The 128,992-nt window shown below is 43.5% G+C and overlaps 3 protein-coding genes across 11 annotated transcripts; 1 reads left to right on the top strand and 2 right to left on the bottom strand.

The window, feature by feature from the left end:
- Window positions 1–10,052: 10,052 nt before the first annotated feature.
- ING1 (inhibitor of growth family member 1) lies at window positions 10,053–17,545 on the bottom strand. Of its 3 annotated transcripts, none has more exons than XM_054056608.1 (3): window positions 17,447–17,545; window positions 16,498–16,778; window positions 10,053–11,682 (listed from the first exon to the last, which is right to left on the bottom strand). In XM_054056608.1, coding segments are annotated over exons 1-3 (987 nt in total). In that variant the 5' UTR covers window positions 17,449–17,545; the 3' UTR covers window positions 10,053–10,978. The 3 variants fall into 3 exon arrangements, with proteins under 3 accessions (XP_053912583.1, XP_053912584.1, XP_053912585.1); XM_054056609.1 differs by lacking the exon at window positions 17,447–17,545 and adding an exon at window positions 17,147–17,339; XM_054056610.1 differs by lacking the exons at window positions 16,498–16,778; window positions 17,447–17,545 and adding an exon at window positions 14,044–14,222.
- A 10,184-nt stretch (window positions 17,546–27,729) lies between these two features.
- Window positions 27,730–65,619, top strand: CARS2 (cysteinyl-tRNA synthetase 2, mitochondrial). Of its 4 annotated transcripts, none has more exons than XM_054061133.1 (15): window positions 27,730–28,071; window positions 28,211–28,261; window positions 33,025–33,142; window positions 35,731–35,802; window positions 36,419–36,524; window positions 37,245–37,328; window positions 40,090–40,219; window positions 41,395–41,528; window positions 45,828–45,895; window positions 48,614–48,680; window positions 54,138–54,276; window positions 56,315–56,438; window positions 58,431–58,529; window positions 62,044–62,301; window positions 65,272–65,619. In XM_054061133.1, exons 1-15 carry the CDS (start codon window positions 27,896–27,898, stop codon window positions 65,344–65,346), a joined length of 1,701 nt encoding a protein of 566 aa, XP_053917108.1. In that variant the 5' UTR covers window positions 27,730–27,895; the 3' UTR covers window positions 65,347–65,619. The 4 variants fall into 4 exon arrangements, with proteins under 4 accessions (XP_053917108.1, XP_053917084.1, XP_053917099.1 ...); XM_054061109.1 differs by having other exon boundaries at window positions 27,859–28,071; window positions 54,141–54,276; XM_054061124.1 differs by having other exon boundaries at window positions 27,875–27,953.
- A 764-nt stretch (window positions 65,620–66,383) lies between these two features.
- On the bottom strand, window positions 66,384–122,846 carry NAXD (NAD(P)HX dehydratase). Of its 4 annotated transcripts, none has more exons than XM_054061056.1 (12): window positions 122,664–122,820; window positions 120,059–120,594; window positions 118,595–118,966; window positions 115,084–115,234; window positions 113,749–113,794; window positions 112,215–112,303; window positions 95,532–95,640; window positions 81,581–81,631; window positions 81,396–81,500; window positions 80,909–81,029; window positions 72,025–72,145; window positions 66,384–69,330 (listed from the first exon to the last, which is right to left on the bottom strand). In XM_054061056.1, the coding sequence occupies exons 2-12, from the start codon at window positions 120,573–120,575 to the stop codon at window positions 69,180–69,182; spliced, it is 1,833 nt and encodes a 610-aa protein (XP_053917031.1). In that variant the 5' UTR covers window positions 120,576–120,594; window positions 122,664–122,820; the 3' UTR covers window positions 66,384–69,179. The 4 variants fall into 4 exon arrangements, with proteins under 4 accessions (XP_053917031.1, XP_053917039.1, XP_009569564.2 ...); XM_054061064.1 differs by lacking the exon at window positions 122,664–122,820 and adding an exon at window positions 122,517–122,647; XM_009571269.2 differs by lacking the exons at window positions 118,595–118,966; window positions 120,059–120,594 and having other exon boundaries at window positions 66,385–69,330; window positions 122,664–122,846.
- Window positions 122,847–128,992: the final 6,146 nt, after the last annotated feature.

The raw sequence follows: 128,992 nt of genomic DNA, 5'->3' as shown, positions 1-128,992 counted from the left end.
CAGCCAAAAGCTTTTCTCTTTGGGTGTCTCCAGGATCCCTCCCAAAATTATGTGGGAAAAGGAGTGGGAATGCCTTAGCACAGTCTGTCAGGGGCATCAGTGTCTGGTCTTTAATGGCAGGAAATCTAGGTCTTGGCTGACAACACAGTGATAACTGGAGAAGTTTTGAAGCTGATACTGGAAGTTAATCTGATGAAGAAGATGGGTGAAATTAAACAGATCTTTGCCCTAGTGAGTAACCAGACACAAGCAGAGACTTTTTTTTTGATGCAAATGCATCTATCTGCCTTGACTTCAGTCTTTGATTCTGCCCTTTTGTAAATACTTAGATTTTTAAATTGCTATCTTCCCGCTATATTCATATTTTTAACATCTGAACTAGCAATTCCTACTTACGGACATAAATTTATTTTCCTTGTTGAGACATTTAGCAATTGTTTTATGCTTTCTCATGCTGTGATTAGAAAATCTGCAGTCACCCAGTTACTCTGGGCAAGACATCCCATAGAAACAGAGAAAATCATATGAAGTGATTTAATGTGCCCAGTCTTATAATCTGGCTATGTATGCATCATGGGAACCTTAGGAAAAATCAAGACCCTCTATCACAGCAAAACAAATCCTTAGTTGTGCTGGATCTTACAAAAACAAGACTTGCATATTTAAAATATCTTGTAAAACATATTTGAAATTCCATTTGGCTTTGGTAGACGCTATGGAGGTTCAACTGGCAGCAGAATTGGGCATAGATGAATGGGAAGGATGGCGTGGACTGAATTATAAGACACCATACATTTAGATAGTCAGAGACGTGAGACATGAAACCAGTGGGAGTTGTGCTTGTGCATATGAATGACAGTTTAGTCCCAATTCCCAGTGTAATACAGCAGCACCTGTTTCCTGGGTCCATCCATGCTCATCTTCACTCTTGCTTCTTACAGTAGGCTTCCACTGTATGCAAGAGAACTTGTTGGTCTTGATTTCTAAACAAATTCAGAAGCTGCAGAAACAGCTCTGTGTTAGCGTAAAGCAGATAAATTGCAGCAAACTGACAAACTGAGGTTTTGAAGGCATGACACCGTGATCAAGACAAACACCTGCTAAGGGCATGCATGCCCTCTGGGGCTGGACAGGCTCCCATGACCCTCTGGAGCACACTGCTCCGTGACCTCCTGGGGTGCACAAGGAGACAGGGGCTCACAGATTTGATCCTTGGCTCATGCCACCCCACCACAAGGCCTGTAGCTGCTATTTTTGCAACGCGATTTAAGTGCCCTTCTCCTGCTCCATGACTTTGCCAGCCACTTGTACCTCCCTCTGGGATCCTGAAGCAAGAGACACAATGTCCAGCCGCAGCCTGGCACAGAGGACATCTTCCAAAACAGTCCCAAATATACCTGTGATGTGGGTCAGTAAGCCTGTTGTGTTGCTGTCCCATTCTCATACGCACTTTGACACACAACTGTGGCCATACACAGTCAGCGCTTGAGTCTTTCACATCAGAGTCCCAGGACATCAAGTCTGTGCACTGGGGCAGATGACATCCCACATATGGCTCTTGGACCAGGTTCAGTTCCTTAGGAAAACCTTAATTTCCCCCTCAGAGCCTGTAGCAGCAAGGTAGCTTGGGTAGCTGCACACCTCCACACATCACAGCGGCAGCAATTATGGCCATACCAGCCTGGGACTTCACGCCTTGCGCAGACCAGGAGGTGGCAGGGTCATCAGCTTCTGACCCACAATATAGGCCCGTGCACAATTTCATGCTATTCTCTCTCATCCTTTTCATCAAAAACCTTTTTTTCCTTTCCAATAAATATGGTATATTCCCCATGGATCTTCTGTTTCCTGAGTTACGGTATATAGAGAAAGAAAATTGCAATTGTGAAAACACTATCCCAAAAAAAAAGACAAGTTCCTTGTTGCTCTGGTCACATGGACAGCTAGGTTCACAAAATCCCACTGCTACAGAAGTTTATTTAGGAAACTCAGAATTGTGGATTGTGTCAGCATCAAACTTTTCCTACCACTGTAAGCATTTCAGACGGCTCTGTTTCTATCCAGGTGCTAAAGTAGTAATAAAAAAACTACCAGCCAAAAATAGATGGCAGGCCTTGAATTTGTCTAAAATTGATCAGAAACAAGAAACAACATAAGGGGAGCTGGGAACTTACCTGAGGTGCAGCAAAAACAAAGCATAAAGAAAAGGTTGAGAAAAGCTGTGATCTATTTCATATATTTGTATTTGACAGAAAAGAAATCACCATGGAATACCTTTTTCTCGGGGGAAAAAAAAATAAATGACCCTGCTAGACTTCAGAGCTGTAAACTTGTGTCAGGATCTGTTAAGGATGAGTAAATAGGGTTACTCTGCTTATTTACTTTGTCTTTATAGTGCTGATCGCAATGGATGAAGTGACAAGCTCTTCTCCAGTGCTTCAATGAATTCTTACATCTGAAATAAGAGTTAGTAGGTGTTTCCCCATGGACTTCTGGAGAGCTGCATGAATTCAACTGTCCTTGCTGAATTGCATAAGGTGCTTGCCAGCCCCCTACTCCAGCTTGTCTACGTTCCTCTGGATGGCACTCTCAGCATCGAGCCTATTGCCTGGTACCACCATCCCAGCTTGGTGTCACTGTCAACCTTGACAAGAGAGCTCCTCACCACTTCCTGCAGTTTGTTGATAATGACGTTAAACAGGATAGGTCACAGGACAGACCTGCAGTTCTTCGCTTATTATCAACTCCCAGGAAGATAGTATATGACCCATCAACCACAACCCTCTGAGCTCAACCATCCAAAACTCTGCTTATCCATCTAGTTGTCCACCCATCAAGACTGAAAATTCTCAATTTAGATGCATGAGTATGGGAGACAATGTCAAAAGACTTTTTTATATGAATGGTATCCACCTCATTGAAGTTGAAGTAAACGAGATCCAGTGCTCCCCCCACATTCAAAATTCTGGTCATTTTATCATGGTAAAGGCACTTTAAAGTCTCTTATTCACTTTCATGTGCCCAGAAAAACATTCCAAGGGGACTTTCTTCATTATTTTCCCAGGGACCGAAGTGAGACTGACATGTCCATAGTTTCCCAAATTGTCCTTTTGGCTTTAAGACAATCATATGTAACAACATTTTCCAAATCGTGCTACATATAAGCAGGCATCTGCACACCTGGTATAATTTATGTACAGGTCCTTTTGCCTCTGTCATCTTCTTAACCATCCCAGTTTATTTAAAATTGAATGAGAAATGCTCATAACATTGTGAAGGGAAATTCCCTTCAGACAGCCAGCTGGCTGCTGAGAATCCCAGTCCTATAGCAATCCTTTCTGCCCCTATAGCAGAAGTCCAACCCTGTCCCCTAAAGCTGATCGAAGTTCCAGCAGTCCTGGACAAGGAGAAGTGGCTCTGTAGTTACTACTGTCCTGCAAGCATGTACAGAATTTCCCAGTCCATGGATGCATAGAATACCACAGACTGTCCACTAGAAGCCATTGATAGGTAAGGAGATATATCAGCTTTCAAAGATTCATCCAGTATATTGGAGAGCATGAAACACATCCACTCATCATGTGTATTACACCCCCTCTGAACACTCCCCAAACCAGAGTGTGAAACAGAGTGCCTCTGCGATGCTTCTCTATCCACCAGGAGGACATGTCCTAGGTGGTTTCCCTAAGAGTGAGTACACAGACGCCAGAGAGAAAAAAGTTTGTTGACCAATGTGTGCAAGATGCTAATAAAACAGCCTCCAGGAGTTTCTTGACATGGAATAGAGATGCCTTCCCTGTACTTTCACTGAAGGGAATCTCTACTGTTCAGAAAGACCAGGTGAAGACCCTACATACAAAGGAGGAACCTGCACTGGTAGCATATCTGAATCTGTGGCTCTAGTTTATGCTTCAAGAAAAAAATTGATCTAAAAAGCCTTATTTTAGGAAGGATGAGGCAATGAAACCTCCTAAAGTTGGACGAAACAATTCAAATAAGGTTTATATCAGTTTAAAAAAAAAAAAAAAACAAACACCTGTTCTTCCTGAGCTTTGTCCAATATTTTCAACCAATCCTCCAAAAGTTCCTTTGTTTTCACCTTTTATACAATAGTACCATGAGGTAACAAATCTCTCCACTTAATGCCTGAAATATTTCCTGAAATGCCAGCATCTGGCATTTGCCTCATTTACCTGTCGAAAATACTAACGGTTTACTCATGGAAGCCAATATTTGTGGTTTTTTTACAAACTTGCTTAGCTATGGCTTGACAGTGAGTTGAGGTTGAATGTAATTTCGCCTGCATGTGCTCTGTTTGCCAGAACAAATGGACCCTTGGCCTCTGACTTGCACAAAAGAGGTTCTGTGGCTTCCCTTGAAACCTCTGTGGATGTGGGTGCTACTGCCTAACCAGCGATGCCTTCTGTAGAATGGTGTCTATAGGTGATGTGACAGGAAGGGTTACTTTTTATATTGAAGCCCAGCTGCTTACCTTGGTATGTAGCCTTATTTCTACTCTTCAAAAGCTTCTCATTTCCCTTTTGTAAAGATTTCTTTGTGTTGATTCTAAGGACTCAGCATACGGGAGCTCTCACAACACATTCTATATACCCAGAAAAAAACCTGCACATATATCTGAGTGTGGATAACAAGCACTGAAAGCAGTATCAGTAATATTAATTTAAAAATACTACTTTTGTCTTCTTGAAGCTGTCTCCAGCCCAAGCAGAATAAGCTCAGCAGATAAAAAATTGAGACAAAACATAAAATAATTAAATCCCGACAAAGCATGGAAATGAAAAATCAGGTCATTCAAACAACCGTATTTCTGTTCCGTGCTGACGCTATGTCTAAACATTATGATCACAATCAAAGTTTTTAAGTAACTGTGACCACAGATTAGACTTGATCAAAGTTTAAGACGCTACATTCATTTCCTTCTACTTTCAGTGCCCTCCAGGGACACCTACAAACTAAAGCATTCAGACTCCGGGGACTTTCCTGAAAGAATTGCCCTTAATCTTTTAGTTGTTGAATAAAACCACTGTGTGGAACACACATCTAACAATTCATCTTTTACTGATACGTCTCTCAATAAATTGTCTGTTCCCAAAGTTATAAGACTGAAGAAGCTATTATGAGAACAGAGCAGTTTATTTCAGATGAAACCATGCGAATCTCAAGGAGAGCAGAGGCTGGTAGGAAGAAAAGTCCCCTGATATGTATCTTTTAATTAACATAGCAAAACATTGCTTTCTGTATGCAGGTAAATCATTTATGCACAATTTACTTACGTTTCTCATCCTTATCACTAAAAACCTTTTTTTTTTTGCAAGTTTGATTTATTCTGAAAAAAAAAAAGAAACTACTGAAGTGTATTGTGTGATGAGAGAGTTCAGGATATACAGCTCCAAGGGGACAACAGTCATTTAAATTGCATTAATTCCTTCACAAAGTGAGATTACAAAGGTGAAACTATTGGTCTCACACAAATTTTACTATATTCATTTAAAAAATCCAAGTTTATTTTAAGTATATATAATATGATTTTTTATGATGCTGAGTTACCAGCCCTAGATACGTTGATCTTTTATGGCCTTACCTGACTTGTCAGCAAGCCAATGCAAGAGATCACTTCCATTTTCTTTGCATCATGATCCTTTCCTCAAAGCATGAAGTAGAAGTTCAGGCCCCGTTCAGCCAGCACAGACAACTCACGTACCACAAGCATCAAGTCACCTACTGCCTGCATCTTCCACAGCTCCCAGACAGCCCCTTCCAGCCTTTGCCTCAGCCAACAGCCGCATAGGAAGGCTGACTTATTAAAGTAAGCTATTGAAAATAACAACTCAAAGCAGCTTGAAAATTAATGTTACCATCAACATCCAGAGGATTACATTTGATAAGCAACCTGAAGAACTGCCTTGAAACTTTTCTGGGGATAGACTGAGTACACAGGCACATGGTGCTTCCAGCACAGTCATTTATGAACTGAAATTACTGTACTCCAAGGAATTTTGCCATTCAGACACATTTGTTGTTCCTTGCTTAGCTAATTACCTAAAATTTGGATGGAGGTTAGATTTTCACCCCAAGAACTGCAAGGAATTTTGACTTCTGTAAAGCATCCATTCATCTGACTGGGATTACTTCCACACACTTCGTTACTGCAGCATCTGAGAATGTATGGTGAGATGGATAGTATGCAAAGTCTTTAAAAGCAGTTAGACGAACTACCAAAGTATCTCAGGGAGGACAGCAAAGCCAGCAGTCCTTCCCAAGGGTGTTAAGCCACAATGTCTACTTGTGCTTCTCAAGCATGAGGTGGGAATTTAAACACTGGTACCTGGTGGGTATCAACCACCTGTTGTCTTCTTCCAGCAGAGCTACAAGAGCGGTGAGGTTCTGCAGAGGGGCCAATAACACACATTGGGGTGAGGGATGGTAACCACCATTGGTGAAACTGTTTATAAAGCCAACTGAAGGATCAGTTTAACCCAGTGATGAGGCTCCACACACCGACAACCAGAACCTGCAGCTGGGAAGAACCACCAGTCCTTCACATTCCTGTGCTGGCCACTATCACAGCACCCCTGTGTGAAAGGGGACAGGGGTACTTTAGCTTTCTTTGACTACCAACAACAATAAAGACTGGCTGGGAAAAGTAATCTAGGCATCCCAAACTCAGGCTAATACCCTAATACTGTGTCTCAGCACTTCCTATACATATTTTGTTTGCTCCGGTGCTCTTCCTTACTGCATCATTCCTCCAACTTGTTACATTTGGGACTTCAGTAACACCTGGGAAAGCAAGAAGCTATGTGAAGCATTATTAGCTTGATTATTTTTTGGCATTATATTGAATGCTTGCAGTACTTTTGATACTCAAAAGAAATTATTAGCTCTTTTAAACCCTGGCCAGCACAAGGTGGGGAGTGTTTATGTACACAGAACAAATAAGCCATGAGGATGACAGTAAATCTTACTAAAGCAACAGAATGCACTGCAAGGATATTCGAATTTGGTTTGAAGCATTTATATTACAGGAACCTTCTTTTGTATTACGTTCTGTGAAACTGTTACAATATTTTGTTTCTATCTTTCATCTGTATTACAATTTAAAAGATTAACTAAAAATACCCTAAAATACCATGTAAGAATGAGATCGGTGGAGCAGTTCAATTCAATTGTGTTTATTCTGCACACTCCACGAAATTAGGACACAGTTAATCAGCAACTGTGTTTAATTAGTAAGAAACCTATTTAAACCTAATGATACACACGGCCAGAGTTGCAGCTGCTTAATGGAGACAGTAGTTCTGCTTAATTGGGATGCTTTCAGGTGATACAATGGTTGAAACTGATGCTTTGCTCTGCTGTTTCAGGCTTACGGTGATTCTCTCTCCTTGTCTCACTGGAAACATTTTGCAACTGGAGCCAACACAGCACCCAAAGGGCTCCATCACTGCTGCCTTTTACTTCCCAACTCGTGCCTTCACCACCACTTCTTCGCTGCCAACTGCCCTATCACGGAACAACTCTGCCATCTGAGGACAGGGACAACGCAGGTGTTAAGTCTGCTGCCAGTTCCCTTGACTTCAGTGTTGAAACGGAGCTTTTCAAAGGTCAAAAGGACTTATCATCAGCTCAAGGTTTCAGCAGCACAATACAGACCTACCTGTGACATTGAGCACAGAGCAGCAGCGGTCACAGCTGCATGAATGTTTTCAACGAGAAGTTTCAGAAGTTTGTGATTCCTGCTGCCCTGACTTCCTCCTCAACAAACACCTGCCAATTTTTATACTCTCTGTTAGTGCTGCCATACCTGATAGCTGCTCAGTAGCCTGAGGAAAATGAGTGAGAAGCCTTAGCTCAGTTCCTAGATGAGAATTTCTCTCCCTCATGCCTTCTGTTGGCAGACTCATAGGGAAAGGGTCATCGAAAGATGTTTTCTCAAACCTGCAGATGACCTCCCCGAGTGACAGCACTGTCACCTCACCGGGCAGTTTAAGGAAGCTTGCAAAACAGCTGATATATCATGCCAAAACAACAAAAATTGGCTTAAAGGATGATAGCTTTTTGTGATAATTAAATGAACTCTGAATAACTAAGAAAGAAGGATATGTAGGCATTTTGTAAGGGCAGCATTTCAGGCAAGATACCAACACCAGAACAAAGTTTGCACAGTATGCAGTGCCTGACAGTGTGTGCGTGTAACGTGAGATGGCTCCACTTCCACCAACAAAGAGCTCAGTGCAGCAGCAGAGTCCCTCAAATCTAACAGAAGCATTAATTGTGCCCATCAACTGAAACCAGACCTGTTGAACCATACCACGCAGGTTCAATCAACTCTTGCATTCAAATAGCTGAAAAACGTCACAGCCTGTAAAATGTGAGTTGGAAAGATAACACAAACCTTGGAAAAACATGGAAGGGGTGGAAATCCAAGCTGCCTCACAAACCAGGAACTGTCTTTTGCAAAAGACTGAAATATGGGAGACCACAGCAAGACCTCAGTAGCTGGAAATACATTAATTTAGGGTCAGCAGAAACATTGCTCTACCGATCCATCTTTAGTGACTTCCTTACCATACTTCATTGCACCTTTGTTTTCTCTTCTGGCTTTTCACATTCAAAATGCCCTGCAGAAACAATGCAGACTGGAACAGGCTATGGTTTGAGACTGTGTCTGTTCCCACATAAAGTTTCACTGGGGTTTCATGAGTACAATCCTGCTAAGTATCAAAGTTCTCGGTGTAGGCTGGTGGGAAGACAACAGAACGGCTCAGGCAGAAAAGACCAGAAACATCAGGATTAGCCACAACAACAGCAGGTGGAGGTAGAAGGCTTTAGAGGGAAGGGTAAGAAAGTAGAGAAATTACACACCAACCCTAAGCCATCTCAGGAGCAGGAGATGTGATTCAGAGTACTCATTGGCTCAGGGCAAAGGTGGCTCAGTGTAAGGCGATAGTCTGTAGCGACTGGAAACACAACTGCATGTGCATACACACTCAGTTTACCCATTTAGAAGTAAAACAGGATTTCTATTTGTTACCGTGAGTGTGACTGTCTGGCAGGGAATATCCGTGCAAGGCGATACGGTGCATATTGTGGCTTTTTAAGACACCTTCGGAAAAAACTTAGCTCTTTCAACTGCCTCATGTTCAACTGGATCAAAAACTTTATCTCCCGTGTTTCCAACAGAAAGACCTGCTGGAATACATCAGAAAAAAACAGCATCATTTGATAGTTCGGTGGTACGATTTGACTGTCCAGAAAGCAAAGCAACACAATTATAAATTTTAAGAGAAAGCTGTGTTCCAAAAATACTCAATCCCAGCCTCCCATATTCTTATGAGACTTCTGTCTGACCCACCACGTTTCATAACCTTCGCTTCCAGGGTCTTCCTACTGCCGGTCCCATCCACTTCTCAGTTGCGGTCAGGGTCCGCAGGGGGGCAAGGAGATGAAATCAACTCAATCAGAACATCAGCCCCTCCAGCCACACAGGTGAAGGAAGCAGAGTGACCAAGGTTCGGTACAAAGCTAAGCACCAGAGGATCTGGATACCCAATTTAACACACAGCACCTTGACTAACATATTTTCGTATGAGGGGACCTTAAAGAATTAAAAAAGCCTACCCTGGGATGGCTGTAATAATGCTTTGAAAATGCTGTAACGCAGAAAATCTTTCCGCCAATAACAAACATGGAATAATTTATACCTGTAGCTTAAAAGCATGAAAACTGAACGAGATCAGCTCTATGCTATAGATGTTTAGATAAACGGCCAGGTCTGGGAGTGACTGCAAGTATAAAAAGAGCAGATTTGGATGGAAAATTAAATACTGCTTTGGCTCTCCTCATGATCTTACTGGTCATAAGTTCTCTGAAGATTCAGTCTCAGAATTGTAATTTGGTTACCATTACAACAGTTTCAGGATTCCTGACAGCAGCTTTCTGGAGCTACTGAGGTTAAAGACAAATTTTTTTTTAACTATATGAATGATCACTAAACATGATTGCTAAAGCAGCAAACTGTCAAAGTTGTTTCATTTATTTCTCAATATCGCAGCTGTACAGTTTTCATACATACAGCAGGAAATGCACATTGGTTACACAATGGCATTTGGCTGCATTTCGAAGTATAATACAGTAAGTGCAACTCCACTTAAAAATGTACATTTATACAACTTAAACAAATTAAGGATTGCTACGCTACTATCTGTGACAGTATAAAGCTTCATTTATGTTAAGTCTTGTTACTAAACCACTTCCTGGTTAAATATAAAACATATTCAATCATTTTAAAATGGCTCTTGTGGTACTCGGCCAGCATATAAAATATTTGTTGTGTAAAATTTAACCATTAACTTTTTTTTTTTTGTTTAAAAAATAATTCTCTAAGCCTATTTAAACATTTGCTATTGAACTGTTATACTGACACCTTGTAGCAGGAACCAAATTTCACCCTCCTTGTTGTTGCTCTTGCACTGCTTATGACTGAAAGAAGTTACATTTGTGATGTATTGCAGCTTTATTCAGATACAACCGAATGGCGAAACTATTTAACAATTTTGCTCAAAAGGTAAATAACATTCTTCAATAAAGAAAATGAAATTACATTTCAGAGATATTTGTCATCAAAATTTTAATGGGGAGAGTGCTACCAGCACTGGGGAAAAAAAAAAAAAAGAAAAAGGTATTAATTTATCTTTTAAGATCCACCCAAATACTCAGTTTAAACCCTTATAACTTTACTTTCAGAATACATTGGTCCACAGACCACATTCTTGTTACAGCTTACCAAATGAAAAACAAAATTGCTTATTGCCGTCCCTATAACAGGAATGGTTCAGTTTTAAACCTCCTTTAAAAATATACATTTTACAATCCTTTCACCTCAACAAAGGTGATGCTGACAATAAATACACTGGTTTGGTGGTTTTATTTTTCCTCAGGATGAAAAGTCTGCAAACTACCTGTTGTAAGCCCTTTCTTTTTTAGACTTCTCCAATGCCTTGTCCATAGTTTTCTCGTTTTCTCCTCTACATTTTGGGCAGTACCATTTGCCCTTTGGTTTATGGTTGAGTCCCACGCAGGAAAAGTGAAACCACTCAATGGGGCACTCATCGTTATCACATCCTATCATTTCTCCATAGGAGACCTGGTTGCACAAGCAGTATGTTGGCTCGTTAGGGTCAATAGGAAGGTCTGGGGGAGAAGCTTCCCTCTCTGCTTTAGCCTTGGATCGTTTCTTCTTCTTGGACGTTTTTGCTTTCTTCTCCTTTGGAGTTCCTGAGGTGATGTCATCATGGTCGTGATTATTTGAAGCATTTTCTCGATTCTCATTATTCCTTTGCCGTCTTGATCTCTTATTGTTGGGCTTTTCAGCCTGTGCGATTGTCTCATTCTTTGACTTATCTTGGCTGGCTTTCCCGCTGTTTCCAGTGATATCGTTAGTCTCTTGACAAGTCTCAAAGAGTTCCATGTGGCTGTCCACTTGTCTGGTTCTGTTCTCAACAAGCTCCACCATCTGACTGACGATTTGGATCTTCTCATCCCCCAGCTCCTGACTCCGAATCAAAGCTCTCTGTATGCAGTGCAACATTCTTCTCTTCTGCACAGCATCTGTCTCTCGTTTAAATTTTTCATAGTAATCATCCAGGTCCTTCAGAATCTCTGCAAGGAAGAAATAAAAACTATAAATATTTTCAAAAAGGAGAACAGTGAAATAAAGCCTTTACATATTGTTCCTTCCACACAGCAACACCTTTTTGTAAAGCAGAAAAAGCTGATCAAAGACAGATTCCCTGAAGCTGGTATCTGACAAGGGGCTCCAGCAGATTACTTTTGTTCTAGTCAGTTCTGCAGGAACAGAATGCAAATGCCAATTTAGGAAAACAAAGGGACTAAATATAATTTTATACATGTTGACAATTCTTCCCTGTAAACTTATCAGTAATTAAAAAGAAATAAGTAACTAAACAAATACACACACCATCAAAAGTTCCAGAATTAATTGTAAAATTAGAGGGGAAATTAACAGATTGTTTCCCTGGATATTTTCAGTTTAACAACGTTCATATTTTTAGTGAATGACTGAAAGCGGGACATAGAGAGTGGGACAGAAAGAACACACAAACCAGTCTAGAAATCAGATGCAGAGTTACTTAACAATCACTGTCACATTTGGCAGATGATGCAGCAGTACTCCAAATACACAAGGCTGGACCCCAAGCGATGGCCTGTTTAATCTGATACTGCCAAGTATATTTTGCTGAAAATATGAGTCCATCCATACCACAGAATTAGGATTACAATATCCAAGATGTCTATAGACAATTTCCATCCTACACTTTCTATTAAAAGCCCTTTGTTGTTTACTTTTTAAAACACAGAAATATAATCTTCATTAAATATTTACTGCAAAGAAGGAGAAGAAAAAGTTAGAAGATAACATTAAGGACAACGTGGAACAATTGGAGCAGCTAAAGCTTTGGATTTAAAATACTAGTGTTGAAAATAAGTTAGATCTTGAATTGCACCTCAAGGACTGTTCCAACAGCATTATAAGAATAAACACTCTTATGCGGTACTTTAAGCTTCAAGAATAGCTCTAGAGATCTACTTTTAAGCAGATATTTCTGAGGTTTACTACGATACTCAAATCGAATCAAACATACAGGACACTCGGCACTTCCATACTAAGTCCTCAAAAGCATGCACAAAATATTCTCTGCATCTCCCTTCTTCTTTGATTCTTCCCTTTCTCACAGAACATTCTGCCTTAGAGAAGCAAAATATACCGAGACGTAAAACCTAACCTCAATTCACCTAGCAGAAACCAAAATCACATGTATGTGCAAACGGCATTACAAAACCTGTCTCTGAATTTCACAAGTATGAATTTATTTTTCTAAAACATTTTTTTTAAATAAAAGTATGTGATAACAGCAATTTAAATATCCAATTAACAGTTGTCCTGTCATTTAGGTTTTGCCTTGCTTGGGTAGAATTTTTGAACGCACACATTTCAAATTGCTTGCAAAGACATGGAAATTTTATGCAAGTTTTACTTCAGATTTGAAAGCTGCAGCCTATGCTTCTCACATCAGTTAAGTATGACCTGTCAGCAGGTACTGCAATATAAGCTTTCTGACGAAAATTTGTATTTGAATGTGTTATTAATGGTCTAATCAAACACCTTTTTTTCCTAACTGAAAAAAAAACCCCACAACCCAAAATCCCTCACCCCTACCACCACCACCAAAAACCACCCCAAATGTAGAGAAGATTAAGAATTCGGGAAGACTAAAAATCCAGCATTAATTATGTTCAATAGCTGAAATGCGTAAGTTTTATGCTCTAAGTTTTGGCATTTGACTGATGTCATCAGTTTAACCCATCTGAATCTGGTACATAGGCATCTTTCATGAAAAACACACTCTCTTTTGATACTACAAAACAATTAGTGACTCAATGACTCCAGCTGGGCACTAAGAAAACTTCAATCCTAGCACTATATACACACATTAACATCACAGCATTAACATCACAGCACCGTCTCCCGAAACTGCCATATTACGCAGGAGAAACAGTTGGCTGCAACGATCCGGAATCCTGCAAAGCCCTGCTGAGCACGTGAGAAATAATTATTCACTTGTAAAATATTGAAAAGCACAAAGTCCTTGAAGCAAAAGCAATAAAATTTTTATTTTACAGTTCAGCACTGAATCGTATGCCCTTCTAAAAAAGGCATCTCCTCTTACAAATGCAGTAGGGATATACACTAGTTTTAGACAAAGAACCATGTAAGTCCTCAAAGAATGTTTATTTAGGTTATCCAACCACGTTCAGAGACTCGCTTCAGGTTATCTCTTGACCAAAGATGACTACATCTTACAAGACAGGCATATCAATAAATTCGTGCAACTCTGAGTGTTTATCCTTTCAGGTTATTCATCCATGTCTGTAGATCGTCTGTATATTATCTCTTGATGCAAGACAGATTTATACGACAAGATAATTAAACATACAAACCAGCTGCAGCAAAACTTATCAACCAATTCTCATCCCAGGGCTCCGACACGTTCAGCGCACAAGACACCGCGCGAGATGTGCCTTTTCACAAATGCACAGCGACAGAAAGGGCTGTTTCGCACCAGAACTCGCTAAGATGTTATTGAAGCAGAGTGTGAGCCAGAAGAAACAGCTTAGCAGCTGCTGCTCCAGCTCGGGAGGAAGGGGGGGGGGGGGGGGGGGGGGGGAGCTGCAGCGCCGTCCCGCATCCAGGCAGGCTCAGCGCGCCCTAAGGAGCCTGGAATTCCATAAAACAGCTTTCCCCTGGAGTGCGGGAGCGGAAAGACCCGAAAGCGGAGTTTTTGCGCCTTCTGCAGTTCCTCCCCGCACCGCTATTCAAATGGGGAAAAAAAAAGAAGGCAGCGCTGTGCGTTGGGAAAGCTTTATTCCCACATCAATTCCACAGCCCCAGAGATTCGCGTCCCCCTAGAAAGCCCCAAAGCCCCGCATCTCTCCGCACAGCCCGGAAGCCCCACACCCCCCCAAAGCCCCGCATCCCCCTGGAGAGCCGGGGAGCCCCTCATCACCCCGCAAAGCCCCGCATCCCCTGCCCCGCCCCCGGCGCAAGGGCAGCCCCCACAGGCCTCCAGCGCGTAGCACCGCCCCGGAAGTGACGCAGCGGCCATTGTTCTCCAGCAGGAAACCGGAGTGTCGGACTTTTTCCCCCCCCCTCCCGGTACCGGGGGCGGAGAAGGGCCATCGAAGCACCACCCCCGCACCTATAGGAGCGGCGGGCGGGGAGAGCCCGCCCCTACCGGCCCGGCGTTCCCAATGGGAACCAGAAAGAACCAGAAGAGTAAGGGTAAAAGCCCCCCGCCCGCGGCGCCGATGTTAATTCACAAAGCAGGCAGCCAATCGGCGCGCGCGGGCCCGCGCTGTGCCCGCCCCCCGGCGGCCGCAAGCCAATCAGGAGCGGGTGGGGGCGGGGCCCACTGAACGCGTCCGTCACGCTGCGGACGGCCGGAGTTGCCCCGCCCCCTGCCGCCGCGCCAGCCAATCAGCGCCCGCGCACCGGGGCGGGCCGAGGTATTCAAATCAACCCCACGGAAAAGTTGCTACTCTCTACGTCATGAAGGGGCGTGGCCAGGAGGGGGCGGTGCAGACCGAGGCGAGGGCCAATCGGATGGAAGGAGCAGGTCAAGGGCGGCCCGTGGGGAGGCTCCCCGCCTATCAGCGTCGGCAAGGGCGGGGCCAGGCGCGATATGCTAACGAGGGGCGTTGATAAAAGCCGCGACAACGCCGAGTCTCTGGTAAAGCGCGGAGGCGCCCGCTGTCCGTGTGGTGTGTGCTCGCCCTGCCCTCTTCGCCTTCCCCTCCTCCCCGCCCCGCTGCCCCCTCCGCGACCGCCCGGGGAAGTTTCCCCCGTCCCCAAGAGCCGTCGGGCTCTCCTGACAGCGCTGCCGGACGAGAGGCTGGGGCCACGGGCAGGGCTCGCTGCCCGCCGCCCCCCAAGGCCGCATGCACGCTAGGGGAGAAGGGGGTCTCCTTCCCGGCTGTCACCGCTGCCGGCGGCACCGAATAAAGCCTTCCCGTTCCTCCCCCCCATTCCCGAGCGGACACCGGCACAAGCAAGTGACGAAGCTGCCCCGAGCCCCGCACAAACCGGCCTCGTCTCTCCCCTTCCCCTCCGCCCGTGGGGCACGGGGACAGCGTGCCCCGAGTGCCAGCAGCGCAGGGAGAGGGAAGAAGGGAGGGAGCACTTCAGCACATCCGTAAATCCGGCCGTATTGCCCCCCTCCCCTACACCCCACACCGCACACGCCAGTCCCGTCCCCCTCCTCCCCGCCCCATGGAGCGAGGCTGTTTTACGGGGTGAAATGAAACCCACCGAGGAGAGAGGGAGGGAAGAAAGCACACCCTGCCCCCCACTCTCTGCCGCCTAACCCCCCTCTCCTCCCCCCTTGCTTCCCTCCCTCCTTCCCTCCCTCCCTCACTAGCTGCCTCTCTCCCCTACTACAGCCATAATGAATACTGTACATTCCTAAATGTTGTGCTGTAATCTCTCCCTCTCTGTCCACCCAGCACTTTCTTCGGTACCCCCAAACCCTTCCAGCTCAGCCCCACGGCCGGGGACGGCGCCCCTTTGTGCACCGCACACCCCACTTCCCTGCCCCCGCCTTCTTGGCCAGCAATTTACACAGAAAAGCAGAGTCCTTGCTTAATAAGAGAAGCTGGAGACCTTTTGTTCCGCCCCATGACAAGAGCTAACGCTGCAGATCAGCCCCTCTCTCTTCTCGGATCTCTCCTCCCGGCTTTCTCCCTCCTCTCGCCTCCCAAAAATAAAACTACCATCCCTGTAGGGTGCAGAGGGGCAAACGGAGCCGAGGCTCAGCTCTGAAGAAAAGGAAAGACACCCTCCTCTTCTCCTCCACCCCCCAAGCCCCACACCACACACACACAGAGAAAAGCACTTACCTTGATATTTGGCGTCAATTTCCCTCATCAAGGAGACATTTCTCTGCAGATCGAAGGGCATAGACTCGATGGAGTCCAGATAATCCTCCACATAGTTCACTAGGTGAAGCTGGTCTCCGTTTGCAGGACTCAACATTTTCATCCGGCAAAGGAAAAAAAAAATATCCTTCTCCACGCCTCTCTCTCTCCTTGTGTCTCTGTGAGAGCAAGCGCTGCTCCCTCCAAAGACGGCAACCCCGATGAACGGCTCACTCCTGCCCACCTCTCTCTCTGTAGCTCCCCTAAAAAAACCGGGAGAAGCTACATCTGACTCCTCTTGTGTGAAACGGAGGGAGAGAGAGACACACACACACCCTCCGCCAGTCCCCTACAGCCGGCAGCAGCTGATTGAATGGCTGTCGTTGTGGGTAATTCACGAAGGAGGTGGTAGGAACAATCAGAGGGATTTGTGTGTGTGTGTGTGTGAAGGGAGGAGGGGGAGGAGGAGGAGAAAGGAGGGGGGCTTAAACCAGCTCCTCCGAAACAATCTGGAAACAAAATGCGCTCTGCAAAGTGTCTGTCAGAGGCAGCGGCTCTGCGGGCGCCGCTCCGCTCCGCTTCTCCTCCGCTCCCCCCCCCCTCCTTTTTTCTTCCCCGCTTCTCTCCTCACCGCCGCTCCCCGGTGATAGGAAACGCAGCCTCCTCGCTCCTATACGCCGCGCTCGATCCAACGTGGAAAACCCAAATACCAGTTTCAAACACTTGGGAAACATTCAGCCCCGCCACGCAGGGCGCATGCGCTCCCCTCCCAGCGCTGTGTACACACACACGGGCGCGCACACACACACACACACACGCACACACACACAGAGAGACACGGGCGCACGCTCCGCACACCCTCCCCCTCCCGGAACCGCGGCGGGGCCAGAGCTCCTGTGCATATTCATCGTCCCTCCTCCCCTTTACTCACATTCGGGGAGGGAAGGCGGCAGGGATGCGCTCGCAGCCCGAGGGGTGGGCGCTAAGGGAGGGACGGAAGGGGACACACACTCCGCGCCCCTCCGGCCCCGCAGCCGCCCCGAGCGACCGGCAGGGGGTGGGGACGGGAACGGGCTGCGGGGACGGAGCTGGGGAAGTTGGGTGCTTTTTGCAATGGGGCACGGACTTTGGAGGAGTCTCCTGCGGGCTGGCGGCGGAGACAGCGCTCAGAGGAGGGACACGGGGAGGGAGGGAGCCGCGCACCGCCATCCCGCTTTGGGGCAGGGCTGAACGCGGCGCCGAGCGGAGAACACCGCTCCCCGCCTCCTTCCTCAGCGGGCAACCGCATCAATCATCCCCGCGGCGAGGGAACGCCCGCCCCGGCCAATCAGCTCTGCCCGCGGCGGGAGGGACGTCCGCGGCAGCCAATCAGCTCTCCTCGCGGCGGGGCGGTGCCCGCAACAGCCAATCCGCTCGCTCTTCGTGGCCCGCCCCGTGCCGTCCTCGGCCAATCGCTGCCGGGCGGGCGGGCGCCGTGGCGACAGCGCTACCCGGGATACCGGCCGCGGCAGAGAGGGTGGGGGGGCGGGGAAGGGGAGGGAGGAGGAATCGCGCATGCGCACTCGCCGCAGCGCGAGTAGAAAATGGAGCTCCCTGCCTGGAGCCGCGAGTGGACTACGTTTCCCAGTGGCCCGCGGGGCGGCGCATGCGCAGTGACGGGAGAGAGCGACGCCCCACCCCTCCCCCCATGTGCGAAGTGTGAGCGGGCGGGGGAGGCGCGATGCTGGCGGGAGGGAAGGGGTCCCCTGTACAGCCGCCGGTGTTCCCCGTAGGGTGTCCCGGGGCCGTGAGGAAGGGCCCCGCTGCCGGTCCCCCTTCCCGGGGCCGAGGCTGTTGCCGTGGCCGCTCATACCCAGACGCTGCCCTGATGGGCGGTGTTCGGGTGGGCAAGGGGAGGTCAGACCCTTCTCCCCCGCCCCGCCCCGCCCCGAGCTCCTCCGAGCCCCCGAGGCTGCCAAATCTGTTCTTGTTCCTCCCGGGGATGCCAAATGCATCCTGGCCCCTTCGAGCCTCCCCTGGGGCTGCCCAGTCCATCCTGGCCCTTTTGAGCCCCCCGTGGCTCCCCAATCTACTTTGGTCCTTCCGAGATATCACGGGCTTCCCAATCTACCCTGGCCCCTCCAATCCCCCCCAGCTCTGCCAAATCCATCCTGGTCCCTTTGAGCTCTCCGGGTCTATCAAACCCATCCTGGCCCCCTCCAAGCCCCCCTGGGGCTGCCCAATCCATCTTGGCCCCTCCAATCCCCTCCAGCTCTTGCCAAATCCATCCTGGTCCCTTTGAGCTCTCCGGGTCTGCCAAACCCATCCTAGCCCCTTCAAGCCCACTGGGGCTGCCACATCCATCGTGGTCCCTCCGAGATCCCCCGGGGTTGCCCAATCCATCTTGGCCCTTCTGAGATACCTGGGGCTTCACAATCTATCCTGACTCCTCCGAGTCCACCCCCAGGGGCTGCCAAATCCACGCTGGCCCCTTTGAGCCCCCCTGGGGCTGCCCAATCCACCTTGCTTCCCCCCCCCGATCCCTGGGTCTGCCCGTTCCCTCCCGGCCCCTCGGACCCCCAGGGCGGCCGGAGGGGCTCGGGGGCTGCTGTTCCCCGGCGGGAGGCGGTGCGGAGCGGGGGAGGCGGTGGCCATGCCCAGCTCCTCCTCCAGCCCGGCGGTGGGAAGAGGTGTGGGCACAGCTGGAGGGTCTATCTCGCCCTTCATTAGGCACAGTCGCTCTCGTGTCACTGACGTTTCCTCTTGGAAACATGCCGGTGCTCGCAGACACCCGGTCCCACTTGGAAAAACTTATCCCGGCTCCAGCGGAGCAAAACAACGCGCTCTTATTATTTTTACAAACGTCACTGTCAGTCCCTTAATTTAGGGGAGACTGAGTCATGGTTTCTGAGCACTTAGGCTCCCCGGTGCAGTCGGTGTTTATTGAGACACATCAGTTCTGCTTCTCCGGAGTAGCGAGTGACAGGAGGAAATGGCCTCAAGTTGTGCCAGGGGAGGTTTAGATTGGATACTAGGGAAAAATTATTTACTGAAAGAGTGGTGTGGCATTGGAACAGGCTGCCCGGGGAAGTGGTGGACTCTCCATCCCTGGGAGCGCTGAGAAAGTGTGTAGATGTGGCTCTTTGGGACATGGCTTAGTAGGCATGGTGGTGTTATGTTAAAGGTTTGACTTGATCTTTGAGGTCTTTTCCATCCTTAATGATTCTATCCATCCCTGGGGAGGAACTGTTTACAAAGGCTTGTAGTGATAGGATGAGGGCAATGGGTATAAACTGGAGAGGGGCAGATTTAGACTAGACATAAAGAAGAATTTCTTCACTATGAGAGTGGTGAGGCACTGGCACAGGTTGCCCAGGGAAGCTGTGGATGCCCCACCCTGGAGGTGTTCAAGGGCAGGTTGGATGGGGCCTTGGGCAGCCTGATCTAGTGGGATGTCCCTGTCCATGGCAGGGGGCAGTGGAACTAGATGATCTTTAAGGACCCTCCCAACTCACACCATTCTATGGTTCTATTCTATGATTCTTCTAGGAAGCAGAGGGAGGAACAGCCTGAGAAAGGACCTCAGCATCTTAACCTCCTTGAAGTATTTCTGCTGCCATCATCAACTGGCTGTCCAAACGCCCAGAGTGGGGTTTTCAGGGGAGAACAGGCAGATATTTAGAACCCTCTACTGGAAGCCAAGCACTGAAATGATTCTGAGGAGCAGAGCCCATCTTCCCTAGCATAGACTAAACCTATTTCGAACTGGCTCTGCCCCACTCCTTTGGGCAGATTTCAAAGGGCAGTAGCTCATTTTCTGAAGATACCTGCAAGTTCTCTGTTCTTTTCTTACCCTCATTTTCTGTTTCCATGAATTGCTCTACCTGTTGATGTAAAGCGCAAAAGCCTAAGATCTTAAGTCTGTAAATAACAATGAGTACTACAGCATCCAGGCAGTGCTCCAAGCCGGTGTTTCTGGACCTGTGTGCTCTGGTTTACGGTGGCATCATGAGGAAGTTGTGTAATGGCAGCAAGAGCCTGGGAACACCTATTCTAAATTGTTGGCACTTCCTTGGTAGTTACAACCTGTTTCACTCTTGCCTTGTAGAAGCTGAGCCGCTGTCAGCAATTAAAAGTAGTTAACAGCCCCCTGGCTAGTATAAGAACCCAAGCCAATAATTATGACTCAGTAAAGGCAAGACATCTGAACTGAATTCAAATAAGTCCCAAGAAAAGGCATTCTTGAAAAAAGTTCACCACCATTCTAGACACCCAGTAGTGATTACACATACAAATAAGAAATCAGTTTGTAAAAGTACCTGCTAATTTACTAAACAAGAACTTCTGACTCTTCTTATATATATAAAAAAAAATAATTAGGAATGTACAATTTTCAAGTGTAGTTGTGGCCTGCTAGGCTTCAGTGATTTGCTCAAAGGGATTCATATGCTCGGATGCACTGAGGATAGAGAACTTGGTATCATCTGCCTCTTAAAAGCATTGTCTACTAGATCTTCCTCTGTTAGCCTCTCATATCTTGCCAGAAAACTGACAGAAAAAAAAAACATCATCAGGCTTTGCACAAGTCCTACAGAAGGGATGGGACTGAGATCACCTGAGAGTGTATTTGGGACAAGCATTGAAGGTCCCTTTTCACAGTTGCCAGAGATGATTTACTGTGCTTCGTGTAACCAAACATACCTGTACTCAGAAACACCTACTCTCTGCACCCCTCTCTAGTCTCATTAGCACGTGAGCTATTTTTTTTGGAAGCTAGGGAGGAAAACCATGTATTTGTGTACATCTCCAGGCTGGACAGTTTTGGAAGATGTGAAGCTGGCACCCTTTGTCTGTATCTGCTTTCCTTCCTCCTCTGCTTTCTTTTTACTTTAGCCTCTTGCCTCTGAACTGCAGCAGGTGAGAGAAGGGAGATTTTTGAATGGAGTTTCAATTGTTCTTTGTATTACGGGCCTGTTTCTTACTCTGGTGGAGCACTGACAAGTAGAAGTATAGGGAATGATTGTCATGTGTCAGAGATGGAAGAGACTTACGGACTTCATTTTCTTCCTATTTTCTATACTACATGGGAGGATAAAGTATTTAAATTCTCCTCCTTCTGCTGCCAAGCTCTTTTGCTGCAATTACAAGAAACCTTTCCTGTTTAGAAATCCATATCTCTGCATTTTTCGAAAGTTTCTCAAGGTTGTTACCTTGCTAATGATCTAAACTTACAGCAGTGGGAATCAAGGGAACATACAACCACATCAACAACTCGGGCAACTACCATGTAATGTACATATAATATTATATAACATATACTTCATATAGCATGTAAACATTCCAATCACTATAGTTATACTATGAGCATAAAGTTCAGAATTCTTAATATGAGGAACGTAAAATCCCAGATCTCCAGACGTGTTCCACAAATGCAGATACTGAATATAGGAGGATGGGTGGTTTAAGGATTTCTGTCTGCCTCCTTTCTCTTGGCTACTGCTATATGAAATATTATGTAATTACTACAGCTCTGTCTCCATTTATTAGAAAACATATGTGTAATTACTACTGTATGTCTAGAATTGTGGTGATTTTTAAAAAATTATTAGAAAATATGTATATCTTCTGAGCATTAGTCATTATGCTTCGCAGGCACAGATGAATCAAATGAGTTATTCCTTCGAATGAATTGCTGTTTTTCACCATTTAATAGCTTGATCCCTCTCTTCTATAGTTACATGTGGGTTTTCTTTTTCTTGTTTGCCTGTTTATTCTTTTTGAGTCTAAACTCATACTTAACTGGGTGATGACAGTAGAATTTTACAACTCTGTTCATTTTGCTTATGGTTAAAGGTTTTGAAACAAAACTGCGAAAAGTTAAGGGATGCAGAGCTGAAGTTTGCAAGTATGAAGACCATAAGACAAGTCATAGTTCACACTTACATGCAATATGCAAATATGCACTGTCCATGCAGTGGACAGTGGACACCATTTACAGGTATGAGCCAGAAATACTTGTTCATGTCAGCAGATGATGTGGGTTTAATGCATTCTAAAATCTGGAAAACAGCTGAGTTGGTCCTTTTGCTGCTTCCAGTGAACTCAAGAACTTCATGGACTTCCTAAACACCTACCTAAAGTAGGCCTGCCATTCTAAACTTCTTGTACTTTTTTTTTTTTTTTAAAGTCAAGTCCTACTGAAAAAAATCAGTATTTCCAAGGCTGCAGCTCTCCTCATCTCTTCCTCTGCTTGACCTGAGGCTGTTGTGTTTACTGTCTCCTTTCACATCTGTTTGCTGGCTGTTGCCATCTCTTTCTTGCACCTGCTGCACCTTCTGAGCTTAAAACATTATAAGTGAGCAAAAAAAATCTGACTGGAACAAGTAATGCTGCAGTGCAGAACTGGGCCAAGGCAGAAGTACATACGACTTGTCCCAGTATGCAGCCAGCATAGATTAAGGGGATCTTATTTCCCACGCTCTATATTCCCACAATGAGTTCAAGAGAGATGCACCTCAACAGCTGGAAACCACAAAGACACAATCCGACCCCTGGCCGAATACATACCAACCTTCAGGCTTGTTTCTGTAAGCTGTGGCACAGGACCCAGATACTTCTGATGAAGAACGGGCCACGTTTGTTAGAGCAGTTGGCAGGTAGGTTTTCTAAACATCAGTAGATTGTGCTAAAAACTCAGGGCCTATCCTATGAGGCTTTTGATAAGAGCATGAAAGTTTATATTGTTCTTTATGTTCACCAATGGATTTATTTTGCAGTCTTATTTCTTTTCCCCAAAATCACTCTTTTAGAATAGATATCTCAAGATGATTTATCTTTTATAAAGCATACTCTTTGTGAATATTTGGGCAGATGGCCATTCAACATTTACAACATTTCTGAGTTAGGTGTTTGTAAGAAGCTTGAGACAATTTTTATTCTCCTTTTAAAAATTAAATGAGATTCTCAGACAAACTGATAAGTATCTGGGTTTTTGTAAAAATAAAAGGTCTATAAAAGGTAACTAAAAATGGGCCTGTTATTACAAACTACTATAGAGTGCTAAGAGAAATCCAGTCCCTTGCAGTGGATTTAGCAAAATTTCATTTTGTGTTTTAGTTTGTCTTTACAGCCTTTCCCCCTCTCTTATTTTCTCAGAGTCAGCTTCCTTGCCTGGTTCCTGAACTAGAACCTGACGAGAAGGGCCACAGATACTGGAAACCTGCTCTTCATAACGCAACAAATGTAGTCTTTCTCCTCTGTCAACAATTCTATGACTGCAGGGTTTAATTTCTTAGAAGAAAAACATGGCACCTTTAGCAATAGGAAGCAAACTGTTAAACTTTACAAAGTATGTTTATTCTAATAAGAAATAGAAAGGAAAAATTAATTTTTAGCATAATTTTTGTTTACTTAGTTATGATACAAACCATGCTCTGGAATTTGCCCACTGATCTTACCTCTGGTGACAAATCTTGTAGCTAGTCCTGGGACTGGAAGATGGAAAATACATGAGGAGCCAGGTGAGCCAGAACCCTCACAGATCCTCCTTGCCCACCCTAGAAGTTTTGCTGGTGTTGGGGAGAACACACAGAGCTGTGCTTCTACTAGATTTTTCCCTTTCAATCAAGCCTGTAGGGGAAACGTTGCCTTCTTACACATGCAGGAAAAGGGACAGAAAATAATATAAATGCATTCTAAGGTGTTCAGGAGTCACCTCTTTACCTTGGAACTTCAGTTTTTATTTAAAAAAAGGAATTTTTAGGCTTTTTAATGGCTCTTAAAAAGTACGTGAGAAGATGACCTGGCAATATTAAATACATGGGAGAATTCCCTTTAAACAACAGTTTACCTGAAGCTCAGATTAACACACCTCAGTGGGACTTTTGACTAAGAGATGTACTGCACTGCAGACCACACCTCCTACCAGTTATTCAGCAGAAATTATAGAAATAACAGGAGTGCAGCAGGCCCAGTCCTGGTTATCGATCATGTGTGCTCTGCCTCCAGCTGCTGGCAACTTCTGAAGGAATCTTCTATTCCAGATGGAAGCAGATGAGTCTCCTGATAGAGGCAGAAAATCCTTTGCTGCTATTCTGCCTCTCTGGTATATGAGTATGAATACAGATCAGTAAGGTTTCATTCCACACATCCCAAAGCAGGAGTAAGGCTATCGGGAGAGGAGGTAGTTAGAGCTAGTTAGAGGTGGCATAAGCAGAGTTCTACTTACAGCCGTAGACCAATTGTTTCTGAGAATGTTAGTATTTTTAAAATACGTAATTTATAGTTCTAATCCATCAGGATTAATATTGCTTTTCACTTGAAATTATATTCTTTTGGTACTTCAGTTCTTGTGGAATACTTTCCATTGTTCCACTGAATTTATTCTACTGCATTAAAACAAATCTGAGGCATGAAGGATGTTAACTGTTTGTTTCAGGCATTTAATAATTGTTGCCTTTGCTACCCACAGAAAATAATGTTTTATAGCAGGACACAGAGGTTCCTGGACTAAATACTAAAAGCTAGTCTGGATAGCACGGACATTAAGCCTTCTGAAACTACCAGGGAAAGAAAAAGCTTTTGCTTTCTTCTGATCTGCTGGCAGTTTCATCCATGATAGCTAAACCTGGAATTAAGGCAAAAAAACAACCATTGTTATTTAGTATTGATTTAGACTCTGTCGAAGTGCTTGACACTGTATGGAACAAAGAAGACAACAGAGTTAATGACAACTCTTAACAGGATATGTGTTGAATGGCAAGGACATCAAAACCAGCTCACTATGAAAACTGAAATAATTGGCTTGTGAAGCTTCCTGGGAAACACATACAGCAAACATTTACAAAGGTTTCTGAACGGTATCTTCAGTTTCATACTAGCTAGTCTCAAATTAGCAATGCCATAAAATAGCTTTCTTCTTTGATCAAAAAATTAAGACTGTTGAATGAAAAGTACTGCAGAAAGCACACATTAGGAAAAATTGTCACCAGTGAGGCTTTATATCTGATACTCTCTAAAACAAAGCAAGATGTAGAACAACATGTAGTATTATGTTGAAGGAATGATTTAAAATGATCATATTAAATATGAGAAAAATCAATCAAGCCTATCCCTGGCAGACAGAGGAGGAAACAATACAAGGACTTCAGTGAGGCAGTTCACAACAGCCAGACCTATTCCCTGCAGTGTCCAGTAAAGACAGGCTGCAGTATTACCTTCCTCCCAGAGGCCAACAAGATGCTTCAGCAAGTGAGAAATGTGGTGGTTGGGGAGATCTGAAAAGGTTCTGCTCTGAACAGCCTGCTTCGAGCCTCATACAGAGGAATAAAGTCACGAGTAGGGCATACAGCATACACTGCACCTGGCAGTTCACTCTCTTCTCACACAAGAACAAGAGTGGCCACAACTGGAGCTGAACAGACATCAACATGTGCCAAGAGGATGCTTCCTAAAAATGGTAGTAGACCCGTCGTACTCCTTGCCAAAAGCTGGAGTTGATGTGGGTTCACAAAGGCCAGGGAAATTAATGGTAGAGCAATCTATGGAGGGAGGGTAAAAAAAACTGGAGGGGGGGGAAACCCCAAAGCATTCAGCTCAGGTTGTAATCTGGTCAGAGGCTGTGAGAGTAGCAGGGAAAATATTATATATGCTCCTAGAGCTCCCACTTGTTTCCTTGGTACCTGCTCGTAGTTACTTTTGGAAATAAGACACTAGTTAAAAAAAGACTTTTGGCAACTTTTACATTTGTTCCATTATACCGTTAATTCACTCCAGTTAAGTAGCTCATAATTTCCAAACTGGGTCAAGGCACTGCAGCCAGTTAAGCTCCATTTCCTTGGTGTGCTCTGAAAAGAAGGGAAAAACCACAATGAGAGAAGCATCACCACACAACGCATTCCCTTTGCTTGTTCTGACACTGGCGAGGAAGCAGACCTTGAGAACCACAAAATCACAGAAAGGTTTAGGTCAGAAGGGACCCTAAAGATCATCCCATTCCAACTGCCCTGCTGTGGGCAGGGACACCTCCCATTAAATCAGGTTGCTCAAAGCCTCATCCAGCCTGGCCCTGAACACCTCTAGGGATGGGGCATCCACAACTTCTCTGAACAAGCTGTTCCAGTGCCTTACCACCCTCACAGTACAGTATTTCTGCCTAATATATAATCTAAATCTCCCCTCTTTCAGCTTAAAACCATTACCCCTCTTCTTATCCCTGCACTCCCTGATAAAGAGCCCCTCCCCAGCTTTCCTGTAGCCCCTTCAGTTACTGGAAGGCCGCTACAAGGTCTCCACAGAGCCTTCTCTTCTCCAGGTTGAACAACCTCCACACTCTCAGCCTGTCCTTATATGAGAGGTGCTCCAGCCCTCTGATCATCTTCATGGCCCTCCTGTGGACTCTTTCAGACAGATCCATGTCCTTCCTGTGCTGAGATCTCCAGAACTGAATGAAGGACTCCAGGTGAGGCCTCATGAGAGCAGAGTAGAAGGGAGAATCACCTCCCTTGACCTGCTGGTCACACTTCTACATGCAATCCAGGATGTGGTTGGCTTTCTGGGCAGCAAGCATACGTTTCCAGCTCATGTTGAATTTCTTATTCACCAGCACTCTCAAGTCCTTCTCTTTAGGGCTGCTCCAAATCCACTCTCCACCCACCTTGTAATTGCGCTTGGGATTGCCCCGACTCAGATGCACCTTGCCCTTAACCCCGCTGAATTTCATGAGGTTCACACAGAACCACTTCTCAAGGCTGTCCAGGTCCCTCTGGATGGCATCCCTTCCCTCCAGCGCAGCATGGTGCCAATCGGCAAACTTGTTGAGGGTGCCTTCAGTCCCCCTGCCTACAGCTGCCACCACCCTGCGCCGAGGACTCCAGGGTGGAACGCAGGATTCCAGGTGGGTTCTCACCAGAGGGGGGAACAGAGGGGGTTAGAATCACCTCCTCGCCCTGCTAGTCACGCCGCTGGGACAGGGCTGCCTTCTGGGCGTAGTCCTCCCGACACTCCCACTAAAAACCTCTTGAAGAGGAATCCCCGCTAAAAACCCCGTTAAGACGGACCTCCTCTAGAAACTCCGTTAAGACAGACCCCCGCTAAAACCCCCCCTTAAGAAGAACTCCCACTAAAAAAAACCTTAAGACGAACCCCCGCTACAAACGCCCTTAAGAAGAACCTCGGCTAAAACCCTGTTAAGAAGAACCCCCGCTAACAACCCCGTTAAGACGAACCCCGCGGTTCCGCTGAAGCCCAAGCCCATCCCCGCGGAGGGAGCGGATCCAGCACCCCGGGATTGCCCACGGGTCGCTCCGAGGAAGCCCTCGGACAGGAAGCACCGGCTGGTGCGGAGGCTCCTCCCCTTCCTGCCGCTCGCGCTGCCGCTTCCCGGCGCTCGGGAGCCGCGGGGATGCTGCGGTTGGCGGCGCGGGGCTGCGGCCGCGGGAAGGCGGCGGCGCGGGGCTGCGGTACGGGGGCGCGGCGGTGGGAGCCGCCCGCGGGCTGGGACAGCGGCATCGCCGCCCACAACAGCCGGAGCCGCCGCAAGGAGCCCCTCGTGCTGGGCACGGAGCGGGTGGCGACGTGGTAGGGACGGGGGGACGCGGTGATGGAGGAGGCACAGGGATGAAGGGGTGTGCGGGGTATGTAGGGGGCACGGGGATGGATGGGGGGGTGCAGGAGACACCGTGCTGGGGGTGACCGGTTCTGCTCCCTCTCCCGGCAGGTACAGCTGCGGGCCCACCGTGTATGACCAGGCGCACCTCGGGCACGCCTGGTGAGTCCCGGGGCTGGGGGGAAGGGACGGGAATGTCCCGTTCTGTGTGGGCGCGGCGCGGGTGGGAGCAGCTGGAGCGGGCGGGACACCCTGTGTGTCCCCCGCGCAGCAGGACCTCCCCATGTGTCCCTATAGCAGGACACCCCCACCTTGTGTCCCCCTGTGGCAAGTCCCCCTGCCCTTCCCCAGCGTGTCCCCATGGCAGGACACCCCCCTCCCTGTCCCCCAGGCGGCAGGAACCCCACCTACCCCAGCGTGTCCCCATGGCGGGACTCTGCCCTGTGTCCCTGTGGCAGGACACACACCCCTGTGTGTCCGCATGGCAGGACACCCCCTGCGTTTTACCCAGGCAGTGGTGTCAGCCCCCCTCCATGTGTCCCTGTGGCAGCATCCTGTGTCCAGTGACAGATCTCTCCAGGAGCTGTAGCAGTGGCAGCAGCACTGAGCCTCCTGTTCCCTGCAAAGGGCAAAATCCTATTTGGGTTCCCTCCTTAGCCCAGCCTCAGGGAGCACCGAGGGGCTGTTGGTGTGGATTATCCAGAAAGAGGTAGTTTTGTGGTGAAAAGTATTAAGAAGACTCACTTTTTTTGCTAGGCAAGGTGAGTAATTTTAAATCATATCAGCATATTTCAGATCATATCAGGGCCTACGGGAAAGCTGAGGAGGGGCTCTTTATCAGGGAATGCAGGGATAGGATGAGGGGGAATGGTTTTAAGTTGAAAGAGGAGAGATTTAGATTAGGTACTAGGAAGAAATTCTTCACAATGGGGGTGGTGAGTGAGGCACTGGCACAGGTTGCCCAGGGAAGTTGTGGATGCCCCATCCTGGAGGTGTTCAAGGCCAGGGTGGATGGTGCCTTGAGCAACCTGTTGCAGTAGGAGGTGCCAGTGGCAGGGGGATAGGAACTCATTGATCTTCAAGGTCTCTTCTGACCCAAACCTTTCTATGGCTCTATAACATGAGCTCTTGTGCAGAGGATTTGGGGTCCTGGAGCAGAACCTCTGGTCCATGTGAAATGATAGCTTGGCCACAAGCTGAGCTTGGATGCTGTGTCGGCACCAAGGAAAAGCCATTCAGGGTTGACTGTTAAAAATGTGCTTTTAAGGTCAGCGGATAAAAGCATCTGTTCTTAAATGTCAGAACACCCAGGTAGCTTAAAGGTCTTCATGCTTAGTAACAGTTCAGTGGCTTAATGTGTTTAACAAAAAAACCTCAGAACAGCACAGCATTTTCTCCATAGGTCATCGGTATAATTACAATAATTAATCATCTTCATTATAAGTAATTTTGAAAGAAATACTTTAAATGCACTAGAGAAGGTTGCTGCCAGTTGTTTTAAAATGCACCCGATGAGAAGGCATGCATGCAGGGTGCCTACAGGGTCCTTTGAAGCTGAGAGGAGCTACAGCTGCTCAGCTGCTCGTGAGCTCCTGTCTCCTAATTCTTCAAAGAACAAGATGCATTGGGCTTCTTGGAAGAACAAGGGCTTCTCAGATAATTGCCATTTCTATGAAGACCAGATGCTGCATATTTGAGTAATTCTGTTTTAGCACAGGGCATTTCATAGCTGGTACCATCTCAGCTTCATCAGAAACTTGTGTTTTGCTCAACGTTCAGCTGTCACAGTGCTGCACAACTGCTCCTTCTTCCTGTAAAAGGAAAGTTTTAAAGTACAATCATGTGAAAGTACTGTTGGCAGCCTCTCCTTAAATGCTGCTGTACTGTTGCGTGTGTATCGTGGTGTCCTTTTCCTCCTTGCTTTTGTCCAGTCTTAGCAGAAAACTAACCTAGCTTTTTACGAGTGATTTAAAAATCAAGGAAATGATATCTGGAATTATTTTGTTTGTGTTTTGTTTGTGTTTAGTTTCCTTTCAGGGAACTTAATATTTTTTAAAAAAGTCATATTAATATTCCTATTTAAATCTACAGTTATTTTAATACTGGCTATGTTACACTTTACCTTGAAATAATTACAATTTAAAATCATCACTTGAGAGCAACTGTATGAAAAGATGATAATAAATTTTTTGTTCTTCATCAGTCAGTTGAGGTTCTGTGTTACGTAGGGCCTGTCTTCCCTAACAAGAGGGAGAATTTCAGGAGTGCTCCTGTCCTGAGGGGTACAGTGGAAATAGAGCATAATGTTTATAGAGGTGGAGAATTTCACTTTTTGATCTTGCAGCTCTCTGTGGCTTTTGAGTATCTGTCAGTGGTTCTCCTGGTTCTCCTGCCTTCAGGCTCTTTTGAGTAAAAGAGGGAGTTGGAAGGCCTTTCTCACTCTGCCCATTCTCTTACCCATCTCTTCTTATCCTATGCCTGAATTAACAATTTCAGGCTTTCTCGATGTGGAGGTTTGCCATACAACTGTGCCACCTAGCTTTGACCTTTTCACTTCCTGATTTAAGAAAGAATAGTTGGGGACGAATGTTGCCTTCAGAGCAGCGTATTGTGCAGATAAGTAGCTGTGTTATACTCTTTCTGCTGCCTCTTTAGCTCATTCACATGTTGTTCTTGTAGTGTTGTGTGGCAAGATGCCTGCGCTGAAGATCCTCCTCTCTTTTCTGATCAGTGAAACCCTCCAGTGTGTGAGGAGTTGGCAGTGTCTGTGGTTTTGCACGTGTCAGTGCTTACATCCTGGTGCTCGACTGATTTGTTTCAGGATGATGGAGCACTCTTTATTTTATATTTTTTTTTAAATGTGTGGTTTTTTCCCAGTAGCTGAGTCTGGTTGTAGAGCTTTGGTAGGCACAGCTGAAAGGCATGCTGCAAATGGGGGTCCACAGGCTAGGAGATGTACTGGGAAAGAGCGTGAAGTCTAACGGAGTGATGGCTGTTGCTGCTGTGCCACTCTTGTCAAATAGCATCGTTTTGTTGTATTCTTGCAACATGTTACCTTATCACTAGGATTCCTTCCTTCCTCTCTTTCTTATGTTAGACTTAGGGCAAGCACAACAAATGCATCAGGTAATAATGCAGAAACAAAAAGTGGAAATGAGTTAGAGTTCCTCAAGAAGATTTTGAAAATAATGACATTATTATTTTTCTCCCCTTGTCCTTCCCCCTCACAAGGTTCTGTTATTTCTTTAAATAACCTGACTTTTTCTACTATGTTGTGCTTTCAGTCTTCAAAACAGGTGCTCTGTATGCCTTGATACAACATCCACAACTCATTCTAAATAAAGGAAAATATCAGATGGGCAGATAATGCCATCTTTTCCCTTGGTGCTGAGACTGGCTTTGATTGTGTGAGCTGCGTGCTGGTTGGCATCCAGGTTCCTGGTTGAATGCTTGGAAATAAGAGTAAAACCAAGCACGAGAGGAGATTTCATCCAGTCCCTCGTGCCTACTCTGCCACCCCCCTGATTTTGACTATCTCTTTTGTTTCTTTTCAGTCCTGAAGTGGTAAAGGATCCTACTTTCTGAGGTGTCAGGAGATCTGCTCTGGCTCTGGCAGTGTTTCTTCCATCATTCAGCTGGAAAATCAGAGGAGAGGAAACAGTGCAAAATTTGTCTGCTCTGGGAACTATGAGTGCAGGGCTGTTAAATCTAATAATCAAGCTTTTGATGCTGGCATCATTCCTCTGAATGGGATCCAAAGACCAGTTTAATATTCTTATGGAATCATGTCGCTGCATTAGATGAACCTTACTCGCAGTGAGCTGGTACTCATTAAAAACTATCTCCCTGGCAGCAAGGCTTTCAGAAAGCCTGTTTCAACATGGGCATAGTGCAAACAACAATATTAGCCGAGTATTTTTCTTAAGCAAGATATTACACACCCATAAATCTGAACCTTAATGCCACCTGGTCCCTGCAGCTAAGGGGAAGGAAGCAAATCTGCATTTGCTTATGCTTCTTTGATCTGACAGCCACAGGAGCCAGAGTTCATGTGGTAATGGGGGTGAAATGAGAACATATAGGTCTGCGAGTCTCCTTTTGCACTCTGTTTTCTCCAAAGCCAGCGCAGGCTGAGGATTCTCGTCACTTTGCAAGGCAGACCCAGAGCCTTTAATATCTCAACTAATAATTGTGTTTTATTCGGTCAAAGTGCGTTTCAAGAATTTCAAGTGGAGAGTCTTTGAGTAGCTTAATGGGCTGCCACAGCCCTGTGCAGCTTGTAGGTGCATGAGTCTATCAGCATTAAATACCTTGTTTTGTGACAAAAGAGCCTGAATAATTTTGAGAATTTATTCTTGAGTGTAAATAAAATCAAGTAACCCACAGAGCAGCTCTTCTTTGTTATCTGCGGTGGTGTGTGAATAAAATAGTTTATTGCTGACTGGTAGCTGTAGTTGTTACTCAGCCCTAAGCAAAGTTCATTTGCACACTGTTTCATTTCTCTTAGTTTTTCTACCCTGTGGCTTTTGAGAAACATGCTATAACATACAAAGCCCGAGGGATGTTTCTCGAGAATATCTGTTCTGTGTGCGTCTGTTCTTACTGTTCACTTTGAGATACCTTGGCTCACACGTAGTTTCCAACGTGCTTTGGTGCTTGAATAAAGAGGTGCAACAAAAGAAAGTGATTGGGAAATTTGATGTAATGTGTCACTAATGCCAGAAGAGGGTAGGCCAGTTCAAGGGAAGTTTGCTTTTGTGCAAGTGGAAACTGGCTTTGGAAAAGCACTTTATGCACATAGGGCCTTTTAATTACATGTGTGGGAGTACTTAGGTTGCCCCTGTGGCTGTTAGTGCTGTTGGTTATTTTTGTTTAAGTTTATTCTTACTACTGCATGTTTAAAAGCATATGTTTTCCTTCTCCAGCTCCTATGTTAGATTTGATATAATTCGAAGGATAATGACTAGGTTTTTTGGAATCAAAGTTATCATGGTGATGGGAATCACAGACATAGATGACAAGATCATAAAAAGAGCCAATGAGGTAAGTGTTTGCTGCAGGCTTTCATACAAACTTTTGCTATTTTCTGCAGATACTTATGTAGGGTAATTAACCTGGGTTTGTTTTGTTTATTTTAATTAGATAATAAATGCTGAGATTTCTGGTCCCCCAGCGTGGCTGTCATGGGGCTGGGAGTCTGGAGGGCTGGGCATAGAGAGCTACGTGGACATAAATGAGCGTGGAGTTGTGTGAGAGAGAGAGGCAGGGAGAGCTGAGTTCCAGCACCCATGGCTGGGTTCCTCCTGCTCTTGTCCCCGGCCTGGGGAGGCCAGCGGGGTGAATCCTCAGCACCATTGGAAAGTATCTGATCCCAAGAGCAGCCCAAAACTTAGCAGCCAGAAGCATTGTGTGCCGTCAGTGGTTGAAGCGTATCTAGCATTGCCACACACGAGGCTAAGGGTGGTTCCTGAAAGGTGCCGAGCACCATCTAGCTGCAGTGTCAGTGCCCTGGAAAGCTTCATCAGTCTTGTCTGAGTTGATCACCTACATGAAAGTTGACATTGAATGTAGGGATAAGTCTTGATAAGACTAGTGCTATAAGTGGTTCTCAGTTGGATTTAAATCAGACGTTTTTTACCAGCTGAGATTGGTGAATCATTATTCCAATTATTTTCTTTTTTTTTTTTTTAACACTAAAAATCTGTTCTGTGTTTTATTCTGTGTTTTGAATTTTTTGTTTTGTTTTGAGAATGTGTAACTCCTGTCTTCTGGATCATAAATGAATGTGTTGGATCAAATCGCAGTTGTGAGCTTTGAGCTAGTTTCTTGGAGCTGGAGAATTTGACAGCTGTCACTTTTATTTAATCTTTAAGTAAACAGCTACTATTGCAGTTAAATATAGGGCACTGCATTCAGATGAATACTAGCAAGCCACTCCTGTAGAAATACGTGCATGTTCCCTTAGTCCATTTACTTGTAGTTTTCTAAGGCATTAGGCTACCTTAAAACAAACAAAACCACAAAACCCCAGGCATTTTAAATCTATATGTGTACATTTTGAACTTCTTCCTTATTGTCAGAATGTTATGGAGATTTTATGTTTGAGGACATGATGTCTTAAAAGAGTTTGTGTTACTGCATTCTTTGGTTCTCTGAAGTAATTTTTTCATGTTTTTTTCTTTTTTTTTTTTAACTTTTTGAAACATTTGCTCTGCACATTTTTTTGGATGGGCAAGGCCTTTACCTCAGCAGCCTGCTTTTGCAGTTGGGACCTCTGTACCTGAGTCATTATGGGGCTGGGATCAACACGCCTAAGCTTGTTCTCCATCCTTCAGAGAAAACCTGAAAGTCTATGATGAATATGGAATGTGCCCTCAGTGGGCCTTTGAGAGAGAGATGAGTCTCTTGTGTTTTGTAGATCCATCTGGGTGGGAGGAATTTCCCCAATCTTGCTTCTATAGGCAGCTTTGTCTCTGTTGATGGAAGAAGCAGCTGAGCTGTCTAGGGAGATGAGTCCTATTGCTCAGATCTGGAAGGAGTAGTCTCTCTGGTCTGTGGGGAGATGAGTCCCATTGCTGGGATCTGGAAGAGTTGTCTCACTGGTCTGTAGGCAGACGCATGCCTTCATTTCTCAGGACTGAACATCCTCTTTGTTTCATTGCTGGATGAACAACTGGTCTGGACTCCTGTCTTGCTCAATAGCTTGCCCAAATAGTAGTACCCACTTGTGCTCCGAAAATCGGACTCCTTAAAGATGCTCCAGTAATGAATTGGAAGTGAAGAAACTGCGTTTATTTAGTTAATGATTGAGTTATCTGCAAGCTGTCTTTTCCTCAGTAGGTTCTCAGAGAAGATGTAAGAACTTACATTTCAGTATCATGCTTTTGCTCGCTAGAGCAGGTTTTGCTGTCACGCATCTTTCAGACCTTGGCCTCTTTTGAATATTTGAGAACAAGTATCTTGTCATTACAAGTCATTGCTTTGCTTTCGGGTTGCATTTTCTCATTACCTCTGCAAGGATCCCTGTTCTTGTCCATCACTCTGTGAATGAGAAATGCGGAGAAGGCGCTTGAGAAGTGCCGTACTTGGCAGAGCCTGGGACTGACTCTCCGTTCGTTTCCCTTGATTGTACTGAGATCTATGAGCAACCGTGTTCAGATCTAATAGCTTATTTTTCTGAATCACTGCAAATTAATATCTCGCCTCATCCTGCAGGTATCTGATCTGTCTTTCTGACATGTAGGTGGTATCAGTGTCCCCGGCCAATAGGTTGAATTAATGTCATGTTCCATGTGCTGTAGTATATCTTGTTGCTGGAAATGAAAGAGCTTTTCAAGAGGAAAATAGAGGGAGAGGGAAGGGGTTTGTTATTTTAATCTTCGGTTGCTTTATCTTAAAATTATATGTATTAATGTTTTGGCAATTCAGAAGCATAAATAAAAGACTACTTTTAAGTTATAAATAACTTATATCTCTTCTCCATGACTGTTGGATTAATGAGCCTTTCTGACTCTCTACCTTGGGGGCTCTGTAAGTCTTCCAATTAGCTATTAACTGCCTGATAAAAGATTGCAATATCTCATAGTATTACTTTGATTTATGATTTACTAATCCGCTCATCTTTTTTTCAGATGAATATATCACCAGTAGCTCTTGCTCGTGTTTATGAAGAAGACTTTAAACAAGATATGGCTGCCTTAAAGGTAGAGATATACTCCAGCTTCTAAATTTAAGAGCATTTTAAAGCAATTACTTTGATAAGGAATCTTATTTTGACAGTTTTATCTGAAAAAATAAATTGATTGCTTGTGTGACAGTGTTGCTTGGAAACCAAGTACTGATTTACTTTTTTCATTCTTCTGGGAAAATATTGCAATCCTTTTGATGAAGGAGATGGGGAAACTCTAGTTCATTTTTTTTGGAATGAACAAGTTACATTTCTTAAAGAGCACAGAGTTTTTTTTCACAGACAGTACATATTTACTATGATGCAGGAATAGCCTGATCTAAAGCATGTGAAACATAAAATATTCTTTCATTGGCTTCAAGTGCTTTTGCTTCTCATCCAGAATACTTGTCAGGAGGAGGTGGTAAGCCACTGGGGAGAAAGTAGAGGAATTTCTTTGCTACCCTGGAAATTTTTGTGTGTATGTCTTTTATCTTAAGTGCTGCCTATGACCTCTTTATGATACTTGCAACTTGTTTTTGAAAGTTAAAATTGAGGAGAACATTCTTTAAAATTTGTTTTGTAGCATGAAGGGACTTGTCAGTGGTGTGTTTCATGCAGGCTAACGAGATGTTGCTCTTTCTTTGTTTAAGGTCCTTCCTCCTACAGTATATATGAGGGTGACTGAAAATATTCCTCAGATAATTTCCTTTATAAAAAAAATAATTGCTAATGGACACGCTTACGCGACCTTGCAAGGTAAGAGTTAGGGCAAGGCAACTGCTTGTTCAGCATATGCACAGGAAATCAGCACTCTTAGTAATCCTGTTTGGGATTGGATGAGGTACACTGTGCCAGGCTGTCCTTCTCTTGATTAACAGACAGAGTGTGAACAACTCGTTTGTGATGGCATGAGTGGGCAGAACAACTATTACTCCATTTCTGAGTTAAATGTAGCTCATTACTTAATATAATTGTTTACTGTAATGAGTTGCTTATCTCAGCTTCTGTGGGGAAGTCCTAGCCTGTCTCTACAAGAAAGCTGGGGAAACCTCTTGGCCCTAAACAGGTGGTACAGTAAAAGATGTGCCTGCAAAGCACAATGTGTGGATTTTTTTTTTACCAGAGCTAGTGGTTGTAGAAGAATTCAAGTGCATTATAACTAAAGTAGCAGTAGGCTAAGTTTCAGTCAGAGAGGGGACTGGTGGTTGAGAATGCGCAGGGAAGAACTTGAGGAGATCTCCAGAATACTAGGTTATCCGGTGTGCAGATGAGCCTATGCAAATGAGGTTACTGAAAAGCTGGTAATGTGGAAACGTGTGCTACCACTTTTGCTGTATTTCCGAATTCATAAATCAGAATTTCAAAGAGGAGTTGAAGAGCATTTTGCTTTGCTTTTTTATTTTCTCAGAAATGTTCCCTCTCCATCATGAATGTGTCCTATCTTTGCTATAAAACTAAACATTTCTATTCTGTTAGGCAATGTTTATTTTGATGTGAAGTCCTGGGGAAAAAGATACGGAGTTCTAACTACTATTGATCCTAATACCCAAGATGAAGCAGGTATGTTCACGGCAGCAACTTGTTTGTATTAATGCATTGTCTGAATTTGTGATGTATCTGTGCATAAATCTTCATTCAACAGTCTGAAAAGGTTTTCTAACCGGTTGTGTATAACCAGCTTTTTGGCTAATTAATTAAACTTGGCGATCTTTTTCATACATGGTTCCCTTTATACATTCGTTTTGGTATCCTAGACCAATTAAGATTCGTAATTTTAGTTAAATACTTAGGAATTGTCCATACAAACCTCATAGTGAGGTGGTGGTCTCAGCTTTGGCATGAGCCAGGAGTGAGATAGTCAAGGGTAAATGCAGGGAAACGTTGTCTGCCGTGTTATAGTTTGGGCACTTGCGCCCTTCTGATGTGTGCTAACCAGATGAATTTGGTTCTTTAATTACTTACCACTGAAGTACTGCTAAGGAGCCCTTTTCTGTGAGGATGAGCAATCTCTTGATAGGCTGTGCTAGAGCACACCTATACCTACACCTTGGCTGGGTGTTTTTTGCTGGGGTTGTCCACCTGCTGAGCAGAATTGCTGAGCCGCTCCATAGTTCCTCTGAGATCAGGAATCCACGTTGGAGAATTTGATGCGGGTCTCCTGCATCTTTTGCATGTTGAAGTTCAGTATTTCTTCATTGAAAAAAATCTGTTTGCAATTACTGAAAATGCTTGGCAGGCTGATGCTCAGGTGAATTGCAGCCAGAAGCTTCTCACAGCCCTACTCTGGAGTTGTTTCAGCATTACAGCTCGCAGAGGGAGTGCATTTTGTCAACAGTTATTTAGAGGCAGTTACAGACTGCAAAGGCAGCCAGGAGCCTCCTGGGCCACATTAGAAAGAGCATTGCCGGGAGGTCAAGGGAAGTGATCTTTCCTCTCTGCTTAGCACTAGTGACACATGCCTGGAGTGCTGGGTTCAGTGCTGGGTTCCCCAGTATGAGAAAGAAAGACATGGACATACTGAGGAGACACCAGCAAAGGCCCATGAATACCATGGAGGTACTGGAGTATCTTTCATGTGAAAAAAGGCTGAGAGAGCTGGAACTGCTCAGCCTGGACAAGAGAAGGCTCAGGGGCATCTTACCCGTGTGTACAAATACTTGATGGGGGGAGTAAAGAAGATGGAGCCAGGCTCTTCTCAGTGGTGTTCGGTGACAGGACAGTAGGCAATGGGCACAAACTGAAACACGGGAAATTCCATTTAAAGCTGAGAAAACTTTTTTTTTTAAATTCTGAGGATGTTTCACACGAGAACATGCATTGAGCAGGGGCCTGGACTAGATAGCCTTCGGTTGTGCCTTCCAGCCTCAACCATGACTGATTACGTGTTTTACCCTGTTTCCCCTCATGTCACTTACAACTAAATTTACTGTTATTTCTGAAGATTTTTACTGTTGTTTTTGTTATTACTGAGATGGTGAAGCTTGCTTTTTTTCCCCCCAGCAAAAAAAGAGCAAAAGAGGGCTAGAGTTAACAGATACTGGTCAGCCAGAGCCTGGCAAACTAGTGAGAGAGCCAAGATGAAGATTCAGTGGATAAAATTAGGGTTATATTTCTGTCCCTTATCAGTTTTGAATGATGAAGCAGGTGTAATGGATTTTTGTAATGGCCTTCTCTTAATATTGCATGATGTTCCAAATAGAAAATGACTCTGTGTAGTATCAATAAAGTACAAGCAGAATGGCTCAAGAAAAATGACCATTGAATAGATTTCCAAAAGTAGCTGTGAATCTTCCTTAAAATGTGTTGATACTGCAATGCTCCAGGGATTGGTTCCGACCCAGCGGTACACCATGGTTTTGTTAGTGATCTGAAACAAGTTGAGGAAAAGAAGTATATCTGGTGTCAACTGCTGATAAATCAGATAAGCAGTGTTAAATAAGGGAACTTAAACCAGTGCGAGTTGCTTGCCAAGCTGGATTCCTTCAAGCCAAATAGGAACATCATTCTGCACCAGGCATATGCAAGGTCATGTATTTGTTCAGCAAAAAAATACGCAATCCAGAACCTCATTCTGTAGCTGCTGCTGGGGAGCGGTGTGTATCTGACTGGGGGTCAGGAGCGAGCAGAGACAAACCATCCTCTGCGGTACTGTGACAAAAGAAAGGACTACATCTTTGGCTGTATAGTGAAGGAAGCAACAAACAGAGCTGGAGAAGAGGCCTTTGTAGAGAAGCCATTAGTGGAAACGCTACTAGAAAGTTGCTTCTGCCCAAGAATAATTTTGATTCTCATTTCCGTGCTCTTCTTGGTTTTATGATTCTGAACCAGGAACTGTTTGTGTCCCAGAGGAAAGAAATGTGAGGGTTTTTTTTTTGTTCGTGAGTTTTGTTTTGTATGGTTGTTGTTACCTTTTCTGCTGTGGTGCAATCTGTTTGTCCTGGGAAAACAGCTGATGAGTAACTAAATCATAGAATCATAGAATCGTTAGGGTTGGAAGGGACCTTAAAGTTATCATCTAGTTCCAACACCCCTGCAATGATGTAAATGATGTAAAACCAGAGAAGGCCAAAAGGACTAAAAGATAGAATTGAATCCATTTTTTTAGCCTGCAGAAATCTAATTCAAGGTATTATTTTTTTTTCAAAGGCTTGATTGGGTAGCTGGAAACCCTGTATGAGGGGAGGGGGACTAAAGTTGAGCAGAAGAGATTAAAATCTGAGTAGTTCACTGAACACACATTTCCACTTGCTTTCATTTGCTCTTTTTTTTTTTTTTTTTCTTTTGAGACCTATCCCATTAACAAATCACTTATTTTTGGCAGTTGATACTGATAAACGACACAGTAAAGATTTTGCTCTGTGGAAGGCTGCCAAACCTCAAGAGATATCCTGGACTTCTCCATGGGGAAAAGGAAGACCTGGATGGCACATAGAGTGCTCCACAATATCAAGGTCAAATATCTCGGATTTTAAGTCTAGTGATGGTTAGTGTTTTCAGTCACAGTACAATGGTAGCAGCAGTATTGAAATTGTCTGTTCTGATCATGAGAAAGCACCAGTTTCAATGTGAATACTTTATGTAGTTTGGGATGTTGCATGTGGCCCAAACAAGCTCTGCTCTATCTTAACGGCGTAGCTGTCTTGCTATATTTTGATATCTTCTCTTGAGACAGATGAGGATTTTTTAAATATGCTGTGCAGGATCACACAGTTGATTGCAAGTCTTTTAACCTGAACTGAGAAGCTAGAGTTTTGGTGAAGGTTGTGGTACTTCTTTCATTTTTCTCCCTTCCACTTCTTGCAACCTCCATCAGACCTAGTCCAGCATGTGGTACTGTGTTGGGGGGACAGGCGATGGGATTCCATCCCAACTCCAGTGAGCCTATGAGGTCTTGCTGGCCATATCTTAACAAGGGTTGTGGATATGCATGTTACTCATCTAAGCCTCATTAAGCTTTGTTTAAAAGCCAATGGCAGCATTAAATACTCTGATATCTCTGTGGCAGTGTATTCTGTGGGAATGGAGCAAATTGTGCATAGTAGCATTTTGCTTATAGTTGGTTTAAATTAATTTGCTCTTAATTTGAAGTTTTATTTTCTCCACAGGATGGTAGTATTTTGTCCTGCGCTGTATTATGACCTATTAATTTTTTCTTCATGGAATCATAGAATCCTTTGAGTTGGAAGGGGCCTTTACAGGTCATCTAGTCCAGCTCCTCTGCAGGAGCAGGGAATAGAATCATAGAATGTCTCTTCAAAAAAAGAGACTCTGTCTCTCCTCTCCTGGAAGATTTATAGAGGTACTTAGTTTTACATGAGTCTCAGATGTTTTTTGGAAGATAATAACAAACTGTTTGGGAAAGGAGATGTCCTGCTTGCCATTCTTTAATCTAAGTTAGAAAAATAGTTGCTGCTACTAAAGAGAGTTAGTTGCGGGTAGATATGGATCCTGTCCATATAAGTTCTGCAGTTTTGGTATCAAAGATCTGTGTAGAATCTTGTTTTAAAACTATGGTCATTAAATTGTACACTTAAATTTATGTTGTTTCATCTTATTCTTTTCTGCATTTCTTTCACAAAAAGCTTCTGTAATGTTCTACTGACCGATCAGGAAAATATTGTTACAGTGCAGTGTTTGGAAAGCAGTTGGACATCCATACCGGTGGAATAGATCTTGCGTTTCCTCATCATGAAAATGAAATCGCACAGTGTGAAGTGTATCATCAGTGTGAACAATGGGGAAATTATTTTTTGCATTCTGGTAAGTAGAATACTGATACCCTAAGAGGCCCGTAGGATTTATTTATTTATTAAGGTTTGATATTCATATGATATGAATATATTGTATGGGGAAACCTTCCAAGCAGATAGTCCACTACAGTGACTGAGCTCCTGTCCTCACTAAGTGAAGAAACATAAACAGGAATGAATCTTGAAACTGTAGAATGAATGTCTTTATTAATAAAACAGTGACAGTTAAGTACTGCTAAATTTAAGTACTGGGTAAATCTCCAAATAATAACAGTATATGCATTCCCATGTACAGTGTTTACTCCTAATTAAAAACGTGGAAAGAAGAGTTTTTTGTGTAGAATCTCATTCCCATTAATTTGAGTTTCCTCGAATTTGAGGATACTCTTTGTGACGGGCTTTCTTTTTTAATTTTATTGTAACAATCCTGCAGGAAGAGGGTGAAAATAGTTGATCTCCTCTATAAATGTTTATGTAGTCCTCCTAAACCCAGAAATTCCTGCTGTTTTAGAGCCAGAACCTGCAGTGTCTGAAGGCAGGGAATGGAGGTGGCAGGTGGGCAGGTAGCTGATTGTAATGTTTCAAAAACATTGAGAATAGAATAAACCAGTCCTGTTCTCCAGCGTCTCTTAGCACTAGTTGTTTGTTGACTTAAAAAAGAGTTTTCATAGCATGCAGAATAAAATAGCCTATGTTTGTAAACATGGTGAAAGGCTTTTAATATTGATAAGAGATATCTGTACTACAGGAAAAAATAGAATGGAGAGAGTGCCAAAGGAATAAAGTGATGAATCAACAAGGCTCACGAAGTTGTAATCCTGCAGAGAAATGTCTGAACTGGGGTGTCTTGTGTTGTTTGTAATGTGGGGGAAGCTTTGCAGACTCGGGCTCTGCTGCAGCAACCGATCAGTTCCAGGTGTGTAATTCACATACCTGTAACCATTCAAATTCTGCTGGAAAGCCTTTTTTATCCACCGGTAGCATGACACCTAGTGACGAGTATGGGAAACAAGATTCATACTGAAAATGAAGTGAGTCGGATGCTTCGGTCTTCTCTGGTCAGGCATGGTCAATGCAGTTGCTGGTGCATAGAGTCAGGGAGGTCTATGGCATCTGTGGGCTACAGAAAGACCAAGTCATTCACTCCTCAACTCTGTAGAAAAGTGGAGACATTGAGTTTAGTCATTATTGCCCCTTAGCCCTCTCTGGTGCTCTGACCAGCTTCAATGTATCTCTGCTTTTCTATAGATTGTGAGTGACTTGAGTTTGGTGTAGCCCATAGATGTCAGAGACCTTGTCTCTTCCCCCTGAAGTGACCTTGCTGGCCATGCCTGACTTAACTGTACCAAGGTGTCTTTTGCTCACTTAGCCTTCAGCATACCATCCTACCAGGTGTTACATAGAACTGCTTCTTGCTGCATTTGCACTATGGTGCTTCAGTGAAGTTTGTGCTGTATAGCGCTTTGAACTGCATTGTTGTCCAGTGGTACCAACGCTGTTCCCATTGATGGAAATCTTGATATTTGTTGTTCTTATTGTAGTCATGGTGGTTCTGGGCGGTCTCCAAAGAACTGAAGTCAATAGCAAGTCAGGTTGACATCTGCAGTCAGTTTTTGCTGAGCAATACTTTACAAGATTCCTTGGTGGACTCTTTGAGCTGCTTCCCTGTATAAGAGATCCTGAGTTAAGCCTGTGCTAGGCTCTGGGAATTACTTGGGCTTTCATTTTTATATATATTTGTGCTGGGATGAATATTGAATTTGAGTTTCAGTTCCCGGTGTAGAGCCTGTTATAAATCAATAGTAGTTGTCTAGAGGATGGTGTATCCTCCAGGGTGTGCTTTGCTCCTGAAGTGCTGGGGAATTCTCTGTGCTTCCACTGAGATGCGCTGGGTACTGCCAGGCAGAGCCTTCTGTTGAAAACCAGTAAGTCTGACTTTTAAGCTTGGAATTGAAACCGTAGGGGAAATGCTCTTTGAAACTAACTAAAGAGGAGTTAACTTAAAAAAAACCCAGACCTTAATTCCAAAGGCAGTTTGTACACTGAGGTTTTCTAGGAGCTGACAGATTACATTCATTAAGTCAAAAAATTTTGCTGGAGGATGATAGTGTGAATTATTTAGGGCAAATGAGTCAGCTTCAGAAGTGATTTATTCTGGTAATAGACTTCAGAATTTTAGCAGGCTGAGAACTGAAAGAGCAATCCCCATTAGAGGAAGAAAATCCCTGCACTGGGGATAAATCTTCTTATAAGGACTTTATTTTTAGACTACTTGTACTCTGGGAAGAGCGCCAAGCCAAAGTTATGAAAATCCTTGTATTCTGTGATTCCTTAATGAAATCCTAAGTGCTAAAACTCTTGAAGAGGAATATTATTTCAGACTTAGATGTTACCTGTCCCTTATTAGGAAAACACAATCAAACTACTTTAACCTTGGCAACCTAAAGTTATGCAAGTCAATATTTAGACACCTTTACAAAAGAAAAAAAATAATAATCACACCCAGACTCTTCCTCTTCTCCCAGGACAAGTTTATCTGTGCTTTTCACTTGAGTTGCAAGTGTCCAGTGCCTCTGACCACCTGAGTGTTCTTGTCGGGGGCCTCGAGTTTAGCCACGCAGCAGTGAAAATGGCCTCACCTGCTGGCAGGCAGGACGAATGCGATGAGAATGAGACTTGGGTTTGATTGTAGATTTCTGCTGCAGCTGTTTCTGGATGTCCTTAGATCTCTTCGTTCTTTCCTATTTGTCATGCAAACTTTATTTTTTTTTTTTTAAGGCCAGGGTGGGACTTGAGGTAGCCTTCTCATGGAGAATCCCCACTGCTTTGAATCGTTGTCAGAAATAGCTAAGAAGTGAAACCAGAAGCTTTTCGTCCCCAATTACCAGGCCAGAGCTTGTTGCTTTTGTATCCAGATGAGCATAATGGGAATTTTATCTGCTGCTCATCGAAGAGAGGGTGTTCCAGGCAAGGCTACAAAAGCAATGCTGTGCAGGCAACACAAAATCCAGACCACTGCTTAGGCTGCTGAGCAAGAAATGCCACCTCTGCCACCACCTGTAAAAGTAGAAGCATAATCAAATGTTGTCCTTGTGCAGCGCTCTGAGGCATTGGTAATGCTGGACTGCCAAATCTGAAAGAAAGCAAAGAGCTGATGTGGTACTAAAGAGTAAGAAAAAGTTCATGCTTAAAAACCTGCCTCTAAGTACATACAACTAAGTGCTGGATTCTGCAGGTCACGAAGTGCATGAAAATTGCTTGTTAGTTGTGGGTACTCAGTAACTTATGAGATTACTTCTTTATTAGGAGAAGCCAATTAAAGCTTTTAACAACATTTCTGAAATGATACTGAGTAGTCTTTTATTAGCTATGTGCTTGGCCTCTCTCCAGTGCTGTGAATAATTGATGTTTTCCATCAGTGGTGGTGCTGCTGGCATGAACGAGGCACAGGAGCGTACTGCCTGAGGTTGCCTATTCCTGTTTTGCTGCAACAGAGTTTTCAGTCCTGAAACTGAGCTCTGCGTACTCTCCTAAATGCAGCGGAGGTGGTTACTGCCTTTTTCCTGTACCACAGACCTGCTAAATGACTATTGGCTATTGAAAGCTCTAGCAATGCTCAGAGATTGCATTTTAAAACTAGCTGATTCAAACTGGGCATCATAGCAGCATCCCTCCCTTCCCCTTCTTTTTCTCAATCTCCCAATGTTTGAAAACATAGGGAATGTGAAGAAAATTCATTTTACGTGTGAGGTATTTTGAACCAGCACAATAAACTTTTGGATTAAAAAGATAGTGTAACAGCCACCAGCAGGTACTAAGTATAGAGAATTGTTTGTGCATATTGTAATGTGAGATCACTGGAAGATGTTTAAAGGTCTTAACGTATTTCTGGAAAGTGAAGAGTAACAGGTAAGGTGCTTTCCTATGAAGACTGAAAAGAATTTGCTTGCTTGCTTGTTTGTATCAGTTCCTTATCAGTTCTGAGCAAGAATACTTTTTAGTTTTTTACTTATTAACACATCTGCTTCTGATGATGCTGTGGTGTTTGTGTTTTTTTGTAAAAACACTTTCTTTCCCCGTGTTTTAAAATTCACCCAGTGAATGTTGAGGATGTAGAGATGTACAGGGCTGTAGGCAAAGCTATTAAAAATACGTTGCATGTTGTGCTGAAATAGTTGGCACGTATCCATCGCAGCATATGCTGCCTCCAGCGTTTCCAGTGACTCAGTGCAGTCTTTCTCATTCACTCCCCATTCAGAAGCAGGCTCATTTATCCTGATTTTTTTTGTTTGTTTGTTTTTTGTTCTAGGGCATTTGCATGTTAAAGGAAGTCAAGAAAAAATGTCCAAGTCATTAAAAAACTACATCACAATTAAGGTAATCTATTTCTGTGAGTTGAAGCAATGTATGTTTGTAATATGTAAATATTAATCACAAGTCTTTTGAAAAAAAATACTTGAGCATGTACTTACACTGCAGTGAAAGACGGAATGTTTCTCTGGTGGTGGAGTACCTGTTAGTGCAGACCTGGATGTAGGAAACCTGCTCGAATTTAAGGTTTGCATATAATGTTGACTGTTCTGAGCTGAGAACATTTGTAGGAACAGCGTTTGTGCCCAATAGAATCATAGAATACTTGGAGTTGTAAGGGACCTTAAAGATCATCTAGTTCCAGCCCCCATCATCTAGTTCTAATACCAGACTTCTGCTTTATAAGTTTATGGTTTGTCTCAAGGGTCTTTTCCAACAGAAATGATTCTGTTCTATAGTGATGCTCATAACAGTGCATATGCTTTTGAGATTTGGAAAAGAACCGATGTTTTCCCTTGTTCTGCTTTAGGTGAAATGGGACATAGTGCCAGTATTTTGTCAGGAAGCTATTGGGTGTCCTGCAACAGCACTGTGCCAATGATTCCTCACATTCCTCTTCATTTTTGTATGGTCACCTTGCTGATGCACAGAGAGCTTTGCCTTTTGGTACCCCCAAGCCACATGAATGTGTCCTGTTTACCGTGTCCCAAAGTTTTTGTTGTAGCCCAGAGCGGGGCTTCTCTGCGAGTCCCGTGTGTGACAGCAGTGTGTGGGGCTGGGGTGGCTCCTGTGATGCCCAATGCCTATTGCTACAAGTGGGCAATATTCCTTCCTTTAGACAAAGCTTGAGAGGCAGTTTCAGCACATACGTTATCCTTTGCCCTCTCGGAAGACTTAATTAAAATCCCCTTAAAAAGGAGTTCTATATGAGCTGCTTTGTCCTTAATTCTTCTGATGCTGTCTGGGTACAGTTAAGCCCTGTCTCCCTCAGGGAAATGGCCCATCACTCAGTTTTCACAGAAATTTCCTGAGTCTCAGCAGATGTTCTGGTCAAGGTGGAGAAATGAACACGATTGCAATGCACGCGGTTAAAAATAATGTACAGAAACATTCCCTTCCATGACTGTGGTGGGACTTGTTAGTGTTGAGAAAACAAAAGCTTCAGCTCTGTCTCTCTTCTCTTGTGGGTCTCCACTTTTAATTTCTGCCCTTAGACACTGCTAACAAGTATTAATGCTTCCCTGTTGGTGATTTTCAGTCCAGTGAAACAAATTTCTTCCTGTACAGCCTCTCTGCGCCTTGAAAATTAAGCCTTACCTGGAAGTTGTTATGCCTGCTTGGAAAGAGGAGAGGACTGTCCAGGACTGTTCCCCTGGTCCTGCTGGCAGTTGCTGCATGCCAGGCTGTCACCTGGGCACGGCTGCCCTGCATCATCCCCGTCCGGCTGCCCTGTGTTCTCTCACCATTTTCCACTTCTCCAATTCTTTTTTTCTTGTTTTTTTTTTTTTTTTTTGTCCTTATTTCTGACCCGAAAATCAAGGACGTTGTGATAGCACACATCAGAGCAACTCGCTTTGGAAGAGCAGCGATACTTTCTATGCTTTGTTTTCCATGAAATGTAGAATTTTTTTTTCCAGTTCAGATAGTACTTTCCCCAAATTCAAATTTATTTCCGTACTTTACTTGTATTGTTCTACCTCTGTATATTAGCATGAATCTTCTGGGCACGTTAGGTACGCTCGGTTATGTAGCATTTATTAAAAAAAAACCTAAAACCACCTACCAAAACAAACAGTATCACTGTTTTTCAATTTAGTTTGCCTTTATTGCCTCAGTTATTTCTATTTTCTCACAAGAAACAGCACAGAGCTGGTGCTTTGCTGCCTTCGGCGTTCAGGCTGGTTTAGTCTGCTGAATTTCGAAATGTGCGCCTTTGAGAAATTACACTTTCCATCTTTTCTTACTTGTATTGACTTCTCATGACTTTCTATTTTAGTGTTACAAATTTACCGTCACCAATTTGCAAATGAAAAAATAACAAAGCAGGAATGCAGTGTTCACAGTCAATCTGCCACGGTGCTGGGAGCAGAGTTGGAAGTGATTGAATGTTTTATTAGTGTACTTTCCAATCATTTAAATAGTTCTTAGTACTATTAGTATAAATTACACTAGTAGTAATAGTAATAATTTACTATTTACTGTAGTAAGTTATTTTTAAAGCTAGATTAAATATTAGGGTGAAATTGATTAGACTTCATAATTATCACAGATATATTCTAGCAATATATTAAAAAACCCCGTTATTTTTGTGCACTCTCATTTTCCTTCATAATCTAGTCCAGCAGGAAAAGTACACTTATTTTCTTTTTAAAGAAATCTTTCTTTTATTATGAAGTTTGCAAGACTGGGGCTCTGTCCTCTTCTGTGAGACTGCATCCCAGTCTTAGTCTGATAATATCAGTTCGGTTTTTCACAGAAGCCTTTATACAGTTCATGTTGGACCATAATTACAAAGTACTTTTCACTGTCTTATATTTGACGTTGTATGTATATTTAATCTTGTATGCACATCTATTTTATATAGATTCATTTTATTTAGTTTAGGCTTTAAACCAGTGTTATGGTGTAAAGCGTTTTGCCTATCTGAAAGTACAAAGATGGGTTATTTGTCCTGTTAGTTTGTCTGAAATAGACTGTGAAACTTGTGTGAGGGAGTCGAACAACTCCTGAAGAAACTGTTTGATATAATGCTAAAACTGTCTTATTTTTGTGTGTGGAGTTTAGGATTTCCTGAAGAAATCTTCATCGGATCAATTCAGGATGTTTTGTTTGCGCAGCAGATACAGCTCAGGTAAGGAAAAAAACACTATATTTGTTGAGATGAGCATGGCTTTCCATATGTCCCATGTTGGCAACACAGGGGTGCGGTGGTGGAGCGAGCTCTCCCTGTGGTGTCTTCCAGTTCCTCTCTGGTAGGTGCGAAGGTTGGTGGTTCTCTCTGGGGCAGCTCTTTTGCTCTTGTTTAGAAAAGCATTTTACCAAGGGCATTACTTAACCATTCATCTGAATACCTTTCTGAGTTCATTGCAACCCTCTGTTAACTGCACGTTCAGTTAATGAATTACCTCTGTCTCTGATTTGCATCTGTTGTAGTCACTCATATTTCAGTCACGATCAGCTGTTTTTGGAGACGTATCTAGGTAGAGCTTTGCCGTATATTCCTGCAGGGTATGACAACGGCTTGCTAATAACTTTTTATCTCCCTGCTGTTTTATCATTTTTGTCCTGTTGATCTCCCGAGTGTTCAAGCAGGTCTGTGGTGCAGTGCAGCTCGCTTACACCAGCTCTTGATAACCTCATGATCATCTTAGCTTGGCAAACGCTGCTGTGAAACGTGGGGGAGGTTTTGTCAGCTTCCCTGTCTACACTGTGATGTTTCCAGCAGGCAGATGCTGCTTTGAACTGAAAGAGGTTTTCATATGGGTAGTGTTTTTACCAGTCTATTGGGGCCTGCCAAAAGCAGATCATAGTATTATAGAATAATGAAGGTTGGAAAAGACCTCTAACATCAAGTCCAGCCATAGTTCCCTAATGTATCCCTACAGATGGTACTTCCCTAACTACAGCTAGGTCATCTGGCTTGTTGGCCATACTGGCATGGTACGGGAATGGTGGAGCACAGGGAAACACCTGCTTTCTTATTTTGATTAGCCTCTAGCTGCCTCAGATAAGGCATCTCTACCAGTATGACTGGGAGAGCTTTGTGTGGTTAAGGCTCTATGGCTTAGCTACTGTCCGTCAGCGTGCAATGTGCTGCAAGCCTTTATAGACAGACGGTCGTCAGACTGAGAAGTCTTTTTGGTCATTAATACCTCTAGCTGCTTGCCGGAGCCACCTGTCTGCTCTTCCTGGTGGAGCCTCCTTCTCCTAAGGTAGCTGAAGGCATCAGGAATGCCATATATTCCTGAAGTATTTTGAAGCATGGGATACTGAGAGACTGATGATTATTAACTGCTGACCTTTACCAGGAAAGGAAGGATGGAGTGGGTCCAGGTGGGAGCTTCTCTGTAGGACAAGCCCCCATCTGGAGCAGGAGATGGGGCAGTCAGCAGGGGGCACTGCCACCAGTGGGTGAGTGAGGTGGTGGGGCAGTGGTGCTCCTGGCTGTTTTGGGGGTGATGTTGCAGGACAGTGGCACACCTGGCTGTTCCGTCTGGGTCTCTGTCAGGAGATGAAATAAGTTGTACACTCGTAAGTGTCTCCCCGGCTGCAACTGGGAAAGATGAAAAAGGGCTAATACTTATAACGCCATCGTATATGCGTTCTGTCCTGTAAGCAAAAGTTGAAGGGCTGGCAATTTCTTAGCTTACCTCAGGGCAAGGAATGGCATGGGAGCTCGGCAGGGGAGGCACCTGCATGCCTTTTCCGCTGCTTGTTGGCTGTCTGCAGTTGAACCTCTATAAAAAGGACATGACTTTTTTTTTTTGCCTCAAATCTAGTTTAAACACCTTCCTGTGATAAAGCCAGAGGGCTACCTGTGCAAATGTTGATGGCTTTGAAAGGATATGGTGCTGTTATGTCATAGTGCCAGTAAGCCAGCTGGCAGATAAGAATTGCTGGAATGTCTGCTGTGCTTGCTACCTCCACTGTATGAAGTAGGGTGCGGTTATTTGCTGTCTGATAAAGAGCCAGAGTCAGTCCCTGCTGAGCCAGTTATTTACTCTGCAGCCTGTCAGTTTGGGTCCAGGCTATTAATTCATTTTGGTCTAAAGATAAGTTTACTGCACTCCTCCTTGCCTTGCTGTTTGCTTCCTGAGTATTTTTATTAAGAGTGAGATCCCAGGCATCCTAAAAAGGTTTTCGTAGACTAAACCTGTTGGTGGCACCTGCCATCCCTGCCTGTGAAGGAGAGCCTTTTATACTTGCTAAAATCCAGAGCTGTCTGGCAATGCTACTGCACTTATTGGATTGAGCCCGTAAAAGATCTTCTTAGGCATGTGGATGAGGGCAGCACCTGACAGCTGGAAACAGTTCATGCTTGGTGTTTTGATTTACGTGGATCTTGGGCTCAGAATGGTCCTTTTTTTGTGGTCTGGGCTACCCCCTGTCTGCATGTATGCTGATGGACACCTGGGGACAAACGCAACTCCAAGCTGCCCCATCAATGTAGGGGCAGGGGCTGGCGGGGTGTGTGCAGGGAGGTGCATGTGTTTTGTGGCAGTGGGTGCCCCCTCCCGTAGTGGTTGTTGTTTCAGAGATCACGGAGTTGGATGCCTTGCTCATGGGGAAGTGGAAATAAGTCAGAGGGAAGAGGCTTTGATGCAGGACATCACCCTTCCATAGCACGCCTCTGCAGGGAGTCCCTCTGCTCCAATGCCCTCTCTGCCTGCTCAGGGTTAAGCTGAGCTCTGGGAGCGGTGGTGCTGATTGAGCCCTTCTGCTGTGGCTGATAGCTCTGGCTGTCCCCTTCTTGGCCTGAATCACCACCCTTTGACCCACCTGTGGCTGTTGGGGAGAAGTCTTTCCTGGGTGCCACAGGCAGCAGCATGGCTGCCCTCTCACCAGTGTGCCTGTCAGGCTGCTTCTGAGTGCAGCTCAAAAGGAGAGGTGCGGTCTCTTAAGCCCTGTGGGACCCCGTTGTGAGGCACTGCTTTTCTCTTGCATCTCATCAGTAGTGGCTTTGCTTTATGCAGTTAGGCGAAGGGGCTGTGAGCTTGCTGCAGTCAGCGGGGTTCTGTCCCCTGAAATGCTTTTCTGGTCACCAGAACCGCTCCAGTGATTTTGTGAACCTGAGTGAATTGCAACGTGTTGGTCCCTCTGGTCTCAAATTACTTGTTGGTGCTAATAAACATATGTTTTGTAATCTGTTGATGAGGCGGTGATGCCCTCAGTAGCAAAGGAGGAAAGGAGGTAGTGAGTACGGTGAAGATTTATAGAGCTGGCCTTGCCTGTGCTGAGCTGTGGGTTTGCAGTGCCTGCAGGCACTGGTTTAGGAGAATGTCGTGAATCAGGAAGAAGAATGGCTTTAATCAAAGCGGGCTTCATCAGGATAAACTTTCATCAAGAGTTCCCCAGAGTTCTTGTATCCAGGGTAATCAGTTTAGTAACCATTTATACCTAGTGGGTATAAATGATCTCTTTCAATATCTCACTGTTTTCTAGAAGTCTGTGCACTGGTCTTCTTAAAAGCAGAGTAAAGCTTAATTTTAAAACTGGTGTTAACGAGGGAGTAATGCAGATTTTTAATTACACACAAGTGGAAAATCTGACAAATACAGGTCCAGGCTTATGCCTTGGTTTTGCTGAGATAAATTCTACAGAAAGTCTGTTTAAACAGTTAGACTTCTTTGGGCTATAAGCTAATTAAACTGAGATCAGGGCTCACATCTGGCTGCTTCTGTCCTCTTGTATCTGTTCTCTTGCTTAGACTGTTCTAAAAAGTATGTGTCTGGGCAGTGTAGAGTAGTTGCACAAAGTAGTTGGCTGTAACTTGTGCGGGAGCGGAGGTGAGATTGCTGTGGAAACTACAGGTGATGCTCGGCACTGATGAGGTTAGGAATATGCTGCAGGCTGTAGTTTGAATGTATCTTGGTGCAAAGGTCAGGCATAAAATGGTGAAGCAATACTGTGCTGGCTAGAAATGGCACTTTGATTCAAGGAACCAACTCTGGTGTGGTATTGTGGGAAGGAATGCATTTAAACTTAAGCCTGTCCTTGGTGGGCATAACTACCAAAGTCAGGTGAGCTGTCTTGTGTAGGGTCCGAGTGCCTTTCTGCAGAAAATTGTGTGTTACTATATAAATAAAAAAATAATTGCCTTTTGCTGTTGGCAGTAGCAGTAAAAGTGACAGGGCAGCCAGCCCAGCACTTGTGCTTCTGAGAGTGTGGGCAAGGCACAAAGTGCCTGCTTGACCATAAACCAGCAGAAGGGAACGCTGATAGCTCCTGAAGCACAATTGTCGGCTGAAGCTAGAGTCCTCCGAATGCTCCGAGGGTGTCCATGTGCGCGGATGCTGTGTTAGTAGGGTGTGATAGTGTCATCTCTTCAGCTGGTGGAAGAGAAGTGGTGTAGGGTTAGAATCATAGGATGCCTTGGGTTGGAAGGGACCTTTACAGGTTGTCTAGTCCAACCCCTCTGCAGGAGTAGAGTTGCCTTTCACTAGGTCAGTTTGCCGAAAGCCCCGTCCAACCTGACCTTTTCCAGGGATGGGGACTCCACTGCCTCTCTGGGCAACCTGTTCCACTGTTTCACCACCCTCATTGTGAAAAAAATTCTTCCTTACATCCAGTCTAAATCTACCTTCCCTTAGTTTAAAACCATTACTCCTTGTCCTGTCACAACAGGCCTTGTTAAAAAGTCTGTCTCCAGCTTCCCTGTAGCTCCCTTTAAGTACTGGAAGTTTGCTGTAAGGTCTTCCCGCAGTGTTCCGTTCTTCAGGCTGAACAACGGCAGCTCTCTCAGCCTGCCTGTACCCCGTATTAGGGGATACCAGATCTCGTCATAAAGCAGGGCTCTGCTTAGGATGCAATTAATCATTTACCTTAAGGTTTTCACTATCTTTACAATGACTATAAGAGGCTTAGATGTAAGTGTGTAAGTTGGGTGTAATGAATCCCATCCCAGATATAGCCTTATGAGTTTAAGCAGTTTGTATTTTCTCTAGCAGTCATCTTTGAATATTTATACGGTCGGTTTAGCTTTGATATTGTGAGAGAATTGTGTATGTAGTGCAGAATCAGACTACGGAATTTTAGGTCCATCTACATTTTTTGATGCTGCCTTTTAAGTATAAGAGCCCATGTTCTTCACAGAGTCAGTGGTGAGGGTTATGTCTCCAAATACAGATCATGTCTATCTAAATTGTAATAGGAACAAAATTTGGAGTGAGATCCAAGCTACGTCTCGCCAACTTAAATCTGGGGGGACGCTTAGAAGTATATCCAATCCGAATGCTTTGGAGTAATAACTTCACAGAGAAATTCAGTAATGAAAAAAAAATAAAGTCATGTAGCTATTGTTATTGCTTCAATCAGCTTTCAGACACCTTTTTTATCAGTCTGATATTTTTCCAGTAGGTTATAGTTTATCGTATGTAATGATTGTCTTTCATATTGATTTAATACACCTAGTGCACATGAAAAATGGAGTTTTTAATTAAAAGTGCAATTAATTGTAAGAAAAGTTTGTTATGACAAATAGTAACAACCTCTTCCTGGAATGTCTTCACTTCAGAACATCATTCCTGCATGTGACAGACAATATCCTCTTTATCGCAACACCCAAATAATATTTTTTTTTTTTTTTTAGCAGTAGAATTTAGTGATGAGAGCATGGATGATGCAAAGAACCTTCTTCAGGCAGTCTCCTCATTTACTAGAGATGCAAATGCTTATATAAAAGGACAGCTGATATGTGACCCTGTTAGAGAAGACATACTGTGGGAAAGGTAAGTGCATCTCCTGTACTTGAGAGGTTGTGATTATGTGAGCAATAGTTTGATGACAGGCTCAGATGGCTGAACAGTATAGTGTTCCACGTTCTGTTTAAGAAACAGGACAAGAAGAAGGACCAATAAGCCGTTTTCTCTGCCAACCCTCACCAAGGGCAGCTTTTATTTTCGATTCTTTTTCTAGCCAGCTGCTTTTCCTCATAGTCTACTATACTTAGTTCATTGCATTTTTAAAACGCATGCTGTTTATCTAGTGTGCCTGTCCTGATCCGGGTGTCTTTTCCCCTTTTGAGTGATGTAGAAGGCAGAGTTATGACTGAAGTTATGAGGCTGCCCGGTTCTTAAATAGAACTATGTATTAGCAACGGAAGAAGAAAGAGGATGACTGGAAAGTAACACGCTTTGGGCACATGAGCTTGTGATCAAGCTGGCTGGCACTGTGGTGTGCAGCAGAAGGAGAGAAGGAGGTAGTAAGAAACTAGCTAGGGGCACAGATGTCACAGGGAAGGAAGAAATTATGGTTGTTGTGACCCTTACAGTGATGAGGAAAATCTTTAAGAGTCCCTCAGGATAACCAATTCATCTTCCAGGAGAGATATGTGCTGTGTGTTGGGTGCAAAGCTGAGAAGAAGAGTGCAGTGTTCTGGAGTCTGTGGTAGGAGGGGTGTTGAGCACCCTGAAGTGACGGATGTGCAGGCAGCTCTGGGACGTAGGATCAGAGGGGAAACAGCCTGTGCTGTACAAGTGAGAGGCGGCTTCGTTGTGGTGTGAGCACCTACCTGTTGGGGAGCTTGTGGCTGCGCTGACTAGGGCTTGCAAGGGGCACTGGAACGTTTTACAGGGAAGTGGAATTGAATTAACCTGGTTGTGTTATTTGGTAAAAGCAAGTCCGTCAGCAGGAGGCTGCAGGGCACGTGTTGGTGAGAGAGAAGGCTTGACACACGTGAGGTGCATGGGGGAGTTGAAATGGATTGTTAGTGGGGGATATGTGGGAGGCCACAACTTGTGTACCAGTAGATGCAAAAACAACAAAAATGAAACAGCTCTTAATTAGGAAAGAGATAGATATTCAGCAGAGAGGGGGAAGCTTGCTGAAGAGAGTGTTGGGAGGAATGAGTTAGGGCAGCAGCCATCTGATATCTGTGAGAAGGCAGGCATTCCAGGCAAAAACACTCAGAAACAGACAAAATGTGGTTCAGGAGAGCCTCAGAGACACTAGGATAGCCTGAGGTTCCCCAATTAATCCTGCTCCCTAAGTTTTATAGGGAAACGGCATCCTTTGGGCAGTGCTGTTGAGATCTGGTTCACCTGACCGCTTACAAGAGCATGCCACTAGCAGTTGTTTGCAGCTTGCTGTTTATTCCTGCTGCTGTCCTCATCCTTCCGCTCAAAGCTGCTTCAGTGCGTGGCACTGGTTCTGTGGCAATGATTGTTGGTTGCCCGCTGGCTTTTAAGGCTCTTACATGAGTGGTTCCACCAGACCTTTGCATCTGGGCCAAGCTAAGTGGAGTCCTGGGGCTGGGACTGGGCTCACCTGGGACATGAGGAAGGAGCAGCTCCTTCTGAGCCAGATCCTGCCAGCAGGACTCCTGGCCAACCCCAAGTCAACAATCTTGCCAGGCACTGGAGTGATGTGTGTGATGTGGCTTTGGAAGAGGAACATGCTGTCCACATGAAAAAATGAGCTGCTGGGGAAAAATAAAAAAAACTTAGAAAAATCTTTAATGTGCTTAATATCAAACATTTTCCATCAGCTTTTTAAATTATTAAGGCAAGCCTTGCTTTTTTGTTGTTGGTTCCTGTGATTAACCATGTATTTCTTGAATGGACCAGCCACTTTGGATTTTGACATGCGTCAAGTTTTTCTCTTTGCTGCTGAAAGATGTTTCCTCCCTGATCAGTGTAGCATTGCCCATCATAGGAGGGAAACGACAGTGTCCTTTTGATGACTCCCTCTGGCTGAATAGCTGATGAATTCAGCGTACTGCTGGCATCTTGTTTGTCTTATCCTAAAAGTTACCTTTTCTTCTTGAAGGCTAGCCAACACAAAAGTAACCGTGAAGGCTGCATTTAGAGATGACTTTGACACCTCCAGGGCTGTTGCAGCAATTATGGACCTCATTCACCATGGCAACAGACAGCTTAAGGCTGTTACTAAGGTAACCCATTAGGATACAGAGATCAGAAAATGACAGCTGTCCACTGTCCTACTGCTTAATGCAGACAGATTAGTTTATTGTTCACATCAGAAACCAGCAGAAACAAAGCTCCATAAATTGTTGACCTTAATGGTCTCCGTTTGTCCTGACTGTATCGCAGGATTTGTGTACGGCTGTTTTGTGCTTCGTTGTGTCCGAAGGATGTTTCTTTCCTGCTGCCCTGTATTATTTGTACCTAAGGTTTCTGAAAGGCCTGAAGCCATCGTGGCGCACTGCTAATTTTAGTGCTGGCTTTATATTCTCACCCTGCTTCTTTGCTTAATACTCATGGACAGAAATCAGCCTAAATTGGGAGGTGGGGGGTGGGAGTTGCTGCGGGGGCTTTGGCAGGCATTCCCAGGTGCATGGAGCAGTCATGGTGGTGAGTTCAGCTTTGGGACCCCAGTGGCTTCTGCTGTTAGGAAATTATAACTGTGGCCTCAGCGTGTCGGCACGAGTCCATCTTCAGATGGCTTTTGGCAAATTGAGACCCTGTTAAGATCTCTCAACGCTGACACAAAGGAAGCATCTGGTAGGGACAAGACCTGGGCAGTAAACACTGCTCAGTCTGAAGCACTTCTGAGTCTGCTTTTACCAACAGCTTCCTTTCTCGCTCAAGGCGAGCAGCTCGGCCTTGTTGCTGTGCTTCTTGACTGCTGGTATCGTCACATCCACTCTGATTGTGCTGCAAAAGAAGTGTTGACTAGATAGTAATAACTGATTATTAAGAGATAATTTGCCTGTTGGTTTTGAAATCCTGCCTCCTCCTGGTCCTGTTTTGGGGCTGACTGTAAATTTATGTCCTTTGCCTTATCTTTACAAAATGATTCTCTGAGCGAATCCCTGACCCAAACCAGTTTGCAGCAGGGATCTGCAACAACTTTACCGCTCCTAAATACAAGTAGCCTCATTTTTCCAGTCGTTGCTCTTTTCCCATGAATTCCTTCTGTCAGTGGCTTTGTTGAGAGTCAGGTGGGATGTTTGTGGGACAGCTGACCCAGATTTCTGGTTGTGATGGTGAGCATTTCCGGGTGCAGCCCAGCTGCCTGAGCATTACCTCTCACTGAGGTAGCTTTCTCTCTTTAAGAGCTGTGAGTAAATTCACATAAGCATATCTACTTGTTCCTCTCTTTAACCCTTTCACTGTTCTTACCTTAGTTGGCATGTTCCTGTGTCTTTTTCTCAGCAGTCTGTTTCCACTCCTTCCAGTTCAGATCTTGCAAATTTAGGTTATGGATTATTTTGGGCCCTAATGGTGATGTCAGATAAAATCCAGTCCCAGCTGTAATTCAGTTGAGTATGCCATCAGTCTTTTCTTTTTAGGTTAGTCCCTTAAGTTGCTCCTCAATCTGTCATTTAATCTTGATTTTATTTTTTTTTATGAAATAAATATGGAGGTAAGAAAGAAATACACGTGTTCTTAAAAATGCTGTTCTGTTGCTGCTGGTGGTGTTCTGTTGCTGGTGCTACCAGGGCGTAAGCTATACGAAATGCCATAAGCTATCTCAAAGCAGGCTTCATGTTGTGTAAATCAATAAGACACTCAAAGGATTTGTTTGGTTTTTTAATCATTTATTTTATAGATGCCCTTGAAGCTGGGATTTTGTTCTTTTATTTTGTTTTCACACACCCAGCCCTTTCATGCCCAGAAGTGCTATTTTTAGGTCTCATTTTCTGTGTGTATGAGAGGCATGGCAGCTTCATGCACCCCTTCTCCTTGCTGTGCAAGCTGGTAATAAGCTTTTCCCCTCCCCTGTTTACTTAAACCTTTTCCCTTTGTGTTATGAGGTGCTTTTATATCTCTGTACAAGTCCCCATCTGGGCAGGTGTTACTGGTGGAGGCAGTGCTATATAATTAGTAATAGTTTTCCATTGTGGACTAGGCTACAGAGGGGTGCTGAGCTCTGTAATGTGTATTGACTGGACAATCTCTTTTGAGTGTTTTTTAAACAGGATACTGGATCTCCTAGAAGCTCTGTTGTGTATGGAAGCATTATTTCCTATATAGAAGACTTTTTTAATGCCCTTGGGATGTCCTTTGGAGAAAGACAGGTATGAAACATCTCTTCTCTGTGTGCTAGTGTACAGTAGCAGCACCAGCATTTTGTTTTATAGAACACTTTCCAGAAGCATCATATGCAACGAAGTTAATTTATAGTTTTAGTAAACCTTTCTGCATTGCTTGCAGCTCCTATGGTAATGTCTTAGGAGAGCATGTCAGCAGGTAGAACAGAAAAAGGCTAAGGGTGGGCTTTTTTCTTTTCTGAGATACTCGTGTGAATTCTGCAGCAGTTGTGCTGTGGAAATGAAAGTTTGAGCAATTCAGTGAGAAAAAGTTAGCATTGGGGCCCTTAAGTTGGTATTGGTACACGTCTGGCTTTTTCCTGGCTCATCCTCTTCTTTCTAGTGGTTGCACCCAGGCTGCCTTGAATATTGTGGAGCAGGAGCCAGGGTCCAGCTCCTCTGCAGAAAGCCAGGGAAAGGGGCTGCTCTGTCTTGAGGTAGGATTGCAAGGAGGAGGGGGCAGTGGCAGGGGCCATCATTGGAAATTCCTTACGTATCCTCTAGCGCCTGGAAATGTAGGAACAGGGAGGGGGAGAAAAAAAAGGAGAGAAAAGCTCTAAGCAAAGTACTACACAGGGAAGAGAATGATAAATATGGAGGTGATATCCTGGTGTATGAAAGGGGAGCCTTTTAAATGAGACGCCTTGCAAGCTGTTCTCTGCTACTCTTTTGCTCGAACCTGGAGCTGAATACCAAGAAGTTGAGAACTTTCTTTAGAGAAACTGTTCTGCAAAAATTTCTTTTGTGGAAGCAAAGTATAGGATAAAAAAAATGTAAGTAACCTTACTTATCTTTTGGAAGCCAGGCAGTGTAGCAATAAATGCATCTATTTACTTTGCTTCATTGTGGATTTTTTTCACAAAATTCCTTTCAAAACAGCGGTTGGATGTGATTTGGCTGCGTGTTACTCCTCATAACCCATGTTTTATCATGTTATATTTTTACTGACATATTAAACACTTAGATTTGTCTGTAAGCTGGGTGGTAAAGTCATTCCTCCAGATTCTGAGCTGTATGTCTGCAGGTGCCTGCTGCGCCTATGTTTTTGCTGAAACAAGTGTCTGAATGCTTTTCTTTTTTGTGTGCTGCGCGAGTTTCTCAGGGGCAACAGGGTCAGCAGAAGATGTTGGTACAAGGTAGGCAGGAAGGAAAGAGCAGCATGCCAGACTCTTCTCTGTCCCTCTGCTCTTTCAAATTCCAGTAAATGAATCAATTGGAATCTTCATCAGAAAGGTCTGTGGGTTGCCACAAGCTGGTAAATATAATGCTGCAAGGTTTGTTTTCTGACCTCCAGACCAGCCACGGCAGTTCAGCATCCAGCCTTTCTTCCCTCTTAGCCCTGGGCATACAGCTTGCCGGGAGCAGACCCTGGCCACCACGGGTCCCAGCATGTGAGCTGTCTGGGAGAGGGTGAACTGGCCTGGCCACTGCTGTGCTAAAAATTTAATGTAGAAGCTATGGGGAGTGGTGTTTGCGTCTTCTTCATTTGGATGTTTGCGCACAGCCTGTTCGGTCTCTCCCTCTCTTAGGATGGGATTTGTCTCGGCTAATTAGCCTTACGGTGTAATGTAGCTGCCTATGCTTCTGCAGTAGTCAGCAGAGAGAGAGAGGAGCTGATAAGGGATGGTTATAGTCTTGGTGGTTATATAAAATAAGACTGCCTGTCTCTATCTCTGCCTTGGCAAGAGAAGGAGCCTGAACAGTCACAGGCAGGTAAGATGAATCTGTCTGAGAAGACGATGGGTGGAAACCATTGTGCCTGTTTTAGATCTAGGGAGCAAAGGTGAAGGCTTTTGCTCTGCCAAGGAACATGGAATTGCAGATACAGCCGGGGCAAATGGGTGATCATCTGTAGGTTAAGCAAGGGTCAAATTTTCATATAACACTTATGAGCTTTTTGGATTTGTTGCTACTGCAGGAGAAGAAATTAAAGATCAGCCCTGAGAGGCTACAGTGTTTTACATGAAAATTGAATGGGTTCATCTCCTAAAATTGCCTCTCCTTTTGGAGGATCTTGCCTTGGGTCATAAGTAGGTGCCTGGTTTGAACTTTGGCAGTGGTATTTGTAGAAGCATGTTTCATGCTCTCCCATTTGTCTTTCCCTTCTGTATCCTTTATCCTTGTTAAAGAGCCTTTTATCTCTTTTACCTCTTTTACCTGCCCTAGGTTATGATGGAGCATTTCTGGCACTGAGATTTATTACCTTTGTCAATCTCATAAATTTCTTCAGTATGTTTACATGTTTTGAAAGTTTGGGGGATTTGCTGCCTTCTATGGTTGTGGAGAGCACTGAGCATCTCAATGTTCAGTAGCTTCCCCCACACTTCCTTCTCCTCCTCCTCTTCTTTGTTTGCTTGTTTCAGTCAGTGACCTCTGAAACTACTCCCTTTCATTTCTATCCTGCTGTTTGGTGACTAAATACAGTCCCCTCTGGCTTTAATTACTCAGCTGCTCTTCTGCTCCCAGTTGATCATTGCTGCCAGCAACTTCACCCCTTGGCCTTGGGGTGTGTGTTACATTTCACTGCTCCGTTGTCTGCTCCCTCCTTGCGTCTTAGTGATAAAATACTGCAGTGGTGTTTTCCTGTCCACTGGAGCTTTGTCCTTTTTCTCCCCTTTAGGAGTTTGCTTCTAATGAGAAACAGGAATGGTTTCTCTGCTGGGAGCAAGACTGGGAGCCTGTCTGTGCCTCCCTCTTGTGCTGCCACCTGAGCACCTGTACCAGCAGCTGTCGGGGCAGGACCCTCTAGGAGGAGTGAGGCCATCCCGTTCCTGTAGTGTTGTTGACCAGCAAGACTTCTGCCAGGCCAGAGGTGGCTGAGGAAGCTCAGAGCTGGCTGAGGGAAGGAGGGGACGAAGCAGCAGCCAGCAAACACCTGCTGTGCGCCGTGGCTGCTGCTCAATCATGTCTGCTTGGGCAGCTGAAACTTTGGATAAGGTGGATCAGATGAAAGTTCTGTGGATTTGGAGAGGTTTTCTGTAGATGACAGGAGAAAAGGTAGTCTAGGGACTTAAAGCTAAAATATTTACTTTTCCTGTTTTGTGTTTCCTGAAGAGGCTCTGGAGCTCAAAGGCAGACTAAGGGGCTGATGCTCTCTGTAGCTTTGCAGACATTTACAGCCGAGGGACTGTCTGAGCTGGCAGCTGGGCTTCCCTTGCTGTGCCGGATGGCTGTTGCCAGGCCTTTCTTCCATTAATTTGTCTAATGCCTTTTTAATTTATGCACGCTTCTGGTATCTCGGAGATATGCTGTGGCAATGAATTCCACAGTTAGGTTTTGCAGCGCGTTACGCACAAGCGAGAGACCTCTGCTCCAAGACAGACACTTCCTGGACAGGAATAGGCTGAACTACTTCTGAGTTATGTCTCCACTGTAACTTTTTGTCCAGCTTTAGTGAGATGGTGAGGTTTTAATCATACCAATATATGGAAGACGCTGCTGAGTTGGGGTTGATTTCTAAGTTGTTCTCAGATGTTTGTAAAACAACCTGTTTGATTTCTAGGTGGCTCTGGGAGGAGACCACTCTGCTCTGCTCTCTAATGTCGTTGATGAGCTTGTAAGGTTCCGCACAAAGGTCCGTCATTATGCACTTGCTCTGCCAGAAGCTGCAGAAGCTATGCCAGTGGAGGGTGATGTCAGAGCCGAAGGACAAAAAGAACAGAAGGAAAAGAGGCGGCAGTTAATGCGGGAGAGGAAACCCCTCCTGGAGGCTTGTGACAGTCTGCGTGAAGACCTTGCTGCCTTTGGAGTCCATATACAGGTAGAAGACCGTGATCCTCTTTGTGAGGCCGCTAGTCATTTTTTTAAGACTGTTTTGCCGTTTGTCCACTTTCAGTGTTGTGGCCAGCTCTGTACAACCACAGCAGCAGGAGGTTGAAGTGAAGGCTTTGCCTGGTTGTACCACGAGCCTTCTCTTCTGCTTCCCCTCAACCCATGCAGGCTCCATGCAAGCTGTAGCTACTTCTGCAGTTGCCAAGGTTGTGTTATTTAGCCACTGACAATCCCATAATACTCAGAAATCCCCAAGTTGCCCAAGTTCAATCCAGAAGGAAAGATATGCATGCAATCTTTAAAGAAAATTTCAAAAGAACTGGCAAGTAAACTAAAATGACTTATGAAAATAAAGCCTTCCCTCTACCCTCACCACATTCCCCCCAACCAGAAATGGTCCTCCTGAGAAAGCCCCTTCCATCTTCAGCAGCCCCACTCCCAGCTGTTCCTGAGCCATAAGTAGTTTGCCTGATTCCTGTACCACTCCCCTCTCTACTCTGCTTTCTACATTTAACCTAAACCCAATGGCAGTGTTCTTTTCCATGATCCCATTACACCAATGAACAGAGAAATCCCTTCGCTGGCTTACTCTGTCCTCTTTGTTTCAAGGTGCTATATTACTACTTTAACAAGTTGCTGCTGCTTCCAGTTCCTCTTGCTTCATTGCCCTTCTCGCCTCTGCTCCAGCCTCTGTTGGGTCACTGTTGCTCCTTATGTGCAGAATAATCCTCCACTTTCTCCCCAGCATCTTCCTCCCTCCAGTCAACGCTGTTCAATTTTCCCTCGCTTGCATAGTCTCCTTGCATCCAGTGGGAAGATGTAAAGCACAATGACATTAAGGAGTGAGAACATAAATCTTCTTTAATTGCTGAACACGAGAGATGTTATTTGTCAACACACCTATTAAAAGCCAATATGAAGCATGGTCAGCTCACGATTGGAGATGAAAGTGTGCGCGCTGATACAAACTGGGTGAGGGCCGAAGCACAGTGGTGCTGAGCTACAGCTGTGAAAGCAAAGGAAGGCTGTGGGAAGCTGGAACATCTGGTTCCTTAACTTGCTTGTATGTAGCTAAATCCTCTCTCCACTTATCTGTCAAGAAAGTTTGCAAATCCAAACAACTGCACTGAGACAAAGTCTTGGAGAAGAAAACTCCCTTTTGATCTATTTGGCAAAACGGCTGCAGCCCCACCTCCACCCTTTTGAAGATTTGTTTTTGCTTGTTTTTAAAGGGATTTATGGACATTTAATAACCTTGTAGAAATTGGCCTTAGTCAGGATTCAGCCCATTCCATTTGTTTCATCTTTTTTTTTTTCTTAATTATCTGAAGCTTGGCATAATCTGTCTCCTGCTTGTCCCACAATATTTTGCTCCTGAAGACAAAGCACACGTGCACGTACAGGCACACGCAGCACGCATCCAAAGCTGAACTCTTGCTTTTTTTGATGATACTCTGGAAGTACCTGAAGGTGCGCTGTGAAGCTTGCTCAGATCTTGCCTTCGCAAATCCCAGAAGAGTCCTGCAAACCAAGCAGTGCAGCTCTGCGGTTCCTGAAATGGGCTCACCAGAGCGGATGTTCAACAAGACATGACCCCACCCAAAGCAGGGCTCTCTCCAGCCTTCTGTTGGTTGGCCACCTTGGGTTGGCTGTTGCCAAAAATGCCATAGTCAGAGCTTAGCAGACGGGTCCTACTGTCCTCACAACCATGTGAGGAAGTAATTTGAATTTCTCTTTGCTACCCAGCCTCTGATTTCCATGAAACTTTTATGAACCCCAAAATAAAGATGTGGTAATGTGTCTGTTAACATGCTCTCCCTCTGTTACGAGCAGCTGAAGTTGACAAGCCCCATCTTCACCCTGTGCACACTGGGAACCCCTGGCTTGGGGTTGGGTAGGCGAAGGGCTGGGCCACTCTAGGGTGCTAAGGGCAGCTTAAGAGAATGCTAGTGACTTAATTCCCTTAAAAAATCAGCTTTGTAGAAAGGGTAATTTCTCCTTTAGCTTCCAAGTCTGTGATTCCTGTGCACTGCTTTCTTCTCTCGTGCTGCTCAATGCAGGGGATGTTCCATTTGTCTGAAGATACAGAACTTGCAAAAAACTGATTAAAATACTCACCAGTCTTTTCACGTCATTACAGTGGGCTTGAAATGCAAGCAGATTAGCTTAGCCCTGCTAAGTGAAATGTAGCAATTGGATACTCATCGAAACCAGTTTCCACTTTAATGCAAAGAAAATCCTACATTGCATTCCAGTCTTTCTCAGGAGTTGGAGCTTATGTAATGTTGTCATGTTTCAATATTCAGATTAACTTTTATCTTCAACAATTGCAGTTCCAACAGCTTGAGATAAACAGTTAGAAATGCTTGGTTTGACTGTAATATTTGCTTTCAAAAATATGACAGTATTGGATTACAGATCTTTACAGCAATAGGCTACTATCCTAAAATTAAGTTGGAGATCAGATGTGTTAAGCAATATATACTCGTGTATTGGCCATAAGAAGAGCAGTTTTCCATGTGCACGAGCCATTTAAACATGAAAATGTGATTGCCTGAGTTTAACAGAAGTTACTCCCATGAGAGACACTGCGCAGCGCTGCAGCATCCCACACTCAAGAGGAAACGTTGCTGTCATGGTGGGGCTTTCTCCTTAACTGGGAAGAATTGTCTGGGTTTGTTTACAGCTCCTGAGCATTAGTAGCAGGGGCATTCCTGAAAGATGGCATCCCCATGTAACTTAAATAGCTTCGTTATTAATATGTACGTATATGTATATATTGTATATGTATTATATTATGCATTGTATATATTAATTGTATACTATCATATATATTAATATGTATATAGAATATATTAACATTATGGAGCCTCGTTAGAAACTCGTGCCTCTGCCTATCAGACATGAGATCTGTGTAATCCAGACTGCTGAGACTTGACCTGTTTGCTGTTTCTTGCAGGACAGAGCTGCTGTTTCAACCTGGGAAATTGTGGAAGGAGGGCAAACAGAGCAGCAGGCGGAGAAAAAGAGCTGATTTCTTCATCCTTGGACTTGTTTTTATTATTTCAGCTGCTCTGGCAACAGTTGTAAATACTGATGCATCTCAGATAAAATCTCTGGAAGAGAGGGGCTAACAAAGATTTAATACAATCTGAGAAGAACTATTGATGCTATGAGCAGGTAAATAAATCCAGGGCTTGCAGCAGGCGCATCAGGAAACATCCACCATAAACAGCAGCATGGAAGCAGCCGTATTGTCTCACCTAAGCCTCAGTAATTCTAACGCAGGAGCTGCCCCAGTGCCGGCTGCTACCACGTGCACTCTATTTTGCTGAGCTGACACTGAGAATTAAAACATAGTGAAGACAGAGGCAAGAACTCACAGCTGTCACTGAGGGTGAAAACACTTTGGTTTTATGCCCGCTAGTTTGAACAATTCTGTTTTAATCCTTTGTTGGTTTGGTCCTGTGAGGGTGGTACCCAGTTACCTGCTAGGGTCGGCATCTTCTCAATTTGCTTTGCACAGAACGTTGAGAGTTCCCTGCTGCTGGAGTGCAGCATGCGCAGGATCTCTCCATGAGAATTGGAGAGATTCAATTAGTATGTCTGTTACCTGTTCAGTTAGTTATCCCCTACAAATTAAGTAACCTGCATAAATGTCAGGATCAGAATTCCAAGTGTCAGTATTGAAAATAAACTGGCTGTTGTACAATATAGGATACTACCACACAAGCAGGCGTGCCTTGAACACCACCAAAGGCTGCATGAGAATACTGTTTTTTTCTTTTGCTATAATAGTGTTTAAAAGAATCCCTGCGCTGGTGTGGTTGGAGTGAGGCTCACCTTACACCGGAGATGACCTTTATTCCAGTGGCTGAATTTATCTGGGGCTTGCACTTACCTGCTGGCACATGATATCTACATCAATTTATGAAAAGATAACAAAAATAAGAAGATGAGTTAGTACGTGAGGAATTTCACTTGAGATATAATTCACAGTGCCTTTATCCTTTGGCTTAATTCCTTTCTTTACATTGTTAAGTAAAGAATAAAATATGTAGCTGGTTTCTGGTTATCAGGAAGGGTACAGATCTGTTGGAATGGGTCCGGGGAAGCCACAAAGATGATCAGAGGGCTGGAGCACCTCTACTATGAGGACAGGCTGAGAGAGTTGGGGTTGTTCAGCCGGGAGAAGAGGAGGCTCCGAGGAGACCTAATAACAGCCTTCCAGTACCTGAAAGAGCTACAGGAAAGCTGGGGAGGGACTTTTTACAAGGGCATGTAGGGATAGGACAAGGGGAAATGGCTTTAAATGGGAAGGGGGAAGATTTAAACTAGACGTTATGAAGAATTCCTTCACGATGAGGTGGTTGTGGCACTGCTACAGGTTGCCCAGGGAGGCTGTAGGCGCCCCGTTCCTGGAAGCGTTCAAGGCAAGGTTGGATGAAGCTTTGAGCAACCTGTTCCCAAGGGAGGTGTCCCTGTCCTTGTCAGGGGGGTTGGAACTGGGTGATCTTTGAGGTCCCTTCTGACCCAACCCATTCTGTAATGATGAGCGGTGCCGCTAGAGAAGACAATTGGCGCTGTGGCAGGTGCTTATTTGACACGGTGGCATTTCAGGCTTGCTAAGGGCCGTGCTGCTTATACCAATAACAAATGAAAATGAATGGCAAGCAGTCAGCTCTGCTTTTGTGGGAAGCGTGATCCAAACACCAAACAAAGGACACACAGTTAATTTGCTATTGTTTTTATTTCCTACCCAAAAGAAACTGCTACATTTCCAGAATGTTTAAAAATTGTAACAATTTGTTTACATTAGTGGATAACAGAGTTACAACTTCCATGGAGATTTAAAACCAAGGGCAGGTTGAAATCTGTACTGAGCTCTGTTTATTCATTGTTTTCGCCTACAAATGCCATTTAGATTCTAATACCACTGATGTTCTAAATACAAAAAAATGCTCATTTTAAACGAAATCCAGTAGCTGTTTTAAAATCAGTTCTAACTTTCCGATTTTATTTAAAAGAAGTCGGGCTTCTCAAATAGTTTTAAGGGGAAAAACAATAGTAGCTTTGTTTCCCCAGACAGTTTACAAAACTGCTTAAACACCAAAACCCCATCTCTTATGAGTCAACGTTGCTCTAATCTATAAAGTCTGTGAACCCTCATAAGACCAAAATGCGCAAACATTTAGAAACCTATTTTAAAAATAGGTAACTGGTTTAAAAAGAAAAAAACCAAAAATGCATTGGGGTGAGGTAGTAGTCACAGTGCATCCAGAAATATCAACTCTAAGGGCAGAAGGGAAATAACGTGGAGCAGCCTTTCTGATTCCAGGTGCTTTCTGGGAGCAGCCATTGCAAGGTATGAGAATGAGATCTGACCAGTTTGCAGGGCAGTGTATTCCAGTCTAGAGCTAGGTCACTAGGAAAGAGGGGCTGCAATGAATATATAACATCTATTGCAAGAACTAGATATATTAATATGCTTATTTCTGCACTTGAGTAAGTATATACACTTGGAGCTGGCTTGTAGGTTTAAGGGCAGTACCCACTTCCAGAGCTTAAGGGAAGTTTTCTAGCTGTACTGGGTGTGAACTTGCCCCTCTCCAGATTGGTTCCATTCCTACAAGCTTTAAGTGAATTTCCAAAAAATTCAGAAATGATACTGTGCAAAATCCTACGCAACTTCCCCTTTATACCCAACCTCTGCTCTGCCAATGAGCCTGACAGATACAGCCCTAACAGCAGGAGTCCTGTCTGTCCTGATAAGGGCAGAGCAAAAAGCCCCTAAACCTCAGTGATGTGCTCAGAGCTCCAACACCGACCACCTTTTATTCTATTCCTGCCTTTGGCTCGTGGTGTACGGCCGCCTGCACAACACCAGGAGCACACAGAGAGGTGCTGCTGCCTGCCTTTTGTTCCTTCCATTCATATTGCTGCTAGTTAATAAACATCCACCTATGCATCTGTACACATCTTCTCAGAGCTCTAACTCAGCAGGCAGCGTGTGTTTGAAAAGCACTTCACTCTTCCACGAACACAGCGTTTGACCAGTTCAATCAGGTATCACTTAAGGTTCTTGCCCCACCTAGTATCTCTCCAAATGATAATTTCACCATTTCGAAGGCAAGATGAGTCAAGGTTAGCTAAAGAAACAGAAGTATTTCTTTCAGGTAGTACTAAACAGTAATTTTGCCTAAGATACCTACAATGTATCCTTATTCTGCAATTGGGGGAACCTCTCCAGAAAACCCAAGACACTGTAGGAGGGGGTGTCTTGTGGAAATAAATGCTGCCTCTGGGGCCAGGAATGGGAAAAAGGCAACTAATTACATTCAAAATCTACAGTAACTCTCATGCATTCCCTTTCCAAAGAGGCTTACACTTTTTGCTTCTTAATATACTAGCATGGCAAAAAATGAAGTGCAATAGCTAATTCTAGACAGAGGGTCTAAGAATGAAAACATGACAAACTTGGTGCAATCCAAGAAACTCGGTTGAGCTGGTGGAAGAATTTTATCTAAGTATCAAGTGCATTTTATTTTTTTTTTGCTGTTCACACTTTAGTTATTGCTCAATAACTATCAAAAAGAACAGAGGAATACTTTCAGTTTAGTTTTATTATATTATAACAGATCTGCACTACAGCTTATTTCAGCCAAAACATTTTTTGTATTCCAAACTCTTAAAAAATATCTACATTAATCATATTTTTCTATTCTGAAAAATAAAAAAAAAATCTACCTAGCGTACCAATGCTGCTACAGCACTTGAAAGGGTGCGTTACTTATGTCAATTCTACAGTAAATGTAATTACTCTTGCAGTCACTGTTCTTCCTTTTCTCCTTCTTTGCTGCTTTGGCTTCAGGTTTCAAAAAGTTTGTTAAAAGCTGTTCCAACTTCTGAAACCATGTCAGAGGCAGTCATTGAACGTCCAAATTTTTGAAAGGCTTGGTGGTTTGACTGCCTCGTGAGAGAGCAAGCTCCAAACGCAGCCACTAGAAAGGGATTTTGACTAAATAAGAAAGGAAAAAGAAACCCAAAGTTATAAACAAAATCTGAACTCTCTCGTGTAATTCCTAAGGTGGTGGACATATTCTTTGCACCCATAAATGTCTGTCAGCATTGCTAGGAAGGCCTCTGGAGCAAACATCTGTTTCTCAGACTCCTGCATTGCTGAGCACCTTTGGTTGATTTTTTTTTTTTAACAAATAATTCCCTTCCCATGGTAGAAAACACTACCAGCGCCAAAGGCAAAAGGAAAACATGCTTAAAAAGTGGCTAAGAAGGTGTTCCACGCCTAGTTTTACCAATGTGGAACTTCATCCTTTCCTTTAGAGGAAAACTGAAGTTTCACTTGGCAGCCTCTTAACTCCCTTTCCTCCCAATCCATTGGGTGACAGAGTTTAGTTTTGCATTGCAGGGGGTGGCGGAAGGATGTGGGGATGCGGACAAGACAGGACTTTTCCCAGGGCCATGATCACTGCTCCGGGGCCTTCATGAGATCAGCTTAAAAAGGGGTACATTGACAGCTGCAGACTACAACAGAAATTGAGGCACACTCCCTTAGTGCCCCATACCTGCTTACAAACTGCCTAAGAGTCTGCCCAGCCCTCAAGTAGTGAACCTCCCCCAGAGAAGGCAGCACAGCCCTGCCAACTCCAGAGCATCTTTCCACAGGTTGGGCCACAGAGGCTGTTCCTGCTCCCTTACAGCACCAAAGCAGAGGAAGATAACTGCAGAATAATTCAGCAGCCAGACCTGGGATCCACGTGCTAGCTGGGTAAAAACCTCACAGAGCTCAGGCATGGCTGTGACAGAGCTGCCCGTGAGTCACTAAGGACCTACTCACTCCTGTGCCAAGTAAGAGTTTTGTGAGGGATTGTGATGTAAAACGCAGGCAAAGCAGATGTGAATTTACAATGAGGTGTTACCAGGGCAGCTTTGAATATCTCTTCCTTGAAAAGAGCAACTTCAGGCACTCAACAGGGTTCAGGAGTGAGTATTAAAGCTATCTTGAGAGTCAAGTCCTGGATGCCCAAATACTGCTCTGAAGCAGTAACTGCACGAGCTTCTGGGCTGAAGATAGCTAAAACACCTATTTCTAAGGTAACCGTGTAACCGGTTAGATACACACCATACTCCAAAGACATCACCAAAACCTACTTAACATGTCTTACCATGTCTACTTAACAGGAGGATCCCACCTGCTATAGCATGAGCATCCCTGAAAGCCATTGCAGTCTTAATGTTTCAAAACCCACCAATGTTGGGGGGTTGGAACTGGATGGTCTTTAGGGTCTCTTCCAACCCATACCATTCTACTATTCTATGAAAATCCTTCTCTGCACAGACCTGTTCTGAAACAACAGAGCCAGACACAAGCGTGGAAGGACTGGCTGGACTGCCTCCAGTGCAGTCTGCAAGCTCATACTCTGACTCACTGAACCCAAAAAGCTCCTTTTCTGAAACACACAAGATAAACAGGACGGGTACAGCAGGTGTTAGAGAAGGGTCACCTTAACAGCACGGCAGGAGAAACAGTGTATTGCTGATGCCAATTATACTTTCCAATGTTTCCTTCATCTATGAAATAAAGGAGTTTCTGAGCAAGCTGTTTGAAAAGCCACAGGAGCCCGAGTCAGGAGACCCTGAAGAACACGTGTTGCATTTTCTAATCTCTCCAACAATTTAATACCGATCAGCTGTAAACCATGCAAAAATTAAGTCACTCTTCTAGTGGAATAAAAGAAAATTCCTCTTCTAGTGGCAGCTGCAACGTCAGAAACACCATCAATCTTGGTTTCAATTTTCATTCTGCTTATGTTAGATTTCAGCATTTTAAAGTCTGTTCAACTGGTCCTTCACTCCTCCTGGGGGACCTTGTGCGGGGCTTTCACAGTAATGCAAGCACAGAGTAGTTAACTCCCATGGGCATCTAACCGTCTGCATTTCCATGTAGCACCCAAATGACTACAAAAGATCTCCACTCCTCAAACTTCAATAGCTCATTACTTATTGGGAAGTGGGACTGCTATTCCCTACCTGCTTGTGCTGGGGTTTCTTTCAACTTTATTCAAAGCCGCTACTTTCACAGCAAGACTGCCTGACTACAGGGACCAACTAGTTGGACAGGAATGGACACACTTCAACAGAACAGCCCACAGCCAGCTGCAGCTGCGTGGCTGCTTTAGGACTGACCAAACTGGATTGCCACGAGGCCTTAAAATGGTCACCCTCTTTGAAATGGTATTTTATTTGCAAGTTTCAACTTACCTGCCCTCCCTGAATTACCTCGGCATAATGAAAGATGATTCACCAAATTAAAAAAACAAAGCTACATGACACGTTTTTTGATTTACAGAGATGTTACTGCCAGTGACTACAATTTATTTATTCTTCATACTTTCTGCCTACACTCAATTGTTTTGAAAACACATACCCCATATGTATATGTCCTTGAGAACTGATCCAGGTTCACCCTCCTTTTCTGCCTCAAACTTGGGATATGTTGGATTAATGAAGAGTTTGTCTTAGTAAAATTGTAGCCATTACACAGACTGCTCTAGAACACAGTTTTTAAAATTACATGGATACCTTAGTCTCAATGACTGTTTTTATTTGGAAATTTCTATAGCAGGTCTGCAACAGTTGCCGCAGGAGAACACACCCTCACAAGAATTAAGAAGTTATTAATTAATATCCATACCCATTTGTTTTTTCTGCTCCAGCAAGAAATGCCCAGTGCGCTAAGACTCCAAGAGAACCAGAAAGGAGGTCCCCCTGTCCACCACATCTCCGGCTGCTTCCTTCGTGACTGCACACAAGTACTACAAACAGATAAACCAAAAACAAAGTCATGTGCATTTCTTCTTCTATTTACAGTGGTATCGTTGTATCTGTGAGGGTTAACCTCTGTGGCACACAGCAATTAACAAGTGAGAGATTAATCACAGGCAGCAGCATGTGCTGAAATATACTGCTCTTAAAAAAAGAAATTATTGAATTAACATTTAATACTTTTGAATTGTCTACAAGTAACATCTCACAGTGTATATACTTTCTCCACTTCATTTAACAGAATAATTCAGTCACTAATGAGCTCGGTGATACACGTGGACTGATGTTGCCATGATGAGCAATCACGGCAAACTGGACCAGGTCCCTCCACAAAGCCTCTGCGCAAACGCAGCTCTCCAGTCTCTAACCTTCAGAGTTTTCAAATACAAACCATGGTGTTTCACAAAGAGCAAATGCAAAATAAAACCAAAAACTCAAATCATCTGCTATGCCCATCAGGAAGGTATTTTACTGAACACAGCCTTTTCTTTAGGCTTTGTAAAAACCATGTGCAAAGAGAGATCTCTTTTTCTGTCAATCAACAGTGTCCTCAGCATCCATGTATGGTTTTTGTTGGCTGTACCACTGTGGATAGGCTCCATCAGATGAAACATTTCTATTTTAAATATGCAAAGGACTTTGGTCAAACTAATCTCTTTGTAGAGCTCTGCGGAGCTTCAACTATGAAGAACATGCAAATAGTTTCACTCAATTTAACTCCTTTAAGTTTGCCACTCTTAACAATGCCTGAAGGATACATAAGGCACACAGAAAGAAAACAGCGTCAATTCTGCTACCCTTCTCTAAACTCTCTTGAGGGTATTTATCTACCTTTAGCCTTCTTTCTTGCTTGGCTCTGAAAAACACCCAGGAGAAATTTATTTTCCTCTCCTAGGAGAACAGAAGAGCTGGCAGAATCATTGGTGGTCACGTAGCGATCCTTCATGTCTCCAATCAGCTACTGCAGAGCTACTCTGGTTCAGGACTATGCATACAACCATTCCTGTTCTCTTGAGCATGACAAGTACACAAGCAAAGTATAAAGCAGGACGTTACTTGGACAACAGCTCTTACCTCAATTTTCTCAAGTCACCTGGGCTGGGTTTCTCCAAGGTGCATGGACAGAGCAGCCCAGGTGTTTTAGAGGAAACGCCACCCATATTTTTGTCTTTACAAAATAATGGGAAAAACCTGTGCAAAATCAAAGGACTTGGAGGCAAACCGTCTTAAAGAGCAAGATGTAAAAAAAAACCCTACTTAGCACAAGCAAACCCTTTCCAGTTCATTAGTATAGTTGATTTCTGCTTTGTGTTACTCAGTGCAGCAAAGAATTGTACTTCACTTCCATTTCCCACTGATTCTTCCAGCAGTAATTGCTGGGCTCGTGAGGCCAGGCAGTTGTGCATTTCTGCTGCCATAGAGAGGGCAAAGATTCATTAGTCACCATGAACACAGCAGACACCGTTGCAGCGTTGCCAGCAGTTAATTTTCCCAATCACTCTTCTCCCCTCCCCCCTTACCCCAAATTAAGATTCTGGATGTGCTTCTCAATGAGCAGTAGTTAATGTCAAATTTCACAAGTGCAATGTTCTTCCGAGTTAGCTATTTGAAAAAGCTATGCCCTTTTACATGGGGCAGTATATTCTTATTTTTGATTTAAATACAGTGCTTTGCAGAAATTACCTCTAATTCTGCTACTTTGAAGATGGTATCTCACAGGATTTTCACTTTGAGGGCTTGAACTCCTGGCAGGAGGCAGGATGGAAATCCTCTGTTCAAAAGCTTTGGGGCCTTCTGACTGACAGCTGAGCACAAGCCACTGCTTATTAGCTGTGTGTCACCATCTGCCACTATTCTGTAGCCCCACAACCTTCCAGTCAGTTTTGAGCTTACAGGAAAGCAAGATCTCCTCAAACTAGGCCAATTATAATACCTTGCTGGGGAGAAAAAAAAAAAAAAAAAAAAAAAAAAAAAAGAAAAGTGGTCTTTTGTTTGTCGTTCTTTAAAAAGTCGGTCTCAAAAACGTGCAGACTACCTCGCAGGCAACAACAAAAGCAGACCTCTGTACGCTGCACAGAGATGCTGGAAAATAAATCCACGCAATAGCTTCAAAGAAGCAGAAGTACAGGAAATTCACTTGAATGAGGAGGGAAAGGTATAATGCTCGGGCAATTCCTGCACAGAGGCTCAGTTCCTCAAAGAACATCTCAAAATAAAAGGATGATGAACGTCACAAGAGGCAATGGGAAAAGGAATGAAAAACTTCTCTTAAGTATAGTCACTGTTAAGAGGTTTTAAAATAAAAGAAGGAATCCCACACTACCACCAAGACCAACTGGCATACTGCCAAATCCACACAGGAGAGTCTTCCTGATGCTTTTCCCATCTCCTCCTCGAACAACAAAAATAAAACTGCTGCCTTTCCACATCCCCCCCCCCAATTCTCCGCTAAATATCTGTGATCCACTGACTAACTCAAGCATTTCTTTAAGGACCACGGGAGATGACATCTTCCTATGCTGCAGTGAGCAGTGACAATCAGTGGCAACATTACAAGACCTCGATTAGATGGACATGACTGAATAGTCAGCAATGATGCTGAGAAGGCAGTTCTATACCCTGGAGATGCAGAACAGTATTAACATGAGGATGAAGTATTTTTCAGTTCGTTGCTTGGTGAGGCTGTATCATGTTCAACTAGGGATGAATGTGTATATCAGAAGGCCAAGAAAACATGGTTCTTGGAACAGCTGAAGGACAATAAGATACCTGGATGCTGGACAACTGGCAAGCTGCAAAGTCTGAAGTCACCACAATGTGTCTATGTTGAAAGGCAGTAACCAGGGCCACTTAAGGTCAACTAGTCTGACAGCAAACCCAATCAAAATAATGAAGAGGTTCATCTATAGTTCAACTGACAGGCCTTAAGAGATAGAAACACACAGTCAATGCAGGTCAAACTAGCTGCTAGGGCAAGGTGTCTTGTTTTGGTTTTTAATAGATCTGGGCTACCAAATCTGATGTCATTATTTCACAGGGTGATGAATCAAAGAAATAACTCAGTATAATTAACGGTCTTTTAATGAAAACTGTTTTTGTACCAAGCAGCTTTCTGAAAAAAAAAAACCAAAACCCAAACCAAAACAAGAAAACAACTGAAAAACCCCTACTCCGTAAAACTTACTCATGGAGTATATACGTGTTATCATAAGATAAGGCTAATTGAAATAAAAATGTTATCATTGAAGAAGGCACTGGATGAAGTAAGGCAAGGAGATCTGCTACAGTCAGAACCACCACAGCCATATTCAACAGTTACAACATAATCTCAGTGATTAAACAGTGCATAAATACACAGTATTTATTTTGCAGTACACAGCAAATACAACACATCCCTTGCGGATAGTCACCTACATTTCTTGCCTACCTACATTCACTGAAACAGATTGTATTGAAATATGAGTGCAACAGAAACATAAAAAAAAGAAGGCTGTCCTACTGACAGAATACTGGAAAGCAGAAAATCAAGACCTTTAGCTTCCGCACAATTCAGGCTTCCTGGGTAACTACAGCCAAGTCATTTTGTGGCTCTACGCTTAATATATTTCAGGCCAGAAATTAAGTTACCGTCACTCCCTTTTCAGCACTCCTTGAAGATAAGATAAACATAAGCATTTGGGGAAGCATTCAAACCACAGTGCTTAACTCTAGCATTGCCAGCAAGTTTTAAGTTGAAGGAACTCCCAGCCCAAACTGTGCTGGCATATCAAAGCCCAGAACTTAGAAGTACTGTATACTTAATTAAAAAAAACCCAGCCTGTTACGTAACTGGAAATAGCTGCCCACTTTTTGATGGAAAAAAATCAGAATTTATGATTTTTGCTAACATCACGCACTACAAGTTAACTGGGAAGCACAAATTTTGAGATGGCTGCACACAGGCAGCCCTGCTCACAGCACGAGCTCCTAGCCACATCACAGTCAGAAAACCAAAGGCCCGTGTAGCAGAAAAAGAAATGTATGTTTGTCTGTTCTTCATTCATAACATTCAGAGTAGTGAGGAAAAAACCCTGAAACACAGATTTCATGTTTTTGTTTAGAACACAGAATGTGAAATATAGGATGGTTAAAGAGGTAATGCTGATGATGACAAAGGCTGAAGAGCCTATGGGAAACATCCCACTCACTAAGGCTGCTGACCAAAAGACAGCCTCCAGATTAAAACTTAATTCTTGAATCCCCGATGTCCTGAACATGTTCTCTGTGCTTGTTTTCCTCTTACAAAGCAGGAGCGTTACACTTATCCTAATGTGCTCAAGGATCCATGCAGAAAAAGCACAACTAGTCTGACTTCTGATACGATACAACTGGATGAGATCAGCTAACATCAGCTACCCCACAGAACAACAAATATCCTCATTTAACTAAAAGGTTTAAGATTTCCATTTTCTATGCAGTATAGCTGTCAAGGACTAGTTTGCTCATCAAATACAAGACTCAGCTTTAGACCATTATCAGATGTGAGTAAAATCTTTTACCAATATATACCCCTGGCCTGGCAGATATTCGTACCAGTAAGAAATTTATCTGTTTCCTTTTGCAAGTTACTTCACAACAGTACATAGCTGGAGACTGTGGACTCCCAGAAATGCGGCTCAGAGTGCACACAGACAGGGAAACCAATATCAATGGCTTGGGCTGGAGAAAACACTCAACTGATGTGGAAAACGTAAGCTGGCTTTTACATAAAGGGTGTTTATACTTTCCTATTCCCTAGTCACACTTTTAAAACTTAGATAGGTCCTTGAGTATGACACACCAGACAATTTAACTTAAAAGAAAATAAGCCAAATTTTACATTGCTCTTCCTGGATGGCTGCAGGAGCCAGGGAACCAACGTGATGACAGATGAGCAGTGCCAGGGAGACAGTAGCTGGGCTATGTGTGCAAAGGAGAGCACAGTGGCAGAGTGGACAGGGACCACGACCTCCCTGTTTTGCTCACTCTGCAGAAGCAGGACTGGAGACACAGGTACTGTGCCTCAGTCAAGATTCTGGCAAAATCTGCTGAGCAGCTGGAAACCATAAGAGCTTTTAACTAAGTGAGCTAGGGACTAACAAGCACTGAATTGCTTCCTTTTCAGCTGTACAGGGAATGAACGTCAGAAATCAGAAATACTGCTTAGGGATTTCTGGCATGAGCTGGCTTTTTACCCCATGTTCAGTACTCAACAATCCTTCTTGCGTGCTGCTTTGCTTCTCTTGACCATAGCTGCTGCTGGGCAACTGAAGAGAAACTACGTTTGGCCACTGGCTCGAGCTAAAAGTCGCAGGCAGCAGCGGGCTGGTACCCATAAAGTCTGCCTTTTGTAAGGGAAGATAAACACAGGAGCTGGGGAAAATACAGAAAAATTCCTCATAGCATTTAAAAACAAATATCTTAATCCTCTACTTCAAGGACCTAACCAAATTTTAAACATGTTAGGAACTAAGACTGGTATAACCACACTTTATTATTGACCAGTTCTCCAAAGAATAATAAAAGGAGAACCTTAGAGAGCTGTGCCATAGTGAATAAAAGCTGACTTACCTTTTACCCACAGGCTGAGTACTCATTCCTACCCTGGTCAGTGATGGCACTGATAGCACCTACCAAGAGCATGGTGAAGCTCATCTTTGTAGAGCAGGGAATCAACAACTGTAGACCAAGCTATAATGTGAAATTGCAAAAGGAAAGAGAAAAAGAGTATAAAACTTAATTTAAAATCTCGGTGATTATGTTTACAGGGCAGTTGGCAGCTCGCAACTGAAATGGAGACACAGTTTAGAAAAACCTCCTTTAACGCACAGGGCTGCTACTGATTTCAAAGCAGCCCTATACATGATTCGGTACTGGTTCTAAGGCCATTAAAAAACACCTGCATCATCTAATCTGGTCTGTAAAACACAAAGAGCAAAAGTATCCAGATATTTCACAATCTGGGAATCCACCAAAGTTCAAGGTATGTTACTGCCACAGCTAATTTATTTGTCTGCTAATAAAATCTGCTGTACTTTTATTCTGAATTTATTAAGCTTCAGCTTCCAGTCAGAATTTATTGTGTCTATCTGCTTAGATTACAGAGCTATCTGCTGACAGTAATCCTTCACCAACACCCGTACTTCCAGCACACTATCCAGTCACCTGATAATCTTTTTTGTCTTCAATTAACAGAAGTAAATTGGGTGCCGAATTTCCAAACTCATGAATAAAAGTATTGTGAAAATAACCACCATGATCCCTCTAAGCTATAAAGTATTCACCAAGCCAGTCTTCCCTGTTGCAAAACTCTGCATCCTCAGAAAAGCCTTCCTTCCACAACAGCCAAGCACAAAAGGTTAAAGCTACATTAAGTTTGCAATTTCTGGTTTTCCTGGAGAACATCGAGACTTATTTTTTTTCTTTTCCAGCAAGCATGCATGCAGTATCTTCCCAAAGGAGAAATTTAAAAGTGACATATGGATACTACAGTATCAGGGTGCTAAGAACACGAACTCAAGCAGGAAATGCCTGAAAATAGGTACGGCTTAAAACAGATGATGACATAAAAAATAAAAGGCAAGAGGAGTACACAGGTTTTTCACAATATTCGACTGTGCTCAGAGGACGTTGGCCTGAATCAGGGATTTGGACTGCCCTCACCCTGCGATCATCATGTTGTTTCAACTGAAAAAAAAGTGACATCAGATCAAAAGGATAGAGAAAAAAAGCAGAAGTTAAGAGTAAAAATCTGGGAAAGAATTCAAGGTCAGTGACATAACAACATGTTCCGCGTCACAGCACAGTGCAGACAGTAAAATCTCCTTTCTCAGTGTAATTTTGCATTTGAGACGCTTTTAAAAAAATTGACCGACAGCAACTCTCAGACCCAAAGAACACTCTTGATAAAAGGAAGCTGAAGTCTATTGTTTCTGCAAAATTCTCAGGAACCTTCTCAGCAACACAAACCCTAAAACCAGTGTTTATAACAGACATTATAACCTCTATTAAACCTGACAACTGCTTTCTGATGGCTCAGCAATGCTGCCTGCAATGCCTGTAATCTAGGAGAAAGAGAGCATCAGTGATAGAACCAAGGCAAGAGTAAGAAAGCAGCCCATAGCTGGACATCAAACAACTGCTATTAAGGCACAGAACTGTTTATTTTGTACCAAAAAGCTACTTTAAGTGATAAAAACATCAAACCACAAAAGAGATAAAGAACATGGTGGTGAAAAAAAGTACAAAAACAATGAAAAGCCCCAAAAGCCCACCATGCATTCAAACTTGTGCCACACCTAAACATTCAAAATTGGAAGTGGAAAGAGTTTCAGTTGTTTCCTGGTTTTCTGAGTCTTGTACCACAGGAGACAATGGAAACTGAGTGTCCCCTCTCTGCAGCAATGCTGCAGGGACACTTACCTCAACGGTAACAGCTCAAAAGGAGAACAGAGATACAGTAGAGAATGTGCTCAATCTAAAGCGCTCAGTGAGTTTTTCCTGAATTCCATTAGAAAAGCAACAATCGTGCATAAAAAGAACATGGTTGACTTAAAAAAGCAGAGAAAGAAATTACACTACAGTGCTCTAAAGCTCTCTAGTTGGCATAAACTGGAGCTGGGATATTTTATCCTCTGTCAGAGTTCATTGTCCCTTAAGTGTGGCCTGACTGTCTAAGGTTACAAATCAAGTCTGCTATGGGTGCAAATATGACAGCAGACTTCATGCAGGACAACTTGGGTACTATATGACCGACCAAACTCCTTCACATTGGCATAACTATATTGCTTCCAGATCCCAGCTTGCTTCACAGTCTGCTACAGCATCTGTACTAACGGGGGTAGGTGAAAGGTGGCTCTGCACGAACCAGTTGTCATATTACATCTGTTTTTCTGTTCTAAAAGACTCCCATGGCTCCCAATAATGAAAAATTAACCGTATATACAAACTGTTCTGAAGCAGCATTTATCAGAGATTAGCATTTCAAGTAATTAGAGGCAGAGCTGCTGCTCGTTGTGTATGTGAAATAAGACCACATAGTCAAACTGTTATGAAGGCACTCACAAATTAATTTTATACTCATCACAGTAAATGATCAGTATAAGCAGTGTCAGACAGGCAGCTAATTTTATTAAATATACTTTAGCCATATTAGTAAGCGACTGTTTCTATTAAAAAGTTATAATGACAATCTAGAGTTAATTGGTTTTGGATTTGGTTTTCTTCCTCTAACCATCAAGGCTAACGTGCAAGTCATACTGAACGCTAATCTATAGCCACATGGTGGACAGCATCAAGGAACTGAGTAACTCACGAACCTCAAGACGTCTTCATTTTTCAGACACACAAATGTATGGTGAAATAACATTATTCTGCATTAGTTTAGCAATGAGACCTGCACTTCTATAGACCATCTCAGCTAAGGATTTTAAAACAGTTCACAAAGATTAAAGAATTAATTTCTCAATACCTGTGTAATGTAAAACGTTATAGCATTTTAAATGAGAAAAAAAATGGCAATTTTTTTCAGAGAGTAAATTAAGTTGCACTCTTAAAAATATGAATTTATACAACTCATCTAAAGGTGATCTGCAAAGACAGTCATCCCTCCTCTTCAACCTTCAGGGGAATACAGTCAGTCAACTACTATAGTCCAACCACTGGGCTACCACTGAAAACAGACAAAGAAACAAGCAAACAAAATCACATTGCTAAAAGCAAAAGGCTTCACTTACCTTTCTCTCCATCTGAAATAAGATCTCTTTCTCCCTTTTGAACAATTGTCAAATTCCCCATGGCTTGGCTGAGTCTTAATACACATCCATGATGATCACTACTGTCTACAGGGTCTCTAAGCTACAACACAAGAATTCCATACACAGTACATATTTTACTACTAGAACAACACACCCTAACACATGCTGCTTACTTCAGCATATGTATATGGGGGGGGAAAACACCACCATCAGTCTTTCCAGGTATTTCTTTCTATACCCACTGCAGTGCCAAAAAATGCACAAGAAAGGGTCTTCTATTAAAAGAGATCCCTGTTTAAGAGTATGCACTGTGGTGGCAATTATCCCACGGAATAAAAACCCATAGAAAGCTTGTCTTGCATCTAAGAAACAGCACATAACTTTTAACCAAATAATAAGTTTTTTATTTTTAAACACTAGAAGTCTAAATTTGCATACTTAAATATCAAAAAAGAAAACAGCTCACCATGGCTTCATACAGTCTACTAAACTCCATATAGTTTGGAGTAAGAATAGCTCTCTGGTAGCCCTGAATAAGAGATGGCTGCTGGGAAATGAGCCAAAGTCCATCCTGCAAAAAACAGTAAAAGGAACATTTACTGAACAGATTCTTAAATGTCAAACCATTGACTGAATCAAGAAAATACTTACAGCATCGATAATGATAGGAATTCCTTTCACTTTTGATTTTTCTATAATGCCCTGCAAAAAACACAGGTAAGTTTAAGATGCTTGCCAATTTAAGTCTCATAAAATCCAAAACATTCATACAATAAGTCTGTAAAAACAACTTACGTGATCAAAGTAAGATAGACACCTCCCTCCCCGTTGTTTTCTGTGAACTAATATAAGACATTTTCCTATCAATTAGTAATTTTACAGTTCCACTGCCCTCTCCCTGGTTCAGGCATAAGTAGTGTCAACAGCGTTTCTACAACTGATGCCTTGGTTTTGATATTCAAACAAGCAAGCGACCTCACTCACTCTCCCAGCTGTAAGAGGTGTGCAAAGCCAAAAGAAGTTGCACAGAGTAAAAATACATCTCAAATTAAAAAAAAAGAAATAATTCCAAGTGAGTATTGCCACGGCAGACATCTACCAGTAACTATAACATTAATATCAGTTGCTTTCCTAATGAAAGCCCCACTACGATATTTGAATTGATGCACAAACATCCCCACACAAGCAGTACGTAGAGCAGGTAATTTCATTCATGGTCCTGGAGGTTTTATACTTTCAAAGCAAAACCAAGGAGGCCTAGACAACAGACTGGTTGCAAAAGTGTTCTTCAGCAAGGGCTATCTACTAACAGATCATCTGCCCTTGTTCTCTCTCCTCACTGAGCAGTGGCAGTGACTGATACTCAAACTTTTTTAACGAGCAATGGCTGACAGTCAAGTTTGTTGGATGTTAGTCATTACCAACTTGTCTTTGAAGCTGGAGAGTTTATCTTCCTCCAGTGTAAGATAACAGGATGGTAGCCATCCAGAAGTCTCATTATTTTTGAATGTTATTAAACTCTTCAGATCAGCCATCCTACAGCACTGAGCTCTACAGGTCAGCAAGATGTGATGGGGATAAGGAAGAAGTTTTTAATTAATGTTCAAGGTATTAAACATAACTCTGTTTTTGTATTGCATTCAAAATAAACACACCCACCTTGCTTCTGTGAATTATTAGTTATGGCATATACATATCCTCATTAACTCACACCTAGCCAATTCTGATTTTTCCAATAGCAGCAGAAATCTTTCCCTTCTTTTTGAAATGGGAGGACCAGAATTTAGTAGCATGCTTTTATCCAGCACTACTTTTGTTTGTCTGGGCACTGTTTGCATGTTGTAAGCATGTGACTGAAACACTACCAACTGCTCCAAGCCTGAAAACTTCTTCCAACACGCAGCTACAGCTACATTAGAAGCCACTACAGAATAAAAACCTTTCCATGACATACATATGCTTGTACAGTTTTTAGCTTGGGCCATGTGTCACAGACTGCCAGGTGCCCCCCTGTGCTGGCATCACACAGGAACACCGCGAGTTTTCTCTTATATTCAGCTACTTAAATAATTCTCAACCAATTGCAAGTTCCACACAACCCATACCATCCATATGGAGGAATTTCTTCACTATGAGAGTGGTGAGAAACTGACACAGGTTGCCCAGGGAAGCTGTGGATGCCCCATCTCTGGAGGTGTTCAAGGCCAGGTTGGATGGGACTTTGGGCAGCCTGATTTAGTGGGATGTCCCTTCCCATGGCAGAGGGCTTGGACCTGGGTTATCTTTAGGGTCCCTTCCAACCCAAACTATTCTATGATTCTATGATTCAGTCACTACTAAATTATTCAAATTTATGAACAAGTATATTTAAGAGCTGTGCAAGGATGGCATCTTAAAACATACCTAGAATTGGCTGCGGCACACTGAAAACCAGAGAGCTTTACTTTCAATGCTTTTAAGAAATTTATGAGACTGAGTAATTTCTTTACTCATTTAATGTTAAACCACACAGATGCACGCAGCTTAGTTTCCCTTCACAGAAGCTGTATTGCTTTGCTCCTGCTGTGTTAAGTTCATTAACAACTATGGTTAATTTGGCCCACTTGGTTATAATAAAATAAGACTGTGGATCTAGCAACCAAGTTTATGGTTTGTTTTTTTTCCTTTGTAAAGGAATTTTGTACATCCAACAGTCCAATAATTTTTGAACCATACTATGCCCTTCTGATTAGATATCGTACAGCACTGAGCCCCAGAGGTTAGCAAGATATAATGCAAGAAAGCATTCAGATCATCCTCCCCCAGTTTTTGGAGATACAAATACCATTTACTGCAACCTTGTTTTCTGACTGGTTTTAATTAGAATATTTTTGTACATTGGCAGCTTCACCAAACTCCTCAGTACACTTAAAATAATTACTGCTCCACTTCCCACTAATATGAATCAACAGTTTATTCTAGTACATCAACTTTAATAAGCCAGTCTTTCAAGACACTTCACTTTTTAAAACCAAAAAAAAGATTTCCCCAACAGATTCCATCAGAAAGTCTGAAGGAAGACACCAGATCTCAGAAGTCCTTATCCTTCCAAACTATTCATTATGATAAACCCACAGAACTAATTTTGACGAAGTTCTGTTCCCAAAACAGATGAGGTTTGGCTGCTGATTTTATTGTTTGGCCTCTTTTCACGTTTCCTCACAACTGTCATCTTGGCTACTGGTTAGAGTTTCTACTTTTGTCAATACTTAGTAACACATTAAATCAATAATCCTGAAGATCCATTGTGCACCAAAAACACGTAAGTGTAAGGGGAAAAAAAAAAAAGTGGAAGTTACAAAGCACAAAAGCACACATACAGGTAAATGGCCCCTGGAAGGCTGGGTCACTGGTACATTCCAGAGAAATAAGACATTTCTTCTTAGTAACATTTTGAGTTCTTATCTCTCCAGCATATACTCCACAATCCTGAGACAGCCAACCTTTGAAGAGAAATTTCATCTTGCTAAGTAACTTTTATGTTGTACTGAGTCTCTGGGGTATCAGTTTCTGTTCTAACATACTGAGTGGTCTTTACTTCTTCTTTCTCTCCTTATAAAACCAATATGTGGGGGATATAAAGTCCTTTGTCTTCTTTAGAAAGCTCTTTTATTTAAAACAAACAGACAAAACCTACCCGAATTATTTTCCTTTCCACTTCCTTCCTTAAACTCAGACAGAAACTTCTTGGAGAGGGACAAGGAACGGTAGAGAGGAAATTCTGGGGAGGGAAGGGGTCATCTGGCAACCATAACAAAGTAGTAACAGAGATAAGAGAACCCCCATAAGACAACCACCTGTATGAAGGACAACATTCATTGGAGAACCTCTTTTTCCTACTGATTGTGGGCAGGACCCATCTTACCTGCTGCCATTTAAAGGCCAAATGGCTCATTACTGGAGAGCAAGTCATCCTGTTTGGCTTAGACACTGCATTTAGAGTGGAATGAATCACCAACAGATATACCTGTCTCTCCTCAGCTGTCACAGAGGGAGCAGAGATACCTTACTGCTTTATTTTTAGACACCAAAAGTTAGGTGAGATGAAGCCCACTTTTAAACACTCTATTACTGTAGATACTGTATTAAAAAAGCAAGCCCTGCATGAGAATGTTTACAGCAATAACGTAAGCATCCTCTGTACAGAGCATTTTGTTCCTGGAAGAAAAAATGAATTTTTAGCAGAATCTGTATCTCCATATCTGTCATGGACTTATCTGGTTTAATACTTGCGGCAGACATAAGATCTTTCACTGTTAATTGCAAAATTAATACAACTCAAATTAACTCTACTTTCACACCAAAACCTAATTAACTGTTTGTGATACGACCCTCTGTATAAACAGGTATTATCAGTTCACTTTTATCCCATGTAACAACTATTTCTACGTGAAAGGATTTATTTGAACATTGCCAATTAAAAATACTATGAAATGTTACTAAGAGAACACCTGAAATCTAAACACCAATCACAGAAGTGAACAGTAACACACACAGATATCTACGATAAACCCAAGAGATCATCTGTTCCCTTCGAAGTGCATTTTGAATATTAAGCTTTTGGAGATTCTAGCTCCAAGATATCCCAGTGGACTACCTTTGTGTGCACAGAATATACTATGCTACGACACCAGTGGTTCAGCTCAGTGCACACCAAGGCAGGAGGACTAGTTCACTCAATTCCTAAGCAGTCACGGACATCCAGAAGTGAATGACTGGGCAGCCTTGGCACTAGTCATGAGACAGAGGACAGCAAGGAGGAGGAGAGACTGACACACTGCTGTCACTCAACCTCAGAACCTACAGCCACACTGGTTAGCTAACATATCAAAGACCAAAATTTGGATCCTTCCTCCGCAATATCCACAGCCAGGCGCAAATTTCAGTCTTCTTATCTTTCACACAGAGACTCCTAATAACAGGGGTCTGGGCAGTCTCTTCCTAGAGAAGACACACTGCTTTGTGTAAGTTAGGCTAAACACTTGGTGACTCTTGGAAACAGAGATTCCACAGCCCACAACATTTGAATGAGAAAAGGGAAACAGGTTCCAGTCTGCAGAGATTAAAATCAGCAATAATGAAATGTACTACAAGACTGCAGGACTCATGCTAGAACAAATCTGTAAAAAGCTTCCTCTCTGAATAGTTGAAGACCAAAGTTTTTTACCCTAACTAAGCCAAAGAGGAAATTACCTGGAATTCACACATCCCACGAAGGTGCTATATGGGACAACTTCCCACTGAGTTATCATTTGTTAGTGGCACCAAACACTCAACATTTAGGAATGTCCCAAATAATATTTCAGTGATTGCAATTTTTGGTGGAGGTGGCTGAGGGGAGGAGAGCCAGTGGGGGTAAAATTAACCCGAGTCTACTCCCATTCCACTCTTGAAATACACAATCTCCTGAAAAATCTTTCTCTGACTGGGTATCCAGGATTTGTATGGATCAAGCAACCTACTCAATAAGAACTGAAAAAGAAGTTGTGTCACAGCAGGAACCAATGCTGTATCTGGGTAAAAGTTAACCCTTTACTGTAACGAGGAAAATTTACAAAGCAAGGGTGAAGAATTTATGTGTTTTTTCTTTTATTATCATGGAAGCTATTCCATGAAATGTAATGCATTCACTTTAATAAAAATCTGTATTCTCTGTCCCAGTTTTCACATGGGTATTTTAAAATAGAGTCCCAAAACCAAATTCCAATCTATTTTTTGGAAACAACCAACCACCAACACAACAAAACAAAACAACAACACAAAACCCCCAACATGCTGAAACCAGAACAACACACACACACACACACATACAAACTCAGAACCATTCAAGCTGGAAAGGAATGCAGGAGGAAGAAGCTTGAAGGAACAGATGGAGAGGCTACTGCTGAAAAGAGGGCACAGTAAAGAAGAAAATGCTTTATCTACTTGATAGCCTGTGGCTGTGCTACAAAACACAAGATTCACCTGCACTGCACCAACACTGAACATCCAGGACTCTTGCACACTTCCAGAATTGTTATGGAAAAAAAGAACTGGCCAAGATGAGCCAGTGGGAGACACCGGCTGCAAATAAAACACAGGTGAGGGGGGAATGGGAAGAACATGTGAAGAAGGAAGAAATGGCCGTGGATCTCCTAAGTATAGTCAAAGGATATCTCATCAGCCATGGGATTCTTCATTAGAGCAGCCACCCTGAGGCACCAGGAGTGGAGAGCAGGCAGTACACTCATAACAAACACTCACAGCCTCTTGCTAAACTCTCAAGTCAGTCTGGACTTCTCCACCCAAGTCCACAAGCCAGCAATAACACACATATCCTATTTACCCTGCCTGCAACAACAGCATATGAGCTCATTCTCCACAGCTCCTCGGAAAAGACAATCATGTATAGTTCTGCCCATGTCTGACTTAGATATAATTTTCAGTTTTTTAAATAAGCTGTGGATTGGCAGCAGAATGCCTGCAATTACTTTTAATACATTATTAGCTGTACTACTACTCGTGCTTTTCCTGACAGACTGGTTTAGACACAGTAACTTTGGCATTCGGTGTTTGCAAAGGGAAGAACCAGGAAATTAGTCAGTGGTTTTAATAAAAGATTGAATTTTAATGAAATAAATGGAAAACCACAAGAGAAGCATCTACCCCACAACAGTAATTAATTTTCACTAAGGATGCATCACACTGTCATCCTTCTACCTCTTCAAAGAAAGATACTGCAGGCAAAGTTCCCTTTTCTGACATCATCGATAGACACCACAGTTCCTACATCCCTTCAAGAGTCATGTCTTGGCCTGCTCTTGGAAAAATTCATAATCAATGTGCTCAAAAAGAAGTTCAAGCTTCATCACGCCATTATAATGGACTGCATTGACCATGGTGACATCTAAACATTTTAGGAAGCAGTATAACCTGCCTTCAGCCCACTAAAAGGGCACTCTATTGCAACCTGCAAATGCCAAGTACGTAATTAAATCTTCTGCTAGATGTTCCAAAGTAAAGTTGAAATATCTTAGGAGAGCTGCTAAGCAGGTGACATCCTTTAAACAAGAGTTGGCACCCAACTTAATAATCTTATTTCTAAAAGAGTCATATCTCCTGCTTATCCAAACAGGTAAGTGCAAGACCTCTGTGGCATCTTGGCAGTCGTGCCTTGCCAGGGAAACACCATGCCTGCATTCACACATCTAAAACACGTGTTACCTGAGCCCTGCAGAGCAAGTCAATGCTGTACTTCTCCAGCAGGATGATCAAAGGCCTGCTTGTAGCCCATGAGAGGCTGAAAGGCGCACTCCCTAAAAGATTAAATACTACCTTCTGGAATGCTGGGTACGTTAAGGTGACTGACAGCGCAGTTTAGCTCCACTGGTCTAGCCTGGGCTACTAATATGACAACACTGGACTGACCCAGGCTCCTGGCTGACTAAGCTGGAGTCGTCAGACTCAAGGCAAATGGTTTGATAGAGACATGCAAATGTGCATAACCTGGTACTGGTCAGGTCTCATTCAACCTTAAATAATCAAAATGCATTGGCAGCCCCTTTTATAATACAAAGAACCGTGCACTGAAAGCTGGGATTGGAATCTGCTGTTGAAATGCCACCTATAATTGCTTCTATTTTCCACACGGATGCTGCTTTCATCCAATAATCCTGAACCCTTGGTTTTGTCTGGAACAGAGAGATAAAAAGGGAAGAAACAGCCAGAGATTTCCCTGTAAATGCTGCAGCTTGAAGCATTTCTGCACACCCTCCTCCCCAAGGTGACTGAGCGGAACAAACAAGTTCGACCCCAACACGCTGCAAATCAATTTCTACAAATAGGCACTGAAAACCCTAGGAAGCATTTCTGTGTTCCTTGCTTCAAGCTTGGATAAATGCAGAGTTAGCAGGGACTCAGCTGCATAGAGGTCAGGATGCAGCTCTGTGGCAGAGATGCTTGGAAAATGGGCTTGGCAAGCAGAAGTCTGTAATCTTGCACAGCTAGAGGTAGGCATGTATCCCAGACTATGCTCAAGGCTACAGCCAAGTATGAGGGCAGTGGGGGAGACTTCCCTAAATACAATATATTTGACATAGGAGATTTTGAAAAATGTTAAAAATGGAGTTCTACTATTGGAGTTTCTTCACGTTACAGCCATATTTTCTGAAACTGGTTTTGGCTTTTTACTAATCCAGTGGTGGAAACATGCAGTTAACTCTGCAACATGCTTTCATTAGTTCCCACAAACTGATCCAAGAACTCATCACCTTTCAAAACTCAGCAACATCAATCAAAATCTCACTTTGCGGAAAAGATTTATATAAATCAACTTCAACTAGCCTAATTGCCTCAGTTTTATTTTACATATTCCTGTATGCATAACTATCATTAGCTCATTAATACTCCACTAAGCTCTCAAACCTCGCAGAAGAAATGATTAACTACTGGCTACCACTTATACCACTTGAATGAAGAGCCACACAACAGAGGCAAATACCCTTTATTTGAAACAAATTAGCTTCTTTACCTCCTGGATTATGCTTCACCCAGTTTAACAGGGTCTTTTGTCTTTTAACCTTAGTACCACATGCGACGCTGTTTTCCAAAACAGATTTTCAAGCCAGGTGAATCTGTTTAGGCCAGGTAGAAGGTGATAGGGACTCTAAAAAGCACCTCCCTGCACCATCCAAGCTCATTAAGTGCTTTGGGACATGTTAAAAGCTGCTACAATTAACAAAGAAGCCTTAGATGGCAGCTAACCGTTCTATTCTACATGAAGTAAATAAAAGATGAGAATGATCCACTTGTAGATTCTCTTTGAATCCAAAGTAGATCGATCACTTGCTGTCAAACTGCAAGCAAAACTCCAGCTAATGGCTTCTTAATATCCGCCTCACTCATACCCTAAATTCTTAACAATCCTGAACACAAGGAACACAAGAAAACAAATCATCCGAAATACTGTCCCAGTTATGCGAAAACCAGCACTCTTTTTTAGCTATCCCTCCTCCAAACTAATGATTAACCAGATATATTTACACACTTCTCTCCCTAAACACATCCAAATCCATTTTAAGCAATAATCCTGTGTACTTCAATCCAAAGAAAAAAAACCCCAAAACTAAATCAGAATAAATAAAGGCACTAAATTTTCTCAGGCTGTCTCATCCACTGAACATTTGCACTCACAAAGCAAACTCTACGAGGTTTCAAATTTATGGTTGATTATGTTAATGCTAGATTTGGCTTAAGATATTCACGGTCAGCTGCCGGCGTTTTGTCTTAAAATGAAACAAATAAACATAACCTTAAAATGAACACTGGAATTTATCACTGCTCATTTATTTTTAAGGTTTCTAGCTGAATGATGCTCAGAAAGAGTTGAAAAGGTATGTAATTCCAGCATTTTGCTTACAAATGGTTTTAAGTATCAAAATCAAGTTAAACAACTATATAAGCCTGCACACAGAAAGCAAATAAACATCCCACTTCACTGTGAATTACTTTCATCAAGATCCATTACCTATATCGGAATATAAATTCTGCTTGCAAGCTGCATAAACCTGTATTTAAGGTCCTGTTAGCATATTTTCAAACACTGTTTTTCTAATCAAGACATTTATGAGAAAGCCACAGAATACTAATAGTTCTTAGCACAAGCAGTGACAGTTCTTAGCGCAACCGAGATCTCTCAGACTCAAGCTGGCATTCCCAAGCTGTATCTGCACCAGCACCACCATCACAGAGAAACAACTGCATCCCACCCAGGCAACTGCCCCATCTTAGGTGAAGAGCGAAGTCTGCCTCTCACAGGGCTGTTTGAAAGCAATCAGGCTTGCCTAGTAAGAATTTGTCACTGGATAGTACTTAATCATAGAATGGTTTGGGTTGGAAGTGACCTTAAAGATCATCCATTTCCAACCCCCCTGTCATGGGCAGGGACACTTCCCACTATGCCAAGCTGCTCAAGGCCCCATCCAACCTGGCCTAGAACACTTCCAGGGATGAGGCAGCCACAGCTTCCCTTAGCAACCTGTGCCAGTGCCTCACCACCTTCACTGGGAAGAGTTTCTTCCTAATGTCTAACCTAAATCTTCCCCCTTCCAATTTAAAGCCATTCCCCCTATCACTACATGACCTTGTAAAAGGTTCCTCGCCCCCTTCAGCAACTGGAAGGCCACCATAAGGTATCCCCGGAGCCTTCTCTTCTTCAGGCTGAACAACCCGAATTCTGTCAGCCTGTCCTCATAGCAGAGGTGCTCCATTACTCTGATTATCTTCACAGCCTTCTCTGGACCTGTTCCAACACTTCTACATCCTTCTCATGTTGGGGATTCCAGAACTGGACACAACACACCAAGGTAAAGTCTCACAAGAACAGAGCAGAGGGGGAGAATCACCTGCCTCAACCTGCTGGCAACGCAAGTATAATGCAGTACTTGTGGTATACGCATCAATATTGGAGGCTGGGTGGGGGCTGAGAGAAATGTAGTTTACACACACATTCTCACAGCAGGTGTGCATATGTGCCCTCAGTTTTTTGCCTCTGCAGTATCACAGGCACAAAATCCCATCCACCTCACCTCCTCCTAGCTGAGGGACTGAGAACAGCAAGTGGCGTTTCCTTGCTGCTACTTCAGTTCCCTATAAACTGCTGAATCCCCAGAACAAGAACCTCCAGAGGTCATCAATAAGGCAGGAAGCAAACATATGTGACACACTGAAGAATTAAGTTTCTGGTAAATAATTCTTCTGCTAACTTGAATCGACATAAGCAGTGATCCAAACAAGTGACTGGACAAGAGGAAATGGCCTCAAGTTGTGCCAGGGGAGGTTTAGATTGGATATTAGGAAGATTTTTTTACCTAAAGAGTGGTCAAACATTGGAACAGGCTGCCCAGGGGAGTGGTGGAGTTGCCATTCCTGGAGTTGTTCAAAAAAGGTGTAGTGTGGCACTCAGGGACATGGTTTAGTAGGCATGTGGTGTTGGGCTGACAGTTGGATTTGATCATCTTTGATGTCTTTTCCAACCTTAATGATTCTATTCCATTCTTCTGTTCTACCATGCTGTTCATATTCGTACGTGTTGGTAGGTATCACAGACAATACTAGTGATCAGCTGTAGCACTGGCTTGGAAGGCCTCTCAGGTGTCTTTTACTTGGTACAAACAGAACCCAAGGGGCCGCTCAGATATAAAGAGGAAAATGTTTCTCAGGGCCCACAGCAGCACATTTAGCTTTAACCGACTGATATGACAACAAAAGGTGACTCTGTATTCTGTACTCCTCCTGATCTTGCAAAAACCAGTGCAGACAGTATACAGAAGCACCTGGTCCCGTTCTCACCATTCATTAAGGCTGTGAAGCATGGCCTAAATCCTGAAAGTATGAGGCTTGAAAGGGGGAAGTTAATGCAACTAACTGAAATCAAACACAGAAAGGCTGATACCTCAGTTGAGGCGGAACTGAGAACCCATCTGAAAGAGAAAATTTCAAACGGGCTCTCTCTAGACAGACTCTGGGGAGGTGACCCATGGACAATGGTCCAACATCTCCCACCCTTTGCTAGACATTAACTACAGCCGAGGCATTTCCACACAACCTAAAGATGATGCCACTAGGGGTGGAAAATGAGATTTCTGAAATTCATACCCCCACAGACAGCAGAGACCTTTAATGGCAAATGACTGGCTGAAGGCAGCGTTGCAGGGCAAGGGGGCTGGGCGAAAAGAAACAGCAACAACAATGGGCAGAAATGGCTGCTAGGCAGGGCTTCAGCCAAAAGAAGAACCCAGGCTCGTACTCAGGACATTTGTTTGGAGTTCAAACAAAGATTGAGAAATGAGCAAGAGGAACAAGTATGTGGTTTCAGAACTCAGACGATTTTATCATGTAATCTGAGTTACACAGAGTCAATTCTTGCTATTAATCATTACTTCTCTTAGAGGAGAGAAGTAAGCATGCTCTGCTGAAAACTACAATCTAACTTTGCTGCTGCAAAACAAAACACACCGAGACTGGAGTAGCACAGTCCAGGATTCGGTGCTACCACTTCAGGGAAACAGGCAAGGAACCCAGTGACAAGCAAAGACGATTCCAACATCCAAGTGTTACTTCAGTTAAGTGTAGTGGCCTTCATAAGGATGAATGCTTTTCTTTACCCGACCCTGGTAATAACTGCTATTCCACCAATTCTGCATCAGTCCATTTGACCACACAGTCAGTAATGTACCCATTAAATTCACCAAACTCAGAAGCAGAAAAATTGACAGGAACATCACATTCATGCCAGAAGGAATAGGGCAAAGGAGGTGACAAGAGGCTGAAAACTGATAAAGGACATAACTAAGCCCATAACTGCTAGGTGGAAGCAGATTGCAGAACATCCTGGAGCATTAGGCAGCATATTGTCTCCCAGAGGGTTATGCAAGGAATGTAATATTCTTCCCAAAGTCCTCTCGGAACCTGCACTCATCACTCTGCAGGAGAGGAACTTGATTGTCTCACAAATCTGAGGAACAGCTTACTTCTTTCTTTTTTTTCTCCGTCCATGTACAACTGACAAGAACTGACGTAAGAACAGCATCAGAGAGGTGACAGACCACTACATCTCAGCACTTTAACAGGGCAGGAGAAGGAAGAGGAGAAGCCCTATGCCATTGTCACTGCCACTCTGATACAAAATTCTGACCAGACAGCAAACACTAATCTCCATCTCAGCCCTGTACTCACATGACAGCATGCTGAGGTTAGCTTAAAAAGAACAGAGAAAATTATATACCAGGCCAGCCTCTTTTAAAACTTTAAAATAGCAAAGCTATCATCACTTGCTTTTTTCCTTGAAGGTGAAGAGTGATACAAAGGTCAAAATTTGTTGTTGAAGCAAGCAGATCAGCCTCTCCTCTGCACAGGGAAGCACCAGTCTTCTTCAAGCGGGCAGCTAGGGCTCACTTGTCCCCAGTTACACGTTAAAAAACTAACACTGGGTAACTAATGAACACTTTCATAATTACAATGAAGACAAAAGAACTTGAGCTTTAGTGTGACTTGAAATTAATAAGGTCATATCCAGAGCTCATATGAACGTGGCCAGAGATTTTGGCATGAAGTAACTTCCAAATGCTTTGTCTTCATTGGCTGCATTTGTTTCTTTAACTTTAAGCTAGCGCACACAGGGCAAATGGGCTGAAGTGAAACTATGCTTGTAATTCACTAAGAAAGCACTATTGTTTTTAGCAATGATGAAAAAACCCCAAACTCAAACCTATCCATGAATCTCCCAGATACTTCTGTAACACATATAAGCACTTTGACAGATATTTATAAAACTCAGATGGAATCCTGATACAGAAGAAGCTTATGTTAGGTATCTTAGGTATTATTATAACAAATTCTTATTTGTTTGTTTGAAGTTATTTTCCTTTAGGAAAAAAACTGTAATTTTTTTTTTTAAAAAAGAAAAAAAAATCATGGCCCAAAATTTTTTTCTGTAAAAGGAACTCTGAAAAAAATGTTTAAAAAAAAGAATAAAAACTGTGTTGAATTTTTCCACTCAGAATAGAATTTAATTTCTTGAACACCTGTAATAAATTCCTTTTCTCCTTCTTTCTGAATTCATGCTCTGTATTAGTTTTGCACCTCTGCATCATAAACCAAGTATTTTTTGGAAGCAGAAGGAGAATTAAAGAAGCAAAGAGCTCCAATAGCAACTTTCTCTAACAAAAGCTTAGCAAAATCACCCTCCATGGCTCTTAAGGTATTCAAAACTACTTGGACAGTGTGGTCTCCAGTCTCTTGCCCCCCCCCCCCCCCCCCCCCCCCCCGTTTTGCAGTTTCACTGTGTAACTACCAACATTTCTGTAAACTATATCAATTCCACTTGTTAGTACCATTGATTAATTCAGCAATACTTCTCAGGAAAAAAAGTAAATTTGCTCAAAATCAGATTGACATTAGACTGAAAGAGATACATTGAACGTACAAAGATGTGTTGACAGTAATTCAAGAGATCATCTCTAAGTAGGTGTAAGTACATACTACAGTACCAAACTATCTAAGCTGTTTTCAGCTCTTCACTAAGGTTTGACTGAAAATAGGATCAGCTCTTTATCCAGAGTAGAAATCTGCAACATCTTTTAATTGAGAGTATGTTTTCTAATTGCAAGGAAACACAGACCCTGTTCTTTGGTACCTCTCATGATACAAATTGTCAAATATGGTTCCGAAAATTAGGAAATCAAATACATATTTATGTTCTTACAACATAGGTGCTTTGCACCCAAGAAAACACAGAGCCCTTTATCTCGAGATGTAAACATCTATTTCTTAATTAGCAACTTTCACAATCAAAACAAAAGCAAATCAAACCAACCATATGGGTGCCTAGAATTCAGAGTGACACTTACAGTTCAATAAAGAAGACCATAACCAAAAGCTTTAATTTTCTATAAATATTACTTTGTTAAATTTGTTATTTATAGTTATCTCACCAGAAACATTTGTGTCATCACCTAAAAGATAGGAAACTGGTTAATAAAATTCAACATAGAAACACAGAATAAAATATAGGTATGCATATTACCTTAGCGTTCTCAAGTAGGACTTCATCTCTACCTAAGCCAGGTCCTATGACAACTGAGTGCAGTCGTGGTAACCACTTTTCCACTTCATGGACAGCATTGGGACTATCGCTAAACAGAATAAGGGAAAAAAAAACCAAGTTTAAAAAGGCTCCATTTTAATATTCTCAATCCGAGATACAGAGAGAAAGAGCTATTACCTATCTTGACTGTCAGGCAATTCTACCCTTCAAACTACCAAAAATCTGTGACCCAGGAAATATGGAATGGTTGTCTTAATTATTCTAAAATGAAACATTTCTCTCTATTCATTCCTTAAAGGCTACCACATAAAAACAAGGAGGTAACTGCAAGTATCCACTATGGTTGTTACAAAATAAAAAAATATAAAACCCAAGCAGAAACCAACAATTCCTACAGTCTGTCACAATTCCCTACTTAATGTTTCTTCGCAGAGATTACCCCTTGGAGAGAGATCCACCGTCTCACAGGTATAAAACATGGCTTGTTGGAAATGATGCAATTATTTATTATCCTGCATGGCAAAATGATAAATGTACTCATACACAGTTTTGTCAGTTGCCTCATAAGCATTTGTTCCAACTGAATTATGACCAAACTGTCCCATTTCCCCAAAAGGCACCAGAAGAATCACGCTATTCAGTAAGGGTTTTATCTGCTTGTAAAGCTGAAGATTTCTGCAGCATTCAGGTTTTGTCTACATTGGAAAAACGAGAAAATCCACTGCCAAATATAGCTGCCACAACACAGCATTCGGCCGCTGACCAGAACTGTTTATTTTATTCTGATGAGGTTTGTTGTGTAAATAGGTCAGAATATTTTGAAAGCACTGCCTGACAATGTAAGTTAATCCTTACTGACAGTACCCAGGGAAAATTTAGCCTTCCTCTCTCTCTCTTCCCACCTCCGACATAAGTGATGACAATAAATGAACATTTTAACTGAAGCTTGGGGGAATTAATCTCCCTATAGGTTAAGCAACGAGGTACTATTTGATAGCATTACTCAGAATATTTTGAGCTTGCAACACTTCAACAAAGCTCTATTTTATGGATGAAAGCCCTTGCATGTTTTTCATAACCAACAGCTGTACTGATGGGACACACCACTTGGGAACAAGTGTTTAGCTCGCGTCTGGCAGAATCAGCAAATTCCGCAATGATTTCTGCAAGTGCCAGGCAGGAGCCCAAAGCTTTTGCAGCTGCACTGAGTGAGGCAGCGCACTCAGAGCCACAGGGATGCAGTGCCTCGCTTCTGGCCACGGCCCAGTGGCCCTTCCATTGACAATAGCTGCTTCAGAAATCACCGGCTGCAGCAGCGCTGGCTCCCCAAAGGCGCCCTGTGCTGACACCACAAAACAGCTCTGTCAAAACAAGGCTGGTGGGTGGAAGCGATGACCCGCTGCAAGGGCAAGGGAGACAACAAACCATGTGAGGACATTGGTGTCCCTGAAGCAGTCCCCTGCTCAGCAAGCTGAAGCTGAATTTCCATTTGAACGATGCAGCTCCCTCCCTTCTCTACCTCACAAGGAAACAGAGTAGTAGCTTGAAACTTGCCAAACAGCTCACTCTTTTTTTTTTTTTCTGTCCATGTAAAACCACCTATCAGTTTATGGTGCAGATACAGGCTGGAAATAAAAAAAATTCAAGAAATATTTAAAGCACTACTAAAAAAAGAGCCAGTTCTTTTACACAGGGCAGGTTGAACACGAAAAACTGCAAACCACACTCTAATAAACGTCACCATTTCTGAATGCAGACCACGTTTTTATTTACATGCTGGAACTCATTTTATGTCTAGAAGAGCAATATATACTTCATATATATATATTTTCCTTAAATAAATATCTCATATATCTATATATCATATAGATATAAGAATATTTATACATATATATAAAAGGATGTTTGAATAGATTGGATTCAAAATGCCTTTGGATACTATTAGTCAAATACATTAAATAAATATTCCATTAAAGGAAACCTAAGAATGGAGTCATAAATAGTACTGTAACCGCTCTGCTCTTTTACAAATACCTCATGCAAATAATCTCTAGGTAGAAAGTTTGCCAATTTATTTACATTCAGGATTGAAATAAGATAATTTTGTCTCCAACGCAACTGATAATGTGCACTCTTCCAAACAAAGCCATCTCTGGGGAAATGAACAGTCCAACATTAAGCCACTCCTGCTCACTTTGCCTCTGGTAATAATAAAAACCTACTGTAGAGCTTTTCATCTTCAAAGCATTTTACAAACATTACGTTCACACAACTCCTTTGCAACTTCACGTCAAGAAGCAACCCAAGGCATATGAAGGGCCAAGAGATTTAAAAATGGTGATAATGACTATCAGACTGCAAAATCAGCTAAAAAAAACATGCTGAAAAAATAACTGATGGATTTTGATTCTTCATAAAGGAAGAAGCAGAACAAATACTGCCTCAGAGAAGCATCATGCCAACTTCACTATAAAATAGTGGATATTCACAACAGCCATAGTGATGCAGCTAAGGACAACCTTGCAAATATCCTGTATCTACAGCTTCTCTGAAAGTGGAAGCGCTATCATGTCACCATACAGTTTATTCCCACGCACAGACATAAAAGTAGCAGCATTTTAAAGCTGTCTGATAGGGTACAAATGATCATCTAGCTTCAGGAATGGGTGTCACTTTGCAAGTCCCTGACCGTAGGGTTTAGCACAAACACAGAAACATTTCTACCTCTTAACAGCTACAGTCTATACACAATTTTTCATAGAATCATAGAATGGTTGGAAGGGATCCTTAAGGTCATCTACTCCACCCCCCTGCAATAGTCAGGGCCATCTTCAGCTTGATCAGGTTGCTCAGAGCCCTGTCCAACCTAACCTTGAATGTTTCTAGGGATGGGGCTTTTACCACCTCTCAAGGGAACCTGTTCCAGTGTTTCACCACCCTCAGGATAAAACATTTATTCTTTATATCTAGTCTAAATCTACCATCTTTCAGTTTAAAATCATTATCCCTTGTCCTACTGCAACAGGCCCTGCTAAAAAGTTTGTCTTCATCATTCTCACAGATCCCCATTTAAACACGCCCAAAAGAGTTCTCTGACACTAAGGTCAATTGGCCTCTACGTCTTCTGGCTTCAGAGCAGGTAACGCTCAGGTTGCCTACCAGGGACAGTCCTTGGACCATAGTGGAAGAACTTGCCAGGACAGGCTAGGTGGCATAGGCAAAAACCTTGCCAAGGATCATTTGGATAATTTGCCAGTACAGGTAATCATGTTTGGGTACCTGGGAATAAATATTCCTTGGCAGAGTGGTTTACTACCAAAGAAAAATCCAACGTGCATTCTTTGCCCGTGGATCAAGCCTAGAAAAAAAAAAAAAAAAAAAATAAAACCAAACTCAACTTTAGAGGCACCAGCATGGGACACAAGTCAGGTTCGCTACGTACCACACCCAAACAAACAATGTTGTTAACTTGCTTTGTCCCTTCATGCCAATTTCTCTGCCTGATTACTAACCTTCTTCCAAATCTCTCCATTTCATTATCACATCCACTGCCTATGATGCGTGTGCACAATCGAAATTAGCACTGTACTTAAAAAATAAAAAGTATCTAGAAAGGTATGAGCTCCAAAGAAGATGTCTCCTTGACCAAAAGAGATTCAATCTTCAGGCTTTGACAGAAAGGGATCAAGTAAGCAAGAATTAGTATTGCCCTTGGAGCTGCGATACACGCTTTGGCTTTTTTCCAAACCAGGAATCACAAATGTAATATCCCCAATCCTAAAGCACAAGATTTAGATTAGGCATTCAGAAGAAATTCTTCATGATGAGGGTGGTGAGACACTGGACCAGGTTGCCCAGAGAAGTTGTGGATTGTCCAGTCCCTGGAGGTTTTCAAGGCCAGGTTGGATGGGAGCAGCCTGGTGTGGCGGGAGGTGTCCCTGCCCATGGCAGGGGAGTTGGAACTGGATGATCTTTAAGGTCCCTTCCAACCCAAACCATTTCTGTGATTCTATGATTCTATAAAGAGAAGCCATAAAATCTCTGCAAGGCCATGAGAAAACAATATTTGAATGTCTTAATAGAGGGTAAAAACCTTTGAGAGAGACTTTGACGTACTCAGTCAAAGTCAGGGTTTTCCTTTGGAAAGTGATGGGGCAAGAGATTGGGGAACAGTCTGGCTTTCCCATAATTTGTAAACACAAACTCTGCACAATGGACATACATGACAGGAATAATTTGGGAAGCTGAATCCAAGCAGTAACACACAGAATGGTTTTGACTGGAAAAGACCTTTCATCAAATCCAACCAACAATCCAGCCCTGCTGAGTCTGCCACCAGACCATGACCCCAAGTATGACATCTATTTGTCTTTTAAACACCTCCAGGGATGGTGACTCAACTACCTCCCTGGGCAGCATCTTCTAATGCTTGACAACCCTTTCAGTGAAGAAATCCCTCTCAATATCTAACCTAAATCTCCCCTGGTGTTTCTTGAGGCCATTTCCCCTTGTCCTGTCACTGGCTACCAGGGAGAAGAGCCCAACCTCGCCTCACTACAAGCTCCTTTTAGGTAGTTGCAGAGAGCAATAGGGTCTTCCCCCAGCCTCCTTTTCTCCAGACTAAACAACCCCAGCTCCCTCAGCTGCTCCTTATAAAGCTCATGCTTTAAACTCTTCACCAGCTTCGCTGCCCTTCTCTGGACATACATCTCCATGTCTTTTTTGTAGTGACGGGCCCAAACCTGAACACAGGGTTCATGGTGCGGCCTCACCAGCACTGAGTACAGGGGCACAATCACTTCCCTGGTCCTGCTGGCCACACTATTCCTGACACAGGCCAAGATGCCATTGGCCTTCTTGCCCACCTGGGCACACTGCTGGCTCATATTCAGCCAAATATCAATCAACACCCCCAGATCTCTCTCAGGCAGCTTTCCAGCCAATCTTCTCCAAGCCCATAGTGTTGCATGGGGTTGTTGTGTCCCAAGTGCAGGACAAGGCATTTGGCCTTTTTGAACCTGATGCAGTTCGCCTTGGCCCATTGATCCAGCCTGTCCAGGTCTCTCTGTAGAGCCTGTCTATGCTCCCACTCAACTTTTTATCATTTGCAAAGTTACTGAAGGTGCACTCAATTCCCCCATCCATGTCATTGATAGATATTGAACAGACTGGCCCCAGCACTGTGCCCACTTATGAATGGCTGCCAGATGGATTCTACTCCGTTCACCACAACCCTTTGTGCCCAGACATCCAACCAACACCTGTAAACCATGGAGAGTTAACAATAGAACATTGTACTGACGTGTGCAATTAAAGATTCTGGTGACAGACCACAGTTGTAGATTTGCAGGGAATGAACAGATCTTCAAACAGCTACTTAACTTCCAGCTAACCACTCTCTCTTATATGACATATTATCAGAAGCCATTCTGATGACAATCTAATTTATGACAGCTCACTGTTGTTCAATCAAGCCTCTCCAAATCCAAAAGCTTCCTCAAAGTCTTAGCTTGTCTGGAAAGCAATTGATAAAGCTCTAACTGCAGACAGGAAAGAACTATCACAGGATAGGTGCATAAAGAACAAATGCATGACAAGAGAATCATTAATAAAGAAAACCAAAGGAACTTCTTCAGCTGTCAGTGAGTGCTCACAGCCCGGAAAGGCCAACTGTATCCTGGGCTGCATCAAAAGAAGCATAGCCAGGTGCTACTCTTCAGAGACCCCATGTGGAGTCCTGTGTCCAGTTCTGGAATCCCCAACATAAGAAGGATACAGAACTACTGGAACAGATCCAGAGGAAGGCTACAAAGATGATCAACAGGCTGGAGCATCTCTGCTATAAGGACAGGCTGACGGAGCTGAGGTTATTCAGCCTGGAGAAGAGAAGGCTCCAGGGAGACCTTATAGTGGCCTTCCAGTCCCTGAAGGGGACCTACAGGAAAGCTGGGGAGAAGCTCTTTACAAGGGTATGTAGTGACAGAATGAGGGGGAATGGCTTTAAATCGGAAGGGGAAAGATTTAGGTTAGACATTAGGAAGAAATTCTTCCCAATGAATGTGGGGAGACGCTGGAACAGGCTGCCCAGAGAAGTTGCGGATGCCCCCTCCCTGGAAGTGTTCAAGGCCAGGTTGAATGGGGCCTTGATCAGCCTGGTCTGGTGGGAGGTGTCCCTGCCCATAGCAGGCGGGCTAGAAATGGATGATCTTTAAGGATCCTTCCAACCCAAACCATTCTATGACTTTGTGATCCTATATCTCATCCCACACACGTGAAGAAAGAGTCTAAAGCACTGTGTAAGAAAGAGTCTAAAGCACTGTGTTAACATTCAATTAACTTTACACATTGTCCATTATTGAAAGCAGATCTAAACAAATAAGCAAGCACACAGAGAGTCTCGCAGCAGGGCATACTATGAAGAAGGACCCCAGAGATGGTTACCTGATCAGCGGTCCTTAGGTACTACTGTGAGGTAGGGGAGAGACAAAGCTTTGCTCAGCAAATGCTGAGAAGACTGTGATCTCTTGGGAAGACAGATATAACAGCTTTATCATTTAGAATCATAGAATAGTTTGGTTTGGAAGGGACCTTTAAGATCACCTAGTTCCAATCCCTCTGCCATGGCCAGGGACATCCCACTAAATCAGGCTGCCTAAGGCCCCATCCAACCTGGCCTTGAACACCTCCAGGGATGGGGCATCCACAACTTCCCTGGGCAACCTGTTTCAGTGCCTTTCCACTCTCATGGTGAAGAAATTCTTCCTTATATCAGGCCTAAATCTGCCCCTCTTCAGTTTATACCCGTTCCCCCTGGTCCTATCACCACAAGCCGTTATGAATAGTGCCTCTCCAGCTTTCCTGTAGGCTCCTTTCAGGTACTGGAAGGTCACTATAAGATCTCCTCTGAGCTTTCTCTTCTCCAGGCTGAACAATCCCAACTCCCTCAGCCTGTCCTCATATGGGAGGTGCTCCAGCCCTCTGTTCATCTTCATAGCCCTCCTCCGGACCCGTTCCATCAGCTCCATATCCTTCTTATGTTGAGGATTCCAGAACTGGAATTTGCCTTCCTTGAAGCCCGTGTGTGGACAGGTATGTTCAGCACCTTGCATGTTTATCTTTTTGCTCTTTTTTCTGCCTCCAGAACATACTGAGGAAAGTACTTTCTATGGCAAAATCTACAAAGATTCTTCAAATTAAACAGCACAGTCTCCAAAATGGTGAGCACAGCTATTCTTCATGAATTATTGGTAGCTTTAGATAACTTCTGCCAAATTAAAATCAATGCAAATTCCACTTGTCTTGCCACCTCCATTATTTTTGCATACAGGAACAGCACTGGTGTGGTTACAGTGGTTTCAGCAGTAATTGCTGGACTCAGTACTGAACAGTCTCACTGCTGCCTCTTAACGCACAGCCTCACAGTCTCTTACAGTACCTCTCAATTTTGAAAAGCTAATGTAGAAAAGAAAAACTTTAGGTCAAGCTTTTTGCTCCTATGTCTTCTTCTGTATTTCACTATCAGAAAATAAAAATTGGTGTAAAACACAGTTCTGTAATGTGATAACCTTTCCAAAACCAACAAGGAGCCTGAAAAAAAGGTGGTGGCTACTCTCCTAATATCACCCACAGTTTCTAGTCATCTTCCAGAGCAGTTTATAACAGATATTTGAAGGATGCCATCTGCTTGAAAGCCTGCTCTAGGTCGGTCACTGCCTAGAATGGGAGGACACTTGACAGCTTGGGCCTGAAATGCAACTCCTGTACCCAAGCCCTCAAACAAAAGAAATATTTCACTGTACATTGCATTTTATTCAAAAACTGGCTTTCATCAAATGATCAAAAGCCACCTAGGCAATAGCTTTAAATTATTACAGAAAGCTCTAAACACAGCAGCGTTCCTCATTCAGGATGAATGACAGTTACTGTTGTTGCTTTCCAGAGGAGGGAAAGGAACAACAGTGATAAGGTGCAGCCTCGTCAAATTTTACATGGAAACAAGAAAACGTGAAGCGAAGTCAGCATGGGTGTAACTGGGAGCTACAGGAATAGTAGATAAGCATGAATGACAGCCCCAACAGGAGGTAGCAAGACTGCAGCTCTTCACACGTGTTTTAGGCAGAGCTGGAACCACCTTAGTGATCAGAAATGTGGTTTGGATGTCACAAAACACCAATCAGTGGGACCTCCTGCTAGAAAAGGACTAAAGACACAAGCAAGACCGCTGTCACCTGATCAACTCTACAGTTCCTTGCTGCAGAGGGTATTTTTCAAATTCTGCTCATTATCTGTGCACACTTGGTGTGACTGAAGCAACTCCAAATGCATTAAAACGGACTGTTGCAAAAGTCTGTTATGTAAACACAAAGCCACTTTAAGTGGGCAGTTTCAAACGCCAACCTAGAGTCTCATCTTCAAAGATGGGAAAAAGTCTCTGATCTGAGGATGAAAGAGTTTCAGTTTTGTTTGTCCAAGCACTGCAGGTAATTATATTAATGCGAATCAAATGTTAGACCTGCTGACATTTGGATCCTGCCACGTTCTACAGCACATCAAAAGAGCAAAAGACGGTACATAATGCTTAGCTCTAGAATTTAAGTAGTTATCTCAGAAAGCTAATTATTAACTATTGTGGTAAACCTTGGGTGAGGTCATTATTGGGTAAATAAGATAGGGAGAGAGATTATTCCGGAATTAGAAGCAAACCCGAGTAATGCAAAAAATGTTTCAGCATAAAATTAAACTAATTCTATAATCCAAGAGTAGCTATATTTATCAATGTTTAAATTATTATCCTTGTAAATTAACTCCAAATTGCCGGAAGCCTGAAGGTGTAAGGCAGCCCCTTTCAGCCCCATAACAGAACTGGAAATAACAACCTACTCCAGAAAAGCTCATTGCTCCCATAATCAACTCATAGGTCTCTCACCAAGCACCTGAATCAAGCAAAGCAACTCTCAATGACAACACAGTGGCGTTAAGTTGGCTGGATTCAATTAGGGACAAAAAAGAGAGAGATTTAATAAATTAAGAGTAGATATTAATATGTCAATATCTAATTAATAATAAAATGCCCCCTCCCACCCCAAGTTTGGAAAACAAAATAACAATTTTCGCCTACCAAGCTGCTGGAAGATCTTTCAATAATGTTTAATCTGCAAACGCTGGGTGGACAATACCTATTTTCCTCCTACAATCTAATTAAATGATAGGGAATAAAATGAAAGAAAAACAAAGACCCAAACAAGAGTGGGATTGAATGCTATTCAAACTAAGTGTTCCTTTTCAGCCATCAAATAAGTTCATTGAGACACCAGAAGTGACCCCGGTAAGCTTCATCTGAATATTAACAACACAGCAGCACAAACAGCTATCCATTAGCCAGGAGAAGCACTAGTGTCACCAGTTCATAGCAAGAGACTGTTCTTAACATGCAGACAGCACAGTCTTTTCTTGCACCATATTCTACCTTCAAGGCAACAAGACTGTGAATGACTGCTGAGGTTTGCATTCAGAAAAAATTCTGTTATCTACCATATTGTGTCTTTTATACCATAATGATGATAAAACCCAAAGTGTTTTCCACTGCTACTTGAACACCAGACTCTCATTTAGGTATCAGATCTTGTGTTTCACTAGGAACTGAGTCGTCAACACATTACAGGCATCAAAAGCCAATAACAATCCCTTTAATAATGAACCCAAACACATTATACAAGTGGAGTGACCTCTCTTATGCAGAGCAGAGCCTCTCACATGCAGTGCTACAGACTGAGGGAAGAGTGGCTGGAGAGCTGCACGGAAGAGAAGGACCTGGGGGTAATGGTTGACAGCCGACTGAACATGAGCCAGCAGTGTGCCCAGGTGGCCAAGAAGGCCAATGGCATCTTGGCTTGTATCAGAAACGGCGTGACCAGCAGGTTCAGAGAGATTATTCTTCCTTTATACTCGGCAATGGTGAGACTGCACCTTGAGTACTCTGTTCAGTTCTAGGCCCCTTACCACAAGAAGGATGTTGAGGCTCTGGAGCATGTCCAGAGAAGAGCAACGAAGCTGGTGAGGGGGCTGGAGAACAAGTCTTATGAGGAGTGGCTGAGAGAGCTGGGGTTGTTTAGCCTGGAGAAGAGGAGGCTGAGGGGAGACCTTATTACTCTCTACAACTACCTGAAAGGAGGTTGTAGAGAGGAGGGAGCTGGCCTCTTCTCCCAAGTGACAGAGGACAGGACAAGGGGGACTGGCCTGCAGTTCTGCTGGGGGAGGTTCAGTCTGGATATCAGAAAAAAATTCTTCACGGAAAGAGTCATCGGGCACTGGAACAGGCTGCCCAGGGAGGTGGTCGAGTTGCCTTCCCTGGAAGCGCTTAAGGAACGGGTGGATGAAGTGCTTAGGGACATGGTTTAAGGGAGTGTTAGGAATGGTTGGACTCAATGATCCAGTGGGTCCTTTCCAACCCGGTGATTCTATGAGAAATAGCCCCAAAGGAGAAGAAGCTGTTACTTGACTGTTTTTTGAGATTTCTCACAGACATGACAACAGCACTCAAGGTCAACCTTACCCAGTGATATAAATATACCACAAGTATCAAGACAATAATTTTATGACCTGCATTTAGATAAATCCAAATATTTAAAGCAACTGTAATGTGTTTTGATCTCAACTGCATTACCAATACGTACTATGATAATCCCCCCCAAAGTGTAATGACAACCAAATGTCTTGACCTTGAGAGTTCATGGAAATAGTCTTAACCTACTAATACTTTCTGTGAACTGACTTGGTAAGTAGAATCTGTCCATTCTTCCAAATGGACAGCTATCAACCAAAACATGTGACTTCAGAAGTCACAGAGTGAAGTTAAGATGACAATGTAATTTTCCTCTGAATGAAAGACTTAAAACATCCCTAAAAAACTAACGCACTAGGATTTTTTTAATGTTAAAACCAATAAAGCGGTAAGCTTTTGTCGGATTGGTATCGCTCTCTAGTTTTACATTCAACTCTTGAGGCATAGACAATAGTTCAATCAACACCCAGAAGGCTAGAGTACTTCAAATTGGCTGTGAACACATAAGAAGACAGAAAGAGTCTTAGTCTAAATATATGCTTTGCTGATTGTAAGCTGGAAAAAAAAGAATGAGGGCTTAAACCCCTCAAAAAAACCCCAAAAACCCAACAACAATAATAATGCAAAAGCAAGTCCCAGGCACGCCTGCCTTCACGCAAACTCAAGCAAGATGTAACACCAAAGACATCTAATCCTGACATCAAATCACAGCAATACGGCAAGTGTTAAGAAGGACTAATTTGGCCAGGATCTAACTGGAGTAAAACGGTCCTACACTTCTCTTTCTAATGTATTGGAAAGCAGCAAGAAGAGCAGCGCTCCCTGCAATGAGCTAAAAATCTTTGGCTACTGCTCGCATTTGAGGAGGTGGCAAAACCTCTGCTAGTATCACCTGAGATAAGGACCTCTGACAGCAACAGGGAGGAAAGGGACCACAGTATGGGGTGAATACACCTCCTCTCTTTTATTCACTCTGCAGCACACAGCGAAGAAGTACCAGCTTTTTGCCAAGAAAGGTGAATACAGAAAACAGGTCCATAAACAGGTTTTGTCCACGGCACTGCACAACAGGATTAGAAACAGTTCTCTGAGTCCACACATACAAACTGACCTTCATTGCTCCCCAAGTACATAGGAAAAAAAAACCCAAAGCTTTCTCACGTGATTCCTAGCAAGGCTGCTGTCTAAATGAGGCTTGAGAGAAAGATCACAAACTTTACGCCTGCACCTTCTCTGCAGGTCTAATAGGGATCCAGCAGCCAAGTCACTTGGGAGGCATCTTTTTGGTAATCGGAGCAATCTGTGCTTCTCCTTGACTTTCCCTGGTGACAAGAATTCTTGCCCTTCTGCCAGCAGCTGCTTGAAAAAGAGCTTAGTCCCATGTTACACAGAAGTAGTTAATAGCTATCCTTAGCTAACACAATTAAAAGATATGAGCTTTCTCCTACAAAGGACCAATGTTTCTCAATCTCCTTTACACATAATGAATTAGAAAGGGCCAAAAATCTAAAGACTGTCGCTGGGCTTTCTTTAAGAGACTTGGCATTGATTAAAAGTGCTCAAATAACTTATCAGGAGTTTGCTAGCTATGATTCACTTTCATGATTTTTTCAAATCATCAAAACATAGACAAAATCCAATAAAACTAGATAAAATATGTGCTAGCAACTCTGATCAAAGCTAAGCTTCTCCAGTAATGGTAGCTGGCCTCAACACACAGGCCAGCCACAAGAGAGTTTTCTCCCCAATTGTTTCTATTTCAAACTGAAAAGAATAATTTTTTCAAAATCCAAATCAAAACTTGAACTCCACAATTAACTGTAAGACCTTCAGTAATTCTGGCAATATTCCCTAGTCCACACCCACCCACAGATACAGCCAGCTGGGAGGAAGGTATTATTTCTAAATCTATACCAACTTCAAGGGTGACTTTTTTGAAGATAACAGAAAAATCAAGTGACTTCTTCAGGACCAAGAGAAATTACATGACCCGATGTCTCATTCTACTTCTCTGATAAAACTCTGGAGATCAAGGATCATATTTGACTATTGACTTTACAATTTGTCTGACAACCAAGTTACAAGTGGGCTACTCTGAAGTATCACAGTATCATAGCATAGTTAGGGTTGGGATGGACCTTAAAGATCACCTAGTTCCAACCCCCCTGCCACGGGCAGGGACATCCCACTAGATCAGGCTGCCCAAGGCTCCATTCAACCTGGCCTTGAACACCTCCAGGGATGGGGCATCCACAACCTCCTTGGGCAACCTGTTCCAGTGTCTCACCACTCTCATGGTGAAGAAATTCTTCATAATGTCCAGTATAAATCTGTCTCTCTCCAGTGTACACCCATTCCCCCTGCTGCTATCCCCACAAGCCTTTACGAATAGCTCCTCTCCAGCCTCGCCGTAGGCCCCCTTCAGGTACCTCGATCTTTTCTGGCTCACAGAGAAAGAAAAACTCTGTAAGGTTATGAAAAGTCCTTGCAAGAGGGGAATCTAAAGCAATAAATTTATTCTGTCTTCTTTTAAAATATAAGCAGGTGGGTTCATGTATCTCATTTAACTCTGTGATCACTCGCCTATCAAAGCAGGACAAGCTAACCTAACACAAGTATCCTAGAAGCCTATTCAACCCGATCTAAGCCAGGGCATTAACAAATATGAAAAAGCCCCAGAAAATCACTATCAGGGAAGTTCCCAACACTAATGCAAGAAAGTCCACATCTACAGCACAAATCCACACAGAAAGCATCTGCAATAAAACTTAATAAAATGCAAAAGCTAAGTTTTCTCTTGTCTGTACTTGTGTAGAGTTTACACGAGCAGCATGTCATCTGAGAAGACAAAAGAATGTAACACAAACCAGCACTAGTGGGATAAGCAGCAAGGAAGCTGAGACGAAGACTCAGCATATTCCACTAGTCAAAAGCCCCTGACTTCAGCTACAAACACCTTTCACTTCTCCGCAGGAAAGCAAAAAGCCAGTCAGCAAAAATATTGAACTGGTTAGGCAGTCAGTTTTTAATTAACACTTCCACTAATACCAAATTGTCATTGAAGGGAGCATAATGCATTTGACAGAACCCCTGGATAAGAAGGAAAAGCTACTACAGATAATATTGACTCTTCATGGCCTCTGGACACCCAGCTGCCATTATTCAGCTCAGGTGGTAAGGACACACAGAGCCAGGTGTTGCAGATCCCAGGGTGCCACATGCATTCCCAGCTCTCTTATGTTCACACACAGGAACAGCAAATGAAATAAAAAACACAGAGAACTTAATGGGTGTCCCCAGCATGGGATGCTACACCAAAAGGAACCCCAAGAGGATCTGTAGCTGGGGCCACATGAAATCACCCTGGTGATGCTGCATGATAGATGCAATTTTCATAACCCTCCTTCTGCAATCCTACTCAATCTTTCTCACACCCTTGAAGTGCCGGACATTTACCAAGGACCTGAAACGCAACAGCGCAAATTCTAGCTCTTGCATAGCGTTACTAGTCATGCCAGCAAAGGTCTGCAACGGCAATGCTAATGAGCCATAAGGGCCCTCGTATTCAGGGGAGAGCAGAAAAAAACAGAGCATGTTCTTCCTTTGAGGTGATCCCCTGCGAGGTGACGGCAGTGGGGAAAGGTAGCGGCAGCCAAGTCACAGAGGAGATGATAAAATGTCAGACTCCTGGCAGTACAAAATGGCAGCTGAACTCTGGCGAAACGCCAAGCTGTTCAAACAGAGAATCGAGGAGTACACGGAGCCATAATTATCATTAGCATAATAAGAGAGTGGTACAACAGCTACCTAGTTACTCGGAAGGGTCATGAAGAAATCATAACAAAGCAAAGTTTTAAGGAGAGACACAAAAGAAAACAATGACGTAGCCGCTCAGTGGGTTTTACCCGGAGGTTCTTCCATGCGTGAAGTGCGGCCTGGGAGAAAGTACAAAGACTGTTTAAAAGATCAAGCTCTGAATCAAGAGCGGCCAGCCGTGCCTGCAGAACTCAAGCAGCTCCACAACATATAAAAGATCATATGAAAAGTGTGACACTGAAGACAAAGGATCTTTTGAGAAAAATAGGCTGTTTGTGTAAATTTGAATAAAACCTGGGCTCAATAGAGTCAGTCAAGATTTCTTCCTTTCTAGCCAGAAAAGACTGTTTTCTCTTTTCCTCAAATGAAGCAGAAAAGAAGAGATAGCAAGGAGAGGAAATTTTACAAACAAAATCTGAACATTCTGATATTTGCATTTTTTTCATTTTGAATGTCATATGAATAATATTTACAGATCCACTGCTTCATGCAATTAGCCAGCTGTCTGGATAAAATTAATCAGACTTGTAATAAAAGTATTAAACGTTGTGCTTCAGATCTAAAGCTATACAGATATGAAAATTTCTAGATTCATTGTACTTTCTACATCTGGAGGAATCTGTAGACAGCTGAAATTTAGAATCAAAAGTTCTCTTTGCGACTAGAAAGATCAGAATTTTTATTGAGCTCTGAATTCCTCTGAATTCCACTGAGAATCTGTGTATAAAAAAATTACCCTTATTTAATAGGTACAATCTGGTCCTCCATGAACAGAAATTTTACTGTTTATACACTGTAACCTCTGTTTTTCTCTGTGCTGCTCCTGTTTCTCCTATTAACTTATTCCACTTCCACAGACATCAAGAACGCTACGTATACGAAAAATGCTTCTCCCAAGGCAAGGTCAACTCTTTCCCATACAAGACAACCACATATGCTGTATCCCAAGCATCATCTATCAAGACAGCCTAAGTTACAAGCTAATACTGCCACTAAGACTTTCCATCTCATTTGTTATCATATGGTATCAGACAGAACATCAACTGAAGATGTACCTTTTGGATTTTAGAGGCTAATGCAGTTGGACCGCTAAAACCTCTACCCTGCTTTCAAACATAATTTTTTCCCTGTCTAAAATCCACAAAGTCATCGGTTTCTTCTATCTTTGGAAAAAAAAAAACCAAAAACCAGAACAACCAACCAACCCAACAAACAAAACTAACAAAAGACAATCCTTTAATACCCGTGTGTTTAACTGACTTTTTTCCAAGCACCTCTCTCTCCACTGACAGGAGCGAAACCCACCTTTAGAATGTAATAAACTTATTGCTTCTGACTCCAGGCATCCCCATAAGGGAGATCATGTTCTTTTCAGACACTGAAGTATTTCTACTGTCATAAATCATTCCTGACAGCAGTATCTGACAAACACTATTTCAAATTATGCTTTTTCTAGCTTAATCACAGCTTTGCTATGTACACCAGCAGACTTTGACATGCACTGGTGCAAGCTAAGCTCAGGAACATATACACCTAAGCCACACATCTTAGTTCTCATTTGCAGTGCTCATTGTAAACCATCATAACATCTAATTGAAACCGTTTATCCTGTAAAAGTTCACTTATCAGTAACATATTTCAGAACACAAATTCAGGGAAGCACACACTGATTTTTCCAATTAGGATAGCTGCTTATAAAACCCCTCATCTTCTTGTTAATAAAAGCTGTATTTTAGATCATTTCAGAACATCCGCTTGCCCTCTGGAAGAGGTAACCAATGCAACATGCTTATGAAGAAAAATGAGAATCAGCATCTCTCTTGCCCAGCAATTTTGCATCAATGACTATGTACACAGCAGTGAGAGGAAAAAAGATACACTCCTGTTAAACACTATTAGGACTGAAAAAGCAAGACAGCATACTCTATTTGCCTTTCAAACACAGATTCGAAAATGCTGACTTGTAGTGATTCTTAGTTCTGGATTTTTCTGCTGTTCACAGTTAAACACATTACAACCACAGATCACGTCAGCAAGTAGCAGAATGCAAGAACTTTGCTTTTTTAAAAATTGTACTTTGGTAGCAATGAAAAAAATTCACAACTGAGTGTTCTATATTAAGTATTTAACCATAATGAAAGGACCAACCCAGGGAGTTTTTGTAAACTCCAGCTCACCTATCCTGTAACTCAGAAAAAGAAATAACGCAAACTAATCAACTGTCAGACAAACGTTCAAGCTAGGAATCCTGACTTGCTCATTTAAACAAAAGATAAATCACTTACAGAACTGGATGAACAATCAGCTCTGGACTATATGATTTGATTACTGTTGCCGCATCTTTGGTACAAAACACATGGGATAAATCTGCACCCTAAAAAAGAAAATTTGCAAACAGAATTATCGAATTCATACTTAATGACAACTTTATCATTCTAAAGAGTACAAAGTGAATAATTCACCTGAATTCTTGCTTCTCAGAAGTTAAAGCAAATATTATTGTTTTTTCTATTTTGGATCAGACCACTATGAACTGTTTTGGAGAATTTTTTTTCTGTATGTAACTTCCAATTTTTTTTTTTCTGCTTCTCACCAATAGGATGATGGAAAATACAGGTCTTGAAACTTAACTCACTTGAGAAACGTTTCTCATTTGTAGATGAGCAAACTAAAATTTCACATGTGTATTAAGAAGAAAGGCAAAAGAACACAGGAGAACAAAAGACGCTACGTTGGAGAGGAAAAATAATACTGTAATATACTTGCAAAAATATAGCTATGGCAATCTATGTGTACATTTCCAGTCCTACTGTTTTTACTAAATGTGCCAGATCTGTACCAGATAAAGGCTGGCACAATTTCAACAAAACCTCTTAAGTTAAATAAACATTAAAGCTCAAGAGTTTAGCCTCAAGTTTCTGTTATAAACTCAAAAAAATCAGACATACACATAAAAATCACGTAAGCAGTGACCAGAAAGCCCAATCCCAGATCTGTCTTGCATATCGACATTTCCCAAAGTTAAGAAAGCGTCTCTTCTGCTTTACTACTACACATTCAACATTTCAAGCCACTAAGCAATGCAGAGATTCGATCCTACGGCTCTTCACGTGCAGATGGAATGATCTGAGACCAACTGACTTCAATATGAGAGCTTCTAATACTCTACGGTATCCGCACATAGTGAACAGAAAGCTGAGTGGCTTTAATATCTTATATAAAAGGTCATAAAATAATTATCGTTTCAGTTCTAAATTCTGAAGGGACTGCATGCGGGGGGTGTGGAAATACCTGGATTGGTTACCTATTTATTGAAACAAATCTTCAAAAAGAAAAACATACACAATGAACTGAAACAACTGACTCAAAATAATTTTACTAGCCTAAAGCTGTAAGTTTTGAAAGAAAGTTTCTTCATTCAACTGCTTATTAGGTGCAGAAAAAGTTCTGAAGAACTGACTGCAGCACTGAAAACATAACTTTAAATGTTAATCTAAAGTTATTTTATTGCTCACTTTTGGAGAAAATATTTCATCAGGTTTTGATAAAAATCTGATAAAACAGTTCTCCCTCTGCGATTTTCAGGTTTTTGACATACGTCTAAATTTACCTCATTCAACAAAAATATTTACAGAAAACATAGTAAATGACACAGATTTACAAATTATTTCTACAAATCCAGGAGTAAGGATTTTCTTAAGTAGAAGACCTTTCAGAACTCAAATTTCATGTGTACAGAATGAGTATTTTTAAAGAATGGCGCTTAGCCGATATAAATGACAAAAAGTTCATTTTGTATTGGTATAGAAGAACACGTACCACTTTGAGAGCTGTTATTGCAGCAAAATATGGTGCTCCAGTGTACCTAGAATGAACGACAATTCACATTAGGAAACACAGTCAGGAGATTAGATGATCTGGAAATCAGTCTGCCATAATGAAGTCTCAAATTCAAGAGCAAATTTCAAAAGAAGCTTTCTGTTTTTGTTTGCTGACAGATAAGATCTCGCTATACTGAAGCCAATCTCAAACCTGGCTTTGATTTCAATGGTGCAGGATTTCACGTTATCCACCTGATCCTTTCACAGAAATACTTATAAAGGTCATGCAATCAAAAGCAAACTCTTCTCAGACAACGAACTTAAAAGTTTAGACACATACAAAACAAAGCAAAGGTCCAGCACTGTTTGCAAGCTAAATCTGGGATCTGTGACCTGGATCAATCTCATCTGGTTTTAGATGCTTAACTAAAGTGCCTAAACTGTGATCCCAGTTGCCCTAAGTTCTCTTTATGAAGACTGAAGAGAGAGATATGGGCAGAATCACCCTTCAGAGATGCCTGCCTCGCCAAGAAGCAGGAACCTAAGCCCATTAGATCAACAGGAAAACTATCTCCTGGGTAATCCACCCAGCTACTAAGAAAGCATCTTTTTAATCTTTATAGAATGTTTGTTAATGGCAGATGTCCAACAGCAGATCTCTCTCACAGGAGAAATATGCCATCTCCATTTCAAAAGCTAGACTGAAAAACAGGAAGGTATAGTAGCTTATTAAAAGTTGTGCAGATTACTGAATGCAGCCACGAAAATGAATAGAGCCCATTTTATTTCTAGGTCAGTACGGTATTTAAGTAATTTATGCTGTGTCTTTTTTTTTCCCTGAAACATACTATTTCTATTACTCCAGAACATAAAACAAAGGTATTGACAGAATCTAGTTCACACAACAATTTATCAAAATGAAAAGCACTCAGTAAGAAAATAATCTATTCCTGGTTTAAGAGACCCAGTTTCCAAGATACCAAAATATTAAAAAAACAGATGTATCACTATCTTACTGTGTGGTACTTATTCTTTAACTTCATCATGCAATGGGAAAAGACTACCATTGAAAGCAGAGAGAGTCTGGTGGTCAAAAAAGACAGAGAAGGCAGACACTAACGGTGTTCCAATTTTCAATCACACCCACTACCAAAATTTTGCAACAGAACTGCAGGGAAACATCTTTCCTAAGTATGCATGGTAATGATGATGGACTAGTAAAGCTCTCTGGAAAATACTCATGTTTTAAATGTGAGCTTGAATGGCTCCTGCAAGTTCTTATGACATCCTCACACTCTCTCAGAAATAAAAATCAAATTTATGTTTAACTTACTCTCGACATCCTCCAACAATGCCTATGCGTCCATCTTGACCTTTATGCCTTTTCCCTGTTAGAGGAGGGATAACGTTGCGCACCAGTTGAAAAATATTCTCCATATCCTTTAGAGAGTGCGTTCTGTGCAGTGAAAAAGATCTCTCTATAACTGAAAAGAAGAAGAAAGTGTTACTTTTAAGTAAGTTCCTTCCTAAACTACCACCAGCATTTCTTTTAAGCACTCATAAACACTAATAAAATCACTCAAAGATAAACAAAGTGACATACTTCCAAAAACCAAATGCTTGGTCACTTAAAGGCCTTTAAAACAGTGAGTAACTACAGAGGGTGATCATTTAAAAAATGAATTTCGGGGTCTGATGCAGAGAATATTGCCACTGACTGCTCACAGCCCTAATTCAGGGCTCAGGTACAGAAAGAAACAACAGCCCAGAACAGTTGTATGAACATTTTGTAACTAGAAACACCTTCCTGGTTCAGCCTGAAATCACTTCCATAATTAAGCTCAACTGAAATAGATACACTTAATAAGGACTCAACACATCCAGAACCAGAGCAAGTAAATCACATCTTAAACGTACACCCTATCTTATTTTTTACTTCCCCTTAAAGACTTCCACCTCTTAGCAAAACAAAGGCCCACCTCACTGCGGTATCTGCGGTATTTTTATCTTCACACATCTTTGCAAAGCATAATGAAAGTTGGCAAAACTATAACCGAACTAGATGCAAACATTACAAACATCCCACAAAGTTTTCAGCTAGAACAAAACTACAGATCTCTGGTGCAAAGCTGCATGTCAAGCTAAGTATTAAAACAAGTACATGCTCAGGTGGTTAAATTTTCAAATTATTGTTTCAAAATACCACACGATTTAGAAGAATAAATTATTTCAACAATTACAACTAAAGAGACTTAAACTGCCTAACACATGACAAACTTGAAGCGCAATACTTCTGTCAAGGATGGGTTAGCAATAAATCGCAGTGGGTACGCTAAAAGAGTAAGTTCTTTTATTTCAACCATGTACTTACATTTCAACAAAGCTTCTCATTAACTGTATTACTCTGTTCTAAAAAGCAGTTATTTGAACGTTAATATTAGTCTCCTAGAACACAGCTAGTTTTACTTTCTTTTTTACAGATCTTCTAAAAAAGCTTTCAACAAACTGCTATGTAGTAACACATAATTATGTAAAAAAATTACTCCCACGACACTCCTTATTTTCAGCTGTATAAAACTCAGTAATCCCACCTCCCCTCTCCAAGATGTACAGGAGGGGGAAAAAAAAACCAAACCAAAAAAACCCCTGTTTCGTAGATTTTGGACATAAAATGCAATAACCAAGGAAACTCTGCATCTGTGCTTTATCAGCAAAAAGCATCTTTTTCTCTGTCTTCCACAGAAATCTAAGCCTAAATCAGACATGCTAATCTTCAGTAATAAAATCTTCAGTGTTCAATAATGATAAATACTCCCGGTTGATCTTTTGCTTTTAAAATCTTTCTATAATACAGGGATCCCATTCCTATTGAGATTAAAGTAAATAAACAAATAAATAATATATATATCAAAAAAACCCAGACCCCACTGTGTTTTGGATTATGGCCAAAACAGCACTGCAGTGACCCAGAGGAGAACAAAACACTTATCTCCTCTGGAAATAGGGCAGGTTATTTTCTCTAAATCACACTTCATGCACTCACTGGTTTTCAACCACACATCGAATATATTTATCATACAGCTTGCCACTCTTTAAGTGCAATGTTGTTCGGAAGGTGCTCTGTTGCTGTTTTTTGTTTACGTGTAATATAAAGTGCCTGCATAATAAATTCTTAACAGAGCCTCACTTACCTACAGAAACATATTTGGCTACAAACAACTGAAACCTTAATCCCTTACAAGATGTGCTGCCCGATACATTGTTTTTACATTTTATTGTAAGCACTTTGTTGAACCTGCACCAATTAAAATATTAGAATCCCAAATTGCTCTTGCTACGGTTAAATGGACATAACACAATACGATTGTACTCCTGTACAATGAAATCCAGCATGAAAAACTGAACTTTAGTTTCACGTCTTTACAGGTAACAAAACTCTTTAGTGAAAAAACTTTTAGAAGCAATGGTAAGGCCTTGTAGATACCATCACCCTAGTCTAGAACCTCAAATAACTTCCTAAGGAATTTTCTAAAGCACTCCCCGTTTCCTTTTAATTTAAAGCAAAAACATTTAAAACACAGAATCCATACGTATGCCGTCATCTACCAAGGAAAGTCTGCTGTCATCAAAGAATGCTACAGACCAACCATCCCATCAAGAAGACGCAAAACCACATCAGCCAGCCTAAGCTCTCAACAAGCCTAACCATCCAGTCCCCCATGCAGCTCACAGGGAAACACGGTATGGAACATAGAACTGAAAAGGCTCTAAGATCCTCTCAGAAATCAGACAATGCCCTTCAGGATCTGCCACGCCAAATTATTATTCAACACTGAGACTGGGTGGTTTTTTTTCTTTTCAAAGCACACTTTTTTCTTCTGAGCAGTGTGAAATTCAGAATTAAAACAGAATGAGACTCGTTTCGTTTCCATGCACAGGCTGCAACCACTGAGCCCCAAGATGACTCTGGTTTCACCACTGACAAGAATATCCCGGTTTTCCTCCTGCCCATGCAGTCTGCTGCCACATACAAAAAGACTATGATAAAGATACATTACATGGAGCCACAGATCCCAAGAAGTCTGTTAATGAACGCTAATATCCTATTATCAGCTTCTGGACCACAAATCAAAAAAAAAATAGAAGGAAAAGTCTGTGCAGAAATACCAATTCTAGAGTTAGTGCTTTGCCTTTTTCTTTAAAATAAAGATGCCCGAAGAATTTATAAATGAACTGGTGTAGAAGAAAAACATATGCCATACAACTTCTTTTATACCTACTACAATAATGTGATGTTTCATTAAAACATAAGATTCAGGATTTTGATTTAAAAGAAATTTATTCTAAGATAGGTTTTAACATTTGACTTACTTCAATGTAGGCAAAACTCTACTCTTTTCCCAAGCCTGAAAAAACGTATAACCAGCCTTAGCTTCATATAACGGGTCAGACCTCTTAACTTTAACATCAGTAGAATTTCTGCTGCAAGGTATCTAATGTTTCCAGACAGCTTTCATCAAACTGTGCTACTTGCCTTATATATACAACTTCTCCTAACTTCACTTTACAGAGACGTGAATGTGGAAAGGAGTCCCCACTATTTATAGAGTTTGAAAGGCGTGATTTTGCTCAGTAAAATTTGTTATAACTAATGTATCTATATCAAATGATCAGTACAACGGTACAAATGACATTTTCATTTCATTTTATATCAGACAGACACCTTCACCGCGATATTAAATATTTCCAATTAGCTTTTATTTTCAAAAGCTACGTACTACCGGTGCTTTCACAGAGAAGTTTAAAAAAAACCTAGCTTTTATTTATGCTATAGAAGGAAGTACCTATCGGTGGAGAAAGTGCTGCTGTCATAGCATTATAATTAAAGTTATCCCCATACGAACGATGGTTCGCTCTCTGAGGTGGACTTGCTGGTATAGTTTGTGACCTTTGTGATACCGTAGAAGAAATTCCTGCCAACATCTGTCCCAACATCTGTAACATCTGGAGCTCTCGAGCATGCTCAGCTTCCCGACGCTTGTCCTCAATTTTGAGCCTCTGCTCTTCATATCTGTAAAATTTCTCTTCTGTATCCACGCTCTGCTGCAGGAATTTTTCCATCATTTTATCCCACGTTAAATTTGCATGGCGCTTTTTTGATCTTTTGGGCTGACTGAGAGGTGGGTTAATAGTTGGAGCATTGATTTCTTTAAAGCCTAAAACAAGAAGAGACACAATTATTTGTAATTCCAAGAAGAAAGCAGTAAAAAAATCTCCCTATGATATGTGGACCTAACGCATCACGAAGCTGTGATACTTTTTCAATGCGAATTGTAATTACATCAGATATTTTCATTTCAGAGTACCAAAGCAAAACTAAAAGCATTTGCAAAGTTATAAAGGTAACCTGAAAATCACAGAGGCATCTTTTCATTGTTGTAGTAGTAAACTTCAACAATGGGAGTCTTTTTGATCTTCTGAAAAGATTTAAGTGAAGGCTATTGAATAGCACAGCCTCATTTGTGTACTGCAGGTAATTACATTAATCTAAATTGAGTTTGAGTCTGTTGGTATTCTGGATTTGCATTTCAAAAGAACATTAGTGTAAACAACTCTTTGATGGGGTTTATGTGTAGAAAGAAGGTTGGTTAAACGTCAACCAATTGGCTGATTCCTCAGTGATGTCAACTTACGAAGACAGGTTCATGTTTGTATTAAAACTACCGCGTTAATCTAGATTTAAAACAAACAAGTAACACTGCCCTGCAAATGCAGAAATACGGAGCCGTGGGTCAAGAACGAGCAAGGAAGGGAGAAGCGCTAGCAAAGGGATCCCGCTAAAGTTAGAAGCGGTGGTTCTGAACCAACCCAAGCGACTGATTATGCAAACGTTCTCCCGTAGCTTCCTGGGCCATCCGCAACAAAAAGCGGATTTTTTTAAGGTATTCTCCTCATCGTCGTTTTAACGCCGATTGACAAAACCGCAGACGGTCTGCAGGGAACCGGAAAAGCTTCCAGGAGAAGGATGTCACGCACTGCTACCTGACACTTTGTCCTGATCACCTCTGCGCTAGTTTCCTATCGGCTCCCATTGATGCATCCCGAGGAAAAACCCGCTCAGTGCAACGTCTCCCCGGTGCACGGCTCCTCTCCTCCCACCGAGGCAGCCCCGCTGCCTTCGCAGGTGGCGTTACCGGGAGGGGGGAGAAAGAAAGCTCCGGGGGTGCAGGAAGGGAGGAGAGCGAGGCAGGTGGCGTTACTGGGAGAGGAGAGAAGGAAAGCTCCCGGGGTTTCGGGAGGCTACTCACCGTCGCCCGGCGGCACGGGGATGGCGAAGGGGGGGCATTCCACCTTGACGGGGTGCTCGGCGTAGGAGGAGCACTCCCCGGAGTCCTCGGCGAAGTTGTGCCGCGGGGACTCGAGCTCGGCGTCCTCGTCCAGGTCGGGGTCAGCGCCGCGCGGGGTGCCCGGCGGGGGCTGCGGGGGCAGCGCCTCGGGGTGGGGGGCGCCCTCGGGACCCCCCCTGCAGCTCAGGATGCGGTCCATCTCGTCGTAATACTTGCATATCTTGCGGGCGTGCCCGTTCTTTTTCAGCCCGTCCCGGGCCTGGTAGTACTGTCGCTTGAGGCCCTTGATGCGGATGCGGCACTGCTCGGGGGTGCGCTCGAAGCCCAGCTCGGCCAGCCGGCACGCCACGTCCCGGTACACATGGCTGTTGCGAAAGTTGCCGTCCAGCGCCGACTGCACGTCGGCCTCGCCCCAGATCTCCAGCAGCGCCCGCGTCTCCAGGTCCGACCAGAGGAAGCCCCGCGTGTTCGTGATCATCCTCGGCCGGCCGGGGTCACTGCAATGGCCGCGCGCCGGGAGAGGGAGGGAGGGAGGCAGGCGGAGAGGGAGGGACGGGGGAGGAGGAGGAGGGAGGGAGGGGGGTTTAATGCCCGCTCTCGGCTCTCGCGGGGGCCGCCCACGCCGGGCCCCGGGCCCCGCATCGCCGCCCCGCTCGCACCGCAAACGCCGAACTTTCCCGCCTGAAGGAAAGGGGTGGGGAAAAAAAAACCAAACCCAAACAAATCCGACCCCGCGGCTCGGCCCTGATCCCTTCTCAGCCCGGCGCCGAAAACAACGCTGACAAATAAAGCGCTGGCCTCCCCCGGGCAGGGCAGGAGGCTCCGCAGCCGCTCCCCGGGCTGCTCCAGGAGCCGCAGGGCCCGCTCATCGCAGCGCTTCCCTCCGCCGCCTCCCTCCCCGCCGCAGCGGAGCGAGCTCACCGCCCCCGCCTCGCCCCGCGGCACCAACACCGCGGCCCCGGGAGCCCGAGCGCCGCCACGGACACCAGGCGCTGCGGTTGGCAGCGACGGCGCCTCCCGGAGGCTCCCGCTGGATCGGGCAGCCCCTGCCCGCAGCGCATCCCTGGGAGCTGGCGGTGGGGGTTGTGCGGTGGAGCCTCCCGATGGATCACACAGCGCATCCCTGGGAGCTGGTGGTAGGGATTTTGCGATGGAGCCTCCCGGAGGCTCCCGCTGGATCGGGCAGCCCCTGCCCGCAGCGCATCCCTGGGAGCTCGCGGTTGGGATTTTGCGATGGAGGCTCCCGCTGGATCAGACAGGGCACCCCTGCGAGGGTGCCAGCGGCTGGGGTTTTGTGATGGAGGCTCCCACTGAATCAAGCAGCCCTTGCCCTCAGCGCTCCCCTGCGAGGGGGCTGGCGGTCGGGGTTTTGCGATGGAGCCTCCTGGAGGCTCCTGCTGGATCACGCAGTCCCTGCCCTCAGCGCACCCTTAGGAGCTCACGGTGGGGATTTTGCGATGAAGCCTCTTGGAGGCTCCCGCTGGATCACAACAGCGCACCCCTGCGAGGATGCAGATGGCTGGGGTTTTGTGATGGAAGCTCCCACTGCATCCCGCAGCCCCTGCCCGCAGCGCACCCCTGCGAGAGGGCCGGCGGTGTGGGTTTTAGGGCGCTTTTGGTGCCCTCTCGCACCCGAGTGCCCCCTGGCAGGGCAGGAGAGCAGCCCGGCCGGCCCCTCACTGCAGGCGGGGGTTCACTGTGCCGCTCCGGCGCTTTCGCTTCGGTTTCGCTCCGAAGCCGGGAGCTGCGGCGCCGAACCCACCTCCTCCCCCGCACCTGGCGGCCCTGCCTTCCGTGAGGAATCCCGTGAACTGGCGCGGTGGAAGCCTTCCGGAGTCTATAGGAAAGCTGGGGAGGGGCTTTCACAAGGGCATGGAGTCATAGGTTGAGGGGGAATGGCTTTAAATTGGGAGGAGGAAGGTTTAGATTAGACGTCAGGAAGGAATTCCGCACCGTGAGGGCGGCGACACTGGCGCAGGTTGCCCAGGGAAGCTGCGGATGCCCCGTCCTGGAGGTGTTCAAGGACAGCCTGGATGGGGCTTTTAATCCTGGAGAGCTGAGGAGGGGCTTCTTCCAAGGGCATGAAGTGACAGGACGAGAGGGAATGGCTTTGAATGGGAAGGGGGAAGATTTAGATCAGGTATCAGGAAGAAATTCCTCAGGATGAGGGTGGTGAGGCACTAGCACAGGCTGCCCAGGGAAGCTGTGGATGCTCCATCCCTGGAGGGGTTCAAGGCCAGGTTGGATGGGAGCAGCCAGATATGGTGGGAGGTGTCCCTGCCCCTGGCAAGGGGGTTGGAACTGCATCATCTTTAAGGTCCCTTCCAACCCACTCTCTGACTCTCTGACTCTCTGCACTCTCCACTCGCCCAAGCCCCCCTCCTCCCCGGGACCCGCCCCCTCCCCGCGGCGTCTGTACCTCCGTCCCCCCGCAGCCAGAGGGCGAGACACAGCGCAGCCAGCGCGCCAGCAGCGAGAGCGCCGCGCCCCCACATCCCCCCGCTCGGGGCGGAGGAGGGAAGAGGGAGGCGAGGCGAGGCGGGGCGGCTCCGCGCTCTCCTCTTACCTCGCCGCAGCGCGGTGCTCCCGGCGCCCCCCGCCAGGAGCGCAGGCAGGCGGCGCGCGCAGCGCATCGGCGCGGCTTCCGGCCGGGCAGGGCAAGCGCTGGGCCTGCGCGAGTGCGCGCGCCCGCAGGGCTCCCGTTCTGCCCACGCGGGTGCGCGCGCCCGCACGGCATCACTCCCCACTACCCCTCCCCCCCTCCGCCTCGAGGGTGCGGCAGCCAATGGCAGCCCGGGGGGGCGGGGGGGCGGAGCCTGAGGGAGCGGCCGCCGCGGGGCAAAGGCTACCGGGAGGGCGCGCGGTGCGCGTGAGGGAGTGGCCGCCGTGAGGGGACAGCGGACGCGGGGGCGGTGGCTGTGCCTGTGCCTGAGGGAACCGCATTGGATGGGCGAACCCGAGGGCACCGGCCATACCGGAGAGAATGACGTTGGATGAGAAAGCCCGAGGGCGCCGGGCACCCCTAATGGAACGGCGCCAGCTGAGCCAACCTGAGGGCACCGGTCGCCCTGAGAGAACGGTATTGGCTGAGACAACTCGGGGGCAGTGGCCGCCCTCAGGACGTGGTGATGGCTGAGACAACCCAAGGGCACTGGTTGCGCCCAAGGGAACAGCGTTGAATGAGAGAACGTGAGGGCACTGGTCACCCAGAGGGAACAGCGTTGGATGAGACAACTCAGGGGCAATGGCTGCCCACAGGAATGGTGTTGGATGAGCCAGCCTGAGGGCACCGGTTGCCCCTGAGGGAACCATGTTGACCGAGACAACCTGGGGGTGATGGCCACCCTCAGGGAATGGCATTGGCTGAGAGAAACCGAGGGCAACAGCCATGCCTGAGGGAATGGCGTTTGATGAGACAGCCCAAGGGCAATGGTCACCTTCAGGGAACAGCGTTAGCTGAGCCAGCCTGAGGGCACTGGTTGCCCCCGAGGGAATGGCAATGGCTGAGACAACCTGAGGGCAATGGTTGCCTTTGAGGGAATGGCATTGGTTGAGACAACCCGAGGGCACTGGTCGCCCCTGAGGGAATGGTGTTGGCTGAGGCACTGCATGCACTAGGGCAACTGTCGCCCTGATGCATCAGCTGTGCAGAGGCACAAGTTGTTTCTGAGGGAATGGCATCACTTGCGCCACCAGCAGCCCACGGAGCCCAGGAATGTGGCTGTAGGGCTTCATGGGCAGCCTGGAGCCAGGCAGCCTTGGGCCGCCCAATGCGAGGCAAGTATGCGAGGTGTCCTTCTGCTGTGGGAGCCATCTGGGTGTACATCAGGGCCTGGCCTCAGAGGGGGTAAGAGAGAGACCAGGAGTGCCTTCCCAGCCCTTGTCATAGAACCCATGGGTTTGGGTTGTAAGGGATCTTGGAGATCATCCAGTTCCAACTCCCCTGCCATGGGCAGGAACACCTCTCACTCAATCAGGTTACTCAACAGCTTGAACTGCTTGGACAGCTCCAGAGATGAGCATTTCACAACTTCTCTGGGCAACCTATTCCAGTGCCTCCCCACCCTCACAGGAAAAAAAATCTTCCTAATGCCTACTCTAAATCTCCTCTCTTCCAGCTTAAAACCATTCGCTCTCTTTTTGTCATTGCTCTTCCTGATAAAGAGCTCCTCCCTGTTTAATTGCCAGTAATTAAAAACTCCTAGGAGTTACCTTTTATTTCTCCCATAATTTAAAAGCTCTTCACATCCCTCACCTCGCCAGGCATTTCTGTGCAAACCCCTGATTTACAGTGATTCATGTCCCAGCTGCTATTTCTAGCTCATATACATCATTCAGATGCCATTTCTGAATGAGCATGTTTTACACCAAGGTATTGAGTTTCTTTTAGTAAAAGACAAAATGTGGTTTTATATGGTGTAAATTTTAGTTTGCTGGGTTTAATGTCCCTCTGTGCTACAAAGAAACTAAAAACAGAAAGTGAAGACCTGAAGCTATAGTAATTATTCCTGTCACTACACTTTAGTGCATTTTTATATTCAAAAGAAAAGGTAGCAACAAGCAATTAACATTGAGCCTTAATCAAAAAAAAAAACCAAAACAACAAACAATGTGCTTTGGCTTTCCTACAAAGTTTACCAAACAGGAATATTACAGGGGCTAAAGATGGGAAGGGAAACTGCAAATGAGAAGAAATACACTGAATAGTTGATTAAACGCTGTGTAATAAGATAGTCCCTATAGCTTCTGCAATTCTTATTTTCACCAGGGCAGTACAGATGCTATCAGTTCTGGATATATTCAGTATAACAATATTTGTCAAGCCCTGTGCTTCACTAGATGAGCCCATTTCACCTGGGTTGTGGCAATTTGTGATTTCGATAAAGGCTGGAAGACAACTTGATTCAGAGCAGCCCTACGAAGGACTTGGGAGTGCTGGTTGATGAGAATCTTGACATGAGCTGGCAATGTGCACTTGCAGCCCAGAAGGCCAACTGTATCTTGGGCTGCCTCAAAAGAAGCACAGCCAGCAGGTTAAGGGAGGTCATTCTACCCCTTTATTCTGCTCTCGTGGAGTACTGTGTCCAGTTCTGGAGTCTCCAACATAAAAAGGATATGAAACTGTTGGAACGGGTCCAGAGGAAGGCCACAAAGATGATCAGAGAAATGGAGTGCCTCTGATGAGGACAGGCTGAGAGAGTTGGGGTTGTTCAGCCTGGAGAAGAGAAGGCTCTAGGGAGACCTTATAGTGACCTTCCACTATCTGAAGGGGCTACAGGAAAGCTGGGGAGGGTCTTTTTCCAAGGGCATGTAGTGACTGGACAAGGGGGAATGGCTCTAAATTGAAAGGGGGAAGTTTTAGATTAGACATTAAGAAGGATTTCTTCATGATGCGGGTGTTGAGGCACTGGCACAGGTTTCCCAGAGAAGTTGTGGATGTCCCATACCAGGAGGCATTCTGGGCCGTGTTGGATGGCCACCTGATCCAGTGGGAGGTGTCCCTGCCCATGACAGGGGGGTTGGAACCCAAAACATTTCATGATAATTTTTTTTATGCAAAGTGAACAGTAAGATTTTTTTTGTTTTCGCTGAGTGGTAATGTTGAAAAAAACAGATACCAAGGAAGCAATAAACAGTACATTTCTGTTTTATGCTCTTCTTAGAGCAGGCAATAAGAATGATCTATGTACTGTATTAGAAGTGAAGAGGGTATTCTTGGGCTCACTCAACTTCTTCAAATAAGCTCCTGTTACCTAGTGCAAACAAACATACGTAAACTTGCACACTTCTTAAGCAACATAAAGAAAATTTAAACAAGCGGTCTCTTTTTTTCAACAGGGAATAATGAGTCTCTAAAATTAAAGTAAATACTGTGGAGGTATACAGTTTTCCCTAAAACTGCTTTTGCTTTGTCCCTTGGTGGCAGAAAGTAGCATTTGCGAAATCCATTAACTTACACAATTTAGAACGCTGCTATTATTGTGAAATATACTACTCATTTATATCGCATTTTTACTGCCCAATAGCTACATAACGTTTTATTTTAGTTGTGTTGTAGCTGAGCCTGGAGACTTTGCCTGGGTATTGTCTTATCCATTGTGTATACACAAAAGTTAGCCCCTTGCTCAAAACTCAGCTTTATGTGCATTTAAGAGAGACACAGGTACTCAGAATGATGGACAGATTTGTAAAGGGTAAACTGATTTTAGCTTAAGTAACACAGTCTTACAAACATCATATGTTGCACAGCGACAAAGCTGGTGAAGAGGCTGGAGCATAAGCCTTACGAGAGGTGGCTGAGGGAACTGAGGTTGTTTAGCCTGAAGAAGAGGAGGTTGAGGGGAGACCTTATCACTGTCTACAACTGCCTGAAAGGAGGTTTTAGAGAGGTGGGTTTTGGTCTCTTCTCCTAAGTGATAGGCAACAGGATGAGAGGAAGTGGCCTCAAGTTGCACCAGGGAAGGTTCAGATTAGACAGGAAAAATTTTTTCACCGAAAGGGTTACTGGGCACTGGCAGAGGCTGCCCAAGAAAGTGGTTGAGTCCCCATTCCTGGAGGGATTTAAAAGATGGGTAGATGAGGTGCTCAGGGCTATGGTTTAGTAGCGGACAAGTATGGTTGGACTCGATCATCTCCAACACCTTTTCCAACCCAACGATTCTATGACTCTGTGGCTACTGGAAGAGGACTACATGCGATATCCACAAAGATGTTTGAACGCTGAAAGGTTCCTCTTTCAGATACCTTGCTTTCTTTTTTTCCTGTAACACAGTGCTAGTCACCTCACAGATCCAGCACATCAACTTCAGTAGTTGTGTCCCCAGGTTCTTCTGCAGACTTCGTAGTTGCTTTCCCCACAGCCCCCTAAGCCTTGTGTTTGTAGTCAGTCTCAGATGGCAGTAATGCCACAGGGGATGTCATTGCCTTTCCAGTGGCTCCTGGAGCTGCACATAATCTTGTTGCCCAAAGGAAAAAGCTGTAGTTCCCTTTCTTCTCTGTGAGAGCTGTTCATGTTGCATATTCCTGAGGCCTCATATATGGAAAATATACTCCAGTCCTTAAAATTCCTGCTCTTCAACATACAGATGTTAAAATTTAACACGCGTACCTGAGTTTGATTACGGCATCCTCTACTTCAACATCGGCCTATGTGCATGCGTAGTGTTTCTCCTGTTGTTGCCACAGCTGTAAGGACATAGTATCATCATATTATCATAGTATAGCAAGGGTTGGAAGGGACCTTAAAGATCATCTAGTTCCAACCCCTCTGCCATGGGCAGGGACATCCCACTAAATCAGGCTGCCCAAGGCTCCATCCAACCAGGCCTTGAACACCTCCAGGGACGGGCCATCCACAACCTCCCTGGGCAACCTATTCCAGTGTCTCACCACATGGGCAGCAACCATTCATTTTCTTCCTGCCAAGGCCTGCAAGTTTTACTGGGATAATTAATTCCACTGGGGAAGGAGAAGGTAATTTGAAAATATAAGCCAATAGGGTAAGAGAGTGGATATGTCTTTATGAAGATGATGCACCAGAATGATGATTTTCCTTGCTGTATGGGAATAGCTATCCTTGTATAAAGCACTTTTCTACAATTATAGCTATGGACATGTTAAGAAGTTGAGATAGCAGGGAAATTGCATTTCTTTTGTTCTATCATGATAATTAAAATGGTACCTACTTTTGACAGACAAGCACCAAATAACCTATGGCAATTTAAAATTGCTTCATTTGGCCAACGGTTTACTGCAAAGAAGCTTGTACTTTCATGTGAAGTAAAATAAACTTTTCAAATGATTTGATAGTTTGAAGGTGTCTCTGCCCAAGGCACAGGAGCTGGAACTGGATGATCTTTAAGGTCCCTTCCAACCCAAACCACTCTGTGATTCTATGACATTGGTCTGGTGTTGCACATACACCTACTTCACACAGTTTAAACAGTTGGGTGAAAGTAGGGTGACCAGGAAGGAATCTGGGTATTCTGTTTCAGATCTGTGCTTGACAGCCTGAACTTTTACAAACACATAACCTCTCTCGGTATTCAGATTATGACAGCCCTAACCTCTGGATTCCTGCTCTCCCCTTCTTTTCGCTTGAGTTCCTCCCTATCCCTTTGCAGATCACGTGTTTGGTCCAGATCTGTGTTTTCTTTTGCAAAGAGTCTTCCCAGCACTATGTTGAATGTGAGGGAACACCTTGCAGTGCAGCAGGCACCGCAGCTGGGCACCGAGCCTCACACATTTGTACCGAATTGCTGTGCGTTTCCATACAATACATGCCACAGGCAGGCAGTTTCTGCACATGACAGCAGAGGAGCAAAGAAGTAGTCTGTAAAACTGCCTTCAGCCTAGTCATTGCCTGGTGAGTTACCTGCTGTAAAAAGTCTTTCAAGGCACTGCCTTCCAAGTGGCTGTGAAGGTTTCCTCCTGTTATACAGAAACCAGATTATCGCTGAACTTATTTGATCTACTCCTAGGGAGTAATAAAATACGCATTTCACTCAGTAAAAACTCCATCTGGTCTCTGAGATATATTGGCATGGCAAACGTCCACCTTCCTTTGCTGTTGCCTGCAGTCCCCATCCACCCACTTATCAGATCATCTGTCACAAGAAGCAGAACGATTTCCCCTTGCACAGATGAAAAGTCACCTCCCTGAGGCCTCTAGTAACCAGTCCTGCCTCTGTGCTGGCAACTGAAACAACACATTTTAAGGCTGTAGCAGCCGAAAAAGGATTTAACAGGCTATTCCTTCTGCTTGGGCATTCAAAACTGCCTCTCTATAAAGAAACTGTAATGAGGAGGGAAAGCATTGGGAAGAAAAAATTCATCACTCAGTTGGGTTAGTTGTTTGGTTTTTTGGGTTTTTTTTTTTGTGGAAGAGCTCTATTA

The sequence above is a fragment of the Cuculus canorus genome, chromosome 1 (genome assembly GCF_017976375.1).
Source record: "Cuculus canorus isolate bCucCan1 chromosome 1, bCucCan1.pri, whole genome shotgun sequence".
NCBI classification, from domain to species: domain Eukaryota; kingdom Metazoa; phylum Chordata; class Aves; order Cuculiformes; family Cuculidae; genus Cuculus; species Cuculus canorus.
The sequence above is the reverse complement of the archived record's forward strand: the minus strand, read 5'-3'. Positions and strand labels throughout refer to the sequence as shown.

Excerpts from the sequence above, each read along its gene's own strand:
- ING1 (XM_054056608.1), bottom strand. Across the intron at positions 11,683-16,497 it reads AATTGACGCCAAATATCAAG|AGATTCTGAAGGACCTGGAT; the intron begins GTAAGTGCTTTT and ends TCTTCCTTGCAG.
- CARS2 (XM_054061133.1), top strand. The coding sequence starts at position 27,896 with ATGCTGCGGTTGGCGGCGCGGGGCTGCGGCCGCGGGAAGGCGGCGGCG. Across the intron at positions 28,262-33,024 it reads GCGCACCTCGGGCACGCCTG|CTCCTATGTTAGATTTGATA; the intron begins GTGAGTCCCGGG and ends TTCCTTCTCCAG. Across the intron at positions 40,220-41,394 it reads GAGTGCTCCACAATATCAAG|TGCAGTGTTTGGAAAGCAGT; the intron begins GTCAAATATCTC and ends ATATTGTTACAG.
- NAXD (XM_054061056.1), bottom strand. The coding sequence starts at position 120,575 with ATGATCACGAACACGCGGGGCTTCCTCTGGTCGGACCTGGAGACGCGG. Across the intron at positions 113,795-115,083 it reads ATTGTTGGAGGATGTCGAGA|GTACACTGGAGCACCATATT; the intron begins GTAAGTTAAACA and ends CGTTCATTCTAG. Across the intron at positions 69,331-72,024 it reads GGAGCAGAAAAAACAAATGG|TCAAAATCCCTTTCTAGTGG; the intron begins GTATGGATATTA and ends TTTCTTATTTAG.